Source organism: Peromyscus maniculatus, chromosome X, assembly GCF_049852395.1.
Source record: "Peromyscus maniculatus bairdii isolate BWxNUB_F1_BW_parent chromosome X, HU_Pman_BW_mat_3.1, whole genome shotgun sequence".
Lineage (NCBI taxonomy): Eukaryota > Metazoa > Chordata > Mammalia > Rodentia > Cricetidae > Peromyscus > Peromyscus maniculatus.
Window position 1 is genome coordinate 105,651,894 of NC_134875.1, and position 144,179 is coordinate 105,796,072.

General features: G+C 37.7%; 1 protein-coding gene across 2 annotated transcripts; it reads left to right on the top strand.

Annotated features, from left to right (window-relative positions):
• Positions 1-942: 942 nt before the first annotated feature.
• Prrg1 (proline rich and Gla domain 1) lies at positions 943-114,807 on the top strand. Of its 2 annotated transcripts, none has more exons than XM_076562199.1 (4): positions 943-1,348; positions 62,811-62,863; positions 92,620-92,780; positions 111,171-114,807. In XM_076562199.1, the coding sequence occupies exons 2-4, from the start codon at positions 62,854-62,856 to the stop codon at positions 111,651-111,653; spliced, it is 654 nt and encodes a 217-aa protein (XP_076418314.1). In that variant the 5' UTR covers positions 943-1,348; positions 62,811-62,853; the 3' UTR covers positions 111,654-114,807. The 2 variants fall into 2 exon arrangements, with proteins under 2 accessions (XP_076418314.1, XP_015845685.1); XM_015990199.3 differs by having other exon boundaries at positions 1,000-1,157.
• The last annotated feature ends 29,372 nt before the right edge of the window (positions 114,808-144,179 follow it).

Sequence of the window (144,179 nt, forward strand, 5' to 3'; positions counted from 1 at the left end):
AGGTGTGCTTATTTTAATAGCTGATCTGAAAGCATGTGAGATGGATGCCACAGCTGGCCAGAGTCTTAAACAGAAGAGCTCAGGACTTAAAACTAAGCATGCATGCAGCATAGAATAATAATCACTTTAGGCTCCTTGAATTGCTAACCACCAGAAGGCTTCTAATCATGACAGGAAAGTCTAAACAAAAACATATCTAAGAGGGGCTTTTAGACCTCTAGTGTTCAAATTATAAAACAAACACCTAAAGACATTTTAAAAATAGGTCTTATTTGACAAGTTGTGTTCTCATTTCCCGAGGCATTCGGATGGATTTTAACAACGTAATTATTCAGAGCAGTGTGCTGTGACACACACCTATAATACCAGCACTTGGGAGGCTGAGGTAGGCTCCTTATGAGGTAGAGGCCAGCCTGGGTGATATTCAGAGTATTTTTAAAAAGCCAGGGCATCAAAGCAAGACCCTGTCTCAAAAATAAGTAAGTAAATAAAATTTTGTTTTAAAGAGAATGCAGATTGTTGGCCTCAAGTTGTTCAGAAGTAGTGCAAATTTGACCCCAGGGAGAGGGCAATTCTCTGAGCTGTGACAACAGCCAAAGGTTGGTTGGCTAGTCATTAGTCCTGGCCTGGCTCACATACATATCTTCCTAGGAGGTCTGTAGATGAGAAATTTCCATTCCATTCTCTTGAAGAGGGCCAAGGAAAATGTAGAATGAGAATTAACAAAGGAAAAGAATTAATGGGGTGGTGTGCTGTGGGATAATGCTCTTGTACTGAAACTGACAATGTGGTCTGAGAAAGAGACCGGTTGCTCCAACAACTGTTTGATCCTGCTCCAAGCAAGGTTTGCTCATGGGTGGATATGGGAACACACAGAGGGGCCAAAGGCAGTTTTCAGGCACTGAGAGTGAATAGCCTAAGGCACTGCCCAGGCTCCACTCTTCCCTTTCCCGCCCTGCCGGCCCCGCCCCTTGCTTCCCACACCTCCTGGCCCCTCCCCTTCTTCCTTAACCGTGGCGGAGTCCTCCCCACAGCTGCCGACGGTTCGGTTCGCAGCAGCTGCTGACTCCGTTCTCCGGTCCTGGCCCGGCAGTAGCGGAAGGGCGCAGGCGCGGCTTGCGGCTCTCCTAGCGCCTAGTAGCGGAGCGGGACTCTCGGTGAGTGCGGCTGCAGTGCGGGACTCCTCGGAGAGAACGTGGTTGCAGCCCGAGGGGGGCCAGGGCGTGCAGGGAAGGACTTTGACCCGGTTAAGGGAAACTCGTGCAGCTGGGTCGGTGGCGGCGCTGCCCGAGGTTTCTTGGCTCCCGCCGCGTGGGCAGAGGAGTGAGCCGTGGCGGGACTCGGCAAGGTGTGTGGGAGCGGCTGAATTAGAAGAAGGAAGAAGGGAGTGTAGACGCTGGAAGTCCGCACTTGGGCTTGGCCAGGCCGGGAAATTTGCTTGAGGGCCGTGGAGGGTGGCCCAGCTTCAAGTTCGGTCCCCCCCTGCTTGGTGCCCCTGAGCGATGTTCCTGCTTACTCTCGACTCTCGCTCGGCTTTCTCGGGGTGCAGAGTTGCCAGGAATGTGTCCTGTCGCTGGGGAGAGGGTTGGGGGAGGTGGGCTAAGGGCCTGGGCTGTTGTAATAGAGGGTGTGGCGTTCGTTCCTACGACTTTCCTTTCCTCGGGAATGTGCCGCTCTTCTGATGCATTGTGCCTGGACATTTTTAACAAAGGCTATAACTGTTTTGTTGGCAGTGGCGGGTGACAGGGGGTGACGCGCGCGCGTGTACGCGCGCACACGCACACCACACACACGTGTGGTGTGGTGTGTGTGTGTGTGTGTGTGTGTGTGTGAGTGAGTGAGTGTGTGTGTGGTGTGTATGTGTGTGCGCGCGCGCGCAGAAGTCAGTCACGTTGCCGCCCTAGGGGGTGGGGAATATAAGAGGGCCTAGAGTTGGAGGAATGGAGAAACCTAGCAACTTTCCTGCGGAGGCTTTTTTCTTTTTCCTAGTCTGTTGATTTTGAGTAAGAATATCCCCCATAGGAATGTGCCTGGATATTGGTGTGTGTTCATGCTCTGGCTGCAGCCATTTTGTGTGTGTGTGTGTGTGTGTATGTGTGTGTGATTTTGTTATTCATATACATTTGTAAGAGTTCCAACGGGAGAAAAACATAACTAATGGAATTTGAGAAGAAATAAGTGAATGTGAATTAAAGTGAGAAGAGGTGGAGTGGCAAACCTTAGAGCTAGACGAATCCCTTTGGATAGTCACAGTATAAGGCTAGACTTTGAAAACTATGAAGGTGTACAAATCAGTAACTGAAATTTTAGCTAAAGTAGTGTTCATTGTTTCAATGAAGAGTGTATTCTTAGTGATATAGTGCTGCCAGATTCTTAGGCAGACTCACTTTAGAAACTTTAAAAATGATGTTAAGAATATAAAACATTAGCGAAAGTCTTGGATAAAGGTCTGTATGCTCTCATTTTAATTTTTTTATGAACTTTTATGAAAGATGGTATGTGGTCCCAAGCGCAGATGTTTATATTTTAACTCATTTGTTTTAACTTAATACAACATAATAAACTTAGCTTCCTCCTTCTCCACCCCTTTTTCTTGACTGTGAATCCTATTTTATAAACATTTACTCTCAGATCTGAAATGTTTAAACAGAATTTCTTCATGTTTTCTTGTTATTTTATTTATTCATTTCTTTACTCCAATTATTCAAAGGCCTTTGGTGGTGATATTATCAATCGTGTGAGGGGGATGTTAGGGATTTCTTTTGCCTTTTCCAAGAACCTAGTGAACTCCTATTTATCCTTCCAGACTCATTCTTATTAACTTATTGCGAAAATTTGTCAACTCCCTTAGAAGTAATCATGCTTTATCTGTTTGATAGCACTAGCCTTATTTTCTCTCTTGCTATCCAGATAGCTGCCTTGCATATGGGGAGTGTCCAATAAACTTACTATTATTAATAAACTTACATATTATTAAATGTTATTAGAAAGATAAATCATCCTGGATAGAGTTCATGGAGTAATAGAAGAAATTCTGAACTTTAATGTTTAAGCAACATTTTTGACTATGGATAAGGAGTGAGAACATACGTACATTCTCATGTATCAGTGATAGTTTATCCACTTAAAAGAGGTGTAAAAATCTGTAGGTAAAAAGGAAAATGAGGATCACAAAAATGCACACTTTAAAAGAAAACTAAGCTAGTGAATAGTCAGTATACACACTGGAATGTGTAATTTGTCATTTGCAAAAAGACATGAATAAGGTGCTGCTTGAATTTAGGAAATACTAAAAATGAACACAGCTCACTAGGTACTATTTAGTAAAGGTTAACACATGGATAAAGAAAACTGAAGCCTACATTATATTGTACTCCTGAGTCTTAAGGTGGTTTGAGCCTTTAGCTAATGGGACTTTTGTATACTGTATCCTTAATCAGCTTGGTCTGACTATTTCTGCTAGCTTGTTTTTGACATCTCTCTTAACTCCAACAGTATTACTGACTTTCCAATTACCTCTACTCAGTCTCAACAGTCCTGTCCCCAACTTTCATTTCCTGAATGGATTTACTCATTGCCAAGAGTATCCTAAGCAAATACTGGCTTTCAAAGAATGAATTTATTCTTTTGTTTAAAAATGACTCAGGATATGGCAACTTGATTGATCCAGAGTCTATGCCTGAAAAGCAGAGAACTTGTCCTAGTCATTAGTAACCCCTGTTTTTCTTCCCTTACTTAACTTCTCCCCGTCCACGTAAATGTAAAGTTGTTTTTTTTTTATGTGAATTTTAAAATAGTCACCCTCCTTAAAATAGTGCTTCACGTGTTTGATATTTATGAGTAAAGTTTGAGATGCAGAAAGGCTGAGTACTCCATGAATATTTTTATTTAAAAAATTCTACATATTTTCGGATTCATGCACACATTTATTGAAAAAAATTGATACCAAACTACTTTGATTACTTTATACTTTTCTCCCTTGAATTTTCCTCATCCAGACTTCCTCCTTGTGTCTCTGGTGTTTTCCTGTGTTTCTATAGCTAAACAACCGAGTGTGCGTAAAACTGGGGTTGTCATATCATGTGAGGGTGGAAAGGACACAACCAAGGGAAGACACTTGTATTTAATAACCAAAGAGGCTCGCTCTCTCTCTCTCTCTCTCTCTCTCTCTCTCTCTCTCTCTCTCTCTCAAACTTTTTTCCTTTTTTTGGTTTATGTGCAGAGGATTGACTTAATTATATTCTTCAGTTGGTGAACTATTATTATTCTTAGGACTAGAAAGACATTGCAGGTATTTGGAGTATTAGTTTTTAATTTGGCATATGTATAATACTCTGCTGTTAGGAAGCTCTTTCAACAAACATGTTTATATTTATTATCTTTCCTTCATATAAACACATCAAATTAGTAATAAGGATGTAGAAACTAAAACAACAACAAAACAAAGGAAAACCTTGGGAGATTTTTGAGGTCCACTCTGTTTCAGAAATACTTTTGAGTAATGGAAGTCAGGGTGTGGAGACAGTGAAAATAGACTACTTTTGTGTGTAAATTATTGACAAAAGAAGTTAAGACAAACATTACAGTTTGAGGATTTTAAAGAGTTCAATACAATGGGAATGCACCAAAGACAATTAAAAAGCCTGTTAGAGTGCAGGAGTGGCTGAAGGTGTAATGCTCGAAGATATTAATGGAATAGAGTACTAGAGAATGGAACCTGGAGCAGTGAGAATAGGCACACTGAGAGAAGAGAAAAGAATGAATTAAAACATAAGTTTAAAAGCAGAGATGGATGAAGCTGACAGTATTCTTTTTGTGTGTTTTATTAAGTGATGAATAGTATTTCTCAGTAAATCTATTTGAGATTCATATTTAATATCCAGGTAAAGTTTGTAGGTGTTTCTGAATAGAAAACTCTAGGAATAAATCAAATCATAAGTGCAGAGGTTATTAATTTTTTAATCAGTGTGTTCTATTTTTAGAGAAGTTTCAGGTTAACAGGGAAATTAAGTAGGAAATAGAGTTCTTATATACCTCCTGTATTTCCTGTACTAGGATAACAAATATACAGTGGTACCATTGTTTCAGCTGATAAATTTACACTGACACACCATTATTACCTAAGGTGTATTGTTTACATAGGCTTTTCTCTTTGAGTTGAACATTCTATAGGTTTGGACAAAATTATAATGATTTGCATTCACCATTGTCATATCATACAGATAACTGGACTGCCCTACAAATCCTCTTTGCTTCATCTGTATAGCAGGCATTCTTGGTTGCCAGCTCCCAAATCATGACATAGACACTTACTACTAATTATGAATGCTTGGCACATTTACCTCATCTACATACTGTCCATCCTGCTTTCCTGCTTCCTCTGTGTCTAGCTGGCTGCCCCCACCCAGGGGGCCCTCCTTTTCTCTGCACCCACCAGCCCCACCTATCCCTCCTGCCTAGCTATTGGCCATTCAGCTTTTTATTAAACCAATCAGGTACCTTAGGCAGGCAAGGTAAAACAGCAACACATCTTTATATAATTAAACACATTCAGCATCACAAAAGCCACACACCTTTACATAATTAAACAAATACACTTTTGCATAGTTAAACAAATATCCTATTCCACAACACATCTGTTTATCACTTACCTCTTTAACCTCTAGTAACTATTGATCCTTCCACTATTCCCACACATTCACCTTGTGCAAAATACTGTATACTTAGGATCATACAATATGTAGGTCCCCCCATTCCTTTCATTTAGTAATGTGCATTTAAACTTCCTACATGTCTTCCTGTGGTTTGATATCTTATTTATCTTAAGTGCTGGGTAATAACACCTCACCTGACTATGCCACAGTTTATCTATTTACCTTCTAAGAAACTATTCTTTGTCACTTCTACGTTTTAACAATAGTAAATAAAGCTATTGTAAACACCAGTATTCTGTAACCTCCCCCACTCTTCCCACGCCATATCTTCCCAACTCCTTTGAGTAAATACCAAGGAGTATGAGAGCTGTATTCTATATTAAGAATAAGTTTGGTTTTGCTAGAAGCTGACAACATACACAGTGACTGTACTGCTTTTTTCAGTTGCACTGGTAGCAAATGAGAGGCCTGTTCTTCATTCTTAACAACATTTGGTAGTGTAAGTGTTCTCTATTTTGGCTATTTTAATAGACGTATAGTGGTATTCCATTGTTGCTTTAAATTGAGCTTCCTAAAAACACATAATGTTGAGCATCTTTTCATAAGTTTGTTTTCCATCTGTATTTCTTTTTTACTGAGACATCTCTTCAGATCTTTTAGCTGTTTTTTAAACCAAGTACTTCTATATTTGGTACAATATAGAATTGTGAGTATTTTTTCTAATAATGTGTAGCTTTTCTTTTAATTTTCTTGACAGTATCTTTTGTAGAGCAGAAGTTTTATGTTTTAATGTAGCTCAGTTTACTAATTGTTCGTTTTATGGATCATCCTCATCATACCAGAAGTCATCTAGATTTCCTTTTATGTTATCTTCTAGGAGTTTTAATGTTTTATATTTTATACCTCAATTGTGGCCCATTTTAGGTTAACAATGCATTTAATGTTAATTGCTCTGGGTATGAAGTCTTCATCTTGATTTTTTGTCTATTGCTCAAGTTGAACCCAGGGCTTCATGTATGTTAGGCAAACACTCTACCAACTGAACTACTTATATCAGCTCTATATTCATTTTATTTGAGACGGGATCTCATTGTAAAGACCTGACTGTCCTGGAACTTGTTTTGTAGACAGAGCTGACCTCAAACTCACAGAGATCTGCCTGCCTCTGCCTAGTGAGTTCTGGGACTTAGGATGTGTAGCCACCAAGCCTGGTTTTCTATATTCATTTTTGTTTTTGCATACAGTTATCCAGTTCTGGCAGCATCAATTGAAAAACTTATATTTTCTTCATTATGTTTCCTTTTGTCCTTTGTCAAAGACAAGTTAGCTGTATTAATATGTATCCATTTATGGAAACTTATTCTATTACGTTGATTAACTTGTCTATTATTTTGCAAATACCACATTGGTTTTATCACTTTAGTCTTATAGTAAGTCTTTGTGGGGGCTAATTTTTTTTTTAACTGAAATTTAATACAGTATATTCTGGTCATGCTTTCTATTTCCCCATATTCTTCTATTTAATGAGATTTAGAAACACCATGGAAACAATCTCTGGGCATGTCTGTGAGGTATTGCCCTGATTAAATAAGTTAACTTGACATAAGAAAAATCAGCCAAAATGTGAGTTGTACCATTCCATGGGCTGTGGCCCCAGACTGAATAAATACAAAGAAGAAAGTGAGGTGAGCACAGGCATTCATCACTCTCTTTCTCTCTGCTGTGGACACAGTTTGACCAGCTGTTTCCTGCTCTTGCCGTTGTTCCTTCCTGCCATGGTGGATTATATCCCCTGGAATTGTAATGGGAAAAAAATCCTTCCTTACGTTGCTTTTGCCAGGTACTTTGTCACAGGAATGAGATGAGTAGTCAGTACAGGCTAGAAATTGGTGGTAATGTTCCACTGCCTTTACTCTTTGCTAATATTGAATTGGCTATTCCCTATCTTCTTCCTTTCAATATAAATTTCAGAACCAATTATATAGTCGTAAAATAAGTCGTTTAGGGTTTTTTTTTTTTTTGCAGGGGGGGTTGTATTGAATTTACGGATCAAGTTGGAAAGAACTAATAATACCTTGAAACTGTTAGTTCTTTGTATCCTTGATTCCGAAGCCATTTTAATTTGCTTGGTCCTTTTATATATTTCATCAGAGTTTTCAAGTTTTCCTAATAGACATCTTATAAAAATGTTATTAGATTATTACCAAATTAATATCAAAGATATGTTAATATAAATTGTGATGTGTTTTAAGTTTCAATTTCTGATTGTTTATTATTGATAAAATAGGAAGAAATTTGAGTTGTGTTTATTAACCTTATGCAATCTAGTTGTACTAATTCTAGGAACTGTTTTGTCAATTCTTTGATATTTTCTACTGAGATACCCATGTCATATGTAAACAAATGCAGTTTTATTTCTTGGTCCTAACTGTATATTACTTCCTTTCCTTTAGTAATTCACCTTGGTAGAATTTCCAGTATGATGTAAAAATCAGTGGTAAAAGGAGACATATTTGCCTTGTTTCGGAGTTTAGAGGGAATGCTTTTTGTTTCGAACAATTAAATATGTTATTAGTAATTTTTTTAGGAACAGATTGTTTATGTGAAGTTAAGGAAGTCTTCTTCTGTACTGATTAATCTTGACTTTTAACTTGATTGGGTTGAAAGATGTCCAGGAGATAAAACACGTTTCTGGGTGTGTTCTTGGGGAATTTTCAGAGAAACAATTAAGGAAAGTAAGACTCACCTCGAATATGAGCAGCATCAGCATAAACTGAAGGCTCAGATGGAATAAATTACAGGAAGAGAGCTGTTAGCACAGGCCCATATTCTTTCTTTCCTGACTCATCTGTGCTGAGGGGCTTTCTTCTACTGTGCCCTCCTGCCATGACATTTTGCCTTATTACAGGCCCAAAAATATGAACATAGCCAGTTATCAACCGAAATTTCTGAAAATGTGAGCTCTAAGTTCAGTCTTTCAGTATTTATCACAGTGATTGAAAGGAAAAAGTCTAGCACAGAAAATAAGTACCAGAGAGGTGAGGTTGTTGCTGTGATGACATGACTGTGGTTAAGATGGTTTTAGAGCATGTTTGTTGGAAGAATTTGGAGAGAAATAGAGATGAGGATTAAGGAAAGCCCCAGAATTCTAAAACCAGAGGTAAGTGTATGATTTGGCCAGAACCTTAGCTCAGAGAGGGATGTGCGCAGCAAAAACTGCTCAGGCCATTTCAGATGGAAATACGGATTCCATTGATAATTAGACTAGATATTCATGTTTCATGTGTGGCAAATATCTTTTCTACATTTTACCTATGCCCTAAGCCTTTATGAGAGGTTAAATTAGAAGATGATAGACTAATTAGCCTGGTAGAAGTTATTTCTACACAGTGCAGCATTCATTCTGAAATGTGGGCTTTGCTTGCTGCTTTTATAGAGATTTATAGTGAGAACTGAAAGCAAAAAGTAAAGAAAAAAATAATTGAAAACTTACAGTTTTCCTGAAAGTTGGGGCAAGATAGGTGTAGCTTTTGTAAAACTGGGACCAAGAGAGGTATTGCTGCTAAAGAGACTATGCTTAATAAAAACAAGTCAACTAGGGGTCAGAGAGGTGGCTCAGTGGTGATTATTCTGAAATCATGTATCCAACTCTAAGAGGGAAAAAATAAGAGGATTGCTTAGGCTTGCTGGCTTCCAGCCTCAACAGGAAAATACCTGTTCAGGAAGAGACCATTGCCTTAAAAGAAAAATATGGAGAGTTGTAGAGAACACCAGACACCCTCTGGCTACCACACATACAAGAACACTCAAACAAACACACAGATACAGATACAGACAAAGAGATAGATAGACCCGCCCCAGTACATAAACAAACAAACATCTAAAAACAAGCCAACAACTTGCAGCAAGACAATTGTAAAGATGCTTTATCACAGAGTCAAGAGTATAAAGAGTTAACTAATTTTAAAGACTTTGCTTTGAGGAGAGACCGCTGGTATTGGGGGGCTGGAGAGATGGATGATCAGCAGTTAAGAGCACTTGTTGCTCTTGAAAACAACCTGAGTTCAGTTCATTACACAGAAGGCACAGTGTTGAGAATATTAGATACCTAGTAACAATTTTTAATAACAAATGAAGTTGATTTTCTATGTTCCTTTAAGTTGCTATGGTGTTCGTTTTCCTCTTTTAAATTTTTTCTTTATTTTCTTCCCAACATAATATCCCTATTATTTGGGGATTTCATACAATATACCCCATCACACTGGCTTCCTATTCCTCCCAGGTCCATACTCTCACCCTTGTGCCCTCCCCCCAAAAGGAAAAACACACCAAGTCTAATTTGTGTTGTCCATATACTCATTGGAGCATGCTCAAACACCCAGTGGCTAGCCCCTTAAAGAAAAGTGAGTCCTTCGCTTTCCCCCAGCCAGAAACCATCAACTGTGATGAGCTACACTTCAGCATCATTTTTATTACATGATTTTTTTAAATTGATTCTTTGGGAATTTCATATCAAGCATCTCAATCTCACTCATCTCCCAGTCTCTCTACCTTGTAGCATCCCCCGACAAGGAACACTTAAAAAGAAATAATAAAAATAAGAATATTAAAGAAAACAAAAAACAAAAACAAACTAAAACCTCAAAAAAAAAAAACAAATAAAATAAAAACCACTTTGCTCCTCTATCTTTCTCACTTCTCCATCACCTCTTCATTTGTCTTAGAGATGTTGGGAGCTGCTATGTATCATGCAGTATACTCTTTTGACCAAGTAGCTTTACTTGCAAGTGTTCATTGTATAGTGTGTTATTGGTCAGATTCAAGACCTCTGGCTTCTGGTATACCACTGATGCTGGACCCTCACCAAAACTCCTCTGGGATATCTGGCTGTAGTGTTGATTCATGGGGATCCTGTGGTTATGGTTCAGCAGGGTCAGTCCCTTCATGCATGCCAGCAGGTCATAGATGGGGTTGATGTTGGAGAGTGCCAACTTGAAAGTACTGGATGTGAGCCAGGGTGGTAGCTGAGTTGGGCATGGCCCTCATACTTCAACACATGGTTGAACACATGGGTCCCTGTGATAACATGGGCAATGGACATCAACACATCCTGGCTGCATCTGGACTATAGACCCAGACATGGCCATTAGCAGTATCTTTGGCCTGGTTGTCACCATAGCTCCAGGTGGTAGTACAGTAGCATGGTCCCAGGACTCCAACATGACCCCAGGTGGCAGCCCAGACCCCAAACAGTCCAACAGCCTTTGATGGTAACAGGAGCCATAGGTATCAACACAGACCCTGGCTGCAGTATGGCTACGAACCCAGACATGGCCCTGTCTACAACTTAGGCCCTAACATCAGTATGGCCCCCCTGGGGGGAGGGAGTAGTGCAGGCCACCCCAATTTGTACAGCCCTGGCAGCAGCCTCACCCTCAGGTGCCAACATAGCCTGAGGTGTCAGCCTAGACCCTGGGCTCTGCATAGCCTTTGGTAGTGAGAGGAGCCACAGACATTGATGCAGACACTGGCCTCAGTAGGGCCACAGACCAAGACATGGCCCTTGGCTATAGTGGGTAGCGATTCCAGCTTTGATCTGGAAGTTCCAACCCCCATTGAGGCTTCGGTAACTGTCACGCCTATAAGGCGAGGCCAAGGGAGGAACCTGAAGACCCGAGATCCGGATCCGCCGGCCCTTTTGGTTCCTGGACCCTGGACGCTGGAGGCAGACCGAGCAGAGTTCTCCAGAGAACACCACCGGACTGCGCTACACCTTTTCCAGACCCTGTAAACTATCCCTTCACTTGTAAGTTACCCCACAAAATAAACCTCCCTTTTAACTACGTGGAGTGGCCTTAATAATTTCACCAATACTCGGCAGCAGCTCAGACCCAGATGATACCATGTCCCTGAGTGGCAGCAGAGACTACCCAGATCAACATGGCCCGCTAGCAGCACATCTCTTGGACCCCAACATGGCCACAAGTGGCAGCCCAGAACCCAGGCATCCTTGTGGTCTTTGGTAGCAACATGGGCCATGGAGGTCAACACAGACCCTCACTGTGGTAGTACTACAGACTCAGGCATGGTCCTAGGCTGTGGCTCAGGTGAAAGTGACACCATGATCCAAAATGGCAGTGCAGGGCACTCAGAGCTGTATGGCCCTGGTGGCAGAATGACCCTCAGACACCAACATGGACCTAGGACACTTCAACATCTTTGTCATAATTTTTAAGAATTCTTCAGTAGCTTCCTGTCTAGACTGCTTTTTTTTTGGGGGGGGGGGCTGCCATAGAAGCCTTCCATGTCTCTCATTCTCAATTATGAGTCTGCTGTCATTGATAACCCTGCAAAAGAAGCTTGCTTGCTCATAACAGCTGGCAGCAGCATGGATCATAGACTTTCACATGGTTTCCATTGGCAGAATAGGCCACAGATGTTAACATGGACTACGAGTGGCAGCACAGATCGCAGACACAAACATGGCCTCAGGCAGCAGTATAGATCACAGGCATCCACATGACCTGCGGTGGCAACATGGACCACAAATATCAACATGGCCTGCAGTCGCAGCATGAACTATAGACACCAGCACTGGCCTCAGCTGTAGCATGGACCATGAACAACAATATAACTTCTGGTAGCAGCATATACCATGAAGATCTTTCAAGGAGGCTTACTCCAGACAATGAACCATTCTTCATATTGGATATCTTGTCACTCAGAGTCAGAGTGATCATGTGGCTGGGCAGCACAGCCTGCATGAGCTCCAGGCTGCTGTATAACACCCTGCCAGCCCTAATCAGCAAGGACATGCTCTTTTGTCTGCTGCAGCAACACTTTCATAGTTCTCCCTCTCTCCTCAGCTCTCACACTCCTCCATTCCATCATCTTTCCCACCTCCTATTGCATATTCATTTATTAAAGTAGCATTGCAAACCACTGTGTGTTACACAGTATATTTTTTTGATCAAACAGCTTTACATGCAAATACTTGTTGCAGCAAGTCATTGATCTGATTCAAGGTTTCTGGTAAATGCTAGACCGTTGCTGAGACTCATCACAGATACCCTGTTGTTGCCCAGAGTCAGGGTAATCTTGTAGTTGGACAGCTTGTAAGGGGCAGAATCCACTCGAGCTCCAGGCAGCTGCACTGCTCCCTGCCCTCTGCACCTCCTCCCACACCAGTCACGACTATTGTGTTTGCAGTCCATGGGCAGTGCCGTGGCCCTGAGCTCTTCTGCAGCAGTGGTGGCTTTATGCTGTTGGGCTGGGCCCACTGGCCTGAGCCTCCTGGCAGACCGAGGACCAGTTTTACTTGGCAACGGCATGCTCCTTTGTCCGCATCACTGCTCCCGAGTCTCTGTGCTACATCCTGCTCTGCTCCGTCATCATTTTTTCCACTTCCATGAGACCACTTATTTTTATTTATTTATGTACTTTTTTTTTTGGTTTTTTGAGACAGGGTTTCTCCGTGTAGCTTTGCGCCTTTCCTGGAACTCGCTTTGGAGACCAGGCTGGCCTCGAACTCACAGAAATCCGCCTGGCTCTGCCTCCCGAGTGCTGGGATTAAAAGCGTGTGCCACCACCGCCCGGCTAGAGACCACTTATTTTTTTCAACATAATATTTTTATTTATAATTTGTGAATGTCACATAATGCACCCCAATGAAACTTACTTCCTAGTCCTATGCCCACTCTGCCCATACACACCCTTGTAGCCACACACACACACAAAAAAAAAAAAATACAGCAAGTCCAGTTTGTGTTGTCCATATACTCACTTCACTGGAGCATGGTAGAATTTCCAGTGGCCAGCCCCTTAAAAACTAAGTCCTTCCCCACACCCCCCAACCTCCCACTCCCCGACTCCTGCCAGAAACCGTCAATTGTGATGAACTATACTTCAGCATCTTTGTCATAATTTTTAAGGACTCTCTTTAATAGCTTCCTGTCTGACTATTTTCTTTTTTTTTTTAAGGTGGAGAGGGGTGCTTTCACCAGAATCCATGGGGAAGTCCATGTTCTGTGCTGTTGCTTACTGCAAAGGGCAAGGAAGCTTCTTTTGTAGTGGTATGATGACTGTAGACTCACAGCTGGGAATGAGAGACATAGAAGACTTCTGTGAGACCACTTTTTTAGTTGTTCTAGATGTACTGCAGGCTCTGCAGGTTCATCCTTCACCACTGAGTCTCTCCTCAAAGCCTCCATGGGTTTCTCCGCCACCACTGCCATCTTGAAACCTGCTATATCTAGTCACATTTTAACTGTAGTCAAGAAGCAGAGAAATGAGGTTTGAGAGATAGTTCAGCAGTTAAGAGCACTTGCTGCTTTTCTCGAGGACCCAGGTTCAGTTCCCAGCACCTGCATGGCAGCTCACAGCCACCTGTAATTCTAGTTCTGGGTGATTCACTGTCCTCTTTTGGCCTCCATGGGTACTGGCTGTGTATGTGGTACACATACATACATGCAGGCAAAACACTCATGCCCATAAAATAATAATAAATCTTTTAAAAAAGAAGCAGAGAAATGAATGTTGGCTTCATTTTTCCCCTTTTTATTAATTAATGAATGTTGACCCTTTTTTTCTTTTTAATTAAGCATGAGATACCAGTCCATGGGATGGTGTTTCCCATGTTCAGGTCTTCTCTACTCTAAAGCCTCTTTAGGTGTGCCCTCACAGGTTAGCCCAGAGATGTGCCTCCTAGGTGATAGCATATCCAGTTATGTTGACAAATGCAAATTATCCCTCTACACTGTGGTGCCCTGCTTGCAAAGGGCCATATAAGGAAGTGGTTCCATCTGTTCAGTTGTGTAAACACTCAGAAGCCTTTGCAATCATTATTCAAGGGGGCTCAGCCTACTGCTTGAACTGGTAGGAAACTTCGCTATCATGCATATGGTGTTAACTTTGTAGGCATTTACGGAGACAAGATTTGAGAAGTCCTGAAAGCTTTTACCCACATTTCAAAATAAAGGTAAGTCTCTCTCTCTCTCTCTCTCTCTCTCTCTCTCTCTCTCTCTCTCTCTCTCTCTCTCTCTCTCTCTCTCTGTGTGTGTGTGTGCACGCGCGTGTGCAGGCAGCATGTGGCAGAGTCAGGATCTCTGCAGTTAGTCCCTGAGAAGATAATGTAGTAAGATATGAATGCAGTGGAGACTCAGAAGTTGGAGAGGGAAGGAAGATGGGGTTCTGCTGAGGAAAGCTACGAGCAGTAAACTGAGTTATTCCAAGAGAGATACCATATGAATTGCTGATTGCAAGACCCTAGGGATAGGGTTTTCCAAGTCCTTTGACGTTCATATCTTGCTGTGTCCCTCAGATGCTTGGACATGCAGCTACAGGATTTGATTCTTTCTCAGTTTGATCTCAGTCTCCCTTTGGCCACATGTCTCCCTTTCATTGCTTCCATTTTTCCACTTCAGAATAGAGATGGTTTACTCTGTGCCATTTTATGTTGCAAATAGGAGCTCAGACTTAAGAATTATAGATATGGATATATACATTAGGGGGTAGAAGGACAGCTCAGCAGTTAAGAACACTGCTGTTCTTGTAGAGGACCTTGGTCCAGTTCTCAATGCCACATGGTGGCTCATAAAGTTTCTGTAACTCCAGTTTCAGAAATCTGTTTGTACGAGGCCTGTACATGATGTGTTTACATACATGTAAGCAAATATTTTATGTAAATAAAATAGAAAGAAGTACATCTTAAAAAATATATATGATAAACTCCAATTCAGCATTTATTAAGTACCCTTGAAGTACAAAGGGTCTTATACAGGCTTTATCCTTTGTAATTAAATGCAAAAATACTACTTAAAATGTTATCAGGAATAATGAAATAGCCAAAGAGCCATGAGATGGGGTGATCACAGATCTTAAAATGTTCATAATGGCCTTGCTTTCTCTATGTTATATGGCAATAGTTGGTATAGTTATTTTCAAGCTCATTCAAAGACTTGTGATGAATTTTTGATAATAATATGTATTATCTTCTTGAAAGGCTTGACAATTAAATAGATCAAAATAGAAATAACTGTTTGAACTCTTAGACACATTTCAGTGCTTCAGTGGATTAACTCAAGCTCAGAAAATTGCCTGCCTCTGTCTGGTGAGTCTTCAGCAGACCAGAAAAGTAAAGTGCCTGGAAAAAATCCCATATACAATGAGATTTTGTATTTTTCTCAGTGACACAAACCCACTTTTAAAAATAAGGAAATAAAAATTCTATTTTATGTATATGACTGTTTTACCTGGTATGTTGCCAAATGAATACTATGTAGTAAAAAGAGCAGTCTCCCTGTAATTATGAATCTCCTGCTCATTATGAGTCTTCTACCTATAATGCCAGAAATTTGTAAATGTTCAAAATGCTTACATTGATGTTTTCCATCCCAGTATTGTTGAGTTAATGATATCCATTTGACTTTTCTATTAAAACATATGCTAATGATGTAAGTATTTGAATGACATGTCCAATGTTCTGGTGAAAAGCAAGATTAATTATTTGTTTGTTTGTCTGTTCATTTGAGACAATGCCTCTCTTTATAGCCCTGGCTGCTCTGGAATTCACTATGTAGACTAGGATTACATCAAGCTCAGAAATCTGCCTGCCTCTGTCTCCCAAGCAATGAGATTAAAACTGTGCACCATCACATCCAACTGAGAACGCTAATTTTAAAATTAAATTTATTTGTTTATTTTACATTCCAACTATTGCAGACTATGAGAAGTCCAGCCCCTCAATAGCCCACTCCCAGGGGCCAGGAAGAATCTACAACCCACTGATAATCTAATCTTTGATGGTATTAAATAAATCTATGTACACAAAACTCTTAGTCCATACACTTTATTCTTCTGAGTCAGTTCTCTCTCTACACAGCTTCTTTTCTGTCCTTATGCTTAGCTCCTCTCTGTCCTCTCTTTTTCTGTCCTCTCATAGCTATAACTAAGCTCATATGCTTTCAATCTCATCTTCATCCTCTGTTCCTTCATCCTCCATCTTTCCTTTCTCTTCTACTCACCTGACCTGATTCAAATCCACCTACAGTCTGTAAAACATTTCCTTGCTCCTTATTCTTGACCTGAGCCAGTCTGCCTTAGCATCTACAGAAATTCTGCCTTGGTCTCTTCTCTCTGACCATGTGAATCGGCCCAGACCAGGAATTCTGCTCCAGTCTTTACTGCACCTGGTTATGCGGAAAAACTCTTTTGTCTTGAGTCAATAGCTCTGGTATGCCACTGGGCCTGAAGGAAAGAGATGGTCTGAGCTTCATTTGCACAAGAAACAATGATATGCATCTACAGTCTGTTGTCTCCTATGCTCTGTAGGGGTGTTACCTAGTAGGTCAGCAGTGGGGTTGAGCAGCTTATATTGTTTGCCATATGGCCTAGTAGTATATGAGCACACAAGAAATCATAGCAGAAGACAGCTGATGTAATACATAACACCAAATAATCCCTGATAAATGGCTTCCCTCTAGAAAAGATTCTTTGACCTTTCTAGGTATAGCCTTATTATATACAGCTGAATCTCTGTAATATATTCTTGCAGCTTGCAGTACCCAACCACAGCTTCTCCTCCTTCCCCTCCTTCCATTCCTTTTCTCTCTCCCCTCTGCCAACCCCTTCCCCTTTAATCTACTCCTGTGTTTCTGTTCAGAAAGGGGCAGGCCTTCTATGGGTATCAGCAAAGCTTGTTGTATCAAGTTGCACCTCCCCTTTTAGGTTAGCCAAAGGATTAAGGACAGCTCCTGATCCCATTGTTAGGAGTCCCACAAATAGACTAAACTATACAACTGCCACATATATGCAGAGAACTTAGGTCAGATCCATGCAAGCTCCCTGGTGTGTTGGTTCACTCTGTGAGTTCCTTTGAGCCAGGTCAGTTGTTTCTAAAGGTATTCTTGTGATGCCCTTGACCCTTCTGGCTCCTACAATCCTTCCTCCCTCTCTTCAGCATGGTTCTCCAAGCTCAGCCTAATGTTTGGCTGTGGGTCTCTGTATCTGTTTCTGTCAATTACTGGATGAAGCCTATCTGATGACAGTTGGTATAGTCACCAATCTGATCACAAGGGGTGGCCAGATCAAGCTACATATCCACTATTACTCGGAGTTTTAGCTGGGGTCATCTTTAAAGATTTATGGGAGTTTCCTTTACACCAGGTTTCTACTTGACCCCCAAATTCCCCCTTTCTATTATCTCTTTCAGTACTCCACCCATCGCCCAACCCAGTCTCTTAAGTTCTCATGCCCACCTGACTCCAGTCCACCTATGAGATCTCTTCTATTTCCCCTTACCAGGGAGGTCCATGGGTTCCCTTTAGGTCCTTCTTGTTACCTAGCCTCTCTGAGTGTGTGGATTATAGCATGATTATCCTTTACCAGTTAATATCTACTTGTGAGTGAGTACATACCATGTTTTTCTTTCTGGGTCTATATTACTTCACTTGGGATGATTTTTTCTCGTTTCATCCATTTGCGTTCAAATTTCATGATGTCATTGTTTTTAATGTCTGAGTAATACGCCATTGTGTAAATGTACCCCATTTTCTGTATCCATTCTTCAGTTGAGGGGCATCTAGGTTGTTTGCCTGTTCTGGTTATTGCAAATAATACTGCTATGAACATAGTTGACCAAGTGTTCTTGTGGTATGATTGAGCATCCTTTGGGTATATGCCAAAGAGTGGTATCACAGGGTGTAGCTGGAGAGTTTTCTCTCTGGGTTCCACCAAGCCCTGGCAGTCCAACAGCCCACTTATAAAATAAACACACAGATGCTTATATTATTTAAACTGTTTGGCCTAATGGCTCAGGCTTCTTATTAACTGTTCTTATATCTTAAATTAACCCATTTCTATAAATCTGTACCTTGCCATGTGGCTCGTGGCTTACCGGCATCTTCACAAGCTGCTTGTCATGGCGGCGGCTGGCAGTGTCTCCCTCCGCCTTCCTGTTCTCTCAATTCTCCTGCCTGTTAGTTCCACCTATACTTTCTGCCTGGCTACTGGCAAATCAGTGTTTTATTTGACATACAGACCATCCCACAGCAACAGGGTCTTGAGATAGATTGATTCCCAGTTTACAGAAAAACCGCCATATTGATTTCCAAAGTGGCTTTACAAATTTGCACTCCCACCAGCAATGGAGGAGTCTTTCCCTTATTCCATATCCTCTCCAACACAGGCTGTTATTTGTATTTTTGATCTTAGCCATTCTGATAGGTTTAAGATGGAATCTCAGAGTCGTTTTGATTTGAATTTCACAGATGGCTAAGGATGATGTACATTTCTTTAAGTGTTTCTCAGATATTTGAGATTCTTCTGTTGAGAATTTTCTGGTTAAGCCTGTACCCCATTTTTTAATCGAATTATTTGATATTTTGATGTCTAGTTTTTTGAGATCTTTATGTATATTGGAGATAAGCCCTCTGTCAGATGTGGGGTTGGTGAAGATCTTTTCCTATCTGTAACCTGCCATTTTGGCTTATTGACAGTGTCCTTTGCCTTACAGAAGCTTTCAGTTTCATAAGGTCCCATTTATTAATTGTCCATCTTAGTGTCTGTGCTATTGGTGTTGTATTCAGAAAGTGTTCTCCTGTGCCAATACATTCAAGGCTGCTTCCCAGTATCTCTTCTATCAGGCTCAGTGTAACTAGATTTATGTTGAGTTATTTGATCTACTTGGATTTGAATTTTGTGCAGGGTGATAGATATGGATCTATTTGTATTCTTCTACATGCCAACATCCAGTTATGCCAGCACCATTTGTTAAAGATGCTCTTTTCTCCATTGTATAGTTTTGGCTTTTTGTAAAAAAAAAAAAATCAAGTGTCTGTAGGTGTGTGGATTTATGTCTGGTCTTTGATTTGATTCCATTAAACAATATGTCTGTTTTTATGCCAGTACCATACAGTGTTTATTACTATAGCTCTATAGTAGAGCTTGAGATCAGGGATGGTGATACCTCTGGCAGTTCTTTTATTGTACAGGATTGTTTTGGCTATCCTGGGTCTTTTGTTTTTCCATGTGAAATTGAGTATTACTCTGTCAAGGTCCATAAAGAATTGTGTTGGGATTTTAATGGGGATTTCAATTGCTGTTGGTAAAATGGCTATTTTCACTATGTTAATCCTACTGACCCATGAGCATGGGAGATCTTTCCATCTCCTGTATCTTCTCCAGTTTCTTTCTTCAAAGACTTGTAGTTCTTGTTGTACAGGTCATTTACTTGACTGGTTAGAGATACACTAAGATATGTTATATTGTTTGTGGCTATTCTGAAAGATTTGTTTCCATGATTTCTTTTCTGCCCTTTTGTCAATTGTATGTAAGAAGGTTACTGATTTTTTTTTAGTTAATCTTTTATCCAGCTACTTCGCTAAAGGTGTTTCTCAGCTGTAGGAGTTCCCTGATAGAATTTTTGGTGTCTCTTATATATACTAACATGTCATCTGATAGTTTGGATAAGGATTTGTCTATCTTGTTGATTTTTTCAACAAAACAACTCTGTTTCATTGATTCTTGTATTGTTTTATTTGTTTCTATTACATTGGTTTCAGTCCTCAGTTTGATTATTTCCTGCCATCTATTCCTCTTGAATGTGCTTGCTTCTTTTTGTTCTAAAGCTTTCAGGTGTGCTGTTAAGTTGATAGTATGAAATTTCTCCATATTCTTTATGCTATGAACTTTCCTCTGAAAGATTGGGCATGTTGTACATTCATTTTCATTGAAATCTAGGAAGTCTTTAATTTCTTTCTTTATTTCTTCCTTGACCCAGTGGTAATTCAATTGAGATTTGTTCAGTTTCCATGAGTTTTAAGCTTTCTGTGGTTTGTGTTGTTATTGAATTCCAACTTTAATCTATGGTGATCTGAAGAGATACAGAAGGTTATTTCAATTTTTTTTTTGTATCTGTTAAGACTTGCTTTGTGACCAAGTATGTGGTCATTTTTGGAGAAGGTTCCATGAGATGCTGAGAAGAAGGTATTTTTTTGTGTGTTTGGGAAAAACATTCTGTAGTTATTTGTTACGTCTATTACTTGTCTGTTTAGTTTCTGTCTGGACGACCTGACCATTGGTAAGAGTGGGGTGTTGAAGTCTCCCACTGTTAATGTGTGGGGTTCACCATGTGATGTAAGCTTTAGTAATGTTTCTTTTACAAATGTGGCCGCCCTTGTATTTGGGGCATAGATGTTCAGAATTGAGACATCATCTTGGTATATTTTTCTCTTGATGAATTTGAAATGTCCTTCTCCATATCTTTTTATTAATTTTGGTTTGAAGTCTATTTCTTTAGATGTTAGGATAGATACACAAGCTTGCTTCTTTGGTCCATTTGGTTGGGAAATCTTTTTCCAACCCATTACTCTGAGGTAGTATCTATCTTTGATGTTGAGGTATGTTTCTTGTATGCAGCAGAAGGATGAGTCCTGTTGTCATATCCATTCTTTTAGCCTGTTTTTTTTTAATTGGTGAATTGAGTCCATTAATATTGAGAGGTATTGACTGGTGATTGTTAATTCCCCTTATTTTGTTGTTCTTGTTTTTGGCGGTGGTGATGGTGGTGGTGTGGTGTGTGTGTGTGTGTGTGTGTGTGTGTGTGTGTGTGTGTGTTTCCTTCTGGTATGGGATTATCTATTGCCTGTGTTTTCATGGGTGTAGCTAACTTCCCTGGGTTGAGTTTTCCTTCTAGTACCTTCTGTAGAGCTGGTTTTGTGGATAGATATTGATTAAATTTGACTTTATCATGGAATATCTTGTTTTCTTCATCTATGGCAATTGAAAGTTTTGCTGAGTATAGTAATTTGGGCTGGCATCTGTGGTCTCTTAGAGTCTGCAGCACTTCTAGGTTTTAGGGTCTCCAGTGAGACGTTGGTTGTAATTCCAATAGGTCTACCTTTATATGGCACTTTCTCTTTTTCCTTTGCAGGTTTTAATATCCTTTCTTTGTTCTGTATGTTTAGTCTTTTGATAATTATGTGCCAAAGGGACTTTTTTTTTCTATTGGTATTCTATAAGTTTATTTGGTGTTCTGTTAACTTCTTGTCTCTTTTTAAATATGTCATTCTTTAGTTTGTGAAAATTATCTTCTATGATTTTGTTGAATATATTTTCTGGGCCTTTGAGCTGGGATTCTTCTTTTATTCCTATTATTCTTAGGTTTGGTCTTCTCATAGTGTCCCAGATTTCCTGGATGTTTTTTTTTTCACGAATTTTTTAGATTTAACATTTTCTTTGATTCATGAATCTGTTCCTTTATTGTATCTTCAGTTCCTGAAATTCTCTCTTTCCTCTCTTGTATTCTGTTGGTGATGCTTGCATCTGTGGTTCCTGTTTTCTTACTCAGGTTTTCTGTTTCCAGAATATCTTCAGTTTATGTTTTCCTTATTGCTTCTATTTCCACTTTCATGACTTGAACAATTTTATTTGTTTTTGTCAACTGCTTGTTTTTTTTTTCTTGGTTTTCTTGACATTCTTTAAGAGATTCATTGACTTCCTCCAATTTTTTGGCTGTCTTTTTCTCTATTTCTTTAAGGGTATTTTTCTTTCATTTCCTCTTTAAGGACATCTGTCATCTTCATAAAGTTATTTTAAGGTTTTTTTCTTGTGCTTCAACTGTGTTGTAATGTGTAGATCTTGCTGTGCTAGGAGAGCTGGTTTCTGGTGGTGACTTATTGCCCTTTTTGTTTTTGATTGTGTTCTTACACTGACATAATAGGCATTTGGATTTTGTGGTGATTATAGGTCTAGGTATTAATTCCTGTGTTTGTCTTTGTTGGATGGGTGTTTTGTTCCTTGGTTTCTGTTTCCTCTCTGTCTTCCGACCTAAATGGCCAAAGGTCCTGGTGACTGATAAGTCTTCAGGTCCAGTAGGGTGTCTCTGCTGGGATTTGGGGGGCCTTGTGTCCCTTGATCCAGTCTGGTCTCTAGTACATCCCAAGTCTTTTTGGGTTTTTAGATCCAGCCTGGCCTCCAGTAAAGCCTGAGTCTTCTTCTGGGGCACTTAGGACCATCCTGGCCTCCAGTAGAGCTGCTGGGGCTGTTCTTTCCACTGGTGTGGGCTGTGTGTAGGCCTATGGCCTGTGTTCTTCTAACTGGTGTGGACTGTGTCTGGGCCTATGGAGTCTGCTTAAGTTCTGAGGAAGGGCCACTTGTTAACTGGTGAGGGCAGTTGTGGCTGCTGTGGTTTGTGCCTCAGTAGTGGAAGTCTACTGGGATTGGGGGTGGAGGTCCAGCAGCAGCAGGGCTAGGGACAAGCTGGGATGGCATTGACCTGGGGGAGGATCATGGGGGACAGAATCCAGGGAGGGGTACAGTTCCCCTCATATGCCTGCCACTCAGCTGTTCTGGCTTGTGTGACCTGGGCCTGCTTGGTGGAAGTTTTTGGGACTGGGGACTAGCTGGGATGGTGTGAATTTGGGGAAGGTAGAAAGATAATTTTTAATAGTATTTTTCCTATGATGGATCACTCAAAATATTATAATTTTTAATTCGAGTTTTCTCTTAAACTCCTTTCTCACCTTTTACCCTTTGTTTGGCTAATGCAATCAATTATCTTCATGACTCAAACTCATTTTGCACATAGAAAACTCATTTAACCAGATCTTTTTCATGAAGACTGAAGAACATGGACATGACTGCCTATCATAAACTAAAATCACTTAGTTCAGAATTTCTTCCCCTGCCTCCTGCCTCACTTGTATATCTGTTATCCCTTCCCCTCTTTGCTTATTTTTTTAAATTATTAACTTATTATACAAAGTATTGGATATGTTACAACATTTTGAACTAAGTATGTTTTAGAAGATTCTCCTTTCTTCTCATCTCCCTGATACTCCTAATCCTTACTCCTATTACCTCTCCCATCTCTTCTCATCATGTGCCCTTCCTTTCTTATATTAAATGGGAAACTACCTTTTCCCCCCACGTGTTTCTTTTTTTTTATTAAGAGATTTTTCTATTCATTTTACATACCAACTACAGATTCCCCTGTCCTCCCTCCTCCCACTCCCCAGCCTTCTCCCACAACCCACACCCCATTCCCACCTCCTCCAAGGCAAGGTCTCCCATGGGGAGTCAACAGAGCCTAGTACATTCAGTTGAGGCAGGTTGAAAACCCTCCTCCCTGTACCAAGGCTGTGCAAAGTGTCTTACCAAGTGGATACTAGATGTAAAGCAAAGGCTAACCAGACTTCAACCCACAGCTCCAGGGAGGCTAGCTAGTAAGGAGGACCCTAGGAAGGATGCATGGATTGCTCAGCGATGGAGAAATGGATGGGAAACTACCTTAAGGTCATTCCTCACATACTTCCTAGTTTCATTTGGGTGAAGGACTTTCTGCTTTGGGAAAGTAATACCATTCTTGATTTTGTTTTTGCTGTCTGTATAAGTAATATGTTGTCTCTTTAACAGCTAAATAAGTGGTGTACCTTTATTAAGGTAACATGACAGGTACAGTAGTAATGCACATGGGCCTGTAAGCCACTATGTTACCACATTAATGATGTTTTTGTGACACAGGAAACAACTCAGCTGGGCTGGCATGTATGCCTTGGGATATTCCTTGAGCCTATCTTTGGGCAGAATGGGACCCTCAGTTTGACAGGTAGATAGAAGGCAGAGCTTTCTATTGGGATTAATTTGAAATGCTTTTCTTACATTGTCACACTAAGTTAAACAACAACATCTCCCTCATTAGAAATTCTTGTTTTCAAAGTTGGAAGAAGTATGGCAATTCTGAAGCCACTCCCTCTAGAAACATTTATCTGAATCTTGGTAGGAAAGGAATAGTAGTGACAGTGTTTGGGTTTATTCAGACTAATAACCTTGAAATATGTTCTTGCCTCCTGTTCATCTATCCAGTGATCTGTTCAATCTGCGGTGTTTTGAGTCTCTAAGGAAGCAAGGTTTTACTGTATAAGCATTTGCAGTTATTCTTATTCTGCCATTATCTCTAGAAAATAATAGGATTCATGAAAAATATTTTCTGAATTTTACGTTTTTTTTTTTTTTGGTTTTTCGAGACAGGGTTTCTCTGTGTAGCTTTGCGCCTTTCCTGGAGCTCACTTGGTAGCCCAGACTGGCCTCGAACTCACAGAGATCCGCCTGGCTCTGCCTCCCAAGTGCTGGGATTAAAGGCGTGCGCCACCGACGCCCGGCTAAAATGTGTTTTTTTTTTTTTTTTTTTTTTCGAGACAGGGTTTCTCTGTGTAGCTTTGCGCCTTTCCTGGAACTCACTTGGTAGTCCAGGCTGGCCTCGAACTCACAGAGATCCGCCTGCCTCTGCCTCCCAAGTGCTGGGATTAAAGGTGTGCGCCACCACTGCCCGGCTGAATTTTACATTTTTAAAAGAAATGTTTCTGTAATACTTATCTATGGTGGTTTTAATGAAAATGGCTTCTATAGGTTCATATGTTTGAATATTTAGTTCCAAGTTGATGGAACTGTTTGGAAGGATTAGGGGGTGTGGCATTGTTGGAGGAAGTATGGTGTGGGCTTTAGTGTTTCAAAACTCTCAGCCATTCCCAATGTGCCCTGCATTCTCTGCTTCCTGATTGTGGATCAGAATGTGAGCTTAGCTGCTGCCCCAGTGCCATGCCTGTCTGCCCGCTGCCATATTCTCCTCCATAATAGTAATGGACTCCTATCCCTCTAGAACTGTTAGCCTTGAATAAGCCTTTCCTTCTATAAGTTGCCTTGGTCATGATGTTTTTATCACAGCAAAAGAAAACCTAATACACGGTTAATATTACATTATGTCCTTTTAAAACATAGCTGAGACTTTAAATTTCCTTCTAAGTACTATTAATTGCACTTTACAGATTCTGATGTAGTTTCATTACCATATAGTTCCAAATTTTCATCTCATTTCTACTAGGAAATGTTTTCCCAATTCTACTTTTCTTTGTTTCTTTGCACATATTGGTGAATTCACTGTGGCAGTTCTAGTCTCAGTTTACAATTATTTTGTTTCATAGCTATTCTCCAGGAGCTTAATCTAGGGTTCACTTAGAGATATTGGATGACAAAATATTGTAGACTCTCCCTGACTCTTCCTCCTCTTATTTCCACACCCTTCAGTATTTTCCAACATGACTTTTATGATTCTGTAGATCAGAAAAATGAGAAGTGTATACCATGTGTTCTAACTGCTCTCTCTTGCTGCTTTCACCATATGAACTATGCGTAGCCCTGGAAAAAGCCAAGGTTAAGAGCTCCATGTGTCTTCCATCCCTCCTAGAAATTCTGAGTTCCTTTTCAGATTCTGTATGCCTCTGTCCTATACCTTAAGTTCATTTATCTTTTTAATTATATTTGGATTTTTAGACTTTATAATTCTTTCCTCTTTGTATGTGGGGATCCTATAAGTATGGGGATCCTATATAGATCCAGAAGTGGAAAGATTTGAGGCCCATTTTTCCCTTTGGATGGAAAATCCAACTAAACCAAAGGAAACGCCCACCTCTGCTTTACTGAATCATCTTCTCAAAATTACCTTTAGTTACTGTTCTTAATATGTTCAAGTCTTTGTTTCCATAAAACAATGAGTAAGTATGACAATTTTTAGAGGTAAGAATAACCCTTTGGAGGCTATGAGCACCTTATGTAATCCCACCTCTCCAAATTATATTGAATTTGAAAATATTTTTTACAGACTCTGAAGATTTTTTAAATAAAAAGAAAACTATTTACAGCTGTTTTGAGACAATTGCTTGCTTTTTAGAAACTGCATCTAATATAAGGCCTACTGGATAATTGGGTATTCAATGCACTTGCCCTAATAAATTACTTATTAGCTAAGGGTGAACATTAAAGAAAAATATTTATAAGTTTTCCTGTAGTCATGTATTTAAACAGACATGTTGAAACCATGTTAAGTAAACACTAGCCTATTGTGATATGCTTTGTTATATAGTGCTATGTAATGAACTGTTCTGGGGAAATCCCTGTAATGATGTTTTTGTACGGCTGCCTAACTCATTTATTGGAGGACTGTAGGGAATAGTAAGCTAGGTAATTAAATAAAGTTCATTTTGTAGTTTCTGCCTTATAGACAAAAGGCAAAGTGAATGAGATTATTTATAGGAATACCTTGATGCATATAGAAATAGGAGACTTGAGAAAATTATCACAGACTTAAAAGTGTAGAACAGCAAAAAAAGAAAGGTTTTTATTTTTGATTTGGAGGTTAACATGTTCAATTAAAATTTATTAAATTACCATTTGACTTTGGGCTCATTACCTATCACATTAATACACATGTAAGAAATTATCAGTTCTTGATACTGTTATAGTAAATTAAAGTCCTTCGTGTAGTCTTCAGTACTGAATGGGAATGGAGTCAAAATCACCTTGTTGAACTCTCACTAAAGTTGAACATTTGGCATTGACTTGTTAGGGTGATTTATTTAAAGGAGATGCAAGTATGGAACTCTTTTCTGGTATTCACTCAAGTATTCAGCCTCATAAACCAGAAAGTGCTTTCAGTTCTTTCCCCTAGGTCTGCACTTAGTGATATAGGTAGATTGGGGAACCCTGAAAATATTTGGGCATTTCTCAGTTCCTTAAGTAATCATCTTGCTGTTGGCTCTTGTGATCCATAGCTATATATTCAACTTATATGTAGCTTTTTTTTCTCTCGGGTATCATGAGTTCAAATAAAGCATTCTAAGTTACTTTCAGGCTTTAATTGCATCAGTGAAGACTGAAAATGAGGACAACAATTTAAGACGAGAATAACAAGGCAAGTAAGGCTAAAGAATGTTTTTAATGGATATTCATGCATGTTGCCAATGGTACACTCCCCCCCCCAATATGATTCAAAAAAATTAATTTGTAATATAGCGGGAAGTTTCTCCAGTTCCGCCCTGCCCTGCAGTCCTGACAAATCTCTCCCACCTGTGGTCCCACAGCCACTTAAAAAATAATCACTCAGAGGCTTATATTAATTATAAACTGTGTGGCTTATAGCTTCATATTATATTAGCTAGCTCTTACAACTTATTTCAACCCATTGCTATTGATGTATGTCTTGCCACATGGCTTTGTGGCTTATCAGTACTTTCACATCTTCCTACTTGGATGGCTGGATCCCATTTACCCTGACTCTGCCTTTCTTCTCTCTCTATTTCTTTTCGTTTTCCCACCTGGGTGTTAGCTTTCTTGCCATTGGCCAGAACAGCTTTATTTATTAGCCATTGGGGGCAAGACATACAGAAAGACTTCCCACAGCACTTCCCTTTTTCTGTCTAATCATAAAGGAAGGTTTTAACTTTAACATAGTAAGATTATATATAACAACACAGTTATCAAGCAAGAATTATAGTTATAATATCTAGTATATTAGTATTTGGCAAAATTAAAGAAAATATTTTATCATCTATCCTATTTTTGTGAGTTTAAAGTTTTAGATCTAATTTATCTTTTATCATAACCAAAGAAAATTATAACTATCTAGTCTTCAATTACATCAAAGACCCCAGAAGGACATAATATTACCTGAGTAAACAGGAAGTACATGGCAAGCAACTTCTATAATTCTAGAAATGACAGACACATCTAGCTACCTGGACAGTCATCCAAATTCCTCTGTAAAGTTGAGGCATCCATCTTCAGCTTACAGGTCTGAAGTCTCTGGCAAACTATTTAGTGAGGCAGGAAATTTAAAGGATTGTCTCACCTATTGGCAAAATTCATCAGTTGCTTCTCCCTGTGTCCTGCAGAATGTCTTGCACTCTCCTTTGTGAAGCAGGAACCTGAAGGACAACCTTGCCTTGCAAAGTTCAGTAGTCACTTTCCCATGGGTAATGCATGCCCAGGTTACACAACAAACAGTCAAGCAGTCCAGGCTAGAGCAGCAGTTCCTTGCCCAAATGGCTAGTTTTGCCAAGAAGATAAACCCCATGATGAGTTTCTTTGATGTCCATATCTTCTTTGAAGCAATTGGCGCTACTAGGAACAGACATATCTCACTGTCCAGAAAAGTCTAAGTTCTTAAAACATTTTAAATGCCACTCTGTCTTTGAAGTGTTTGAAGATTATCTACCTAATCTAAATATATCTTTGTGTACCTAAAAAACTTAACTAACATAATTATAAGCTTGGTTATCATAGATGACTATTAATCTGTATTTCCTACTTATATATTACAATTTTAAGTGAGTTGCATAAAAATAATACCTTAAACAAGAGTGCAAATATATATACAGTATAACAAAATTAACTTTAAATTTGTATCAATAAACCAAAATCCATACTAATGTAAGGTATGTAAGATTAATAATTACTTTTGGATTAAATTAGATTCAATAATCTACCCTTTTATCCTATCATTTCCATATCATGCCTTTCTGTATTATATCCCCCTTTCTTCTTTTAGAGAGAGATTGACAATGACCAACAAAATTTTTTAACCTACCCCCTAAACAAAGACAAATATCCATAATCCATTTTTAGGGAATGTGGGCATAGTGTTCTAGGCTACTTCCTGCTGATTGGGGGCACTGTTAATCTGTCTTAACTGGAGTAGTCTTTGAGGCTGGATCATCTCAGCCAGTTGCCTTGAAGCTGTTCTGGATGTTGGATCATCTGGAGACCTCTCAGGGGATCTTCCTTGATGGAACCATATTAACCTGGAAGGAATCCACAACTTCTCAAAAATAAAAATAAAAAAGTAGAACCTCTTTTCCAAAATAACATATCCTTAGACCCAAATTTTGAAGCCAAGATCCCTTTAAAATATATATATTGGTTTAACTCGGCAGCCTTTACAATCAAATGTCTCTCTCTAGTTAAAAATCCCAAAGACAACATAATTAAAAATCCCAAAGACAACTCTGTGTAATTTCCATCTTTATGTGACTTACTGTATTTTTATATTATTTTATTTTTAAGACTTTGTTTTATTTTTATGACTATCTATATCCTTTCTTTTCTCTCTCTCAAGACTATGCACCTTTTTATATACAGTGTAACCTGCTTAGAGTTTTTTTTTTTCATCTGAATCTGTCCTATTGTGTATCTATAATCATTTTTTGACCAGGAGAGATTTTAAACTGTTAAGCTGCATGGCTAGATCAAAGCGGCAGCATCCCTGGCTGCTGGCTCCACCCTACTTGGTTTTTCAACATGGCACATGTACCAAGGAGTCACACTTACCTCCCCCATCTGGGAAGCAGTATTAAGTAGTATGCCTGTGTTGTTAAGCCCAAGTCAGTGTTCCCAAACCAACAAGCAGTGGCTGGCAGAAGCCTCTCTGTATCACAGCCTAGCTCATCAGAGACTTCAAGAGTCCGCCATGTTGCTATTGAAGCCTTCTGTGGCCAGGGGACATGTCTCTACTGATGCCCACCATGAGTGACATAAACTAGGAAGTTGCTCTTGGCTCCATTTTAGAACCCTTTTAAAAAAGTTTTCTCAGGTTTGGCATGGAAATTCTTGCTACCACATTGAACACCAAAAAGTAGCTACAAGTTTCTCCAGCCCCGCCTGGCCCTGCGGTCTGGAAAAATCTCTCTCACCCATGGTCCTGCAGCCACTTATAAAACAATCACTCAGAGGCTCATATTAATTACAAACTGTATGACCTATGGCTTCAGTTTATATTAACTACCTCTTACAACTTAATTTAACCCATTCCTATTAATCTATGTATTGCCATGTTTTCTATGGCTTTACCTATGTCCCTTACATGCTGCTCCTTGGATGATGGGCTGGCATCTTCCCCCTCTCTGCCCTTCTTCTCTCTGTATCTCTGCTTGGATTTCCCACCTGCCTCTAAGCTGCCTTGCTATAGGCCAAAGCTGCTTTATTTATTAGTCAGTGGGAGCAATGCATATTCACAGTATGCAGAAAGACATCCCAAAGCATTGTAATTTAATGGAGTGTTTTGATTCTTCTGAGGATCCAGTTGCATTTCTGTTGATTCTCTATAAAAACTGTATTAATTACTATCCTTTGCCTTACTCTCACATCTCTATGGTAGATGGATGCCTCAGTTAAATGAGAAATAAGGGCATGTGCTTTCAAGGGACTTGACTCCTATTTCAATGTTTGTGTTACAGACAGAAAGTTTGTTTTAGAATTAATCATATAACGTGTTGGAACCACATTATGTGATGAAGTTTAGCAAATACTTGGTCAAAGAGAATTTTCTCCTCAAATTAGTAGAAACATTGGTTTGTAGGAGGAACATTTTCTAAGACTGACTTTTCTTGGTAGTTAATGTTGCAGCTAGACATTTCAGAGGCAGTTTCCAAGGAAATGAATAGATGGTGAGGTAACTTTTTAAAGTTCTTAAATCCAGTTAGTCTCTAAAGACTTTGAACTTTGAAGCTGTGAGTTACACAATAGTCTGATTTAGTCTCCTGGGATCTTTGCCAGAGATCATAATTGCACTGAGATTTTTTAATGATCACAAATGACATCATGATGCTTTTCTCTTTATTCTGGAAGTGAAGTGATTACTACATGGTAAGGAATGAAATAGGTTTTAGTCAGAAGATTTGAAAAATCAGACTTCAAATCAGATGCAACAGTGTATCTGATACATACTTATGTAGTCACTGAGTTGTGACTAGTTGGTTTAGTGAAGTAGCCTTGGCTATGTCCATTATTATAGTATATACAGTATGGGACAAGTTTTATATTAATTTTGGTAATCATTGAGCTCTGGCACAGTAGTTGGCTGTGGTAAATTCTTTTTAAATATTGTGGTAAAGATAAGAAATTATCTTTCATTACAATGTTCTAGGCTTCCAATCTTTTTTAGCATGGGAATAGAGGTGGGCAGAAGGCAGAATAATGTGTTCTTTCCCTTTTGCTCCTGGCAAGCAAGTCTTTATCTTCATAATTTTTTTCCAGATGTAGCCAACCTTGTTGTTTTTCTCACAGTGTGTCCTTTTGTAGAATATAAGATGTGTATCTGCCTTTCTCATGCAAGTAGAGAGCTTAATTATTACTCATCTGTCCATCTTTGTTGCAGCCACCTTTCTTGAAAATAGGAAGTGCCATAAATAGAGCCTTAGGTAGGTATATATAGCTATTTCATAGAGTAAGTTTGGAAATGCATAGTTCAGAATGACTGTCTTCAAGGATGATACTTTTTCTATTTTTTCAGTCTGCCAGTCATAACCTCAGGCTTTCTCGTTGCTGTAATTGTTCAGATGACTCTATTCCATGCAGGAAGAAAGAGGGCAAATAGAAGGAGTGTGTGTCAGAATAATAATTTCTTACAAAGAAGACTTTTTCTTTACATCACTTCTGGGTAAAATTGGGTTATACAGAAATCTGAAAAAATTTCCAGCCCTTATACTAGAAAAAGGCAAGGGGAAGGCCATTGTAAAGAGCATTTATAGAACTGGCCTAAAGAAACATGTGCAATGGTTGCTCCCCACTCCTTAATAGGCCATGACACATATACAGTTAATTATGTTACATATATATTTTAGAAATAGACATACCATGTTAAGTCTCAAGCTCAACATCTCTCTTTGGTATTCCTTCAATCTTTGCATTTATTGTTTTGTTTTTATTATACTGAGTTATAAAAAGCCATTTTCAGGCAAGTGTATAATGTACTTTGAGCATACCACCATACTTTATTACCATCCTTTTCACCCCTTACCTCTGCACTAGTTGCCACTTTTCACCAGTTTCATTTCTATGCACATGTCATTGGTATACATATGATTTTATGTGTCTGTGATTAATAAATAAGAGGGAACATGATATTTGTCTTTTTGAGACTGACTCAATTGACTTAATATGATTATCTCTAGTTGTATTAATTCTCCTTCAAAAGATATAACTTCTTTCTTTTTTTATGTGTGTACAAACTACAGTTTTAAGTTCATTCCTATGTTGCTGGGCACCTAAGTTAGTTCCATGACTTAACTGCTGTGAATAGTGCTACAATAAACATTGATATGCAAGTGTCTCTGTAAATTATTGAATTATAATCTTTTGAATAAATACTAAAAAATGGTACATGTGAGTCATATTCTAAGTCTTTTTTTTTTAGTTTTTTTTGAGGAACCCTTTATAAGTATTTCTATGACAGCCAGACTAGTTTACATTTCCTTTCCTTCCACCAATGTATAAAGGTTCACTTTTATCCTTAACAACATTTTGTTATTATTTTTTTCTTAATGACTACAATTCTGATAGGGGTAAGGTAGTATCTCAGTGTGGTTTTTATTATAGACACCTGATTTTTGACAAAGATGCCAAAAACATATATTGGAGAAAAAATAGCTTCTTCAATACATGGTGCTGACAAATAGATTATCCACATGTAGGATAATGGAAGTAGATCCCTGTCTTACATTCTGTATGAAAACCAATTCAAAATAGATCAAAGACCTTAATGTAAGATTAGAACTCTTAAACTAATAGAAGAAAAATACTTCAGTATATTAGCATTGGCAAACAGTTCTGAATAGAACTCTACTCACTCGTGAAATAGTGTCAATGACTGACACAGATTGGAGTTAAGAAATTTTTTTTAACTGCTTCATAGCAAAGAATCAGTTATTAATCAAGTGAAAATATAGTCTGTAGAGTGAGAAAATACTGCTAGCTACATATCTGATATGTATAGGATTAATATATAAACTGTATTAAAAATTTAAAAAACTAACCAAGAAATTTAGTAACCTAATCAATAAATATGTTATTGAAATGAGGGCACAATTCTCAAAAGATGAAGCGTGAATGACCAATAGACATATGAAAAATATTCAACATCAGTAGCCATCAGAGAAATGTATTTATTTTTAAAGTGTTATCTGGCACATAGTTTCAAATTAAAGTTAATTTGACTATTTCTAAGATGGAAGAATATCATAAGAAATAGAGATGTCAGCCGGGCGGTGGTGGCGCACGCCTTTAATCCCAGCACTCGGGAGGCAGAGGCAGGCGGATCTCTGTGAGTTCGAGGCCAGCCTGGTCTACCAAGTGAGTTCCAGGAAAGGCGCAAAGCTACACAAAGAAACCCTGTCTCGAAAAACCAAAAAAAAAAAAAAAAAAAAAAAAAAAAAAAAAAAAAAAAAGAAATAGAGATGTCAATAGTAGAAGGTAATATGATTCCAAGAGCTTGGCCTCAGTAATACAGAAGTTTTATAAGTATGTAAGTGATCAACTCCATAAGAGTCACAGCAGTATGGAAAACATTCATTTCTGTAAAAGCTAAATATATGAATATTAAAATAATCTGTGCTTCTTAGAATTCTAAATGCCCTGGTTTTGTTGTTGTTGTTGTTTTGTGTGTGTGTGTGTGTGTGTGTGTGTGTGTGTGTGTGTTTTGTTTTTGTTTTGTGTATTTAGTCTGGCCTTGAATAGGGATTTTTCTGAACTCACTATATAACTAAAGATTATCTTGAATTGATTCTCTTGTTTCCACTTCCTGGAGGTGAGCTATAATAACAGGCATCTTCACATGTTTGGTTCATGGTAAGGATCAAACCCAGATCTTTGTGCATGCTAGGCAAGTGCTTACCAGCTGAGTTGTTATAACTCTCTAACCCTTTCCCTGCTTGCAAAACTTGGTGATAGTGTTTGTGGTGAATTTGTTTAATAGATGCACCCAACAGAATCTCTGGTTATCAATGATTTTTCATCTGGTTGGAATGAGGCTTGGGCCATTTGGAAAACTTCAGGATCCACGTTTTTTGTGTTTTTTGTTTGTTTGTTTTGGGTGGGCTATTCTATCTCTTTTTTTTTTATATATATATTTTCGTTTTGGTTTTTCAAGACAGGGTTTCTCTGTTTAGTTTTGTTGCCTGTCCTGGATCTCGCTCTGTAGACCAGGCTGGCCTTGAACTCAGAGATTCGCCTGGCTCTGCCTCCTGAGTTCTGGGATTAAAGACGTACACCACTTCTGCCCACCTATATTTTCCACTTAAGAGCCTCCTTCCTGTAATTTCTGAGTTTATATGTATTTTTATACATTCTTCAGATAGTTGTCAGTTCTTATGTCTTATTGTTCTTTCTTTATATACAAAACATTTGTTTACATGACTTCCTATGTCCTTGCTACATTAATAGGAAAATGCCATTTTGATACTGGTATCTATTAGACTAATCTTTTCCCTCAGAGACTGTGTGGTTCCCTCTACAGGCTTTTGGGAAAAAAAGAGCTCTTAATAATGTTTCTGTATTTTTTTTTATTTTCAGAAAATTGTGTCCAGTTTCATAATACAGCGTTTTCTGCATTAAAGAACACATTGAGGAAGAAAAGATTGAACAAGACCCCATATGTTAGGTTATTTCAGTCCTGATTTTGTATGTTCAGGGTGGTAATGGCTTTAGAAGATGTTAATGTAGTTTTAAAGAAGGCTTTTGGGGCTGTGAAACTAACAGCTCTTAACTCTGTGACCAAAGATTTCAATTCTCCATAGAATGATATAGTTACTCAAAATGTTATCAAACTTAGGGATCAGAGCCTGTGCCCAAGCCAGGTTTGGCCACTTGTCGTCAATGAAAAGAGCTAATAGTGGAAAGCAGAAAAGGGAGATTTATTTAATGTGGCAACATTGGGAAGAGGGGAAAAAGAGACCCAGTGAACTGGTTCTGAAATAAGATTGAAGTTTAAATAGAAGGTCAAGGACACTCTAAGCAGTCCCCACCAAAGCATAGTTCTACCCACCATGGACCCGTCATTGTTTAGGCTTCAATTTCATGTATAAAGTGGTCTGAGAAGTTGTTAGAACTCTTTGAAATCACTTTTCTTTGAAACAAGTTACCCCTCTGGTATCTTTTCCTTCTACCAGCATATTCCATTTCTTTGGAGCCCATTGTTTCAATAGTCTGAGAGTCAGATTGAGAGTCACAGAATAACTTCATTTCTGCCAGACCTATTAAAAACAATGCTTTTTTGTTCTTCTGGGGAGATGTAAAAAGTAGGTGATATAGGGAAATAAATAGTTTTCATAGATTTATTTATTTGTTTTAATTACAATTTCATATGTTTATATAATGAATTTAGTCACTTTCACCCCTCTATTCTTTTCCACTCTTTGTTTCTGGAATCATTCTTAAGAAATTTCCCTTCTGCTTTCATGCCATCTTTTTGTGTCTGCCCCACTGAATTTAATAGGAGTAACATATTCTGTGTGGTAGGAGGTTATTGAGTAGAGCAAGGACAACTTATCCGAGACCACACCACCAAAGAATAAAAAGACCATATATGTAAGAAGATTCTAACAGCATAGTTCATGTCTGTAGAAGATTTTAAGTTTCTGAAAATGGGCATACCCATGGGAAAAAAAAGAAACTGTAAGGTTTCATGCAGAAAGAAAAGGCAGGAGAGATAATTTTGTCCAGCCTATATGTACATGTTCAATGAGTGATCAAGGAATTCTAAACTAATGAGGGATCATATTTTAACTTATTGAATTAAAGTTGAAAAACAATTATTCACTCACATGTGTTAAGGTACTGTTTTAAGAAAGAATTCTGTTGCTTTTGGTGTTACTTGTTTGAGACGTGGTCTAGCTTTATAGCCCTCACTGGCTTGGTACTCACGATGTAGACTACACTCATCTTGAACTAGCAGCAGTCCTCCTGTTTCATCTTCAAAGTGCTAGGATGACAGGTATGTTCAACCATGCCTGACAAAAAGTTCTTCCTTTTAAATATAAAAGATCAAGGTACCCTAAAGTAGAAACACCAGCATTGTAGAAAAATCTGTACTTGCCATTTGATTTTAAATATGTTTTATAAAGGTTTTTTTCTTCTCTAATTTGATTTGCTTCCTTCTGTTATCAGTCCCCTCGCTGCCATTCTGGAATGTAACACTCTTGTTACACTGGTAGTAAAATGAAATTCATCACATCCTTCTGGATGGCAAGTTACCTAATGATGATTCACCCAAGACATTTAATATTCGAAAATAATAACAGATGTGTATAAACATATAGAGGAGTGTGCTTTTCTCTTGTTTATAAAGAAATGAAACCATCTTAAATGAACAAACGTTGAGGACTGCTTAAATAAATAACTGCATGTAAGGGGTTATAAAGCAGCTAATAAAATGTATGCATTTCATGGGTTGATGACCTTAAAGGCTGTAAATCAGTTTGATGAACAGAAAATATTCTTCAGCCATACCACACAAGAATCTATATTTAGTTCAGTGATAACACAGATGGCTTTGTTTTAGGGACAAAGTAGAAAAATAAAAGTAAAGAAAAATGGGAAATTCAAGTACAATGATATACATGTATGAAACTGTCTTAAGGAAACCAATTATTTTATATGAAACTAGAAGAAAATTAAATAAAAAAGCAAAGCAACATAAAGAAGAAAACCAATTATGTGATATATTGCCCACATTTCACTGTTTATTGTTGACAATGAAAGCAATAGTTTGTCAAGGGAACAAAAAGATTAGTGGAATTTATAGTTAACGAAAGTAGTGAAGCAGATACCTGGTTTATTTAGATTGCTGAGGAGATTTGGTGTCTAAGATCTCAGCTCCTAAGCATTTTCTGTGCCAGCTGGTTGCTGAATGATGCTGGCATAGGCCAAGTCGTGCCCTCATCTTTTAAGTAGTTTGCAATCTGAGGGAAATATTATGCACAGTTAGAAAGTTTGCTAATAAGAGTGAGTACATGTGATTGAATCCTATCGAAATTCAGAGGATAGAGATAATTTCTGCTGCCTAACTAACATGCTTTTCTAAGGAGGAAGGGAATTGTACTGCTCTTAATCACAATCAATTAAGTTTTTACGAGGAACTAACATTTAAATAAAGCCACATAGTATGAGCAAAGTCTTTGAAGTAGAAAGTTATTCAGCATATGTAGAGGGCTGGGTTGATTCAATTATAATATTCTCATTATAGTCTTGAAAGAGTATCTCTGGACTCCATCTTTGAAAATCTTGGGTTAGGACCTGTGGTTCAGCTTTGCAAAAATGGCCTTTTAAATATCAACATCTACTGTAGACTAGAATCTATTTTCAGGGAAAAAAAAAACTGATTGTTTTTCCATTGTTAGCTTAATGTTATAATAAGGATAGCATTTGAGTATGAATCTGACCCGGGACACAGTAGTAGTACTAATCATGTAGTATTATGAAAAAACCCCAAAGCCAATCTTTGGTTTTCTTATTTGTGAAATAGTAATATTATTTTTCATTCTGGGCTCACAGAACTCTGATGCTATGTAAAAGCCCTGTCATGACAAGATATATTCTAAAGAAAGACACTTGTTCCTCCTTTAACCCATCAGGTACCCATTTTTACTTGCAAAATTGGTATGTAAAACAGGAATTAAGGAGGTTAGAGCTTGAAGCTAGTCTCCAAAGAAAAGACAGAAACGTTGCCAGTTCTTGCCTGCCAAACTTGTGGACAAAGAGCTCCTACAAAGACTGAGTGGGTAGGACTCCTCTATTCCCCCAAACATCATATCTTTTGAAATGGAGACTCCTTAAAACCCCATTTTTCTTACCCACAATTCTCTCCTCTGCAAAGGACAACTTCTTAGTTACTTTTCTGTTGCTGTGAAGAGACACTGAGACCAAGACAACATGTAAGAGAAAACATTTAATTGGTGACTTGCTTACAGATTCAGAGGGTGAGTCCACAGCCATGACAGGGATGAGCTTGGCAGCAGGCAGGAAAGCATGGCGCTGGAGCAGTAGCTGAATGCTTACATCTGATCCACAAGCTAGAGACAGAGAAAGAATAAGAATGAGACTGGTGTGGACTTTTGAAACCTTAAAGCCCACTCCAAGTGATACACCTCCTCTAAGAAGGCCATACCTTCTAATCTTCCTCAAACAGTTCCACTAACTGGGAACCAAGCATTCAAGTATATGAGCCTATGGAAGCCATTCTCATTCAAACCAACACACACAGTTAAGTGTATGTCACAGTTAAATTTGTAGATGTTACATTAGGCATGGCAGCTTTTGCCTATAATCTAGCACTTGGGAAGTGAAAACAAGAGGATCATATGTTTGAGGCTAGCCTAGGCTTCATGACAGGACTGTGTTTCAAACCAACAAGATGGTGGTGCTTGTACCAGCCCTTCTGAAAGTACCTAAAAGCCAAGAGGTTATGAAAATGGTTCTTAATACACGGCTACTACCTAGCACTTTGTTCTAACTCTGGTCCCTACTTGTGTTCTGTTTATTATATTTGCTTCAGACATATACATATTCTACCTCAAATTTAGGTGTTAAAACAGAAAGTGGGGAAATGTAATGGGCCTAGCAGAAATGATGATAGTCTGGAGACATTTGAGTCTTTCTATTTATCAGACTATTGAATCAATGAATCTCAAAGGAATGGTAATTTCCCCAGAAATCTCTTGCTGGGAGAAGGAAAAGGCCATAGCCAGAGTGGAAATTTGTCTCCCTGGAGAGATTTCACAGTTTTAAGGATTAGACTAAAGTCCATTCAATGAAAACTCAGTTCAGTGGTGAGCAGGACTACACCTAGACTGGGACTTCTTAGATTTGTGTGTTCTTGACCTTCTGCTTAATTTTTTTTAATGTTACATCAGGACCCTGAGATGGATTTGGTGGTGGTGGTGGTGGCAGGGGATGCTCAGTGGATTTCTAGTTCCACCTTCCCAATGTGGCCACATTGAATACATGTCTTTTTTCTGCTTTCCACCAAAAATGTAGGTGTTCTAGCCTTTGCCCCATGTGTGGATTTCTATAAATTGTAAAATAGCCATAGGCACAGTGGGTAGGAAATTAGACCTCCCCTTTGGCCAAATTGTAATTCAAACCATTTTCTTTTACCGATTTTTATTTCCTAATTCTTTTAGAATATAGAGAAACTGAGCCAAGTAAATTTATGAGGTCAAATGCCTAGAAAAAAAAGTTATCTACTTCCTGAGAGCTGGGATTATAAGCATGTTCTGCCCTCTTGCATGTTGGCTTTACAGGGCTTTTGTTTTTGTTTGTTTGCTTTATTTGTTTTTGAAACAGTGTCTCACTGTGTAGCTCAGGCAGGTCTTGAACTCAGAAATCTGTGTGCCTCTGCTTCTGGGGTGCTGGGATTAAAGGCATGTACCACTGTGCCTGGCTTTACAGGGATCTTAATACACAGATGAAGTGAAATAGTATAATGTTCTTAATGTAGGGCAGAGACAGCAAAACTAAAATTTTCAAATCAAATCTGCTTTGCACCTATTCCTTACTTCAATTCCAATGAAAAGAACAGTGTGTATCTAAGAGAAATAAAGGATTAACAGAAACAGTTTCACTCACCTGAAAGTGGAATACCAAAGTGATAAAAATCCAAGAAAAAAATACCAAAACAGTAGTACATCATCTCTAGATGGAACTCCAACACAAGTTGTAGAGGTTTCTTTTTGTCTGTGACTTTATGATAACAGATATCCTGATTTGGTTTGATTGTTGGCTTCCAGGGCGGTACAGATTTGGGGAATCAACTTTTCAAGCTTTCAACAATCTACTGTTGTTAAGTGGTAATTCTTAGGGTCCAAGGCTTCCCTCAAATGAACTGTAAACTTTGCCCTTAATTTAGAATGGAATGGCATTCTAAAGTCTCTTGGCCCCTGTGCTTGCTTGCTTATCAGCATTTCTTTCAGGACTGCTTGCTTCCATTTTTGGAGAAGGGCCAGCAGAATGAGTCAGATCTTTCAGGTTTTGTTTATAGAATAGCCATCAGGCATTATTCTGGATCAAGTAAGTCCAAAGTATTGTCTTAGTCGTGGTCACTCCATTGGTATACTTTATGTCTAGGCAATTTTAGGAAGCCATTTGTGTGGGCTAATTTATAAATATATAAATGTAGTATATATGCTGTGCTGTATTGCTGTTGCACTACTTCAAAACTAAAAGGCATAAGAAACTTACTATAAAATCTGCTCATGTGCATATTGAAGACTTTTCATTGCTTTTCTTTTGAGGATAGCAGAATAAGTTTTTTCCTTTAGTCTCAAATCATAAGTGATGAAGCTTCTGGGAAATGAGTTTATTTTTATGTTAGTGACACTATGGCTTGTGTAACTGTTTCTTGGCCCTATCTACTACTATATTTTTTATCAATGTTACAAAACCTTTCAGCTAGTTTTTATATACAAACTTGAATCTTTTGTATTATATATTTTTAATTTTTTTGTGTCATGTTTTCTTCAAATGCTTTGTATTTATAAACTTCATATTATCTTCTTTTATTATATCATTTAACCTACATAATTTTTAATTCTTCAGAAAACCAGGTGGATGTAGTCGGAAGTTTTCCTGTGGCCTGCCCGGTGTGCAGCCTCTCAGACCCAAGTCAACACACAGAGGCTTATATTATTTACAAACTGTATAGTCTATGGCAGGCCTCTTGCTAGCTAGCTCTTATATCTTAAATTAACCTATAACTATTAATCTATGTATCACCATATGTTCCGTGACTTTACCTGTGTCCCATTACATATTGCTCCTTGGGCTCTGGCTCATATCTCTTCCCTTCTGCCTTTCTTCTTCCTATTCATCTGCTTGTATTTCCTGCCTGCCTCTAAGCTGCATTGTCACAGGCCAATACAGCTTTATTTATCAACCAATCAGAGCAACACATATTCACAGCATACAGAAAGACATCCCACAGCAGGTGGATACATTGCATTTGATACTGAAATACTAAGTTTAATGTGTTGAATTAGTGTACACTATTTCTTTTTTATTTGGCTATAGTCTATGGTACCAAATTAAGCGAGATCAAAAATATATAATTGGGCCTATAAATACATCAGTTTGAGAGTTATAGAGACAACTATCATGTGCATACAAGAATTACTGCAATGAACACTTTAAGTGTATGAAGCAACTCCTTGAGTTGTCCTTTGCAAGCTTCCCTGAGTCTCAGTACATTTAACCAGGAAACCTTTCACTGAAAGATAAAACATTGTCCTACAAATATTTCACAACTGACTAAGAAACAGAACACACTGACCTGATAGGAGTTGCCTCATTTGGTGTCAATTACCTTGTACTTACAATCTATGCTCTAACTTTGCCACTGTCGTACTGTCTTCATTCAGCATTAGTCCTTAAATTGGTTCAATTAATTTACTTATATATAAAGAGCCATTAATCATTTGTTTAGTTTTCCCAGAAGTATATATGTGCTTGCTTCAAAGGATAAGATAGCTGGATCTACAGATTTCCATATCTGGTGGTCTCATTTATTTATCCCAAGGAAGTAAACCGGAGAATTAAAATTGCTATTTTAAAATATTGTTACATTGCTGCTGCTGCTGCTACTGCTATTACTACTATTACAATGTCTCACTGTAGTTTCAATTAGATCTCATTTATGGCTGGCCTAGAATTATGTAGACCAGACTAGCCTGGAACTCATAGAGATCTGCCTGCTTCTGCCTCACAAGTGCTGGGATTAAAGGCATGCACCTCTATGCCTGGTCTACTACATTATATTTGTTTGTTTTTTTGTTTGTTTATTGTAGAGGAGGTTCTTTAAAACATTTAATTATCATTTTATGTGTAAGAATGTTTTGTCTGCATATATGTCTTTGTACCACATCTATACCTGTTGTCCAGGGAGGCTAGAAGAGTGTGTCAGATCCCCTGGAACTAGAGTTAGTGACCATTGTAAGCCATTATGTGGGTGCTGGAAATTGAATCCAGATCCTCTGTAAGAGTTGCCAATGCTGTTAACTGCTGAGCCATCTCTCCAGCCTCCTTCTACATTATTGTTAACAGCAAATAATAGATCAGTTCTTACAGAATGCCTATTTTAAATGATTAGATTTAGCAAACTTTATTTTCAAAGAGCAATACATTTAGGACAGTTAAATTATTATACATGAATATACTATAGCCATTAACACTTGTTAAATTTTAATTTTATAGGAAAGTTCTTAGAGTGAATGGTTCTAAAAAGTAGATCACAAAACAGAATATCATATAAGCTCAGCTTATTAAAATATATTAGTATATTTCAAGTATAGTGATAAACACGAGTCTATAACACCAAACCAGATACATGTGATTCCTGCCAATGTTAAACAAAAAAGACTTTATGAGATTATATCTCCCTTTAGGAATTTGTAATTTTTAGTTAAATATGATTAAGCTTATTTTCTAGTTGGTAGAATTTTCTTTCACCCTCAATTCATAATTCTGCTTTTTATTTCCTGAGGCTTCGTAACTTTCCAGTTCAATTAGATAGAAAAGAGTTTAAAAATAAAACAGACAACTGAAGCCTAGTACTGCCCATCATCTTTTAGGTTTTCTTTGTCTTTGTGGTTAGTGTCACAAAATAATATCATCTTCAAGGAATCCATCATGAATTTCTTTGGGCTGCTTTTGCAGGGCAAGTTATTAGTTTGCAAAAGGAAATAGCACTTCCTCAGGATTATTTTAAATTTTGTTTTATAAACAAACCTACTTTTGTGTTTTTATGGGTTGTAATTCTTACTGTTTGTGGGGTAGTATTAATTTTTAGGAAATAGATCTTTGATAAGAAAAACTTTACACTATTAAATTTTTTGAGATGCTAGAGGCTTGTGCATGTTAGGCAACACTCTACAGTGAGCTATAGTTCCAGCCCTCAAATAATTTTTTTTCTGTGTGTGTATCTAATCCAGCAGAAACAATTATTGAAGGTATTATAAATCTTGTTTATTTCAGAATTTAATCCTTCAAAATAATCATTCTCTGAAGGTATATGGATTTTTTTTATTTTATGTGTATGTGTAACTACACATGTATAAGTATATATGTGCATCATGTGCACTCCTGGTCACCACAGAAGCCGGAAGATGGCATCAGATCCCATGGAACTAGAATTACAGGTAGTTATGAATCATCTGATATGGGTCCTGGGAACCTGAACCCAGGTTCTCTGCAAGAGCACTAAAATGCTCTTAACTGTGGAGCCATGTTTGCAGGTTCATATTTAGTCTTGGGAATTGAGGTTAATGTTTTAATTGTGTATGTCAGGCAACTGAATTTTGGTTCTCCCAATAGCATTAGTGTTATATCCTTAAGTATTTTTTATTACAGTGGCATGATTTGTTATATAGTGATGTAATAGCAATACATAGCTTAGGAAGGACTCTTTTCTTTTAAGGCCTCTGAAACCTAGCAAATTTGTTTCAGATGCTATTTACAGTGATTATTCAGTGTCTGTTTTGGTGACATACTTTCAGAATATGATAATGCCAGAATTTTAATTATGACAATCTGTTTCTTCTGGTTTAATTGGTTTTGTTGAGCTCTTGTTATATATGATCTAATTCATTTAAAAAAGTACAGTATCTGAATCTCTTATAAGACCACATTTAAAACATACTAGTTTTTTTTTGGCATTCTGGGCCAAAATTCTGTGCTGTAATGTGCCTCCTAAGATTTTGAAACCAAAGCCACATTATTTATTCTTCTACTTTTTCACTCACATGTGGTGTCCATTAGGCATTGATCTTGTTCAGTAATATTAACTTTCTTTTACTGATTGTTCTGCTTTCTGAAGAGTCTTATTAAAAATTTAATAAGTAAACTAAAATAAGCAGCTAATGACATAGTACATTCTGGTAACTCATAAAAGAAAGAAAAATAAGAAGAAGAAGGAAAGTAAAGCCTAATGTTGGCTTTTGAGGTTGAAGAAAGGTTAATATATCCTTGCTGACTAATTCAATAGTATCTATAAAGGATGGATTTCTGTCCCTTGAGATATGTATACCATTTGCAAGTTGTATACATTTCTGTTTATGGAAAATTTATTAGTGTTTTATCCTAAGAATTCTGGACTGCCCTGAATTACATAGCACTATAAAATGGGAGTAAAGACCATCTGAACCTCTTCTTTTATTCAGAAAAGCCTTTCTGGACTTTGACTATGGCTAACATGTTTCTTGACCTATTTCCTGTTTGTGGTTTACTTCCTATCTAATAAAAAGATATCTTAACTCACATGCTTTTCTATAATATCCACCACTTGTCTTGTTCTTGCTTTATAGGTTCCTTTTCTTTACTGCTTTTCTTGTTTTCATTCTCAGTCTTTATAATTTGGAAGAGATAACTAGAGATGTTCCCACTAGATGTTCTTTTTCTTTTTAAGAAGATTATAGTTTATGTGCCCATGGTATTTGTATGTTAGCACGTGTACATATGGAGGTCAGAGGACAACTCTGTGAAGTCAGTTCTCTTTTTCTCCCTTTTACATGGGTTCTGAGGATTGGCCAGGCTTAGGTGGTAAGCACATTTACCCATTGAGCCATCTCACAAGCCCTCTCTTTCTTAATGAGGGTTCTACTTCTCAAGCCTTTGTTTTCAAAGTGCCGTATAGAGTTTTATAAAATTATGACCCTTTGCTTATTTTAAAAGTATATGCCCCAGCTCAGTTTCATGTCTCATTTATGTAACTCCAGAATTTGGGAGTTTGAGATAGGATGACCAAGAGTTGAAGGGTAACCTTCAAGTTGCCTACATAGCAAGTTTGGAGACAGCCTAGCCTAATGAGACCCTGTCTCAAAAAACAACAAGGCCAGTGGAATTTTGGTGGATAAAGGTACTTGCCATGTAGGCTTGGTGACCAGACTTTGTTCATTGGAATCTATATAAGGTGGAAGTAAAATGCTGTTTCTACAGTGTTTTTCTCTGACCTTTAAACATGTGCTATGGCACAATTGGCCACAAATATTTATCACATGGGCATGTGCACATGTTTACAATATACAAATAATGTTAAAACACAAACAAAAATATATACTTCAAAGCATATGACTTGAAACAACTAGTAAACAAAAGATCTCCAAAAGATCAATTAACACACAGAAAGTGTATTCAAATTTCTCACTCATTAACAAAGTGCACAATGTAATACTACTTCCTTCTATCAGAGTACTGAAAAAAAAGTCTTCAAGAATGTACAACAACTGGAAGCCTGCTGTACAACTGCATAGGAAAATGGCTTCATTCAAATGAATAAAACTGAACGTAGGCATGTCTATGAATCAATAATTCTATTTATAGGCATATAGTCAAAAGAAATAGGCAGACATTTTCAGTAAGAGACATATATAAGAATGTATACAATGCCATTTATAGGAAACATATCTGAAATAACTCAATGTTCATTGATAGTATAAAGTTAACATGCACCTAACATAGAATCAGTAGTGAAAATGAGCATACTCCAGGTCCATACAATGTGAATGAATCTCATAAATGTGGTAATGAGCCAAAGGACCTTGATGTAAAGGAGTACACACTGTGATGCCATTTATGAAACATTCTAAAACATGCAAAACTATGCTAGGCATGTTGCCACACACCTGTAACCCCAGCACTCAGAGCAGGAAGAGGCAATGTTGAGGCATGAAGATTCTGAGTTTGGGGCTAGCCTGAGATACATAGTGAGTTCAGGGCAAGTTTAGACTGTGTGGTAAAACTCTGTCTTAACTACCCCATCTAAAATTTATGTAAAACTAAACTACAGTGTAAAATTGAGTGCAATCAGCCTAGTCACTATCCTTGTAGGAATGTAAGGACTGGATATGTGGAGGGCTTCTAGGGTGCCCATAAAATTTTGATCAGTGTCCTAATCTGCACTTGGGCAGTCTGCAGCTGCTCTAATCCTTGGCTTCCAACAACAATGACTGTTGTTACTTCCAATGAGCACGGATACAGGCCCCAGCCACAGTGGGCCTAGCCTTCGGTGCAGATGATGCCTTTGAAGCCCTGCACATTGAGCCCTTCTCCAGCCCTTCATAGCTTCCTGATGTGATGAAGCTATAGGCAGTGCCAATGAACAAGCTGTGCAGTGAGGGCCCCAGGCCCATCATTCCCATAGAGACCCATTCTCTCAATAAAGATGATTTGGCTGTCAAAAAAAAAAAAAAAAAGAACAAGTTTGTTTCTTGCAGACCTTCATGGTCTTTAGCATTGTCCTCTTCTCTCTCTGGAACTCTACATCTGTCCAATGGCGGCATTGCTGCTGCTTCCTTCATCACTGCTGCAGCTCTGCTGCTTCCATTGTATAGTCTTCATATTACCAGTATAGTCTGTCCTGCCAATGACAAAACACTAAAGAGAAGCCTCTTAATGAGTCCAATGTTGCAACACCAGGGGAAGCAGCCCTCTCCCCAACACACACACTTCCCCTCTCCCCCAGAGCTACTGCTCCTCCATTTCCCAGGAATATCAACAAAACATGGCATAACAAGGTGCAAGGTGCAATTAGACCAGACACAAACTCTCAGATCAAGGCTGGATAAGACAACACAATAGGAGGAAAAGGGACCCAAGAGCAGGCAAAAGAGTCAGAGACAGCACCCATTCCCACTTTTAGGAGTCCCACAAGAACACTAAGCCTCACAACCATAACATATTTATTCGGAGGGCCTAGCACAGACCCATTCAGGCTCCATAATTGTTACTTCAGTCTCTGAGGCCCCATGAGCCCTACTTAGTTGATTCTGTGGGCTGTGTTCTTATGGTATCTTCTAGCCCTCTAGCTCCTACAATCCTTCCTCTCCCTCTTTGGTGGGGGTGGGGGTTGAGGGGTGAGGTAGAAAAACTGGAAGGAGTAGAGGGAGGGGTGGCTATAGTCAGATGTATTGTATGAGAGAAGAATAAATAAATAAAAGGAAAATAAAAAGAAAGGGGCCTGTCAAATGCTACCTATTATTGGCATGTTTCTTTTTTTACTTTAAAAATATTAGATTTATTTATTTTATGTGTCTGAATGTTTTGCCTGAATGTATGTGTACTACACGCATTCCTGGTGCCCATGCAAGTCAGGAAGAGGGCCTGAGATCACCTGGAACTGGAGTTACAGATGGTGGTAAGCTACCATGTAGGTGCTGGGAAATGAACTTAGGTCCTCTGCAAGAGCAATCAGTACTCTTAACCACTGAGCAGCCCATATCATTGGCACTTTTAATCACTCAAAGAAAACTTTAAAAGTAGTACTGCAAATAGAGTAGTGTGGTAGTTTGAATGTAATTGTCCCCCATAAGCCTATAGGGAGTGGCACTATTAGGAGATGTTGCTTTGTTGGAATAGGTATCGTTGTGGGAGTGGGCTTTGATGTCTCCTTTGCTCAAGCTTTACTTAGTGCGACACTCACACCACTTTCTGTTGCCTGCAAGCCAAGGTGTAGGACACTCGGCTACTTCTCCAACACCATGTCTGCCTGTATGACATCATGTTGCGCCATGATGATAATAATGTACTAAACCTCTGAAAATGTAAGCCATCCCAATTAAATGTTATTTCTTTATAAGAGTTACTGTGGAAGCCAGGTGGTGGTGGCACACGCCTTTAATCCCAGCACTCGAGAGGCAGAGCCAGGCGGATCTCTGAGTTTGAGGCCAGCCTGGTCTACAGAGTGAGATCCAGGACAGGCACCAAAACTACACAGAGAAACTATCTCAAAAAAAAAAATCAAACAAACAACAACAACAACAAAAAAAGAGTTACCGTGGGCATGGTGTCTCTTCACAGCAATAGAAATCCTATCTAAGACAGGAAAAACAACATAGAACTAACATTTCTAATACATGTAAAAATAATTAATAGTACTTAACAATGCTTAACAGTGCTTAACTCCCACACTAGGGCCCCACAAAGAGTTGAGTCTCCCTTACCTATATAATATATATACTATATTTAAAACTATTACATAAAAGAATATGTGCTGTGTTATCTATGTCATGCTGTACAATAAATTATATTTAGCAGCTTCAATTAGCAAATGTGTTTTTCTGAGAATCAGAAATTCAGGAGTAGTATAACTGTCTGGTTTTAATATAGCATATTACTTTCATATGACTATCAAGATGTTGGCCAGGGCTATAGTTATTTGAAGGCTTGAAAGGGTTTGAGAATCTGCTTCCAAGATTGTTGACTCACATGCATAATTGAGACAAGCCTCAGCAAAAGCACTTTGTACTAACCAAAGCTAAAGCACGTATATACATACACACAGAGAGGTAACATTTTATATTCAATCTTACATTGGGGTTACACAAAGATTAAACTCATCATGACTTGAAACTATCTTAAGTTGAAAATGCAGTTCACATATCATAGTTCAGCCACATAGAGTCATGGCAGTTTTGCTTGGCTGGCTGGTATTTGTGGCTCATTGCCACTGCCTAACAAAAACAAGAGAGGATCAGATTATATATTACCAGCCTGGTAACATACAATATAATAAGATCCAGATTGAAAGTTCATATGCTTTTTCTTTTGAATGTATATCACTTTCATACAGTTATGAAGTTGAAAACCAGTCAATTGATCCATTGTAAGTCCAGAACCATGTTTTGCATATGTGTTTATATGTATATAATAAATGAAATGTACACAGTTACTCTTCTGAAGTGTTTTGTTCTTCACTCAATACTATGTGGAAATACTTTTGTTTTTGTTTTATGATTGGAGTATTGAATAGTGTAGTTCAGCCTTTTAATGTCCAGCTTTATTGAAGTATAATTGTCATGTAAATTGATATCATGCTTATGTTTGAAGATTTGGAAACATTTTGCATGTATGTATCTACTCATGAAATTGTTGTCACAATCAAGATAATGAATAAGCTATTACACTCTCCTACCCACCTTCAAAGAGCTTCCTTCTGTTCTTTTGTAATCTCTGCTTTCATTGCTCATTTTTTTGGGACACAAACTCCTAATGTCACTCAAGACTGGACTTGAAATGGTTCTAATTCTTCTGCTTCTTTAGTATTCAGATCAAAGGCATGTACCACCTTACCTGACCTTATTATCTGTGAGTAAATTCCTTTCTCTCTCTCTCTCTCTCTCTCTCTCTCTCTCTATATATATATATATATATATATATATATATATATATATATATATTATATGTATCATAATTCTCTCTATGCAGAGAATATCTTGAAGATCAACACTTATACAGAGAGCTCAATCTAAATTTTGGTTTCAACAGATTTATGGTGTCATTGATATCATTGAGCCATATTCCAATATTTTTTTTTCATTTTTGTCTCGTTTTTTTTTTTGAAGATTTTTTTCCTTTATTCTTCTCTCATCATCACATACATTACATTACTGCAGTTTCCTCTCCCACAACTCCTCCTGGTCCTCCCCCACTATCTGCACTCTACCCTAGATCCACTCCTTCTCAGTTTACCTTAAGAAAAAAAAAACAAGTCTCCCAGAGATATCAACTGAACATGGCATATTTTTCCTCTTACTGGGTTTCCTCAAGCCATGTTATAATTTGAACTCTATCATATCAGATACTGTTATGATCTTGAGAAAATCACTTAACCATTATATGCCCAATTCCTTATCTACAGAATGGGAGAAATGATAGTACTGTGTTTAAGTCATAAGAATACCCAAATAAACTTTATGTAATGATCTGATAAGAGTATGCTGTCTTATCTGCTGCTATTATTTTCATGAGTTGTTATGCTAAAGTCTTCTTTTCAATTTCTCCTGACAGTACTAAAACTATAGTTTGCAGGGCCTTGCATTTAAATAGACCAGAAAAGGAAGAGAGGAGTATTACAGAGATAGGCCTTAGGGTTATTTCATATGCTTGTAGATATGAGAAATAAGATGCTTTAAAAAAAAATCCAAGGCCTTATAAACTAATATGTCAAAATGTGGATTGCGTATATATATATCAAAATTTTCTGTAGCCAATGACCTGATACTAGGTAATTTATAAACTTTAGAGATGTATTTCCTACAGTCTGTGTAGTTAAGAAGTCAAAGATGAAGACACCAGTAGTTTCAGTGTCTCTGAAGACTCATTCTTTTAAGATGACACTTTGCTGCATGTTCATATGATAGGTGGGGCTGGTGACACCTTCATGCCTCTTTTATAAGGATCCTAATCCTGTTCATGAGGATAGAGCTCAAAGATTCGAACTTCATAGGATTTTATGGAAATACCAATATTTATATCACACCATAGCACAAGTTAAACAGTAGTACATATGAATCAATTGTGCAAATAAACACATTACAGATTAAATGTTACAAGACGACAACAAAATATTCAGCAAAAGAAGCTACAACAAAAAGTATTTATAAATACTTTGATCCCATTTATGTAAAGAGTGTAAACAGTTTAAATTCATGTATAATAAAAAGGAACCCAGCTAGGGGTTATAAGTACCTAACAGTACTTTCCTCATACCTAGTCCAAGAGGTGCCCTTACTACTATGAAAACCAGTGCTGCTATCACTCCCAGAGTGTCCAGAGAGTGCCCTTTTTACTTTTTTCTTTTGGGGGGGGGATTATGGTCCAATGTGTCACTAATATAATGAAATTGAGGAGGAGCTAATTTACTTGTATAGTAGAAAAATACTTGAATTTGAACCTGTAGTATTTCAGATGGTGGTAAAATATCTTTATAGATTTTTTGAGGCATTTGAAATAGTGGAATTAAAGGGAGAGGACAAGGCTGAATATAAACTTTGGTATTTTGTTGGAATGTAAGTATTAACTGAAGTACAGTGGATAAAATAACTTTCTGTTAGGAAATACAGTTGACATCAATAAGTAATTTATAGGCATCTAGATTGTTTGATGTAGTATGCAAAGATTAATTCATATTCACTGACATGTTTTATCATAATTTAGATTGTTATACCATTATCTTTAATATTTTATCATATACTTGAAACTTAACCATTGTCATATAAAATTAAGTATCTCTCACTTGAAAGTTATTGGAGAAATTTTAGCTTGTTATTGATGGTTATGGATCTTTATGTTTCAATAATGTTTATAGTGAATAGCCTTATATTTCTTTTCACTTGTTTATGAATTTTCTGAATTAACTAGAGGTTAGAAAATAACAGCCTACTGCCTATTTCTGTATAGTTAGGAGGCAAGAGTCATGTTAAATGATTGAAAAATATTTTAAAATTTGTGACACATGACAGTTATACAAAATTCAAATTTTAATATCCTTGCATAAAATGTAAACTTTTTGCATTTTTATTTATCTGTCTTCCTGTGGGGATGGGAGAGGGTACATACTGCAGAATGTATGTGGAGGTCAGAGGACAACTTGCAGGAATGGGTTGTCTTCTTTAACCGTATGGGTCCTGGGGATCGAACTTGGGTTGTCAGGCTTGGGGACAAGTTCCCTCACCCACTGTGAACCCTCTCACTGGCCTCCTTAAATCATAGTTACATACAAATTTACTTCTATGCCTGCTTTAATACTATATCAGAAGAATTAGTCATAACAGAGACCTTTGAAATGTAAATATTTACTCTTGAATATGCTATAGAAAAAGTCTACTTACCACTCACATATGGTAATACCAACTGCTGTGTCATAAGGAAACTAGTAACAAACAAGTACCAGAAGATCAGAAGTGAGTCTGGAAAGATGGTGTACTTCTGTAATTCAAGCACTTGGAAGGTTGAGGCAATAGGATCATGAGTTCTAGATCAGCCTTGGCTTTATACTAAGACCCCGTCTCAAACAAACAAGCAAGCATACAAATAGTAAGAATAAAAGTAACAGAAATGCTTATCTTACACAATTATTATTTTAATAATTTTTGTTCTTCCTCCATAATTGTTTTCTCTTTAATATCTACCACTATTTCTCATTATTTAAAGTATTACATATTTTACTTATTTAAATAAACTGGCACAGAAATAATTTTGGTTTTTTCCTTCTAAGTTGTAACTTTCATGAGGTCAGAGATTTTTGTCTGTATTGTGTACTGCTGCACTCCCAGGGACCTAGGCATTTTAACAGACACACAATATATATCTGGGAGGCAGTTTGTTGAATTGAAAAGATGACTGTGATGATTTTCTTGCATATTACTCTACCCTAATCTGAACAAAACTGGAAAACAAGGCAGAAAGTACTCTTTGTTTAATTGTATAACTTGGCTAGTATTGTGCCACAGATTCTACAGTGTATCTCAAAATTCAGCAGTATTTGATATGATTTTGGTGCTTCTACCTAGTGAGGAATTGCATTCATGCATATACACATATGTATATATCTATATGAATTATTTACTGCATACTAAATATAAAGTATCTATAGTGTTATAGTATTTTAATTTAATAGTTTATGAATTTTTAAAAAGTAAATATTAATGTATAGTATTCACTTAATACATAGTATTCACTTATGTGTATCTGTATCTCAATCTTTTATATCAGTTTTTGCTTTTATACATTATAGACAATGGAGCTGGTGAAGTGAATAGGAAGCAGCTAAAGGTTAGTGGAATTTAGAAGAATTCATTAAGCTCTCAGGGAATAGGTTGTTTGATGGACACAAGGGAATTGGTTAATGTTTTTTTCACTGCAGTGAGAACAGATACCTAATGCTGTACCAACTCAACTCACAAAGCTTTGAATAATTTGACCACTTACTTTTATCTTTAACCTTCTCTCATTTACCATGCTAACATTGCATTGGACTTTTAGCTTTTCTTTAATTAAGTTCCTTTATTTACACATTAAAAATATACTGAACATAAAAAATAAATATAATGAACACACACATACACGCACACACACACACACACACACACACACACACACACACACACACACACACACACACACACACATCTCCACAAAGTCTAAGCTTTACTCAGCAGTGAATACATCTGTCTTATTTACCATTAACACCCTAATGTTCAGGAAAATTATTGAAATATACTAAGTAAACATTTGGTTTTGACTTTTGAAACAGGATCTCATGTATTCCAGGCTGGCCTTGAATTTGCTATATAGGCAAGGATGACCCTGAACATCAGAACCTTCTGTCTGCACAGCCTAGTGCTGGAATTGTAGGTATGCACCACCATGCTAAGTTTTACATGGGGCTGGAAATTGAACCCAGGGCCTTTGTCATTCTAGGCAAGCACTCTACCAGTTAAACTACTAGTTTAAGCTCTAGCTTTAAAGTAAATAGCTATTTTATGATTAAATACTTGACTGAAAGAATACCAGATTTGCTGTCAGAAACCCTATGTCAGAATCTTGAAATGTGCTGGGTGGTAGTGGCCCACGCCTCTAATCCCAGCACTTGGGAGGCAGAGGCAGGCGGATCTCTGAATTTGAGGCCAGCCTGGTCTACAAAGCAAGTTCCAGGACAGGCTCCAAAGCTACACAGAGAAACCCTGTCTTGAAAAAAAAAACAAAAAACAAACAAACAAAAACAAAAAAAAGGTCTTGAAATGTATTCTAAATCTTGATCAATATGTTAATAACACTGGTGTTGTGTTACTCAGCTTTCCTTCTGTGAAATGAAATACCTAAGAAAATCAGCCAGGGGGAAGGATTTCTTTCGGTTTCACAAGTTTCAGTCCATGGTCACTTGGCTCTCTTGTTTCTCTCCTTGTGCTAAGTCAGTGCATCACAACAGAAGGCTGTGATGGAAGAATGCTGTACTCTTCTGGCTGCCAGGAAGTAGGGAATAATAAAGGGAACAGGGACACAATATGTTCTTTTGGGACATGCTTCCCAGGACCTATTTCATGCCATTTGGTTCTATGTCGTAAAGTTTTGCAACCTTTTAGTAGTGCCATTAGCTGGCGACCAAGCCTATATAACAAATGGCCTTTGTGGATTGTTTTCAGATCCAGACTATCCCAAATATCTCCGAAGATTAACAAATTACAATAGTAGCATTTTAAATATAAATGTGTTGAGATGTTAACCAAATCCTGAAATGCTCTTACATACTAGCTATGTAAACATGAGGAATTTGATTTCTTCAAATTTATCAATAGATATTATTATTTCTTCCTCATAGGGTTGTTTTGGGCCCTGATAAGATGACCCAAGAGAAATTGCCTTGTCACAACAACATACATGCAACAAATACCAGTTGAAACTTTATTATTTGTAGTATATGGGATCAAAAAAACTATGAAAGTGAAGCTTCCAGAGGCCTAATAGAATAAACCTATCCAGGTGTGGCGGTACATGTCACACCACTGGGTGGGGGAGAAGTATCTCTGTGAGTTCCAGGCTAACCCAGGCTATACTGTATGGCCCTGTCTCAAGACAAAGGTCTTAGAGATGAACCCCCTGACAGCTGAAAGGGTCTAAAGCTTTAGGAGTTATCATAGGAGGGAAGGGTTCCAGGGACTACCTCATCTCTAGGGTGCACTACAGGGCCCTTTGGCCTTTTAAACCTTGAAATTAGAAGGGCCTTGGGATGTGTTAAAGAAACTACACATTAGGACTGGTAAAGCCATAAGCAGTTGGCCAGAGGTGATTGATACTGTGTGTCAACATGCAGGGGAGGGCTGAGAAGTGAGCAGCTTGCCTAACCATCCATGATATCCTTGTGACGGAAAAGTAAAGCAGTGTGCATCTCCACAAATTAAAATGTAGCCTGCAGTATTTGAAACTAATAGCTAATAGTAATTGAATCTCAGGGTATTTTTAGAAGAATAACTACAGGGGGAAAAGAGGGCAAGTGTTTGCAGAAACAATAAAGGACATGCTTGAAGATTGCCATCCCAAAGTTTAATACTATATCTGAAGCAAAATCTTAAAAATCAATTTTAATTTTCTTAATCCTACTAATAAAATAAATGTTATACTACCTTTCTCTCTTAAGTTGTAATTATTAATTCTGAATGCATTCAACCAGATTGACCAACTGAAAAGAAACCAGAAGAATCAGATGGAACCAAACCATTTGGGTTGGAGTTGCCAAACCTTTGTTAACACCTTCATAATCTTACTTTCTGATCCCAAGAACTATTATAGCTGTTTTCATTTAAACTCCCCTCAAGGCCTTTGAAGTTAGAGATTCCATGGATAATCCCAATATGGTGAAAGAAAGGCTTAAAAGGTTAAATGAATTGTCTAAGATAGTAAATTCCAAAGCCTGTACTGTGCTTTCACCTTTTGTTAGAATTTTTTTTTATCAAATTATATATAACCTGCCATTTATTTATTTATTCATTCACTTATTTTTATCTTTTGTAACTTAGAACTTATTGGTTGAGGATCAGTGCCTAGACATTTCAATTCATACACAATTCCTAACACACATAACCAAAAATCTGAAGAGCCATGCATTGTGTGTCTATTTATTTTAGTGTTTATATATATATATATATATATGTATTCATTTTATTATTTTATATATGTGAGTGTTTTACCTGAATGTATGTGTGTGTACCATATGTGTGCTTGGTTCCTGTGAAAGTCAGAAGAGGGTGTCAGATACCTTGGGACTGGAGCCCCCAAGTGAGTGTTGAGAATTCAATCCAGATCCTCTGCAAGAGGAACAAGTCCTCTTAACTGCTAAGCCAACTCTCTAGCCCTTGTGTTTGTTTTCAACAGTTTTTACACTAATGTTCCAGTTTCTGATTTGTCCACACATTTTCCTTAAAGAAGATCTCACATAACTGTCAAATGTGTATAATCTTTTACATCCACCGATTCATGGTTTTATATCACATACATCATATCCTCAAATTTTCTTTCTTCTAGAACATTATCAAAATTGTTAGGAAAACTGACTATAATAACCAGAATAGAGGGAACCAAAGTTTTGACAGGGCAAGAACCAATAAGTGTTTTTGTTGTTGCTTGTTTGTTTGTTTGTAAATTGTTCTATTAAAAACATCAGACCAGAAGTAATTCAAAACAATCTAGACACAAATACATGACTAGACTCGGAATTGTTCTTTAGTATGCTTTATATTGAAGAATATAAAACTAGTCCCCTCTGGACCCTCAGACAATGACAGTCTTCCTTGATTTAGTATCCTGCTATCTTCTGGTTATACCAAAAAATAAACAACCAGTGAATGACTTCACCTCTTAATTATTTACACTTAAAATTGGGATGAGGTGGGATTTCCTCCTTTTTAAAAAATATTTCTAGAGCTCCTAAGAAACTCAACATTTACAAAATAGCATACAAGGACATTGCTCTGGCTTGTAGAAAAAGGAAGACAGGGCATACTAAGAGACATGACACATGATCAGTTGGATTTGGCTTCTTTCTCTTATGCTCTAGAGGCAGGACTCTAGTTTTCAGTGTCTCCCTTTTATGTGGGTAAATCTTCTTTAGTTTCTTGGTTAGTCATGCCAGCCTGTTTGCCCTTTGCTATCCTTTCTCCTTTTGTTTGCACGTTTTTGTCTGGTGACTTATTCTGAGCAACATACTATTCTATAAGATCATGTTGGCTACCCTACTACAGGTAATTAATTTATGTACAATGAGTAACTACAACAATCAATTTTGAGCTTATTCTTTCACTTGGGTGTTTTCAGAATATTTCTTGTTGCTACCTTGGCAGGAGTGGCTTTGGCTTGATGGCCTTGCGGGGGGGGGGGGGAGGGGGATCACTTAGGCTCCTCCTAGGCCCTTCCAGGCTGACCTTTCTCTTGGTCATCATGGGGTTGGGAAGGCCACGTGAGAGGCTGGATATCTGTATGGAACTGGATTAGAGTAATATCCGTGACCCTTTGTAGCTGGAGTTTTCTCCAGTCCTGCCTGGCCCACGGTCAGCACAAATCTCTCTCACCCACCAGTCCTGCAGCCACTTAGACCCAAACAAGTAAACACACAGAGACTTATATTGCTTATAAACTGTATGGCCACAGCAGGCTTCTTGTTATCTAGTTCTTATATCTTAAATTAACCCATATCTATTAGTTTATAAGTTGCCACGTGGCTCGTGGCTTACTAGTACCTTACATCTTGCTTTTCATAGTGGTGGCTGGCAGCATCTGCCTCAGCCTTCCACTTCCCAGAATTCTCCTCTCTCCTTGTCCCACCTATACTTCCTGCCTGGCTACTGGCCAATCAGTGTTTTATTTATTAACTAATCAGAACAACACATTTAACATACAGAATGTCCCACAGCAACCCTTAGTTTCCCTACCCCAATGGCCAGATACCCCAGCCTTTGGAAAAAGTGGCCTTGTTGTTATTTAAATAATTATTAAATAATAGTAGTAATTATTAAATAATAGTAGTTATTAAATAATAGTAGTAATTACTTTATGCATATTCTGTCAAGAAATATATATCATAACATTGTGCTCTACATGTTAAACATAGACAGTTTAAAAATACAATAATAAAAAATTCAGAGGTTGAAAATAAGCAGAACATACAACACAGTTTTAATATATATGTGTATATATACATATATATGATAACATAATTTTATATGTATAAAACTAAAATTAGAGAAAATATGAGGTAAGCTACATAATTATAATTATTTTACCAAATTGAGGACATCTTAACTACTAGGACTATAAAAGAGCCTAAAAATTTGCCTAATATATTGTTATGAACTAATTATTTAATTTGTATTCAAACTGCTGAGTATTATTAATTTATGTTTGGTATTTGGTGAATTAAAATAATAATACTTCCCAGATATTGACAAAGGTTGATCTGGATATATATACATTATATATATATATATATATATATATATATATATATATATATATATATATATATATATATATATAAAATAGTTTACCTTAGTACTATCTGGAACATGATATTTCCATCAAATTGTCATTTCTAAATTGTACTAATCCCACTAAAAGCAATGAAATAATACTAATTTAAAGGACAAATCTAAAGTGAATAAAAACTGAAGTAAAAATGTAACATAATTGAAAGACCATTAATTATGTGTAAATAGATAAATTTTGTAAGAGATCTTAACATTGGGCATTGGAGAGATGTCTCAGCAGTTAAGAGCACTTGCTGTTCTTACAGAGGACCCAAGTTCTGTTCTGAGCACCCATATCATGGCTTGCAACCATCTGAAATGACAGCTATAAGGGGATCTAATGCCCTATTCTGGTCTCCTTGGGCTCCAGACATGCACGTGGTGCACATACATACAGGCAAATCACCCATACATATAAAAAAATCTAAAATCTAAAAAATAGTAAATAAAATATTTTTAACAATTCTTAAAATTGATTAATATGGCATATAGAGTTACTAGAGTTTTTAGCCACTAATCTAAACTAAGGGAAACTAAGGTAAATGTTGTCTCCTGAATATATTCGTTAGAAGATCATACCCTAAATCTGTGTAGGCCATTAGATCTTTCAATGGGAATAATCTTTTACCCTGTGCAGACTCCATAAATATATAGAAGAAACATTAATTACTTTATGAGAATTAGTACTATAAAGTATGCATATCTGTATGTAATAGGGCCGAAACTTCAGACTATGGGTTCAAAGAAAAAATACACCTTAATTAGATAATGAGGGCAGGTGCCACTACTTATATTGAGGAATGAGTGAGATTTTTGTAGAGTAGACAATACAGATCAAATTATCTGAGGCATATACTTACAACTGTTCAAAGCATATTTAAGGGGCAACTAGAGGCCTTTTTGAAAGGGTTATATTATAGAGAGATAGAGTCTCACATGTATCTCTGGCTATGTAGACCACAGTGGCCTCAAACTCACCTGATATCTACCTGACTCTGCCTCCTAAGTGCTAGTATTAAAGGTGTGCACTAACACTAATGGTTGATATATTACTTTTCAGGAAAACAGGATCTGGTTATAGAGCAGTGGTTTTTAACCTTCCTAATGCTGTGACCCTTTACTGCAGTTCTTCATGTTGTGATGACCCCCAACCATAAAATTATTTTTATTGCTACTTCATAACTGTAATTTTGCTACTGTTATGAATTATAATGTAAATATTTTTGGAACTAGAGGTTTGCAAAAGTGGTCGCAACCCCAGGTTTACAACCATTGTTATAGAGGTTATTTAGTGCTAGGCTAGGTAAATAAATGGAAGATTTGCGAGTGCTATTTAGTTTAAGATAGGGACCTGATTGAAAAGAACCCATTTTTAGAGAAGTAAAACCTTTAAGTACCTCACACAGAACACAAACTCAATTCATGTGGCAGGAATCTTAAAAGTTCTTGTTAATAAAAACAAACCCAGGGCCAGGTATTGGGGTGAACGCTGGAAGATCAGAGAGACAGAACAAGCCACAGTTAACCTCACCTCGCCAATTCCTCAGCTGATCCTGTTTCGTCAGACTGGAAGCCTCTGAGTTCTCATCCAAATGGATCTCAGCTGAACTGCTTCTCAGAAGCCTGAAAGCCTAACCAGCTCTAGTTCCTGGTTTCACGCCTTATATACCTTTTTGCTTTCTGCCATTACTTCCTGGGATTAAAGGCTCACTTCCTGGGATTAAAGGCATGAGTCACCATGCCTGGCTGTTTCCAGTGTGGCCTTGAACTCACAGAGATCCAGATGGATCTCTGCTTTAGGAATGCTAGGATTAAAGGTGTGTGTGCCACCATTTTCTGGCCTCTATATCTAGTGGCTGTTCTGTTCTCTGACCCCAGATAAATTTATTAGGGTGCACAATATTTTGGGGAACACAATATCACCACATATGCATACACAGACACACACAATATCACCACATATGTATACACACACACACACACACACACACACACACACACACACACACCCCTACCCCTCAGATGAAAGGAGACCAGAGATGAAAGGATCAGAGTTGAAGAAACACATTGAACCTTGGCAGTAGAAGCAAAAGCAAGAGACAACTTGAAATAGAGAGCTTGGCTTGGGGTAATGTGCATAGTAGGCTCGAAACTCTGTATCTTTAAGGAGATCATTTTGTTTAAAATAAAACTGTGATCTTTAGAGGTTTGCTGGTAGATGTCTAGGTGAGGTAGGTATTGACTAGGGTAGATACTGACTTTTGCTTCCTTGGTTTCATCTTCTCCAAGAAGAAAGCAATCCTACATGACATCTCTTACCCCCACCATTCTGACCTCTAAGGAGGCAGCTGCTCTTTGAAAATCCTAGCCCATGCCTCATAGTCCTTTCCTTTGTGGTTCCCACTAACAACAGAAATAGGCTTGATTCTTTTCTAAAGAGATTGATTAAATATTAAAGAAGAACAAACAAGAAATTAAAAAAAATAAAATCAAGCCCTGCCAGATTTCTTTAGCATCTTTGATATCACTGGCTCCAGTCAAGCTATCTTCACTCCTTAATTCTCCTTTCCCCATATTTGCCAGTGCTACCCTCTTAAAATCCAAGCTGCAGCACACCACCATTACCCCACTTAACTCTTTCAAGTCATCATTTGTACATGGATGGATTACCCTTTGCTGTATGGGCTTTTTTCTCATGCTGTCCCAGAATAATTTCACTTGAAAGATCAGGAGGCAACTGGGACTTTAGACTCTTGGTTTCTGGTGACAGTATATACAGATGACTTCAAGGAGAAATCCCAGTGAGTGGGACTAGGGTAATTCTGTACCTTAATTTAGCTTGAAGAGTCAACCTATTTATTAACCAGTATTTTTCATAAAAGTTTAAGATAACCTTTTTATTGGTACATATTAATTATATAATAGTGGATTTTATTATAATTTCATATATGTATATAATGCATTTTAGTCATATTTACCCTCTATTACCCTCTTTTGTTCCCCTCCCACTTCCCCAATCCCCTTCTTCTCGATTACTCATTATTCATTCATTTATTTTATTTTCTTGGTTTTTCAAGACAGGGTTTCTCTGTGCAGCTTTGTGTCTTTCCTGGAACTCACTTAGTAGCCCAGGCTGGCCTCGAACTCGTAGAGATCCATCTGGCTTTGCCTCCTGAGTGCTGGGATTAAAGGCATGCGCCATCACCGCACGGCTCATTCATTCATTTCTTTCTGCTTTCTTTGGTGTTTTTGTGAGGAGCTCATAAGACCTGACCCTTCCCTGTATAAAGTTTTTTGAGGAACTTCAACTGATTTCAAAAGATGAAATGATACAAAATGCTCTAAAGAATCAAATGCAGAGAAATTTTGCTCATAGTAAAATGCCAAATAAGTTGTTATAGTTTTGCTACATTTCTCAATACCTGTTTTTAAAATTTTAGGTTGTTTTATCTTATGTGCATGAGTGTATATGTTCCATGTACCTGTGAAAGTCAGAAGAGAGAGTCTGATCTCCAGAAACAAGAGTTAAAGATAGTAGTGAACCACCATGTGGGTTCAGAGTACTGAATGCAGGGCCTCTGTAAGAGCAACAAGTGTTCCTAACCATTGAGCTCTCTCTCTAGCCCATCACTATTATTTTAAGTATCTGAAAAGTTTGGTGACAAATGTGATAGGCTTATGTCAGCATTTTATAGATTTATTTTAATAGAGAGCCTTTGCTTTTGAATCACATACTTTTAACACCCTACAGAGTATACAGAGTATACTTTGTGGAGAATTTGAAATAGAAAATGGTTTATCTGGTGCCGTACAAATAGTTATCAAGTTTCAGTCTAGTATTTATTCTTGATTTCCCCTACTGAACTTCAAGTAAGTTTCTTAATGGGCTGATAGATCATATCTTTTCACTACACACACACACACACACACACACACACACACTGCACTCAGCTGCTTAACTACACATTGAGAGCTTGACAAGTTACTGGTAACTAGTAGCTTCATGGTTTATACCTGTAAGAAATTGAAGCATTAATTATATACATTGGCTTCTGTGTATGTTATGTTTTTCATCTATAAAACAGAATTTCTGTTTTGCCATATGTACCTTTCTCTCACCACAATTGAAATTTGTATATTTCCTTTGTTTCTCTTATGCTTTTGTTGTCGGGAATCCATGGTCCTTGATTCATGATGTTTATTGGAAATAATTGTGGGCTGCTTTGCCTCAAGGATAATTTGATTAGGGGCACTGCTGTTTGACACCATTCAGGAAAATGTTACACGGTAAAGGGTATTGTACTTGTCACCTAATGCCAATGAAGGGAAGGCAGAGACAGGCAAGCTAATAATATGCTAGCCTGGTTATTAACATCCAGCCTTTGGCATTTTTGCCTGTCATCTTTTGTTGATAAGGCTGTCCTAAAAGATAAGAATGTAGTCAATTTGATGAGTTTTATTTGGCAAGGGCAAAAACTAATACCAGATAAAGAAGGTCATAGTTAAGTTGATATAGACAGCCTATGCTTTCCAAAATACTGTTTCTGTTCTCTGAAGTTGGGTATCTGTGGTCGAGAAAAGAGTTTTGTCAGGAAGCAAGATTAGAATGCATTGAAATGAAATGCTCACACTGACTACATCAGCTGTAATGGAGCTTATCTGATGTAGTGACTCAGCCTCTGTGAATCTGACTGTGTATGTGCTCTGTTTTGTGCAGAGAATCATCATCCAGGACCTGCCAGAAGCCACAAGAAAAAAAAATGGGGAGGGGTAAGTTTCTCTTCTCTTTTGAAACGATTTAGATTCTCCTAATAGTAATCTAGTGTTCCAGGGAAATTGAGACTAGAAATATGTTTGTAGATACTTATGTTGTGCTTTTTTTTTTTTTTGGTGATAGAAAATTTGATGTGATCCAACACTATGCAGAAATAGATCAACATACTTTGTGTTACTCACTGGTTCTTTTATTTCTTCTGATATTTGTTTTTGGTGGTGGTGGTGGTGGTGATAGTAGTGTGTGTGTGTGTGTGTGTGTGTGTGTGTGTGTGTGTGTGTGTGTGTGTGTCTGGCAGTACAGGTAGAAATAGTTCAAATTTGATATTGTATAAATTTTCCCAAATTCCAACTTCTTTATAACTCTTGCCAGAGTTACCCATATGCTTTGATGGTATCTAAGTTTTGTATATAGTAACACAAATGGGCTGGATCAGTAATTAAGAGCTCTTAATTTACTTATTGCTCCTTCCAGGATCTAGTTTTGTTTGCCTGTACCAACACCAGGCAACTCACAATTGACTGTAACACCAATTTCAGGTGTTTCAATACCTGTGGCCTCTGTAGGCATGTGTGTGCATGTTGAACACACAAACTCATTTGGGCACACATACACAAAAATAAATTACTAAATATTTTTTAAAGAAAATAATAACACAAACAAAAAAGTTCCTTTTATGCAGCCAGTGTTTTTAGTTTCTTTTAAAGTGAAAAAGTCAGCACTAAGAACCATTGCATGAATTCTTTGTGCTTATTTTTGCTTTTACATGAAGTTATTATGGACAGTAGACAATAGAGAAATTTAGGTTCATTTCATTACTAATATGGACCATCCATAACAATGACTTCATCAATAATTCTAGTCCATATAAATAATATAAACAACATGCTAAACCGGGTGATGGTGGCACATGCCTTTAATCCCAGCACCTGGGAGGCAAAGCCAGGAAGGTGGATCTCCAATTTTGAGGCTAGTGTGGTGTACAAAGTGTGTTTCAGGACAGCAAAGGAAACTCTGTCTTGAACCATTCACACACACACACACACACACACACACACACACACACACACACACCTCCCCCCCCCAAAAAAAAGCAACATGCTATAAAGGGCATTGAGGAAAGATGCTGTGTGGAATACTATGCTAAAAAACATATGGATCCAGAGTTTAAAGGCCAGAATTCAAGTTCCAATGCCACTACTTCAGTTAAATCTCAAAGATTCCCTAAACGGGCTTTTTTTCATCTCTGAAGTAGAATTAATGCGTCCTGTACTTCCAGCCTCAGGAGGATGTGGTTAGCATACTGTGATATAGTAATGTAGTCTGCAAAGATGGGCATATTTCCAGTCTGGAGATTGAAAAACGGAAGTGCTTCACATAATGTTGTTTTTACAAACACAGGAAGCTTGTGAGAGCTGCTTTTTGACTGCAGGTAGTAACCACATTGAAAGCATTCTTATAAATGTCAAAGAGACACCATCCTTTTTTCTTTAAGCTTTGCTTAGGTTTGCTTGATTATATTTGTTAATTGCCGATACTTTTAGTGGAAAAAAGAGAATGTTACTATGTGTGCTTATATTTTTCTTTTTTGGTGCTGTATAATGAAATTTTTACTGCATTTGGTAAACATTCTCACAAACATAACTCAGTATAGCATACAACAGGACACAATTGCAAAGATGAGACCAGACTTGTGTGAGAAATTTAAATTGAAGTTAATTTATTTTACTATTCTTTAATAAAGACAAATCAATATTTTGCAAGTATATGAAACTTTTATTAATGGGACATGAAAGATCATAAAGTTTAAATCTTTAAAAGGAGGAACAGGGACTCTGTAGTTCAGTTGTTAGAGTGCTGACCTAGCAAATACAAAGCCCTGGATTTAGTCCCTAGCATTGCATGAGCAGTTGGTACATGTTGACACTTCTAGCACTTGGGAAATGAAGGCTATGAGACCAAGTATTCAGGACTAACCTTGAATATATAGCTATTCTGACACAAGCCTGTAATTCCTGAGACCTCATCACAATAAAATGGGAGGGCAGGTAAAGAAAAGACATGTATATTTAATTTCTTATTTGACTATAATCAGTGTTTATAGTGTTTACTGTGTGTAGTATTGAAATTGCTTTTACTCTTTATGAAGTATTTAATTAGGACTTATAATTTAGGACTCAAGAATTTGTAGTTATTTTTATATCAATAAGTATTTGCAGTACTTTGTAACTCACAGATGTTTCCTCTGACAATTATCTTATTTATCTTGTGTTGTAAGAAAACTCTTATTATAAAATTAAGGTAATATATTTATAGATAAACTGAAACTGATTTAGAAAATATCTATAGTGAATAGCCTATAAATAGTTTATATATTAGAGAGTGAAAATGCAGAACTAGGTCTTATGTCATGTTTTCATTTCTTCTGATGAACTCTAAATATCCTAATTATTAGTAATGTGTGAAGTTGATTACATGACAGGAGCCCTCTGTTGCTAAGAAAAGTATGGGGGTAATTATTTTTTTTCAGATCCATAATGATATTCTGATATCATAGGGGGATAGACAGATAATCAAAGTGAAATAGCTCAGTGTCCACTAACATTTTTGGTGACAGCAAAATCACACAGCTGTTTCAGATAGCAAAGTGCCACAAATATAATAATCCTGTAACAAACAATGACCCAGGAGTGCAGAAATTCAAAGGCCAGCAGCACAGTTTGTCAAAGATCATAGCAGATGTCAAGACATTTCACTTCACAAGCTTTGTTCTGAACATTCCACAAGCAAAGGCCCATAAAAGAAAAGGCTCAGTCAGCACTATTCACATGTCCTATGTGAAAGTTATCCTTTTGGCTAAAGACCTTTTTATCTTTATGCCTTTTCTTGAAAAAAGAATATAATGTGTCATGTAACCCATAATTTTATGACATGAGATTATGAGATGCTGGTTCAAAAAAAGAACGATGTATGATTATATGTAAACTTGTAGTAGAAAATTAGCATTTTTACAAAGAAGAGAATGGGAAGACTTTGCCTTTTCAGGTGAAACTTAAAGTTTTATTTTTACTCTTCTTCCCCTAATTAGTACATTTCTAACAAAATGATTTTTAGACAACACAGTACTCTGAATAATGTCTTTATCCATAAAACAAATTGATTTTACTGTGATTTTTATTATTATCTGCGTTCTGATTCTTTTAAGATATATCTATTCATATGGAAATTTTTTCTGTGTTAAAATTCATCACATCTACAAGTGCTTTTGCAGTATTTATTACATCTGTTTGTTATTCATGGCTAATTTTCCTGTCTTCACCGTAAGAACAGAGGTGCTCTCTCACCAGGACAGCACAATAGAGCCAACCCTGTTAGCACAAGTGTGGGTGAGCAAGCCCCGAAATTGCGAGGATGGGAGAGCTGTCCCCATTACCCATCTACTTTAGGGTGGCATGGGTGGGGGAGAGTTGATGAACTAGCTACAGCATTCAGGAAATGGGCCCTGCCTCTCCCCTAGGCAGTACAATAGAGCTGCTCAGTGGTTGGAGGTGAGGGTGACCCAGCCCTAATGTTATGAACAAAGGAGAGCTGCCCCCATTACTCACCTGACATGTGGTAGCATGAGCAGAGGAGAGATGCCCTCCCCACCACCTGCAGACCATCAGTGCCTGAGACGGGTGGAGGAGCTGGCCCTGGGGTCGTAAGAACAGGAGGGCTGTCCCTACCCCTCGCCAGCTGCAGCACTCGGTAGAATGGCCCCTGTACCTTGTATGGGCAACATAATAGAGCTGGAGTGGGAGAGCCAATCCTGAGGGCATGAAAGCAGGAGAACTGGCCCTACCCCTCACTCATTGCTGCAAGAGGTGAATTAGCTGGGGCAATGCTGGAGAGCTCACCCTGGTGGTGAGGACAGGTGAGACCTGGCTGGTGGACCAACGCTACAGCTGCCCATGACCAGATCCAGGGTTATAACTTGGCCCACCCCAACATCCACCCCATCTATGATCTGCTGGAGCATGTGAAGTGACCTGACCCACAGACCCAAAGCTACAGGATCTCCACAACACAGGGCAAAAACAGGATATCCAGGAAGAGTCCCAGTGAGGGCCCAGCATAGATAGTGTAAGGAGAAACCAGAGGCTTCAAACCAGACCAATGACTCTTTGCAATGAACACTTGCAAATAAAGATGTATGAACAGAGGAGTTTACAGCATGACTCACTGTCACTCTGCAGCTTCCATGATGAGGTTTTATATATTTTTTTCCATTTTTAAATTTTTTTTCTCTTCACTTTTGTTTTATTTGTGTGTAGGGGCGAAGGGAAGATGCAAAGGGATGTGGAAATGAATGGGTTCAAGATACATGATGTAAAAGACAAATACAATAAATAAAAAGAAAAAAAGAACAGAGGTGCTGAGGAGGCTCATCGTGGTGTTTCAATAACAGTAAGACATAGGTGCCCTATTTACAAAATAGGAAGTATGGCCATGCATCTTTAAACACATGGTTTTGTTTGTTTGTTTGTTTATTTTGCTTTTCTTTACGGAAACTAACATATCTGGATAGCAAGCAGGTATTATTTGGCAAGATAAAGAGAAAAAGTGAGAAAGTAGTTTAACTCTTTCTCTTTTTCCTTTTCTGGTATTGAGATTTCAGAGCTCATTTAAATGCTGAGGCAAGAAGCAGAGTTCTAAATTTAAAAGAGTGTTTTAGACCTATAAACTCTGAGTCTGAAAAGTCACTTCTTACCTTCATGTTCCATACATAATGGTAGCATGCCCTTGCTGTTCAGCTGTGAATGAACAGAGAGCAGTGCTGTCAATGGTGGCATTCCTTGGGCCAGACAAGATGGCACAAGCCTATACACCAGGCACTCAGAAGGTAAAGAGAAAAAGATGAACTCAAAGTCAACTTCACAGTTGAAAACCAGCTTGCCCTATGTGAAAACCTGTTCAAAAAAAACCAAATGACAAAAACAAACAAAAAAAACACTTCCATGATGATAGTAATAATATGGTGATTAAGAACTTCTGAAAGAGATTAAAAAACTAAAAAGAAAGAACCCCTATATAAAAATCTCAAAAAATATTTTAATTAAAAGAAGAAATGATTTAGAAAATGAGCTTTGGGATTTCACATTTCGTAACTCATAGTCTCTTTGTGATCTCTGCTGTTGTTAAAGGCTTATTATTCCCAACTGTAGAAGGAACAGTTTGATAAAAATGAAACAAACACAAAACAATTAATGTATTCTGTTCTCTTTTTGGTTGTGAGCTTTTAAGGGCTGAGTCATCTTTCCAGCCAGTATTCTGATCCCTTAAGGGATATTGTGTAAAATCCTTAAACTCAGAAAAAAAAATACTTAAAAAAATAACAAGACAAAATAAGCAAACAAACACTGGTAGTCGTGCATAGACTAGTGATCTATCCTCATACAAAGTCTTGATACATTGGAAACATGGTTGAGTTCTTTGAGGTAAAAAGGACAATAATATGAATTAAGCCAAGAGTTATGCAGCATGACAATATGAGGAAAGATGGCTTACTACGGACACAGCACATCTCAATTCTTTGCAATTCTGAATGTCAACTTTGGCATAAAGCTCCATATTTTTCAAACAAGGAATGAGTCTTCAATTGACAAGTTGTAAATTGACAGTCTCTTAACATATGGCCTAATGTTATTTGGAAGCTCTTTGATTTGTATAGTTCAAGTAATGACATTTATTTAATGTCAATTAATTATTTCATTTTCTTGCCTTTATTAGATCTTAGAGTCTCTTTATTATGGTGACATTTGTGTTGCTGCAGTTTAGATGATGTCACTAGTTTATTGTAAGCACTTATCTTCCTAATTTTATAACAGTAATACAAATCTACTTGGGTTTGACAGCTACCATTATTTATTCCTGGCAAGTGTTTTCCACTAGAAAAAAAAATGGGCTGTTTAATGGACATGCTAGCTCTTAAAACCCACTAAAGAGACCTTTTGTCATTGATGTAGTCTCTTTTTTGCCTTTTATATAGATTTGAGAATATAACACTCAGTGCATAAGTAGAATTTTTAAATTTTTTATTTAAATTTGTTTTTAGACAACTTTACACGTGTACACAATGCATAGTGTCCACTTTAAACTCCCACCTCCTCACCATCTCTGTTAATTCTTACCCTCCCTACAAATCTCTCTCTCTCATGTTTATATCTATTCATTTTGTTTTATGACTAACTTAGTTAGGGTTTCTATTGCTGTGAAGAGATACCACGACCATGGCAACTCTTATAAATGGAAATATTTAATGTGGTGGCTTGCTTACAGTTCACAGGTTTAGTCTGTTATCATGGTGGGAAGCAGGGCAACATGCAGGCAGACATGGTCCTGGAGCTGAGAGTCCTTAACATCTTTATCCAAAGGCAACAGGAAGAGAACTGAGACACTGGGTGTGGCTTGAGCATATATGAGAACTTAAAGCCCGCCTCTACAGGGACACACTTCCTCAAAAAAGACCATACCTACTCCAACAAAGCCATACCTTATAATAGTGAAACTACCACAGTGACTCACTGAGATTAACCAGGGTGTCTGTATGATCATGGGTTTGGAGCTAATGGCTGGAGGTTGGTGGGCTCAGCAATAGGTATACAATCTAAGACAGTGCCTTTTACTTTCCTAGAACCTGTCAATAAACCAATAGTTCAGAGGGTACAGTGAAGGGCTCCCTGATTCTCCTTCCCTTTTCCTTCACAGATTATTTATACCCTGATCTTTTGACTGATTGCAAAGGTAGTGTCAAGTCCAGAGAATGGTATTTCACAGCCCCACACCATCTATTCTGGCTTTTACATACTTCCTAATACCCTCTTGCACAGTATTTTCTTAGCCTTAGAAAGGGTTGTTTAGGACTGGGCCTACAACCATTGTTTATTCTCTACATTTTGGGTAGCCATGAGGCTCTGCATTCACCACCTTTCATTGTCAGAGGAGGCTACTCTGATTAAGGTTAGAAGTATCTTTTGTCTGTGAGTATAAGCATAGCTATTTATCAAAATATGTGTTTTTAATGCTTTCTTAATCTCAAAATAATTGACCTTTTAAAATTGAGTCCAAAGTGACATAAGTGTGGCCATTTTATTTTTTTATCTTTATTTTTGGTTTTTCAAGACAGGGTTTCTCTGTGTAGTTTTGGTGCCTGTCCTGAATCTCCCTCTATAGACCAGGCTGGCCTCGAACTCACAGAGATCTGCCTGGCTCTGCTTCCCAAGTGCTGGGATTAAAGGCATGCACCACTGCAGCCTGGCCAAGCGTAGTCATTTTAAAGTATGTAGGTGCGGGGTGTTTACCCATCAACCCCACAGTTCCCCAGAGTTTTCCTGAGTGAGAGCAGCAGGAAATATTAGCTAGAAAGATTTAGATTGTTGAGATAAACAAAGTACAGGATAGCCTCAAGAGGCCTGGAACCTATTCCAAAGGGTCCTGACTGTCTCTGCCCCAGGGTATTTATAGAAACGCCAAGGTGTGGAGCAAAAGACTTCCCCCAGCACAGCCAAGTGCAGACCATCTCAGATACCTGCATTCAGGCCCGTGGTCCTAATCATCCTCTCTATGTAGACCTGCTGGGTAAAGCCACTAGGAACCTGAAAATGGGCTCCCACAGGTCCCCCTTTCTTAATATATAAAAATAACTCATTATTAAGAGCTCACAGCAATCTCCATAGCCGTTACACCTCCCAGTATGGGAGGAGAGGATGATAAAGATGGCATTTCTTTTTTGGATTGGGTCCAAGGTGACTACAGCAGTCTTAGCTGCATCAAGCCCTTTCTAAACCAAAAACTCTTAATGCAATTGCAAACCTAAAGAATACCTTAGTCCATCATTCCCAGTAACATGCTAACATAAATATTGCTATACATTAGTTACTATTTTCTCAGTCTTACAACTTAAACTCTTAATAGAACCATTTGAATTTCTTGCTAACAGAACATAGGAAAAACTTCTGATGCTTTCACATCAAACTTAAGTATTTCCTTAACTTCAAACATACATTCAACCTTAATTCAATCATAACTCCCCCCTTTTTTAAACAAAATCTCAAACCTAGTTAGGAAAAAAACAAACATACAATTCCCACAAACACATATTGAAAAGCAATATTCTCAGTCTAACACTTACACTTTGAAAATTTTTAGCAAAACATTCAAAAGCAGTTTCTTAATAAAACTCTTTAAATTTTAAAGTAGTCTCTTAGTATACCCCATTTACATTTCCTACTAACAAAACATAACATTAATCCACTCAAATAACAAGAAAAATATTTTTTAATTAAATAGACTAAGGAATATTACTTCTCCCTTTTCTTTATAATTTTTTAAAACAAAATCTCAAGCCTGGTTAGAAAACCCAAACTTTTCCATTTAAACAGTTCCATTTGTAACACAAAACCAGTTCCATAAGTAATTCCATTTTTACATGAACAGTCCCATAAAGCAGTTCCATTTTTAACACAAAACAATTCATGAATCAGTTAATAAAGCATATTTGCATACACAAAACTGCATCTTGAGTCTAGGTAGAAACAATAAATTTCTTCATTTAAACAGTTCCATTTTTAACACAAATAATTCCAGAAAAGTTTCTAGGTAATCACTATAAGTAAATTCAAAATTGCCCCATTGCAATGAAATCACTATTGTTCATTTCATTTCTTAATTCCCCAAATTCAAATACATTCTGGTACTAGCCTTCCAAATATGAAGAAATCCATAACAAAGACCTTTTTGTAGTTTTATCTCAATTTTTTAAGTTCAAAACGTTTAAAAAAAAGTAAATTCTAGTATCAGACTTTCACTTCCAAATATGAAGAGACATTTTACAGCCAAAACTTTTTGCAGTTAATTTTAGTTCAAACAAGCGTGTCTGCAACTTTCATTCTCAAGCCAGAGACCTTTGTAGTTATAGTAACATTTTAAACTGCACCATTTTTGATGTGAGCTCGGGTTTTTCTGTGTTGCATTGATTTTCCATGGATCTCAGCTGTGGATACCTTGTGCTAGTTCTGGTGTCCGCCATTCTTAGCTTCTTGGTGGCTTCTGGCCACCAAGCTTTTGAAACCACTCAGACTGCCGGCTTTGCAGTCTACTAGGACACCGTCTACTGCATCTCAGGTTCTTTCATTAAGAATAGACTCACACTTAACATTTACACTTTTTTTTTTACAAACTCACACATAACATATCTTGCAAAACATTTAGACTTACATTCAACATTTACACTTTTTTACAAACTCACATATAACATATTATCATCTACTTATTTATATACTTCTTATTTACTTATCTCCTTAAGGAAACTCTCTTAAGACTACCTTAGCAAATATATATTTACTTCTCATAGTCATCTTTTATAACTAGCATCTTTACTTATTTACTTCTTATATTCTTATTTAAACTTATATTTACAACTAGCATCTTCTTACAAGCTTATAATAGAACTACCTTAGATACTTCTTGCAAGCTTATATTCTTAAAGAAATTCTATAGATCTATTTTACAAACTTATATTTATAAGAACTATTAAGCAAACTCTACAGGACTACCATTAGCATATATCTAACTTAGCAAACACCTAAAGATTTCTTACCACTTAGAAGAGATTTAACATTTTCTAATAAGAAATAATTTTCTACTTATTCTTAATTATTATTATCTCTATTAGAAAGTTTCTCTTAACTATACAGGAAGTATGCAAATCATTTCCAAAGTTCAGAGCTTATCATTCTGAAAGTTCTTGAGAAACAAGTTTAATTCTTTAATGGCTCTCTCTTAACTCTGGGATTTAATGAATTCTGTTGCTATGCATTTCAGATCTTTTATAACAGCTCTGTTAACAGCTATGCCAGTTTAGAGCAAACTCAAAAGAAAGAAAAGAGAAGAAAAGAAAAAACCTTGTAAAGAGTATTCTGTCTCAACGGACAGTTTTCCAACAGGAGAAGATAGTTGTCTAAATTGGAGTGGGGTTCCAGACCTGCAGCTTTCAGCAGGTCTGAAAACATTGCTGAAACTTAGTTACAATTGTCTCAAACTCCTCAGCAGTCTGGAAGCCTCTTTATTCTCCTACTATCCCCAGACTGCAAGATGGAACCTTAATATCAAGAGCATTGTTTCAGCTGCTTTTATTTATTTATTTATTTATTTATTTATTTATTTATTTATTTATTTATTTATTTTGGTTTTTCGAGACAGGGTTTCTCTGCATAGCTTTGCGCCTTTCCTGGAGCTCACTTGGTAGCCCAGGCTGGCCTCGAACTCATAGAGATCCGCCTGGCTCTGCCTCCCGAGTGCTGGGATTAAAGGCGTGCGCCACCACCACCTGGCCAGCTGCTTTTTACACTCATCACCAAACTCTGATACGATTTTCTCCCCTTCTTAATTTTTTAAAGCTGTATTTGCCATGAGTTCTTTAACAATGCCGATGTTTCTGATAGATTTTTTTTATTAGCCCAATATTTTCACCAAAACTGTTACTATTCAAAGGAGTCAAGAACATAGATGTTCTTTCATAAAACATATCCTTCATTAGCTTACTCTGAGGAAGAGTATTTTCATGATTTAGCATTTTCACTTCATTAGTTTTAACTCCTGATGCTAGCATTATTAGTACCTGTGATATTTAGCATTGATTTCTTATAAGGAACTTTCAGGTGAAACAACTAAATTTTGTAAGACAGCTAGATTTTCTGAAGTTTGTTCCCATCAATAAAGCAGTCATTTCTTTTTGAGTGCCTGTTTCCTTGTCTCCTTATTAGGTTTGCAAAAGAATTATTCATTGCAGGCTGTTTGTTCAAAAGGCAAAGAGCTTTTTTTATTTTCCCGTAAGTTTCTTCATATCTAAGACAGTGTTCCTAAGAAGCAAGCTTTTTGTCTGATCTGAGTTCTCAAGAGGTAAGATAAAGCTTTCCAGCGTTGGTATGAAAAGAAACTTCATTCTGAGCTGAAAAAAAGTTTTTGAATAGTATTGCCATCTTCTGCTGAAAAACTATCTTTCCCAGAAAGCATTTCTCTATCAGTCCATTGTTGCAAACTAGCTTTCGGACTTCATTTCCCATAGTTTTTTTTGGGTCTGAAAGTCAACTTCTGGTTCTCTTTTACTGGGCTTGCTTTCAAAGTTTTTTGCCTGGGAGGTTTGAACCAAGTTTTTGCATTTTCAGCTATGGGAAATTGGGAGATTTCTGCTTGTTTTTTTTTTTTTTTTTTTTTTTTTTTTTTTTACCAGGCTTGCTTTCAAAGTTTTTACCCAGGAGGTTTGAACCAAGCATCAGGTGATGGAGAGGTTTCTGCTCTCTGTGCTGGCCTCAACAGGTGTCTCTCCTTCATCTGACACTGGCCCGGGATCAGAACCACATCTACCTCCTTAGCATGTATTGAGGCTGCCATTCCCTTTACCAAGTTCCCTCGGGGCTTGTGTTTTGCCTTAGCCAGTCAGTGAAAAACAAAAGCATTTAGGACAGCTTTTCCATAGCTCCTTCAGAGAGATTTTCTCCCACTGATAGATCTTTATCTCATTTTGCTTGTTCCTTTCCTCCCAGATGCAGAGCTTCAGATATCTCGGGCTGCTGCTCTGTTCCTCTGCTAGCTGCCTCTAGAGATAGGCCCCCCCCCCCCCAATCTGCCTCAAATTCCAGCAGCTTTCCTTAGATCTTGCATTTTCTGGAGAGGAATCTGTCCCTTCTTCTTCAGAGTCTTTCTCCCAGACAATTCCCAGTTTGGTCTCAGTTTATCCCCTCTGCCCCAGAAACAGTTTCCCAACGCCACAGTAGCAGCTATTCTCTGCTTCTGAAGGTAGGGTTTTTAGTCTGTCTCTATTTTCGGGGTCTGTGTGATTTGAGTACAGACTGAAAAATCAAGCTTCTGCTTTTTTAACAAGGGAGGTTTTTGCCATCTCTAAACTCACATTAAGACAGGTGTACTTCCCTCATCAGGCCTTTTACCTGACCCAGTCCCCCAGTGGGTTGTGTTTGTTTGTCTGGGTGCTCAAAGACAGAGCTTATGCCAGAGGCAGTCACCCCTTAGGGCTACACTCCCTCATCTCACCAGGAGTCAGTTGAAACAAAGTTATTTTTCAGAAAGATGCTATCTCTGATAGAAAAGAAAGCTTTGCTCCTGGTTACTTCTCCATTCTGCCCTGGCTGGACTCTTTCCCCAGACAGCGTTCTGACTCAGCAGCCCAACTGCAGACACAGTTTTGCTTTACTGCTTTCCCAGAAGGGTCCTTTCTCTGCTAGGAAAGCTTTTCTCAGAGAGATTTCTTTTTGCAGCTGTGGACCCTGTGTAGCCCCCACCTAACAACCCAGGACTTGCAGGAAAGCGGGCAACTGTGCCATTCCTGCCAGCTTTAGCTTTGTTTGTTCATTAGCAGTTTTCCCCTGGGTCCTGCACCTTCCTGCCTCAGCTCTACACTCCAGGAAGTTATTCACAACTGCAGGAACTCTGGTATCCCCAGAATGTACTCAAACTTGGAGGTACTGGCTAGTTGCTTCTCAGTTGTTGGTTAGAAGTGAGGATACAACACTTAACAGAGAGAGTTTAAGCTCATTGCTTCAGGGGATCTTTTTGTTAGGGCAATTGGGAGCACCCTTTCATTCTGACAAGTGCTCACTCAGAAACAAAACCCTTGATGCCTCAGCTCAGCTGTAACTGAAAGGCTTGGCTTTTTTGCTTTTCCCAAGTAAACAGTTTGTTGCCCATTGGACTCTCCCAAGCATTTCCTCAGGATATTCTGACCTGCTACCTTTTACTAGCTTGAAGAGACAGAGCTTAAGAGAGTTTTTTTGGGAACTCCATCCCTGCCTCCTTCATTGCAGGGAGGATTTTTCTGGCTCGAAAGACAGACTTAGAGAGTTTTTGCTATTATAAGAGGTTTGTTGTTTTCCCTTAGAGCTAATCTTCAGGTGATTCTAATTTTTCACACTTCTGAGAGAAATTTCTGAAAGGTTTTAGTTTATGTTTTTTTTAAGAGAGCTTTTAGTTTGAGAAAGATTAAGGCTTTTTAGAGAGATTTTTTTTCCAATTTTCCCAAGAAAAGCTATTAGTTTAAGAGAAAGATTTTTTTCCAAAAGAGAAAGACCAACTTTTCCCAAAACTTCTGAACTTTAAACATTTTGGCTTCTTACACTCGCATTTTTGCCTCAGGGAGAAATCACTTTCTCCTGACGCTTGGACTTAGTATTTCAGCTGTCCCCAGACCAAAAGCTTCCATAGGAAACTTTTTTCTGTCCGATAAACTCAGAGCCTTTTTACTACCCATAAAGCTCAAAGAAAGATTTTTCTTTCCCATTTTGCATTCCTAGCTGCCAAAGTTAGAAAATTAAAGTTTTTCTGTCTAGTTGCCTAACTTATCTTAAATAATTTTTTCTACAAGCTCTTACACTTCTAAGTTTTTCCTATAGTATATTACTACACTATAGCTTATACTTATTTTTCACAGGTATAAATTAAAGAGATAGAAGATAGAAAACTTGAAAGAGGAGATTTTTTCACTGCAGCATCAGACATCCTTCCAGTCCGTTTTTCCTTTTCTCTTGAGGATAACCCCCCACATATATATATATTCCATTATAACACCGGACATATCCCCTTTTCCACTGGCAGGATCTAACTCAACATTATCGCCAAAAACTCTGTATAAAACTATTATTTGTCTTTAGTTCCTATTTTTTTTGTCTTTAGACCCTATTCCTTTGTCTTTAGTCCTTGTTCATTTGTCTTTAGTACCTGTTCATGGCACCATTATGTGGGGTGTTTACCCACCAACCTCACATTTAGTTCTGCCAACAATTTCTAAACCACTTTCATCAGTCATAAAGAAGATCCCATACCCAGTAATCTGTAACTGTATATTTTCTCCACCTTAAAGACCCTGGAAATTTCTATTCTGCCTTCTGTTTCTACAAATTCAACTAGTCTAGATATTTCATATAAATGGAATCATGTGGTATGTTACTTGAGTTCCCTAATGATATATACTGTAGAACAGTGGTTCTCAACCTGTGGATCATGACTCCTTTAAGGTCGAAAAACCCTTTCACAGGGGTCACATATCAGATATCCTACATATCAGATATTTACATTATGATTCACAGCAGTAACAAAATTACAGTTATGAAGTAGCAACAAAAATAATTTTGTGGTTGGGGGTCATCACAACATGAAGAACTGTATTAAAGGGTCACAGCATTAGAAAGGTTGAGAATCACTGCTACAGTAGTATTGTTTTATAGATCCATTTGATATCTATATACTTGACTTTGGTGAGGTATTTGTTAAGGTCTTTGGCACATTTGTTAATCTGTTTGGTATTTTATTCTTGAGTTTTGGAATTTTTGACTCAAGGACTGAGTATATAGCCAGGGCTAACCTTGAACTTGCGGTCCTCCTGCTTTTGCTTTGTGTAATGGTCTTTTATTACATATAATTTGTAAAATTGTTACCCAGCCTGTGGTTTGTCTTTCATCCTTATGATATGATTATGTTTCTTATGAGTCAAAGAGAGAGAAGCAGATGGTTCTAGAGACTGAGGCAAATTCTAACCCTATAATCAAATGTCTGTGTTTTTGGTTTAGTCACTTAGCTTGTACATTTCCATTTCCTAGTCAGTTAAATAAAAGGATTGAGATGGATCAGTGGTTTCTCTTACACTCAGTGAAGCATTAAGTTTTCTAAAGGTGCCCCTGAGGGAAGGGAGAAAAGGAAGGGCTTCAGACAGAATAACTCCATTTTAGAATTTTTTTTTTGTCTTTTTTCTTCCTATAGCTTTGATTTGAAGAGGATTCCTTGACTAGTTAACTTTAGGATACCACCATTTGATTAAATGAATCTCAAAAAATGCTTTTTCACATTTTAGATCCTGTGTTTTGTAAACACTAATTTGCACCTACTGAAGTTATTTCAGTGTGCAAACAGAAAAAAAAAAATCCACAATTTTGGTGATCAATTTGGCTTTAATGATTATTAGGTTGTTTCTTAGTAAATATTTGTAGTGTCTGCTTGTTAAAGGCTTATAAGATATAGGTCTCCCTGCTATCTACTAACCAGGTGTCAGCTAAGGTCTTAGACCATATTTTGCTACATGAAGACTTTTATCAGTAAGAAGGCACATATGCAGACTGGAAAGGCGGCTTAGCGGTTAAGAGCACTGGCTCATCTTTCAGAGTGGTTTGAGTCCCAGCACCTACATGGTGGCTCATGACCTGTAATTCTAGTTCCAGGGGATCTGACATTCTCTTCTGGTGTCTTTGGGCATCAGACATACATGTGGTGCACAGACATACATGCAGGCAAGAATACCTATACACATAAAGTAAAAATTAATCTTTTGGCATATACTTGTTATATGTCCTACTCTTTAAACTCCCTGAAATCTCATTTTTTACCCTTTCAGATAATATCACGATGTCTTAGATGAAAATTCTTCTGTGACATATGACAGAATTCTAGCAATGGTATTCCTCTAAACCCTCTAGTTAGTTAAAAGTGACCAGCAATACTCAAGTCAGCAGATGCACACAGGGCCTTGTAACCTTACTACTGACCAGCCTTCTTAAGAATACTGTGTTCAAGCTGAACTTCCATGCTATCATTTCTAGAGCAAATTAACATTTAAGAGCTAATTTCACCCCTAAAGTCCCTGAAATCCCAAAAATCCATATTCTAAAAAAAAAAAAAAAAATTGTTACTGAAACTTCACTTCCCTGATTTGGTTTGTGCTCTATTCGTAGGCTAGAGAGAAGTGTAGCTGAATGTTTTTGTGGTACCTGTGAAATGTGACATTTTGATTGAATGTATTAGGGGTCTGACTAGGACAATTATCCACTCTCAGAGTCTAGACTGCAGCTGTCAAATAGAATACATATTATACTGTCTGTGTTGATGGACAGTAAAGCAATCACTATAGCATAAACCTATGTGTTCAGAACTGTAGCTTAGATTTAATGAGTTATATATGGCTTCCTTTTGCCCCTTAAGTAAAGGTAAATAGTTCTTTTGTTTGGGACAGAAAAATAATCAGTATAGACAGGACCCATAAATCCAAATAGAAGTTTTATTGTGGTAGTGTGTGTAAGCACTAAGACTACTTATATACTTTGCTGATACAATTGAGACATTAGTTACAGGAGAACTAGCCATCATGGAATAGTCATCCTGTTTTGATGACTCTACTCTATTATGTATTTAATTATGCCAAATTAGACCATTGAACTTTTATATTTGATTTCTTTAGGTAAGCCATTGTCTCTAGTGTAGAAATAACATGTACTAACATACTGTATCTTTAAATCAATTGGTGTAATTGCTAGAAATTTGACAGAATTGATAGTACAGAATTGGTACTATCATCTGCCCTTTCATGAGGAATTGTTTTTGTAAGAGGTTACACATTTTAAAAGTCCTTCAAACGAAAGTCATCAACTATTTACTTTCCTTTGTGAGAGACTCTATTAGACAATTTCTCTGCATCTCATTTTTCTTTATGCAGCATAAAATCACTAGAAAAGAGACATCTGAATATACAACCTAAAATGTAGCTTTTATGAAAACCTTATTGAAGTAGTTAGTGTCACTGCTGATGAACCATGTGTATTTTGCTTTTAAAGAATATTGACTTTATAGATATCCATTACCTCTTTTGTCTTCTCTGTTATACAAATCCATTCCTGGCACATTCTCCATTCCAGGAACATTGCCTGTTACTTGATATTTTATTGTGTGCCTCCTGCATTACAGTGATAATTTTTGAAGTCTTAGGTAGTCTTCATACCCATCATGTCCTTAGGAACCAGGTTTGGGATATTAAAGATTTTATAACAATTATTTTTTTCTCTAATATTTTTAGATGTTCAGGGCTTATGAGAACTTCTACAACTTCAAGTTAGTTTTTAAGTCCCTGAACTCTTGAATAAGTTTATGATAACCTGATTGGTTATAACAAGGCATTTTGAATTATAATTGTGTGATTGGTATTTACAAGCCACATAAATACCAATTTGTGGTTTCCATAAATAGGTTATTGTTTTAAAATAATATTGAAATATATACTTTTCCTACAATTGTAAGTCAAAGAGAATGGCCTAAGAAGCATCTTTTATTTGCATAATTTAATTATTTTAGTAAGTATAATGTTGCTTCAGAATGTGAGACTTTGTTTTCCTAAGGATGGCTATTTCCATCAGTCTGATAAGTACTCATTTAATACCTAAGTCGACATAAAAAAATAAGCTTGCAGGCATTGTATTTCATGCAGATACAATGGAGTAATGAATGATATCACTCTGGCTTATGAGGAAGTAAATGTGGGATTATGAGTGTGACACTTTAAAAGATTTTTTTTTTCTGAGACAAGTTTATCTGTGTAGCCCTGGTTGTCCTGGAACTTGTTCTGTAGACTAGGCTAGCCTCTAACTCAGAAATCCACCTGCCTCTGCCTCCCAAGATCTGGAGTTAAAGGCATGCAACACCACACCTGGCTCCTAACACCATTCCTGGCTACTTTATAAGATTCAAAAAAAAATCTCAGCACAGAATTAGACAAGGATGAAACTTTGCTGATTTTTCTTCTGTGTATGTATGTTGGTTGGTTTGGGAGATGGTGAAACCTTGGCTAAAAAAATAGTATGTATATGTCCCCCAAAGATTTGTATATGAAGTAGTATTCCAATTTTTCAAAGTCTTTCCAGTGGTGGATCTCTCTACTGTCACAACTTTAAGAATTCTCATCCAGCACTTTGACTTCAATAATTAAGAAGCTAACTCTGATAAACTAAGTAACAGACATTAGAATCATGCAGTCAGATTAGTACCAAAGCAGGAACAGGAATGCATATGTCTTATCTACAAATGCAGAGCCTTTTCACCACAGCGCTGTTCTCATTCTTCACTTTCACTTGCCTCTTAGATTTGAACAGTGCATCACTAAAGGCAGCTTCATGTGACAGTCAGGAAACTTGAATAAGCTGATACCTTTGTGTGTTGTCCAGTCTTTCATAAGAAATTCACAACTAAATAAGACGTCAGAGATTTATTTCAGAAAAAAAAATAATAAGCTTTTTTTTTATTGGTTTGTGAACTCCTTATAGATTTAGTGTCTGATATACCAACATTTACTCATTATCTGGGAACAAATTTTTCATTTGTATAACTAGCATAGATTGATTGCTTGAAAACCTGGGTTGAAAGTGAAGCTCAGTAGTAGAGAATCTTCCTAGCATGTAGTACAGCATCAAGTTCAAGGCCCAGTAATACAACAGAAATTTAAAAAAAATAAATTAAAATTTCTAAAAAACACTTACTTTTAAGTTGGGTGTATAGCTCAGAGGCAGGGCACTGGCCTACCATGTACAAAGCCATGCACTTAATTTTTTGTGCAAATGGTTCTAAATTAGATCGTGTAAATGTACTGTCTTTATGAACATTATCCTGAACATGATATGTTCCTTTATTGGTGACTCATTCACCATGATAAAAATAGTGATGGCTAGTGCTTTGAGACATGTCAGTGTAAGAGAAGTTAGATGCTTCTCTAATTAATCCTTGAAGGGCTTTCTTTTATTTTCTTTTACCCTGTATTTAGATTAATTGGCTTTCACTTCTTGTTCCTGTCAGCATATTGATTTAGTTCAGTTTATGTCTTCCTGCTGTGCTTTTCAGTGTTAATGTTCAATGTGTCTTTCAAGTCTCATAGTTTGTCTTGAGGATATGTATAGAATAAAGGGACTCTTGATTTGTCTAAAGGAATGGGGCTTCACTGTAAGGTAAGCATAAAATGTACACATTTGCATATGAGATTAGATTTATTTGACTACTTCTGAATAAGTGAAATATTACTTTTATGCCCAAAATTAGTACATAAAATATTTGAGTACACATCTGGATTGTCCACCTAAATTCAAAACAATATAATTAATCCAGTATTATTTTTCTTGTAACTATGCATGATTCTCAAAGCCTACATACCTGTTGCATATTTATTTTTCCTTTCATAACAGCTACTTTTGTGGCCTGTTGTTAAAATTCCAAAGATGAGCCTATCAACAAACAGCTAACAAAAATAAAATTAAAAATCAGCATATAAATTATGGTAAAGGATATTTCTTCATGATTTTGTTACAAACACATGGCATTTACAAAACTAGTCCTCAATTACATTCAGAATAATTTCTGAAATTTTTGATCCTGATTATCTCATCCCAAATATTTATGATTCATCACAGCATACTGTAGCAAGCATACAACAATGGATAATTGAAAGGAATTAAGACAGACTTAGTGTAAGCCAGCCCTGTCTGTGTTTATTCCAGATTTCCACTGTAAATTTTATTATCAGTTGAGTAAATCTGTTGTTTTATTTACATGGAATAACTGCCATAAGTCAAATTACTACTTATTGGCCATCCAGTATTTGCTAAGCCTTGAACTTAGCAAACCTTCATCTATGTATAGTATCTCATGAGTAATTTTGAGATTGATACTATTCTTCTAAATTTACTGAAGAACCAATGCTTCGGATTTCTCTTTTTTTCACAGAGCTGTTTGATGGGACACTTTGTCTTATTTTCTACCTTGTTCGCCACTTAACAACTTTGAGATATTAGTTAGATCATATTTGTTACTCAAATAACTATAAGCTTCCCATAATCAAAAAAATGAATTCTTTTTTTCTTTCCATTTCAACAATATTCCCATAGGAAACCCATTAAGTCTAGAGTTACACACTAAGTCTATAGGGGTAGACCTTCCACTTTTCAACAGTTCATTTGTAGAACATTGCCTTTCTCTGTTAATCTGGATTTTCTTGTTGTGCTGGTAAGAGTCTTACAGCAAAACAGATCTTTTGCCTGTAATTCCAGCACTTGGGAGGTTGAGGCAGAAAGACCCCAAGTTTGATCCTAGCCTGGGCTACATGTAATAAGACTGTTTTTCTTTTAAATAAAAGAAGATAGCAAAAAAGAAAATTAACAGAGCATGCAAACCAATCTTTCTGGTACTCAGAATAGTTCCAATGTCACTAAAATGAGCAGTACAGTTCCTGATGCATAGGTTGTCCAACCGGGCTGATAGTAATTTACAGTAATGCTAGCTTGACACCATTCTACCTCGAATTTCACTTTCCCATGCTTATGGGGTGTTACTGTAATGAAATGATTAAGGTATAGTGACTTTATAAAGAAAACAGTTTTGGTTAGCCCACAGTTTAAAACTTCTATTAGCTGAGTCACTTCAGGGTGAATTGCTATAACACCCTATAACAGAAACAAATCATATTTTCAAATGGGGAGCCACGAAGATAATGGGTTTCCACAAGCCCTTCTTAGGATACTCGCCCAGTGACCTAAGGATTTCTTGCTATTCTTTACCACTCAAAGGTCTAACACTTCCTTCTATCCGAATGAGACCCAAGCCTTTAACATACAAACCTTTTGACAGGCAAGCAGCATACAAACCATAGTACCTATCTTATTCTCAGGCAAGGCTATGAACTAAAGTGGCCCAGGAAATACTAGGTGAAAATACTCTGTTACTGAGTGATAGGAGTGGATTGTGCAGAAGACTAACCTTCATCCTTCTTATCAAAGCCACAATAATGGTGTGGGAGAAAGAGTTCAGCAGTTAAGAGGGCTTGCTACTCTCTTCCAGAGGCCTGGAGATTCCCAATACCCATGTGGAGATGCATGACTTTCTGTAACTTAAGGCACAACAAGAAGCTTTATGTTGGAGAATATTATTTTACCTTTGTTTATGCTGTGGAACATTTGTTTTAATGATGCAAAGAATATCATTAGAATCATTTCATTTACTTTTTTTTGGACAATTGTGTTTGGTACTATCCTAGGACTCTGGGCTATCCCTCCTCTGGGTCCTGTCCCTCTAGGCAGTGTCGGGGGTGGGCTCTCTCTCATGGTATGGGTCTCAGGTTGGACCAGTCATTGGTTGGCCACTCCCACAAGTTCATTGCCACCTTCACCCCAGCACCTCTTGTGGGCAGGACAAGTTGTAGGTCAAATGTTTTATGGTTGGGTTGGTATTCCAATCCCTGCACTGAAAGCCTTGCCTGGTTAGAGATGGCCAGTTCAAGCTCCATATCTCCCATTGCTAGTAGTCTTAGCTAGGGTCACCCTCATAGGTTCCTGGGAGTTTCCATTGCACTAGGTTTCTTCTAGCTCATCCCAGAGATGCCCCCAACCCCAGTTGTCTCTTCCAGTACTCTCTTCCTCCATCCTTCCCCCACCTGGTCCTTCTACCTGATCCCTTCTGTTACCATCCCCATCCCCCCATCTAGACCCCTCCCCCACCAGTGATGTCTATTCTATTTCCCCATTAAAGTGAGATTCATACATTCTCCCCTTGAGTCCTCCATGTTACTTTCTCTGGGTATGGGAGTGTAACATGGTTATCCTTTACTTTGTGGCTGATAGCCACTTTTGAGTGAGTACATACCAAGTTTATCTTATGGGTCTGGGTTACCTCGCTAAGGATGGTCTTTCCTAGTTCCATCCATTTTCCTGCAAATTTCATGATGTCATTGTTTGTGTAAATGTACCACATTTTCTTAACCCATTCTTCAGTTGAGGGACAGTTTTCAGTTTCTAGCTACTAGTAATGAAGCTGCTATGAACATACTTGAGCAAGTGTCCTTGTGGTATGATTGAACATCCTTTAGGTATATGCCCAGAAATGGCATAGCTGGGTCTTGAGGTAGATCAATTCCCAGTTTACTGACAAACCGCCATACTGATTTTCAAAATATCTATACAAGTTTTCACTCCCACCAGCAATGGAGGAGTGCTGCCCTTGCTCCACATCCTCTCCAGCAGGAGCTGACACTTCTGTTTTGGATCCTAGCCATTCTGACATGTGTAAGATGGAATCTCAGAGTCATTTTAATTTGCATTCTGCTAATGACTAAGGATGTTGAACATTTAATTTTCTCTTGGCCATTTGAGATTCTTCTGTTGAGAATTCTCTATTTAGATCTGTACCACATTTTTAGTTGAATTATTTGGTTTGTTGATGTCTAATTTCTTGAGTTCTTTATATATTTTGGAGATCATCCCTGTATCACATGTGGGGTTGGTGAAGATTTCTTTCCCATTCTGTAGGCTGATGTTTTGTCCTTTTGACCATGTCTTTTGCCTTACAAAATCTTTTCAGTTTCATGAGGTCTCATTTATTAATTGCTCATCTTAGTGCCTGTGTTATTGATGTTCTGTTCAGGAAGTTGTCTCCTGTGCCAATATGTTCAAGGCTATTTCCCATTTTCTCCTCTGTCTTGTTCAGTGTATCTAGTTTTATGTTGAGGACTTTGGTCGACTTGGAATTGAGATATATGCAGGGTGATAAATATACATATATTTACATTCATCTACATGCCAGCATCCAGTTATGCCAGCACCAGTTGCCGAAGAGGCTTTCCTTTTTCCTTTATATAATTTTGCTTTCTTTGTCAAAAATCAAGTGTCCATAGGTATGTGGATTTATGTCTGGTTCTTTAATTCTATTTTATTGATCAACCTGTCTGTTTTTAGGCCAATACCATGCAGTTTTTATTACTATAGCTAGCTATGTAGTTCAGCTTGAAATCAGGAATGGTGATAGCTCCAAAAGTTGTCTTTTTTTTGTTTTTGTTTTTTTTTTGTACAGGATTGTTTTAGCTATCCTCGGTTTTTTGTGTTTTCATATGAAGTTGAGTATTGTTCTTTCAAGATCTGTGAAGAATTGTGTTGGAATTTTGATGGGGATTGCATTGAATCTGTAGATTGCTTTTGGTAAAATGGCCATTTTTACCATGTTAATCCTACTGTTCCATGAGCATGGAAGATCTTTCCATCACCATCATTTGTTATCTTCTCCAATGTCTTTCTTCAAAGACTTGAAGTTCTTGTCATACAGGTCTTTCACTTGTTTAGTTATAATTACACCAAGATATTTTATATTATTGTGGCTATTGTGAAGGGTGTTGTTTCCCTGATTTTTTTCTCTGCCCCTTTATCATTTGTATATAGGAGAGATACTAACTTTTTTGAGTTAATTTTGTATCCAGACACTTTGCTGAAGGTGCTTGTCAGCTGTAAGAGTTATTGGTAGAATTTTGAGGGTGTTTATGTATACTATCATATCATCTTCAAATAACAATACTTTTGACTTCTTCCTTTCCAGTTTCTATCCCTTGATTTCCTTTAGTTGTCTTATTGCTCTAGCTGAAAAATCAAGTACTATATTGAATTGATATGGAGAGAGTAGACAGCCTTTTCTTGTCCCTGATTTTAGTGGAATTGCTTTGAGTATCTGTCCATTTAATTTGATGTTGGCTATTGGCTTGCTGTATATTTCTTTTATTATATTTACGTATGTCCCTTTTATCCCTGATATCTCTAAGACTTTTATTATGAAGGGGTGTTGGATTTTGTCAAAGACTTTTTCAGCATCCAATGAGATGATCATGTTGTTTTTTCTCTTTCAGTTTGTTTATATAATGGATTACATTGACAAAATTTTGCATGTTGAACCATTACTTCATCCCTGGGATGAAGTCTACTTGATCATGGTGGATGATTTTTTGATGGGTTCGTGGATTTGGTTTGCCAGTATATTATTGAGTATTTTTGCATTAGTGTTCTTGAGGAAAATTGGTCTGTAATTCTGTTTCTTTGTTGAGTCTTTGTATGCTTTGCGTATCAGAGTGACTGTAGCCTCATAAAAAGAATTTTTCAGTGTTCATTCTGTTTCTATTTTGTGGAATAATTTGAGGAGTATTGATACTAACTTCTTTGAATGTCTGCTAAAACTCTGCACTAAAACCTTCTGGCCCTGGGCTTTTTTTGATTGTGAGACTTTTTTAATGACTGCTTCTATTTCTTAGGTGTTATAGGTCTGTTTAAATTATTTATCTAATCCTGATTTAACTGGTAAGTGGTATCTATCCACTTTGTCCTTTTCTTTTAGATTTTCCAGTTCTGTGGAGTACTGGTTTTTGAAGTATGACATTATGATTCTTTGGATTTCCTCTATGTCTGTTTTATGTCCCCTTTTTCATTTCTAATTTTGTTAATTTGGATATTTGCTTTCTGCCTTTTAGTTCATTTAGATGAGGGTTAGTCTATCTAGTTGATTTTTCTCAGTGAACCAACTCTTTGTTTCCTTGATTCTTTGTATTGTTCTTTGTTTCTACTTTATTCATTTCAGCCCTCAGTTTGATTATTTCCTGCCATCTACTCCTCTTGGGTGTGTGTACTTCTTTTTGTTCTAGGGCTTTAATTTGCTAGGATGAGTTCTCTCCAAATTTTTTTTTGAAGGCACTTAATGCTATGAACTTTCCTCTGAGCATGGCTTTCATTGTGTCCCAAAATTTGGATGTTATGCATTCATTTTCATTTAATTCTAGAAAGTCTTTCTTTGTTTCTTCCTTGACCCAGTGATAATTCAGTAGAGAGTTGTTCAGTTTCTATGGATTTATAGGTTTTCTGTTTTCTGTTAAATCCAGCTTTAATTCATGGTGGTCTGATAAGGTGCAGGGTGTTATATCCTTCTAGGACTATCTGTATTGCTGGAATTGTAGATAACTTTTGTTTAAATTTAACCTTATCATGGAATATCTTTTTTGCTCCATCTATAGTGATTGAAAGTTTTGCTGAGTATAGTAGTCTGCCCTGGTGTCAGTGATCTCTCATAGTCTGCAAGACATCAGTCCATGCCCTTCTGGATTTTAGTGTTTCCATTGAGAATTTGGGTGTAATTCTATTAGATCTGCCTTAATTTGTTACTTATCCTTTTTCTCTTGTAGCTTTTAATATTCTTTACTTTTCTGTGTGTTTAATGTTTTGATTATTATGTGGTGTAGGGACTTTCTTTTCTGATACAATCTATTTGGTGTTCTGTAAACTTCTTGTACTTTCATAGGCATGTCCTTCTTTAGGTTATGGAAAGTTTCTATGATTTTCTTAAATATGTTTTCTTGGTTTTTGAGTTGGTATTCTTCTCATCCTTCTATTCTTATTATTCTTAGGTTTGGTCTTTTCATAGTGTACAAGATTTCCTGGATGTTATGTGTTAAGAATTTTTTTAGATTTAACATTTTATTTGACAGATGAATCTATTTCTACTGTTATCTCTATCACCTAAGATTCTCTCTTCTATCTCTTGTATTCTGTTGGTGATGATTGCATCTGTAGTACCTGTTCGTTTACCCAGATTTTCCATTTCCAAAATTCCCTCAGTTTGTGCTTTATTGCTTCTGTTTCTGTTTTTAGGTCTTGAATAGTTTCTTTGACATATTTGTTTTTTCTTGGCTTTCTTGGCATTTTTTAAGGGCTTTATTGATTTCCTCCAATTTTTTGCTCATCTTTTTCTTAATTTCTTTTTTCTTTTTTTTTTTCTTTTTTGGTTTTTCGAGACAGGGTTTCTCTGAGTAGCTTTGTGCTTTTTCTTGATTTCTTTAAGGGAGTTTTTCATTTCCTCTTTAAGGACATCTATCATCTTCATAAAAAATTTTCAGGTCATTTTCTTGTGCTGCATCTGCATTAAAGTATTCATGTCTTGATGTTCTAGGATAGCTGGACTCTGGTGGTGCCCTATTGCCCTAGCTATTTTTGATTGTGTCCTTACACTGGCATTTAGGCATTTTGGTTTGGGATGATTTGATCTATGTCCTGATTTCTGAGTTTGTCTTTGTTGGGTAGGTGTTTTGTTCCTTGTTTTCTGTTTCCCTTTGGTCTTCTAGTCTTTGTTGTCTGAATTTCTGGGGGTTGGTATGACCTCTGATCTAGTAGGAAATCTCTGTCCAATTTGGGATCTGGCCTTCTGGAGGTTAGCTTGGCCTTTGGTGCAGCAAAGGGTCTGTGTCCTACTGACTGCTGTGGCCTATATCTGTCCTTGTGACTAGTGTGATCTCCACTTGAGCAGCAGGAGTTCCTCATGGTCTTGTGGCTGACAATGAGGTTGGAGGAGCAGGTGGTAGAATGGGTCTTGGGGAACCAAATCTAGGGAGTGGGGCAGTTCAGCTGGCAGGCAGATCACTCACCTGTTCTTCTGACTGGTGTGGCCTGCACCTGAGCAGTGGAATTCTTCCAGGGTTGTAGCCAGGGCCCAGGAGTGGTGTGGGTGATCTTAATTTATTTTTAAACTAAAGATTGACCACGGAGCCTTACATATGCTGAGAATTAACACCATGCTATACCCTTAGCTTCTAGCTTTGAATTTGAAATTCCTAATGCAAGTCCATCTAGTCAGGAAAAGTCCCAAGGTAAGCCTTGAAGCCTGGACACTGCCCAAAGTTTGGCCTGTACAGGTTGAAGCCAGACAGAGTCCCAGCATTGAGAGAGGAAAGTGGACATCCCTAACCAAGAAGACATCTGTATTTTACATTAGTTTTCTCTAATGGAGTCTCATTGGGCATAGTGACCACACTTATGAGTGGGCCCCATGCCTAGCAGTAGGTGGCCAACACAAATGAACTCAACGGTATTTTTGTAGAGTTTTTGTCTCATTGCTTTGTTTGGGCATTTATTGTCTTACTGGTCTTTTGCTTGTATATTAATATGGTTTCCAATTTTGTGTTTTCATGGTATTTGCTGGAGTGGATGTGTTTCCTGTGCTTTTTCTTTCTTTCTTTTTTTTATTATTTTTTGTTGTTTATTTGCCTAGTTGTTTTCTAAAAAGAAAGAAAGAAAACATAAAACTGGGTGTCTAGGGAGGATCTGGGAGGCATTGAGGGATGGGAAACCATATGAAAAATTATTTTCAATTAGAAAAACAATACAAAAAAGAGATAATGTGACTTCATCCTATAAGTCATAGTTGCCATATTCTACTCTATTAAAAAAACTAAAATTATTTTGTGTGTGCATGTGCATGCATGTGTGCATATTTGGTCGATGGAGTGTCAATTTGAAGGTTGTCACCTCCCACTGTGGATTCCAGGGATCAGAATCAGGTTGATAGGCTTCTTGGCAAGCACCTGATGAACTATCTCAAAAGCTCCCTAATTCTTTTATCATTATGCAGAGTCTATTAGATTTCTAAACTATTTTTTAAAATTCTATCAAATGTTCGGTTTTCATTTCTTCTTCCCTGATACATGGCAGATACAACTTATCTATAATACTATTCTTTTTTTGCAATTGGTCAAATTTTTACTTCATGTAGTATCTTCTAATTAAGTCGATTTGGTAAGGAGATAAAGATTACTTGCCAACATCTAGAGTTCGTAGTATTATATTACCTTGCTTCTTGGTAGAGGAAATACATAAGAGATGTTTATGTGGAATGCTCCTGGTAATTTGATTAGTCTGGGATTTGAAGTTTGTGCCCTGATATATCACCTTTCAGTTACTTTGCTTTCTACTTTTATGAGTTAGCTACTTTCCTTAATGCTCATTTTCCATTTAGCTGGCATATGAGAAGATAATTTCCTCTTCATGATATTTTGCATTTTTTCCTGTTGAAAGTTCAAAATCTCTTATTCTTGATTATTTGATTTATGTTCAGGAAAACTGATCTAAAATTTGGTGATATTTTAAAATGAATTAGCATATGTGTTTAAAAATAAGGATGCTGAAAATTCTGATCAAATTCTGATTCTTACTGAGTCAATACAGGACATTGGTTTATGAGAGAAGGTTGATCCAGCAAATCATATTCACTTACATGGCAAACAGATGAAGAAGGAAAAAAATGTCTTGGAAAAAAGATGTTTCAGTAAAAGTCAGTTACTGTCTTATATTAATTGGGGGAGACATCTGTTATTTTAGAAGATATGAATATGACCAGTAGCTAAAATGTTGAAATTCAGTGAAATGTATCTTGAAAAAGAATACCATAGTCAAACCAATACCAGACACATTCATTTTCAAGAGAATTATAAAGTATATATTAAATAGACTTTAAAGACCTTAAAAGTCACGCAGTACAATATGTCTAAATCTGCTAATCCAAGTTTTCCATAAACATTCAGAACTTGTCTTCTGAGGAACTGATATTGTGGTGGTGATTCTCAAACTGTGGTAACTGGAGGATTGCCTGGAGTTCATTACAAATACAGCTTTTAAAAATGTATTGTGACCAGGAGGAAAGGCAGGGAGAGGGGGAGAGAGGAGGGAGAGTGGGTAAGTTCATTTAGCTTGAAGGGATGTGATTTTAAAATTGCCATGTTTGCTTCAAGGAATCAATTATCTTGTAAAAGATAATCCATTTTGTCAATATGACTGCACATGTTGAAGATTATTTTATGACTAGGTTCAGTTTTGGAAAACTTTACAGCCTCACTATGTGACTATACTTTGAAGACTACATTTTATGAAATTCAAATACTGATCATGTTTTGTCAATTAAAATTTAGCATGTGAATTGAATAAGCCAGATCATGAAGACCTAGTGCAAAAAGAAGAAAATAAAATTCAATAATAATAAAAAAATTTTAAAAATGTGTGCATGTATATATGCACGTGCACAGTTGTCCATAGAGACCAGAAGAAGGTATTGGAGGTTGGAGCCTCTGAGACTGGCCTTACAGATAGTTGTAGGGTATTACATGGGTGCTAGAGACTGAACCTGAATCCCCTACAAGAGCATCAAGTGCTCTTAACCACTGAACCATCTTTTCAACCCTTGTAGTATGCTTTTTGCCATGTTAGAAGTCTATAAAATAGAAAGTGTCTAACATTTTTACATTAACAGAAATTATGATGGCATTTATATACGAGGCAAATAAGACACTTTCAGAAAAACAGAAAGTAGAACTTAAATGTTCTTGTATATAAAATTAAATGCATCCCCCATAAGGGTAAACATGGCAATGATCTATTTCAAATTGAGTCATTCATTCATTAATTCATTCATTGCAGTGCTGGGGATTGAATCCGGAGCCATAGACACACTAGGCAAGTGTACTACCATTGAACTGTATTTTCAACCAACTGTTTGTCTTTCAAGCTCTGCCCTCACTGTATAGCCCAGAGTGGTATTGCACTTGCTGTGATTCATTTATTCCACTGGTTTCACAAGTGCATTTTAAATATTTTTTAAGATATAACTTTATAATTCATGGAAAATAATTTTCTTTAATGATGATGAAATGAGATTGAATGCCTTGAAGTATAGCTATACTAAATTTAGAATGAAATTATAATTACTGTTTTTCTTTTTGGACTGATGTGTAGATAAATTTATCTTTTATATTTCATTGATTTCAGAAAGTTCTTTGGAATATATCCTTTTTCTTTTACAAACTTGAAAGATCTATAATGAGACTTTCACCATGTTAAGTCTTTTTTGAAGTAATAGTTCTCTAAGTTTATATTACTGGGTCAGTTGGATTTGTATTTATTTTTAGGTAGGCAGAGACTGGCTTTTGGTTTGGTTGCAGAATGCCTTGGGGTATCCACTTACAGTAATGAATATAAGTAGTGCTATCATTATTACTATTTTTAAACAACCATGGTGGTCAAGAATGTGCTAAAGTCTGAATATAACATGGTTAATTATGCTACTGTTCCTTCCCAGGGCCACAGGGACTAAAAGCACATATTCCTTTATGAAGAAGCTATCAAATACTTTGGTTTGAAGTTAAACATTATTTCACTCCACGTTTACTAAAAGATGTTTATAATGTCTGTGTTTTCTGAGGAACATCTGGCAGTTTTCTTCTTATATATCAACTTCCCACATGAGTTTCTTATTGCATTTTTATGCTTATTATTGTATCTCTTTTTAGTTTTTCTCACAGAAGAAAAAGCCAACTCTGTATTAAAACGCTACCCAAGAGCCAATGGGCTTTTTGAAGAAATAAGACAGGGCAACATTGAGCGTGAGTGCAAAGAAGAAGTCTGCACATATGAAGAAGCCAGAGAGGCTTTTGAAAATCATGAAAAAACTGTAAGTATGCTGGCACCTTAAAACATGTTCACAGAATTGCCTGCCTTTTGATGTGTTTTTGAACTCTATATTCCCAAAGTAATGTACTGCTTTCAACTAAAAGCTAATTTACTGAAGTAATCTCCATGTAACATCTATTGAATAGTGTTGTGTATAGGAGAGAACTCTGCATTTGTCTGTCTTTGAGGGCCATATTTCTACAGTGCTCTGCTTAGCTAGAAATTATTATAGTGGCAAGACATGCAGTTCACACAAGGCTTTGATCCAGAAAGTAGATGCTGTCTTTACGTTTCTGTGCCTAATGAGAGAGAGAGAGAGAGAGAGAGAGAGAGAGAGAGAGAGAGAGAGGGAGGGAGGGAGGGAGGGAGGGAGGGAGAGAGGGAGAGGGAGAGGGAGAGGGAGAGGGAGAGGGAGAGGGAGAGGGAGAGGGAGAGGGAGAGGGAGAGAGAGAGAGAGAGAGAGAGAGAGAGAGAGAGAGAGGAGGAAAGTAAGGGACACTGTGAGTATTTAAATATTGTATTGCTCCTGGGCTAGGGGTATAGCTCAGTGGTAGGATGCTTCCCTTGCATGCTTGAGATTCCTGGTTCCAAGTATCGTACCAGAGAAAATTGCTTTAGTTCTCTATGCTTTTGGTCTCTTCGTCCACATTTTACAAGACTGCTTTCCTTTCCTTTACTCTGACTGCAAGCTGTTAAGAGAGCAGGGTTAGGAAAGCAAAAGCAAGGATGTTAATTGTACATACAGGTCTGCTCTACAGGTGGGAATTCCAACACCAGAGGTAGCTGTTGTGTAAAGATCCATGCCTTATGCACCAAGAAAATAATAATACTATATGCTAAATAAGGGGCATGCAATGTGCTATAGGGACATCAAATAAGCTTCAGGAACAGGGAGTACATACATTTTTTTAAAGAAGGAGGACTTGATTTTTTGTTTGATAAAAAAGGCTCCAGAGATGAGAGAAAGAAGGGCCTCGAGGAGATTGCTAGATTCTAGTGCCCAAAGCAAAAGCAAAATCTGCTTATAAATGAACAAACTTGATCTTCATCAGCTTTGCTGATTTTACCTACAATTATTGTCATATACAGAATAAATTCTGAGTGTGATTTTTTTCATGGCTCTCCAATTGTCCAGACACCATTCAACAAGCAGCCCCTCTTCACCATAGCCATTTTAATTATCCTTAGGTATATATTTCCTTTAGTTATATTTACTTCTCCTGGTTTCCATATGTATTCCATCTATTTTTGGATTTTCTGTTTTAGTTTATCTTTCTCCTTTCAGAAGACATCTTGTGTGTGCTAATGTAAATTAGAAGTAGTTCTACCTTGATATGGTATTCTACAGTAGTTTGTGAACTCTTCTTACCTACCCAGGAGACAATGGGCTGCTTTTTTCATGTAAACTTTAGTATTAAATTGTTTAGCATAAGAAAAGTATTTTATCAGTATTTTTATTGGGATTTTTTTTCAGTTTGCACTCCTTCCCAAATAATCGGCTCTTGCCATGGTAAGTAGTAACTTCACCCATGTACTTGTTGCCTCTTTACAACAAAAACATTTGTTATGGTTTGAATACTAAGTGATTCCACAGACTCATGTGTTGAAAGCTTGGTTTCTACCTCCTGGAAACTTTAGAAGGTAGGGCCTCTGTGGAAGAAATGGGCCGCTGGTGGTGCACCTTTTAAGGATAGCTTCTTTCTGGTCCCTCCTGTCTCTCTGCTGCCTGACCACCATAAGGTGAATAACCTCCGCCACATGTTCCTGTTACATGATATTCTGCCTAGCCTCAGACTCAAAGCAATGTATCTAACCAGCCATACACTGATACCTCCTAAACCATAAACAAAGTTTAATCTCCTTCCTTCATACTGTTCCTTTCAAGTATTTGCCACAGCAACAGAGAATGTATGATTCATACATCACCACTACCATCTCAAGTGTATATTTATCCTTTCCACATTGGTAAAATTTTTTTCATTTCTTCATCAGTTCTTTGAGAATTGTGTACAATCTAGTCATATTCCCTACCTTCCCCACCTTTTCCAAGATCCACTTCCCCTTCCCTGCCCACTCAACTTTGTTTCCTCTCTATTTATTATTTTGTAGGAAGAGGGCGGAGCACATGCCAGTAGGTCAGAGGACAGTTGAACAAGTTAGTACTCTTTTTACATCATGTGAGTTCTGTGGCTGGAGCTCAGGTCATCAAGCTTAGTGGCAAGTACCTTTACTCACTTAGCCATCTCTGACATGTACATATTTTTTTAAAATAGCAGGCTAGAATGACATTTTAAATTTTCTTCACTCTGCATAGTGGTTCATAGCTATAGAAACAATACTCAGGAGGTGAGGAAGATTGTAAATTATACCTAGACTATGTAGTGAGTTCCAGGCTAGTCTGGTCCATATTAGTAAGAAACAGTCTGAGAAACAAAACAAAGCAACTTAGTTATCTTCTCTGTAATGGCTTCATAATTCCCTCAGTAAAAGCTAGAGAATTCAGAGTCACCTATAAAGTACAACTGTTTCCATCTTTCACTGTCACTTCCCTACAGAAGAAATCTTGACCACATCTCCTATGACTCTACCCCTCATTGCTTTGTTGTGGTTTTCTGCTTCCTTACATGCCCTATCATGGGGGCATTGACACTTGTTCTTTTCTCTTCCAAATATAAATATAAATATATCTGAACTTGATGATTGCAGTCAGGTCATTGGGCAGCTTCACCACTTCCTCAATAAGGAAATATTCTATCTTTTGTGATCCCCGCCCTCCAGTATTTATCACCATCTGGCATTGAATTGTTGTATTTATTAGTTGTGTGCTTTCTTCCCAAAACTGTTATCCCTATGGCAGCACTATTTCACATTTGTTTGGTTCTAGCTATGAAGTTCTGCCACATAATAGCAGCTATATAAATACTTGATAGAAGAAAGAAGTAATGGATTGTGATACTAGAAAATACATTTAGAACATAGGAAGAAGTGATTTAACTTTTGTTCATGAGTTAGATGAGAAATGTAGACATTAAAATGGATTTTTATTATATTAGTTTGTTGCATTTTCTATGGTTTCAAAGTCTGTCATCCAAATTTCCTTGTATAAGACTATACCTTTATAATAGGATGTGTTGGAAGGCATTTAGGTCAAAGTGGTACTGTCTTCCTTTACCTGCTTCAATGCAACTGTTTCAGAATCATGTTTTGTTATATGCTAAGAAGGTTCTAGAGGAAAAAAAGATTAACTTTTGCAATTTGTTTTCTCCAACACATCTTATCTACTTATCTACTAAAATTTCATACTTAAAACAGATTTCATGACATTTTTGTTACCCTAAAATGTAAACTAGGTGAATTTAGTAGATAGCATTCAATGGAACATTTATTTGTAACACTTTACCTAATTTAGCATACAAGTCTAATTATAGATTGGGAGAAAAGACATTATGCTTACTGGTCCTCACTTTCAGCACATAGGTGTATCAGATTTATTCAGCTGTTACCAGCTAAGTAACTACTATATAACAGACACAGGATACATAAAAATATGTATCATGTTTGAAGTCTGGCAGAAGTGACTTACACATGAAAGGTCATGTAAACATTTAATACATCTGGTTTGAGGTGGAGGGGCATTGTGGGTCTAAGCCTGTTACCATGATATTCTGTCTTGCCTCAGACTCAAAGCAATGTATCCAAACAGCCATGCACTGATACCTCCTAAACCACAAACAAAACTTGAATTTATGTTCTTATAAGGAAGACAATAGGGTTAAGAATATGCAAAGAGCCTATGATAGTGAACAATAAAAGACAAGAGCGAATACTTAGATGATACAAACATTATAAAATTAAAATTTCAATAATGGCCAAACCATGTGCAGCCAGATAGGAAGCTAAAGGAACTCAGAGCTTGCCTGCCTCTACTTGCCCCTGACTCTTGACCTCTCTTTCAGAAATGTCAGTAGACATTAAAGTCACAGAGAAAAAAATTGCCTTTCAAATAAAGCTTTATATTAAGTTAATGGCATCACAGAAAGTACTACATTTAACCAAAGGATTGTATTTGAACAGCGTTCAGATGACTTGCATACAAAAAAAAACAGGAAGGATTACTTATGCAGCACAGTTGCTAGTCAGCTTGCCCAGTGTGAGAAAAGCCCTAGTTCAGTTCCCATCATCTCATAAGCCAGGCATGATGTTATTTGTCTGTAATCCTAGCACTTGGGAAGTGAAGACAAGTTCACTGTGGCTACTTGGTGGTTTCAAGTCCAGCCTGAGTTACAGAGACCTTATCTCAAGAAATGGGAGAGGACCGAAGAAATGACTGAGGGAAATGGATGGGGTCAGTGGTTAATAGCACTTGTTAACCTTTGTGGGGTTGGGTTCCTAGCTCATAATCATTTGCAATTCCAGTTCCATGCCATCTGACAGACACCCACTCGCCAGCACCAGGCATGTACAGAGTATATATATAAATTTATACACATTATATAAGTCTAAAAAAATAAAAAAAGGTATTGAAGTTTGGGCCTGGATAGCTAGCTCAGTTGGTTAATAGCACTGGCTGTTTTTCCAAAGGATCTGGATTGATTCCCAGCAGTTCACATCTCATCTGTAACTTTAGTGCCAATAGACTGGATGATCTCTGTGGGTATTGCATGCATGTGGTACACAGACATACATGCTGGCAAAATATGCATACACATTAAATTAATTTTTTAAAAAATAAAAGAAAACAGGGAGGTATCCAGATGATTTACTAAAAAGTGCTGTACTTTATTTGCAAATAACTTTAAAAAAACACTTTAGTGTGCATTTGTGTGTTGGCTCATGTATGCCAGGGTATATGCATGCTATGGCTCACTGCTCTTGTGGAAGTCAGAAGACAGTTTTCTCCTTTCATTTATATCCTGGTGATCATAAAGATTAACTTCAGTCACCTTCATCGCCTGAACTATCTATGTGGCTGCAGTAACTTAAAATACTTTATCTGTATTGCTACAGAAATTAGAACTCATACCATGACCTCTGACCTTTCCGTTTCAACAGGGGCAGTTGGCTCCTCTCACAGCCCTTTGACCCCTGACCCTTACCCCTTTAAGGAACAGTCTCCTTCTCTCGCCACCATAACCTCCTTTCGGTGCCTCAGACTTGCCTCGGGCAAGCCAGGAGCCCTCATTCTTAGGTTACCCCATAACCCAAAATGGGATTGCCACACCATCCTCGCCACTGCTGCCCGCTGCGCACTTCCAGAGTGAACATCACCTACCTGCTGCCGCTCTTGCCAGCCGCCCTGACTGCTACTGCATCCTCTCAAGTGCGACAGTCCTGACTGTGAGGCTGCCATCAGCAGCCACATCCAATTTCAGCTCTACATCTCCTACGTTTACATGGCTGCCTTCTTTGGCCGCAGAGATTCGAACCAGAAGCACTTTACCCACTTCTTCCTGAGCAAGTCTCATGAATGGTCGGCACTCAGAGATGTTCTTGACACTCCAAAATGAGCGTGGAGGCTCAGTCTCCTTCCGCGACATGAAAAAAACAGACCATGAGGATTGGGTTAATGGCTTTGCATCCATGGAGTGTGCCTTCCACCTGGAGATGACCGTCAATGACAGCTGCCTTGACTTGTACCAGCTGGCTTCTAGCAAAGGTGATGCCCATCTTTGCAGCTTCCTACAGCGCCACTGTCTGCAGCCTCAGTTCAGGGTCATCCAGGAGATGTTTGTCCTTCTGTCCAACCTGCGCCAGGTGGAGGCTAGGAAAGATGATGTTATTGAGTATCTTTTCAGTAAGCTCCACCTGGATGACAGAAGCTCAAAGAATTGAGCTGTGATTGTCCCTGGGTCATCAGACTTAGCAGCCATATTTCCCTTAGAGCAAATTCACTAGTTTTTCTTTTCATTTTGGCAACTGTTTCCTATAAAGTTATTTTGTTCTCAGCAAAATAAGTGTTGACTTGACTCATTTATGAAAAATTCTCACCTTTAATGATTGAGGTCAGATTCCCTTAGTAGATGTCTAGTAGTCTCCACCATCTTGTGCTCCTATCCTCTTATAGCCCATATCTTTAAAGGGTGAGTAGGTGGGGGGGACATTCTGCAACACCAAGTTAGCCTTCTTATAAATTATGTGAGCATGGGGGGTGGGGTGGGGTATAATGTGACTGGATAGGTGGCATGAGACCTTGTTGTCTGGTCCCAGTACAAGTGTAACTGAGAGATTGTCTCTGGGCTCAAAATAGAGGAAACAAATGGAGCAAAGATTAAAACAAAAGAAACTTAGTCTCCAGATATTTACTTGGCCTGTGGGCCCCTTGGTTCAATCTCTGGTACTCTCTAAAACTAAAGAAAAGGATCTTCAACTTGCCCTAAATAATTTTAGCTTAGTAAAATATTGATGTTTCTTAATTCTAGGCAGCAAGAAAGAAGCCATGGAAGAGTGTGTGGCTAAAAATTACTCTGACCATGTCACCCTGGACTGTGGTGATAATGGGTTTGAGATTTAGCCTGACTTCTCCATAAGCACAGGTTTCTTATGATCACCGATAGGGCATACATATTACCTTCACAATGCTTCCATTGATGTTTTGTTTTAAATATAATATTTGTACTAGTAAAATGATCAACCTGATCCCTGTCCCCTGCACATTAAAAACTCACCTCCTCAGTAGGGCTAAAAATCATGAAGTCATGAGTGAAGGTCATATTTGTGCTATTAAATATAAAAGCATAAATTCCCAGTAAGTGTTAATTAACACTGAACTGGCTGCTTTAAATAATGTAGAAGGGTGGAAAGAATTGGAAACCAGTTGTAGATAAATAATTATAGGAGGGGATTTATTTGATTTAGGAACAAAGCCTGGATTTTGCTACAATTGCCATGTACCGGCTGAGGAGCTTTGGTTACAGTTCAAGAAGCTTGAACCTGTAGAAAAGCAGGATCAATTAAGCTCTTAAAACCATCCCACGCTATAAGTAGGAATGCAGGGTTGAAGAATTTGGAATCTGATGCATGTAGGCCATTGTTGCAGCAAGACAACCTTCTGAGAAAGTGAGGTTTGTACATATATGTTAGCTTCCTCTTTTGTCTTTTTAATTAAAAATTATTCATTGTATATGCATGGGCATTTGTCTGTGGATATGTCTGTGCTAATAGATGGTACTTCTCATATTAAAATACCCTCATTCTTACCTTATTTGCTTACCTGTTTGCCAATCACCTTTGGAATAATTCTCACAGACACAACTCAAAGTGTACTTTACCAGTTTTTTTATCCTTCTCTCTAGCCAGTTAAATTGATAGCCATCAGTCATTGTATTCAGTATAAGTGCAAAAATAATGTGGCTTGAACTACTGTGCTAACTGAAGGGTTGTAGAATAATAGGCATATTTCAGATGGGACAAGTCAACATGATTGTCCATGAATTGGCAGTAATGAATGAGAGATGGTACAATTATAGATTCTGCAGTTTAACTGTTGTGAAGATGCTATCATTAACTTGGAAATGCTTGCAACGAGCACACCTAGGCTAGAGCACTGAAGAAAATATCTTATGCTATTTATATAAAATTTGGTATTCCTGTTGCACATAAAAGTAGGAATGTCATGGTAGAGTTGGGAACAATGAGCATGTACTCTCTTACCATATGAGTCCAGGTGGATTGCTGGGTTTTTAAATAGACATTTGAGAAACATATTTCTACAGATGGTTCTGATGTACATAGATAAGCTCTCCAGAAAGAAAACAGAATATTACAAGAACAGTCAGGTCACCTGCTCATTTAGAGGAGGCACCCAGAAGAACTGCTGTTCTCACCTTGACTTTGCACTGCTATTCACTCTCAGTGTATTTGCCTGGTTTTGATTTTAGTATAATCTTTGGATGTGTAGAGAAGAAGTCACATATTAACTGTCTCTTGGCCATGTGTAGAAGAAAATATTTCCTACTGCAAAGAACATTTTTGGGGGAACTAGTAAATAAATATTTTTAATATCCTTTGATTAACTGTCTTCTGGCATACTTTATTCTCTACTTAGCCAGGTGAAATCAGTGTGTAAATTCTAAAATAGGCTTTGTGAAAAAAATAATCAAACCATGTAAGACAAAAATGACAGAATATTAATTCAAAGTTATAATGGTAGCTTGAGGTTATTATTCCCCAGCTAACTAATTGGTTTAAATATTAGATAAACTGTGAACATGTTTAGATACTTAGTAGCTTACACATTTTCAAGGTGGGGCCAACAGCTCTTCTGGATACCTCCTTTAAATGTGCAGGTACCCTCAATGTTTTCTGTTCTCTTTCTAGTGAGATTATCCAGGCACATTACATCAATACCATGATGTTTCTCAAATGTCTATTTGAAAACCTGACAATCCACCTGGACTCTAAGAGGCAAAGAGAATGGCCTCCATGGTCTCAAATATTTGAATGCTTGTTCTGTAGTTGGTAGAACTGTTTGGGAAGGATTAGGAAGTATGGTCTTGTTGGAAGAGGTATGTTACTGGAGGTAGGCTTTGAAGTTTCAAAAGCCCATGAAGTTTCAAAAGCCCATGCCACTCCCAGTTAGCTAACACCCCCTCCCCTGTAACCAGCCAAGCCCCTGCAGTCCCACAGCCAGCTTATAAAATAATCACTCAGAAGGTTATATTGGCCATTAGCTCAGACTTATTACTGATTAGCTCTTACACTTAAATTAACCCATAATTCTTATCTATGTTTAGCCACATGGCTTGGTACTGTTGTGCCCAGGTCACAAGACCCCCATGTGAGACCACCACAGAGCCATTATCCCAGGCAAGCACACAGAGGTTTTTATTTTAAAAAACAAGCAAGCTTGGTCTACCATCCAACATCTGACACGGTGGAGGAGAACAGCCCCCGGCACTCAGTTTAAGGGGTTTACATAGGAAAAGTTTACATGCAGTTTGGGATTGGATGAGGGGGTTAGGGGTAAGGTAAGCATAAGGTTACTAACTGCTAACAAGATTCAGGGTATCTATGGAGACATAAATTTTGCTTCCCCATGTCCTGTTTTTGTTGATACATTCAGATTTATTGTTGCAGTCCTACACTCCTCTAAGGTCAGCTTCTGGTCAGTTGAGTCCATTACTCCCCATATCTTATTTTGCCAGGTCCAGGATACATAGGTTTATTTTCCCAGCCTTAATTTCAACTTCTGATCCCTTCTAAAATTGCTGGTCAGCAAATACCTTTGGAGGAGGGGAGGGGGAGGCATCTCTCGAGATAGCTACTGGCTTTTCCCTTTCAGTACCTTTTCTCAGTTCTGCCTTGTCATCTTGATTCCTCTGTGTCTGGCTGGCAACTCCTGACTCTGTCTTTCTGTAGCATGAATCTTAAAAGGTCTTATTAATAAAAGCAAACCTGGAGCCAGGTATTGGGGTGAATGCTGGAAGATCAGAGAAGCAGAACAAGCCATAGCCACCTCACCTCACAAATTTCTCAGCTGATCCTATTTCCTCAGACTGGAAGACTTTGAGTCCTCATCCAAATGGATCTCAGATGAACTGCTGCTCAAAAGCCTAAAAGCTTAACCAGCCAAAAGCTTCTAGTTTCTGGTCCTCACGCCTTATATACCTTTCTGCTTCCTGCCATAACTTCCTGGGATTAAAGGCATGTGTTACCATGCCTGACTGTTTCCAGTATGGCTTTGAACTCACAGAGATCCAGACGGATCTCTGCCTTCGGAATGCTGGGATTAAAGGCATGTGTGCCACCATTTTCTGGCCTCTATATCTAGTGGCTGTTCTGTTCTCTGACCCCAGATAAGTTTATTAGAGTGCACAATATTTTGGGGAACACAATATTACCACATCCTTCCTCTTCCCAGAATTCTCTTTGTCTGCTTGCCCCACCTATACTTCCAGCCTGGCTACTGGCCAATCAGCATTTAATTATCAACCAATCAGAGCAACACATATTTACAAAATACAGAACATCCCACAGCAGCCCCCCACATCTGCCTCATGATTGTGGGTCAGGATGTAAGCTCTAAGCTACTGTTCCAAAGCCATGCCTGCTTGCCTGCTGCCATGCTCTCTACTATGATCATGGACTCACCCTCTGAAACTGTAAGCCCCCAATAAAATGTTTCTCCTATAAGTTGCTTTGGTTATGGTATCTTAGCACAGCAATAGAAAAGTAGCTAAGACAATATGTACGATGATTCTTTTTTTAAAAAAATATTTTATTAAATTTATTCTTTAACAGTTTAATGCATATATAAAGTAACTCTGATTACTATCACCCTCACTCTCTTATGTCCCTTCCATTCCTTTTACCTATCCCCTCCCTGCAAGTCTTTTTCACACATCCTTGTCATTTTTCAAATTAGTATACAAAGTGTTAAATATCATGACATTTTTGAACAAAGTTTGTTTTAGTGACTTGCCTTCCCCCACCACATCCTCTGCTACTCTGCTACCCTTAGCTCCCTTGTAGCTTCATGTGTCTTCCTCTTTTATGTACTATGCATCCTTTTGCCCACCCCTTATCTTTCCTCATTATCTATTATTACTCTCTCTTGGTCTTCTTTCTGTTTTCTTTTTCTGTTTTGGGGGATTTTTGTTTGTTTGTTTGTTTGTTTTTGCTTTAACCCACAATTAGATCTCTTTATACATGTACACATTATAGGGTTAGCATCTACATACAAGGTACAATATGCATGTTTTGTTTTGTTATTCTTTCATTCTTTCTGAGTTTGCCTCATCTTGCTCAATATTGTACTTTCCAGGCCCATCCATTTTCCTGCACATTTCATGATATCCTATAAAGCTGAATACCATGTTTTATATGTATCACATTTTCATTATCCATTCGTCTGTTGATGGATATCTTGTTTGGTTCAATGATTTTTGTTTTTGTTTTATCTCTATGTACTATATGCATGTGGTGCTTGAGGAAGCAAGAAGAGGGTATGGAATACTCTGAAACTGGAGTTAAAGATGTTTGTAAGGTTGGGTGCTGGGAATTAAACCTGAGTCCTATAGAAGAGCAGTCAGTTCTCTTAATTGCTGAGCCATCCCTCAATCCATGTTAATCAAGTTTCCATAAAGTATTCTTTTTCCTTTGCCACTCTTAGTCTAACTTGGTCTTTCTTTAGCTGTTTGTTTTGAAAACTTCTGTCTTAGGCTTTTCAATGCCATGACCAAAAAACTGAGCAAAACCATTTGAAGGTGAAAAGAAATTTTTGGCTTGCATTTTTAGTTTATATTCAGCTGGCTTCACATTTCTAGGACTAAAGTGAGGCAGAATGTCACAGTGGAAGGGCATGACAACTGTCTGCTTACATTATGGGAGGGGCCAGTGGATTAGGATCCAGGCCCTACTGAGGCTATATGGCTGCGTGGAGGGCAGAGAGAGAAGGAGCTGGGAGCAATGTAAATCTTTCAAAATGACACCACTAGTAGCGTATTTCCCACAGCTAGGCCTGACCACCTACCTACGTTTTACCACTTCCTAATAATGTCATTATATTTTGAATCAAACAAAAGATTAGGACAGAGCCCTTAGGATCCAACCACTTCCTAGAAGCTGTCAACCAAGCCTCCAATACATGAGCCTCGGAATATTATTTCATATTCATATTTACATTCTCTCTCTCCCTCTCACCCTCCATATGAAAATGTCAATACATTGCTCCCTTGTACATATGAGGAAAAATAGTCATCTATTTGTATTAAAAAAAAAACCCTGTCAATTCAATGGATCCTTCTTGTTTCTGTGTTTTAGAGGAGCAGTTTGCTATAGTAATCTTTATGTACAGATTGCTGGGTGAAAGTTTCACTTTAGCTACTTGTCTTCAGTAGTCTTAGGTAAATTCTTTAAAGTCTCTGCCTCTATTTTCATCCTATGTAAAACAGAATAACAAAAATATTAATCCCTTTTCATTATGGAGATTGTGTATGTAAGTCAGATAATTCACAGCACACTGCATTTCCTTTATTATCCATCACCACGGCAGCCAGTGTCATTTTACACTCACTTCTAGGTTTCTTTCTGGTACTTTGGCTTTAGGAAATGGAGTACACATCCATTATTTTACCACTGGAGGTCTCTCTTGTGTTACAGCTAACAAGATTACTGCACATTTGAAAGGGAAAATCCTTAGCTATTGCTTTGCTTGGCAGGAAGATAGATGGCCGCCTTTGCTCTTCCAAAGCCAAAGAAGAGCAAAAAGTTGCAATGCTAACCTGGTCACCTGAACTTAAAACAGACAGGAATGGATGGACAGGTTGGGAAGTAAATGAGCAAAAGGGACATTAGAGCCACTAATATCATCATAAATAAAAGTAATAGTTCACTATGAGCTTTAGCATAGAGGTGTTCTACCTATTCTATATGTACAACTTCCCTAAAGAAGTTTAGAAGTATCATCCTGTAGGTCCCTATCAGACTGAACGCCTTAACCTCTGGGAGACATCTTGGTTGGCAAGCACTGAGCGCCAGCATTTGCATCATAATGGTTCAGAGAGTGGTCTGTGGCCTAGCATCAACTATTTGGCCTCACAGCTTGTTTGCAAGGCAAACTCTCAAGCCCCATCTTCCTGAATTAGAATCTATACCTTAACAAATCACTTTTGTAAAGTACTCTTTAGCACCCTGATTGTCAAACATGATATACCTTGAGGTAGTTTAGGATGCTGAAAAATAAGAGTGCTTAAATCACTTATGTAGTCAGGGCCTCTTGCAAATACTGAACCAAACACTGAAAATGTATTATACTTCAACAACAATTGAATTAGCAAATTTCCTAGAAAACTAGAAAATTTCTGCTTTCCATTTATGTTTTATACATACATATATAAGCACTAAACATGCACACTTTTAATCATTTTATTATAAAGTTATTAACTGCCACGTGGGTGCTGGAAGCCTAACCTGAGTCTTCTGCTGCAAGAGCAGCAAGTGCTCTTAACTGCTGAACCATCTTTTTAGCCCCTTACTGATACTATTTTATAGTAAGTTATAACAGTATCTAAATTTACCTGGTGCTGACAAATAATTCTCAGTGTACAACTGTTTCATCACTATGATGTGCTCAGATGATTTCTATAGTGTAGGTATTATCTGACAGAAAGAAAAGCAATGTACTACATACTTTTAGCCTAAGATGATACTGTTGAATTTCATGTCTCTAGTCATTAGAAGTATGGTAGGCACATGGCTACTTACCTGTATGAGTTACTTTTCCATAGAAATGACAAAAAATACCAGATAAAATTATTTAAAAGAGGAAAATTCATTTTGACTTATGGTTTCAGATTTCAGTTTGTCAGGGAAAGAAATACCTGGTAGAGGAGCTCAGTGTAAGCTTTATAGTGGAGGCTTTTCACAACGCAACATACCAGGTAAAGGGACTTGATGTAAGTTTCAAAGGCCCATTCCAAATGACTGCTGAATCCCAGTTAGGCCCACTTCCTGAAATGTTCCATAATCTTTCAGACATACCATTGGCTGGTATAATAGTTACTGTCTTATCACTGCAACCCAAAAAGCTTGGCATAGTGGTACACACCTTTAATCATAGAACTCAGGAGTCAGAGGTAGGCGGATCTCTGAGTTTAAGGCCTACAAAGATCTACAGAGATCTACAGAGTGAGTTACAGGGCAGCCAGAGCAACATACTGAGACCCTGTCTCATAAAACAAAAACAATAACAACAACAAAATAAAGTTACAAGAAAAAAAGTTAAGGAAGGGTTTGTTTGTCTCACAGTTCGATGATATAGAAAGCATGGTGGTGGTGGTGGTGGTGGTGGTGGTGGTGGTGGTGGTGGTGGTGGTGGTGGTGGTGGTAGTGGTGGAAGCATGAAGTATCTGAACACATGGCCTCCACAGTCAGGAAGCAGGGAGATGAATGCTTAACCTGAGTCTATCCTTTTCTCTTTTTATTCAGTCCCGGACCCCAGTCCATGAAATTATACCATCCACATCCAGGGTGGTTCTTTGCACCCCGGTGAAATCTCTCTAGAAGAGGCCTTACAGATATACCCAAAGGTTGTGTCTCCTAGGTGATTATAAATCCAGTCAAGTCAGTAATTGAAATTGACTACCATGGAGCCTAGAGAGTTGGCTCAGTGGTTAAGAGCTCTTGTTTCCCTTGCAGAGGACCTGGGTTTGGTTCCCAGCACCCATATGGTGATTCACAACCTTTATAACTCCAGTTCCAGTAGATCTAATGCCCTCTTTGGCCTTTGTGGGCAACAGGCATGCATGTGGTACATATACATGCATGTAGGCAAAGAACTCATACACATAATATTAAATAAATTAACTAATAAATAATCGTTTTAGCTAATTACTACAACTCTACCAATTGTTAACTTGGTTGCTAAACACATCACTTTAAAGTATAACATTCCATCCCTAACTCTCAAAGTCATATGGCTAGCTTATAATACCAAATTCCAATTCAGAAGTTCCCATTGCCTTCACAGTTTAAAGATTGTTGAAAAGTTCCACTTAACAGATTAAACATAGTCTAAGACAATCTCTGAATCTGGGAAAATATATCCCTAGGTTGCTATTTTAGAGCAGAGAACCCTTGAAGTAATGTTCTGTCTCTGGCTCTCCCTCCAAGTAAATTTGCATTTTTAAGATGGGTCACTCTATGTATCCCTGGCTGGCCTAGAACTCAGTATGTAGACCAGGCCTGGCCTTGAACTTACAGAGATCCACCTGCCTCTACCTACCATGTGCTGGAATCAAAGACATGTGCCAATACACATGACTGGATTTGTATTTTTTAAACAGTCAGTTCTTTTGGATGGGGTCTCTCCTTAAGGAGGGTACCTTTCCTATTGTTCCAGTGCTGAGCAGTGGGGTTTCTCTTTAGCTGCTTTCTGTACCCCCTGTGACTGCAACTTGGTTCTAAGTTCCCATAACTTGTTCATACTCTAATTTGTTCCTTTCTTCCCCAAAGCATGTATTTGCTGTTCTCTCTCTCACTGGAAATCTGAATAAGAGTAATTAGCAGGAACTATGTCACAGCTTGAATGTTAGATTATCTCCTAAAATTTCTTCCACTAAATGACCTCCATTACTTTTACATTCAGCTTCACACAAATTTTCAGGACACTGGTAAAATGCTACATGACTCTGCCAGAGTATAATACAAGTAGCCAGAATCTAACTTCCCAGTGGTATCCTTGTTCCACTCTGAAACCTGTGTACTGGGCCTCCCCTGTCCTTATTATTATTTTATTTTGGTGTATGATTTTATAGATTGCAGCTTCATGGCCCACTAACCTCTGCTTATAGCATGGTAAGGTTTGTCTATCTAGCCCACAACTGCAAACTCTTCTACATTCTTACCATAATTTTTTTCCCATAAACTATCATATGGTCAGATTTATGACAGGAGTTGGCCTACTTCTTGGTACCATTTTTCTGTATTAGTTACTGTCTTGGTGCTGCTATTAAATACCTGACAAAAAACAACTTGGGGAAGAAATGGTTCATTTTACCTTAAAATTTGTGTGGGGAAGGTATGGTGGCCACAGTATTCTATCTGTGGTGGCAGGATCACTAGGAAGCTGGTCTTATTGCATAGCCAGAAAACAGGGAAAGATATTCGATGCTGGTACTCAGTTGACTTCCTCTTTTTTTTTCTTTTTTCTTCAGTCTAGTACCCTAGCTTTCCATATTCAGGGTAGGCCTTTCTTCCATTAAAAAAAAAAACCTCTCTGAAAATACCTTCCTGAAAATGTGTCTTAGGTGATTCTAAATCTAACCAGCTTGACTAAAGGTCTAAAAGGTCTAAATCATAACAGTTAAGAAACAAACATTTAAAGTATTAGCCATTAGGAAATAGTTCAGATTTAAACTGTGACATTATCAAATAGCCATTTTATTCCTTCCTTGTAAAATCAACAGTGATTTGGAGACAGTGACGGTATGTCCAGTTTCAAGCAATAAATCACAATCAATCTACATCAGACATAAGAAATATGTCCCTTCAAGATACTTGCTTTTATTCATTTGTCCTGCTTGTAAGGGGACTGTACATGAAGAAAACATCTTAACTACTGAGCCATCTCTCCAGCCCCCCTTACATGTGCTTCTTTTTCAAGAAAGAATTGTAGTAAATACTTTTAAGCCATCCTCAGCAGTTCAAACGAACTGGGAAATCACCCACTTCTCTGCATTCCCAGATGGGTTCTGAGCTAAATAATCAAAGAAGGTAAAACATGAACAGTTATGGGGCTGGCACCAATGTTGGGCAGTTGAATTGACTGTAACCCCATCTGCATGGATTCCAACATGATCTCTAGTCTCCACATATGACATGCATTCACACATATACATAAATATTTTTTAATCTTAAAAAACATGAGCAGTTCTACTCTTTCCAATTATTTGTAGAGCTGTTAAGGCCTTGCTTGAATCACTCAGATCCTATTCATAAGTAGCAGGGAGGAAATTTAAATAGAAAATTACATATTTAAAGAGAGTCAAATATTCTTTCAAAGAATCGTTAACCTATTGAATTCTCCTCTGTAATTTCCCTTCCATAATAAGATGCTTCTCCCATGCTCCTCTTCTCTCTGGAATGATTTTCCAACCTCTCTGATAGCTTTAGAATATATTTACCTTTTGAATACTTTTAGCCTGCTCTAAAATTATGAATTTCCCTGGCTAGGGTTGTAGTTCATTGGTATAGTACTTGTCTAGTATGTGCAAGGCCCTGAGTTCAGGCTCCAGCAATGCAAAACAAAACAAACAGAAAAAATATAAATTACCTCTAGTAATTCTTTCTTTCTCTGAACTCCTGGACTCAAGAACAAAATAATTCCACATCCCAGAGAAATAATTTGCTGGTACCTTTTTATTTATATCATTGTTGCATTAATTGAAATTATTTTATCTGTAAAATATGTTGGCTGACTTTTAATTATACAATAAATATAAAGAAACATTTAATTTTCCAAGAGATGGCCACATTGGTTTATGTTATGTCATGTTAACACAGACTGCTTCTTAGTTTGCTTTGGTTCCAGGCCTCCTGGTTGAAATTCCAGCTCAAATTTACAAATTAAAAGTTTAATACTATGTATCCACTATGGGCCTCCCTTTCCTCACTTGCAAGATAGGTATGATAAACAATACAATAATACAGTATTGGTTGTATGGAAAAACTTTTACTATATGTAAAATAAAAAAATAGGTTTAACAAATCTGCTTTTGCCTAAAAGTTGCTTTTCTTTTTTCAAAATAAAAGTTTGATTGTTTTTCTTTAACTTTTCTAAATCAAACAAGAATATTAGTCCCTGGATTTTAAGCTCCCATCATATTGAAGAAACAAGAAATTGAATTATGCAAGCTGCATATGTAAAAATGACTCATTTTCTTTCTCGCTTAACTTTTAGTCATGTATATTTTATGTGTGTGGATTTTTTTTCCTACATGAATATCTACTGTGCTCAAGGAGATTAGAAAAGGGAATTGAATCTACTGGAACTGGAGTTGCCAATGGTTGTGAGCCACCATATGGATGTGAGCCACCATATGGCTGCTGAGAACTGAACCCAGATCTGCTGCAAGAGTAACGAATGCTCTTAACCATTGAGCTAGCTCTCCAAATCATTTTCATGTTTTAGAAACACATTTTATTGTTTTTTCTTTTTCTTTCTTTCTTTTTTTTTCCGGAGCTGAGGACTGAACCCAGGGCCTGAGCTGAATCCCCAACCCCACATTTTATTGTTTTTATCTAAGGTGACAGGTAATTTCTCAAAATCATATTTACACATTTATATTCATTGATAAGATAAAACAGAAACAGGATGTGGTAATCTAAGGGACTAGGAAGATGATAAAAATGTCACATGGAGATACAAGAAAACTTACTCTGAACAGACTCAAAGTTTTTTTAAATGATAGATACCAAAATATTAATAATGTTTAATGTCTTTGTGATAAAATTGCAAGTAATTTGTTTCTCTTTTAGCTGTTTAGTTTAAAATCTGTATTCTAAATGTCATTTTATGTAATGAAAATTAGTAGTTGTAAAATTGACCATTATACCAAAAGTATACAATATTAAAAGCTGCAGCTCTTCATTACCTTTGTCAGCCATGCAACCATAAGAGACCTGAAACTTCAGTGTACTTATCTATAAGCTATGATACTTGGTAGTTAAGTTTATTAAATACAACAAATTAACGATGTTTTCAAATGATAATCAGTTTCTTTGGGAATAACTCCATTCTAATGAGGGGCTTCTATATTTGTTATTTGCTGCAATGTAAAATAAGGCTTTGTCACTTGAACCAACACATCTGATTCTGGGTTTTTGTCAATATGAGAACACAGGATTTTGACCATACTGATTTTTTCCTATTTATTTTGTTTTGTATTTTCAGAAAGAATTTTGGAGCACCTATACAAAAGCACAACAAGGAGAGACCAACAGAGGAAGTGACTGGTTTCAATTTTATCTTACTTTTCCATTAATCTTTGGCCTCTTCATTATTCTCCTTGTCATCTTCTTAATCTGGAGATGCTTTCTAAGAAACAAAACTCGGAGACAAACAGTAGCTGAAAGCCACATTCCTTTTCCTCAACATCTTAACATTATTACTCCACCTCCTCCAGCAGATGAAGTCTTCGATAACAGTGGATTGTCTCCAGGCTTTTTGGAATACGTTGTTGGGCGCTCAGATTCTGTCTCCACTCGCCTTTCCAATTGTGATCCCCCACCGACCTATGAGGAAGCAACTGGCCAGATGAACTTGAGAAGTGAAACAGAACCTCACTTAGACCCACCACCAGAATATGAAGACATAATTAACTCCAGCTCAGCTAGTGCCATTGCTATGGTGCCTGTGGTCACCACCATCAAATGAAGCTGCAAACCTCTTTTTACTCTAATCATTTCTAAAATACTAATGGGAGAACTTTCTAGCACTTTACCACTACATAAATGTGCATTGACTTATCTTATTAGACTCCTACAGCATACCACTTCACATTTACTGGTTGATTTATCTTTAGTTTTGTTTCTTATTATAAAAGTATTATCCACATTCATTTTTACAAGAGAAAACATGAAGGAAAGACATGCCAGTGAAGGTCTTTATGTGCTGTATAACATACACATGTCTGTACAAATATGTATATGTATGTATGTGTATATACATATATATGCATATAGCCACATGTGCATCATCCAGTATGTGTAACTCTTGTATAATTAACTAACTTCCACCACACCACCCATAAAGACAGCATTACTCCCCAAAACTGAAAAGGACAGGGAGGGCACCAACAGTTTATGTGATAGTCAGCAACATGCAATGTTTTCTAACTATTATAGACATCGGTTAACCTCCCATTTCTTTCTTCAAAGGAAAAATATACATGGATTCATTCTCAGTTTTAGAAACATCTCACAGAGAGAGCGACAGACTGATTGTGGAGTATAACAAGGAAATCATTAGTCATTAGCGGCATTTAGCTCATTTCGTACTAGGGTTTTTCTTTTTGGCTAAGTGCTACTCACTGTCCCATTAAAAGCATCTTTGAATGTTTCATGCTACTCATATTAATATCTTGTTTGTAAGAATTTCTAGGTAATGGAATAATGTATGTGTTAGTGACAGGGAGTAGATTCTGACTACCCCTTTGCTCATTGTGTTGGGTAACATTTTTTCTTTTACACTAATTTGTATTCTCTCATTGCTATCATATATTCTTCATGCACTCAAGAGTTTAGCTAAAACCAATTTTTTGATGTATTTTCTTAATGTTTTATACAGGCTGAAATCTTCACAATTTTCCATTTAGTTATAAGCTGTGACTTTGGAATTGACACTGTGTTGATGGAAGGTGATTACACAGTATCTGCTATAGCAGGTGCACACTCAATCTAGTATAGTCCCACATAGATTTCATTAGTGTTGCTGTTTTGTTTTACAGTCTATCGTTTTGTTTTTTTGTTTTTTTTTTAGCTGCAATAGTTTTATTTCTTTCCCTTTGAGTAGAGGGAGCAGGTTGTGAATGAACTGCCAAAATAAACTATTTCAGAAGAATAAGAAAGGTCAAATGAAATGGTATATGTACAAGTAATTTGTGCAATGTGAAGAACTATTAAGACGCTAATATTAATATTGTGCTACAAGGGGACATTTCTGTTTCCCTAGAATTGAGCAGAGCTTTCACATATTGAGAACTAGAGCAGTCTTCTCCATAAATAGCTAATATTTTCCTAATCTGAATGTCCAGGATATTACTTACCTTCTGACATAATCTGGACTGTATAAAAGCTGTGCCAATTTAAGTATATTTGCCAATGCAGCATAGGATGAATAAATGCTGGAAATTACACCAAAGTACATGAATTAGTTATAGGTCTGATAGATGAAAAATATTATATCTTGATAATGGTCTTAGCACAACAATATTGCTTTGAATTTTTTCTGACTATATAATCTTTCCTTTCTAATTAAATCTGAAGTTAGAGATGTTTGATTCAGTGTGGACAAGGAGATATGTGTTGTTTATAACTGAAAATTTAGGCGTGCGTGTGTGTGTGTGTGTGTGTGTGTGTGTGTGTGTGTGTGTGCGCGCGCGCGCGCGCGCCTAATATTAGGCTTTAGATGAGACCAATAATTTTCAGATTTTGGCCCACAGACCCTGGGAGTTCCTGACAGTCTTCCAGGGGATCTGTGTAATCAAAATATTTTCATCCTATCTGAAGACATTATTTCTCTCTCTTATTCTAATTCTCTCAAAACAGAGTTAAACAATGGAAAACAATACAGTCTTTCCACACATCTTTTTAAAAAAGAAAATATAACTATTTTTCATAAAAATGTATTCATTCTTATTGGCATTTTTTTAATTTTTAGGTGATCTAGTCTTTTAATTTTTTCAGTTCAATTCTAACATGCTAAATAGTTATCGATATAAAACTCAAAAAAAAGTTCATTGGAATCTAGAGTTTCCCAAGAATGTAAAGGGTGATCCAGAAACCAAAATTTTAAGATCAACAGGATTAGACAAAAAAAGGACATCCTGTCTCTAAGTTAGGGTTTTTTTTTTTGTAATGTGATTTCACATTTTGAAGTCTGAATATTGGATTTAATACTTCCTGCACTGAAGTATAAGAATGAGTGATGATTCTTGGAACAGAAGCCAAATGTTTAAATTGATCCACTGATCAATTTAATGACAACTATTTAGATTGTTGGTCAGAGAATACACTACTTCATAGTAAATAATAGCTGCACTAACCAAAAATTTCATGACAGCTTTTCCATGATAATGAGAGAATAACCAAATTACTTTCTTCATGAAATTTTATTTTACATTTTTTGTTGTGTTTGAGTACAGTTTAGGTTTCATACTTTGAAAATCTCCTTTCTTAGCCCTTCTGGTTTTGTAAAGTGTGAGTTTTGTAACTATTATAATTAAGGGGCTTATCTGGAATAATATATATTTTTATGCTTTGCCTTTCCTACTTGATTGATACTGCATTTGCCTTTGATCGTTTTTAATGAAGATTTATTTTTGCAGAATATACTTAATACCTTTCTAATCAGTAAGTAAATGGAATTCAATGGTTTATATTTAAATAGAAGGATCTGCTAATGGCTTCTTGAGTAGAATGATTTTCAAGCCTCAACCTGCAGTGCTTGTGCCTGGAATCCTTGAACTGGCAATTTATGCTTCCCTGCTCTAAATGTCATAGTAAATTCTATATGTTCTAAATAAATGAAATGATTGCTTCTTTTCCTGTTGACCAAGCAAAATACAGATGTTATATTTGTTCATTGCTAATGAAAACTTCTTCAAGACTGATGATCTGATCCAGTAACTACAGAGGTAGTTTTAACTTAGTTCTATGTAAATAGCACGTATTTTATGACAATACTTCACATTTTCAAATGCTTGGTTTACATTAAATTATGATATTTAACTTTTTATGTTTATACTAGATACGATTTTCTTATGTTTCTGTGTTTTTAGTATGCTAAATAAAGCTATTTTTAAACCCAACAGATTATTTTTCTGTCGTATATTAATCATGTGATTAGGTGGTAAAAATATTGCATATACTATTATAAATTACATTTTAATTAGGTAAAATTATTATATTTTTCTTATGAATTTGCAGAATATTACTGTAGAGAAATCAGGAATAATTTAGAGAAACCCCCAGAGTTTTCTCAGTATTAAAAACTTTCTAAACGACCAAAAGAAATGGAAACACCTGCTTCATGTGAATAGAATGAGATCCTTGCTATTGTGTACTTTGTCAATCCATGGGAATAGAGAATGATGTCTACAGATACCAAAACATTGGCTTTTTCCTGCTTAAAATAAGTTTCTTTTGACATTTACCATGAGAAAAAAATAACACATTATTAAAATGTTATGACCACATGACATTTCCCCAAGTGTAGCTAACTTAAAATAGCAAAGACTGATATCAGTAGTGTAAAGGAAGCATTGTAGTTATGATTTAAATTTTCTGCTATACAATTTTAAGTTATTTATGTTTGGGGTGAAATTTTAAATATTAATTCTAAGTATATATTTCATTTCTGAAAAAAAATCTTTCAGCTTGATGATGGCAACCACGAATCATGTTTTGATACTTTGGTACCTCAGAAGACTTCCTCTTATCCATAACACTGGGTGCTCGCTACACACACACACACACACACACACACACACACACACACACACACACTCACTCACTCACTCACTCACTCACTAACTTACTGGTCACTTGAGCACATCTAAGAACTCCTCATAGACTTTCATCTGCAGGTTAGCTTTGGGGTTGATATCTTGTGGACTTGGTTTCTGATAGTCCTTGCTATTCACCCTTCCTCCTTTTGCTTCTCAGCCTTAACAATTTCAAAATAGTCATATTTAGCTCCTATAGAACTGTTTGTTGCCTGCTCCTTTACTACTATCCTGACACCGTCCACCAGCTTTACTCTGACACACACACACACACACACACACACACACACACACACACACACATTTAACTTGGTTTTCTGTTTTATAAATAATATACATGCTGTCAATATTTTATTTAAAAATATGCTTTGATGTGCCAACATAACTGCTCTAGCTTTTTGTGTACCATAGTACTTCATAGCTTCAATTAGTACCTATGATATTAGCACAGTTTATCACATTTTACCAAAGAGAGATACTACTATACTACTTTTGTGTACCCCAACATTTTGTAAATCTTGGTTCCTACCCCCCCCCAGAGCTGAGGACCAAACCTAGGGACCCTGAGCTAAATCCCCAACCCCTAAAGCTAGGTTCTTAAGGGGGAATAGTTAACAATCACACCACTCTTAAGTCTATCATAAAATTGTATTTTCTTTGAGCATTTTTACATCCCTAATGCTGTTTTGAGGCAAGAGTTGTGTTTAATCAATTTAATTTATCCAAATTCATGAAATGTTTAAAAGCAAGGGCCTCATTTTGTTATGCTATCAGTTCATCAAATTCATCAGTTTTTCAGCTAATGTTTTTAATGTTTATATTTTAGCTGTAATTATTATGGTTGTTTGGTTGCTTGTGTTTGTGCTGGGGATAGAACTATGTGGACCTTATGCATGCTCTACTACTAAGTTAGACATGATAAATAAACTTCCACAAATGTCAAGAGAAAGTAAACAGCTATTAGGGAGGAAGTGCTAGATTGCAGAGCAGATGAAACACAAAAGCTATGGACTATGAAGACTAAAAGCAGAAAGCCAACTTGAGCAGTAGATGTGGCGCACAAAATACAGCCCTGCTTGAACTGGTTGAACAGTGAAAAACCACATTTAGGAATGGGGCTAGGTGAGCATTCTCATCATTGCCCCTGAGTGGCTGGGTTATACAGAGATAAATCAAGTAATGCCTTTCTTGCATATCAATTTACCCAACATTGCTGGGTTCTGAGACATTTTTCATTAGGCAGTGTGATGTCTAATCCTGGTTATCAACTTGACTACATCCGGAATCAACTCAAACTAAAGCAGCTGGGCACACCTCTGAAGAATTTTTCTTAATAGATCATTTGAGGTCAGAAGATCCACCCTAATTCTGGGCTACACCTTGTGGTGGCAGCCTACATTAAAAGGACATAGAAAAAGGAAGCTTTTTGACTGCTTACTGTCTCTCTGCCAAGTTCATCTATCCTTCTGCTGAAGCATTACTTTGCTGGTATTAGAACCTACTTCTTCAAGATTCCAACAAAGACTGAAGACTAGCTATGACATTCAGAATCATGGACTGAAAGACTACTTGATTCTTGGCCTTTCTGTTAGGAGACAGCCATTGTTGGACAAGTGAGGCCACTGCCCAAAAGACACTCTAGTAAATCCCCTTTATATATTCACTCTATCAACACTGCTCCTCTAGAGAACTCTAGCTAAACTAACATACAGGTTGACCTGGAACTTACTTATAGTTGAAGATAACCATGAATTCCTGACACTACCTCTCACATCCTGGGACTGCATGTACAGCTATACCCATTTTTCACCACTTTTAGACTGACTGAATAAATGGAAACAAATAATGGGATATGTCTGGTGCATGAGTACTTAGAATAGAAGATTCCCCTCCAGAAATCCTGATAACTCTGTAAAAGTTTTATTTACATAATACTAACTCGAGTGTCTTGCAGACTTAAATAGCATCTGAAAAAATATGCATGCCTGACAGAATGACAGTGTAAGAGTCAGGCACAGCAGTTAAACTTTTGGAAGGTTTCTGGTTGGGTTAAGCACAGATAATACACAAGATGATTAAAAAAAAACCAACAACAGTTTATTCCGGTAAATGTAGCTAGAGCAGTTAAGACATTTAAATGCAGAAGGCATAGTGTATGAGTGATAAAAATGCAAGCCTAGAAGATATAAAGTCATTGAGGGAAAATCCCAGTGCTAAGGGTGTATATTTTCCTCATACATTTGAATATTTAGAATGTTCTGATAAACAAGTATAATTGAATGCTAGATCAAGTTTGGTTTTGTTTTAGGAAAAATTAAGTAATAGTAATGGCAAAAGTAGTCTGAATGAGCTTTTTTTTCCATTGTTTCAATAAAAGGCTGACTGGATAGTCTGGGCAGAAGATTCTGAGCATGATCTAGGTCACCTCTATCCAAAGTTGTTCGATTGTTACTGTTCATGTCTCCTCAAAGTATATATGTTGAAACCCTAATGGCCAAAGTGATCTTACGTAGGGTCTTTGGGATGTGATTGAATTCATTATTTTTCTACATCAATGGAGATTCATGTATGAGAGAAAAATTATCAGGATAGGTATTAAATTTCCACAGAATGGTCTACAATGATTAACTAAGAGTGAAAGAGAGCTAACCCATGATTATTTTAAATGTTGTGCATTTAAAACTTTGATCCTAGGACTGGAGAGTTGACTTTCTTCTAGCAGAGACCCCCGGTTTTGTTCCCAGCACCCACATTAGGTGGCTCAACTGCCCAGAACTCCACCTCTAGGACATCCAACACCATTTCTGGCGTCCATGGGCACCTGAATTCATGTTCACATACCACCCACATATGCACATAAAAATAAAACAAACTACAGTAAAATTTTGATTCTCCTATATTTTCTCAGCCAAAATGCCCTTAAGTGCCACTGGCAAACTAATGAATACATAATAAACTAACATAAAATATTTATTTAGTGCATAATAATAAAGAATGCATTTACAAGAAACTTATGTGGCAGTAATACAGTGTTGGAAACTCCATGAAGGATAACACAGGTATTGTTCCTCTCCTTTGTGAGATTACTGTCTTCTGGGCATAGTATACAGGTTATTCTTTAAGTGTTAAGAGCAGTAAAATGGAGCAATATATTCTTGGTTAAAAATACAGACTCTAGGTGGACTCCTAGATTGGGGATTTTATTCTACTGTTAAAGTGGACAATTTAATTAGAATTAAATAGAATGGACAAGTTTACCCTTTTTTTTTTTTTTTGCTTTTCAGTTTCCTCACTAATTCATGGGGACAGTAGCAGAACAAGATTCAGAGTAGTTCTCTAAAATTTAAGTGATTGTTACCAAGAATTAGCAATGAAAACATTCTTGTTCTGAAGTTCTTGGCATGATCAATCTACAAGGGAAGTAGAAGATTAGAGAAGGTGGGAGGGAGAAAAGGAGCTAAAGTGCATTTGAATGTCAGAGTCAAGTAGACTTACCTTAAGAGAGGGTAGGTAGAGTAGGAAACATTTCCTTGGAATAAGGAAATGTGTTGTGGGTCTGAGTTAAAGAAGAGATTTCTACATGCTTTCTTAGTTCTAACTCCATTCTAGCATCCATTTCTACACAAAAAGATTATCCCCAAACTTAGTTGCTCAAGATAATATATTTTAGTCCCTCACTGTGTTGGGGGTTTTTGCCACCTTGTTCAGTTATATCCCACTAGGAAGTTCTCATGTGGTCGGTGTCAGAGGCTGGCTAGTGCTATCTGAAAGGCTTGATTGGGATGAATGTGTAATATGATGCACTCAGAAAGCTAGCAATTAATGTTGAGCTGCTGACAGGGAATGTAAATAGAAATGTTGACAAGAGGAGCATCTTTTCTGTGGCCTGAGCTCACAACTTGCCAACTGGATCTTGAAAGAAGATTTCTCCAAGTGAGAGTTCCAAGAATATCAAATCAAATTCAAGGTTTATTAAGACATCATCTGGGATCTTGAGTTCAAAAGTGCCACTTCCACAACATCCAATTGTGATGGGGCAAGATAGTGCAGAGGTCACTCCAACCTGCATTCTTGCTGAGGCCATTCCAGGTTTAACTAGAATTTGATCTCCTTGATGGAGAATCCCATGGAAAATTACCCAAGTCTGTTCTAGGAATCAAAGATCAGGGTGTCCTAGCTAATTTAGCTCCTGTTAAAACTGCCTGTTTATGCCGGGCGGTGGTGGCGCACGCCTTTAATCCCAGCACTCGGGAGATAGAGGCAGGCCGATCTCTGGGAGTTCGAGGCCAACCTGGTCTCCAAAGAGAGTTCCAGGAAAGGTGCAAAGCTACACAGAGAAACCCTGTCTCGAAAAAACGAAACAAAAACAAAAACAAAAAAAAAACCTGCCTGTTTGTGTAGAACCCCCACAGCTGATTGCTCATCTTAGTTTCTGTTAAACTGTTTGCTTCTATGGAAACCCACTGCAGCTGCCTAGTGAGATGCCCGCATGTTTTGTTGTTGTTGTTGATGATGATGATGTTGTTGTTTTGCCTTCAAAACCCTGGTGCTTTGGACACTCTGGGCCATACTTCGGTTCCGGACTATACCTAAACACTCTAGACTACACAGTTCGGTCCTGGAACTCACCTTTGGATACATTGGGCCACACTTCCGTCCTGGACTAGACCTTTGGACTCTCTCGGCCACACTTTGGTCCTGGACTACACCTGCCTGAAATAAAGACTTTCAAATGGCTATACACTGTAACTGAGTGGTCATCTCTGGTGGGCTTGCCCTAACATTATTGGCTACATTGGTGTCAACTCCTTATTCAACAATGGGATGTAACTTCAGAAGGATAGGAACACCAGGAGGTAAGGATCACTGGGAGATGTCTTGGAATCAAACAACCACTAAATTTAACTCATGTTCTCGGCTTGGATTTAGGTTCACAACCTAGTCAATCTGTCTATGACTTGACTATTTCCATTTTATTTTGAGGAGTCTGGACTTATGTTTCTTCTGATTCCATCTGTTCCTATGCCAATAAGCATCTTCTGGCCCTTTTGATTTCTGTCCCTTTAACCACATTTGCCACTGAACTAAAATACCATTTATATTTATTAAATGCTGTTGGTGAAATTATGATACATTTTGTAGAAACAATTAACAAATGGAACTCAATATATTCATGTAGAACACTTCATGACATCCATCTTACTAAGAGAAAATTTATGTCAGAAAAGATGTCAGAAAAGACGGCAAATAAATGAAAAGACGATTATTCATGTATCATCAGAATCCAATAGTACATGCCTACAAAATAAATTTTCAGAATTTTTAGTAAGTTTTAACATTAAGTTGGCTTTAACTTCATTAAATTTAATCTCATAAAGTGAACTTTTTCAGCAAAATAAGCAGGAAATGATAGAGTTCAAAGAATCTTATACAATATAGAACATACCCATAATCAACTATCTGGCAACGTGAACCAAATTTAGACAAAGAAGTATTTACAGGATTTAACAATGAATTCAGTATGTGGAAGTTAGAGGATCCTTGAACTTTCACATACTGGTCTGTATTGTGCCAGTCAGATTTCTACCTCCTCACATTGAGTTTTGATTACATACTTTTTTTTTTAAATCATAAGATACCCATGGATCTTCTGTAACCAAGGAGACAACATCATTCTGTTATTCCTGCAGTTTAATATGCAGAAAACTCAGGTGTTCCTCCTAAAGCTGGCTGTAATCATCACTGAAATATTTTTCTCTTTATTGGTGCTACAGTCCCTAAACTGAAATAATGAACAGTTTGTTTGTTTGAATATTACTTTCCAGAATGATTCTCATTACTTTCACCTTCTTGATTTCTACTGCCCCTCTCTCCTCCCCACAAGGCATACAGCAACTCTCTTCACAGAAATGCTTTTCATCTAGGAATCTCAATGGCTCTCACTGCATACAAAAAGGAATATTGGTGATGCTTCTGTAAAATGTAAAATGTTAGAAAAGGCAGGCATTGTCTCTTTAGAACTCTGCCTTATTATAAGTTATTTGTATTTTTTTGTGAAACCTTGCAAATTTAATTATGTTACAGTTGATTTGTAACTTACAGATGTATTGACCATATTATATTAAAGGGATGTGCTACCAGAGCTCTATGACTTTTTAACTTAAATCAAAGAAACTTTAGTCTGATTCAGTAAATGAGTGAGAGTTTTGCAGGCTGAACACAGTAAATTATACTTCCTTTTTTAAAGATTTTTTAAATTGATTCTTTGTGGATTTCACATCATGCATCCTGATCTCATCCATCTCCCCATCCATTCATATCTGCCCTCTGCTGTTATAACCTCCCCCCAAAACTAAAGGAAATTCAAAAGAAAAGAAAAACAGCCAAACTAACATACAAAAAAATTCTTCATGTGTGGAAGCTGTAGTATGACAGAGTGAGTCACACAGTATACCCTTCAGTCCATACATCTTTACTTGTAAGTGTTCATTGCATTAAGACATTGGTCTGGTTGATGCCTCCGGCATCGGCTACACTATTGATACTGGTCCCTCACTGGGACTCCTCTTGGATATTCTGTTGTTGCTGTTGTGTCATGGAGATCCTGCAGCTTTGGATCTGAAGAGCTGACCACTTCACATGTTCTAGCAGTTCATAGATGAAGTGGATATGGGGATAGGCCAAATCATACCCCTGATTCTGGGCCTGAGTAATAGCTACATTGGTCAGCCTGCAAGCTTTTCCTCATCAACACCACCAGGGCAAGCTCTCCAGCATTGCCCTGGCGAGCTCACCCACTGCAGCAGGCAATAAGAAGCAGAATGAGTTCTACTCTCACTCACTTGGGGCCTGCTGACCCACACCCACACCACTAGGGCCAGTTATACTTATATAAAGCAGGCTGGGTAGTGGTATCTCATGCTTTTAATCCCATTGCTCGGGAGGTAGAGGCAGGTGGATCTCTCTGATTTTGAATCAGCCTGGTCTACAGAGTGAGTTACAGGACAACCAGGGCTACACAGAGAGACCCTGTCTCAAAAAAAATAAAATAAAAAAAATAAAAAGAAAAGAAGAAAAATTTCTAAAGCAGGTTGGAGGTGGAGGTGGCAGTAATGAGGGGAGTGGTATTGTGCCTGTGCCATTCAAAGTTCCAAAATCTTTCCACACTGTAGTTGTTGTAGGGTCACTTCCTCTTCTACATACAGCATATATATTGAACAGGGATTTCCTGATTATACAGTTAATCCTCCCCCTTTTCCATTAGGTAGAAATTATGATATAGTCCCACAAAGTCAAGAGTGTGGGAGTAATATACTTGTCATGTGGTGAAGAGAAAAAGACATAATAATACTCTGTCCCCTTATTTTTATTTTTTTGCTACCATGTTGATTTATTCTATTAAATAATGTGAAATTCATTCTGTTTACACACTTTTAGTGGTGGGTGAAGAACCCTATGGGTCCACAGATTTTTACAATGCCAACTATCTTGATGCAAATTAAAGAGTTAATTCATTCCAAGAAACCAAGAACAGCACATCTGCAAATCGTTAGGCAACATCCACTCCCATGATAGCATCATGACTCAATCTTTAAAATTAAAGCATCCTGGATTCTTTTTTTTTCTCTACTATTAAATTTAAAATATTTTTATTTATTTTTCATCTTGTCATATATTTTTTTAAACTGGTTGAAATAGAGAGGTATAAGCCATCTCTTTGGCTTCAGACTAAAGTCTATACTTTAGTTAGCTGAGTTATTTTTTTTATCCATAGCTTCAAAATTGAGAGAAACACAAGGGCTATTTTTAGAACAGTCTAAATATGAGTGCTCAAAGTAAGGAAAGAAAGTCTTTACACTGGTATTGAAGATACAAGCCTCCAAAACTGTAAGAAATGATGTTCTCCACGGTATTGAAAAATCTTGCACACAGAAAGAAACTTCAAGTAAAAACAGAAATGGGAGAACATCAAAATAGAAGGACATAGAACTAGAAAAGAGATGTGTTGAAGCCTACCAGTACCAATGATACTATAGACATTTTGTCAAGTGAGATGATTTCTCTCACACTTGCAAGATCTATGTCATGTACCACCAAAGAAGAAAATGGTAGCCTCACTGGCATCCCACTCACTGGTGAAGCCTGGCATAACATCTGCAGGCTGTGATCATTCTGATAGCCTTGTATAATCCAATGGGGCTTTAATTTCCAATTATTAGACTAGATTTTTAAACAACCTCCAGAGACTAGAGTGAATAAATATTAGCAATTTTTGAGAGACATAAACAGATACGTTATAGAAAACAGAAGGGAACTTACTTAACTGGAAATTAGCATAATCTCACAATCTTGTGAATGCCAATAGAATTATAAAGTAAGCACTGATTGTTACAAAAGGAAAAAAATAGAGTATAAGAGAAAGCCCTTGAACATGAAAAATGTTACTACACATTTAAAAAAAATCAATAGAGGTTAGACATAAAAGTTGAATTAAAAAATAGTACAGAATAAAACAGAAGCAGACACTAAAAGCAGCTGGTTACTGAAAGTGGGATAAAGAATAAAGTGAAATTACACATTTCATAATTTTGATATAGTCCAAGAACACATACACTCTTTTGTTATTTTATGTTGTTGAGAAGAGAGCCCTGTGATCTCACTAGATTGTTGACTAACTTTCTAGGCAAGAACTCAAGTAAGAAAACCAACAAAGATGCCAGCACTCTCAGCACATTGAAGATATTAAGATAAGAAACTTGGTGGGGTGGCAAAATGGCTCAGTGGTTAAGAACACTTGTTGCTTTTGGAGTACCTGGGTTCAGTTCCCACATTGTGACTCACAATCAAACATAAATCCAGGTCCAGGAGTACCTCTCCTAGCCTCTACAGGGACCTTCATATGCATGGTGCACAAACATGCACTCAGGCTCACATACGTGTACATAAAAATAAATCTTAAAAATAAAAGAAAAAGAAACTTGATTGGTGGAAAGCATCACTTAAAAAATGATAGGGAACAGTCCCTGGCAACCACACAATACTTGGGAGAATGTCTTCTCTGACCAATCAGAAGAAGAAGATGACTTTGAGACAAAGAAACCAAAGCTAGAGTGACACCAGACTCTTCATCAAACCCTGTGCAAGTGAGAAAACTGCTGAGGACAAAAAAACATTAGTCTGCAGTTTTATCACATGAAAAACATCTTTCTAAACCCTTAAAAAATAAGAATACAACCAGCACATGGTGCCTCCTAGTATAAGATCTAGCTGCATTCTAAACATTTCACATAGCAACAGAGGAAGCAGCCATGTTTCCAACCTCCCTTGATGGCATGAGCTGGCTATTTGTGAAGGAAGAGATCGTCAGCATCAGGAGGGGCTGCCTACCATCTGGAAGTCAGATCACTCACAGGCTCTAAGAAGTCTTTCTCCCCACAGTTTCTTTACATATTTCCTACTAAATGAGTCACAGAAACTATTGAAGGATGTAAACCTCTTTGTTGTTTGATTGATTGGTTGCTTGGTTTTTTACATAGTTTCACTGGACCACCAGGCATACAGGACTCTCATCGAAAACATTAAGGACCATCTGACCCAGCAGACATTGGCTTTTGGATCACTTGAAGATATTCCTTTAGAACTCTTTTTAAAGATACTGGAAGTTACAGACTCTAGCAGGAAGAGAAGTAACAATTGCCCATATTGTGAGATCCAATCAGAGATCCTACCAATTTTGGGAAACATCATCATAGAAAAACCCAACCTGGAACCTCTCAGGATTGTTATCAACACATTTGGCTTTATAAAAACAAGCCCAGTTAACAGAATTTGCTAGATTCTCTTTATAGTAGAGAAAAATACCTAGGAAGGAAGCAATGCCTTCTGCAAGAGTGTTTAAACTCTGACAACTTGGGCATGAGGTAATAATTTGACATTGGCTACAAATGCTAACCAAGCCATGAATTTTCCTCCACCCCAAAAATATTCCTCATGCTTCCTTCTGATTTCAGAAACTGCAGTAGGCTATGCAAAGTGAAGGACATCAGACTTCTACCCAGGAATCAAAATCTAAGATGAGACTCCAACACTCAGAAGATGCTAATAAACCTTACAGGGAGAAGATTGGGTATGAGGCATATACCTGAAGCCCAGGAATGAAAATAGTAAATGATGAGCCTTTGCTTGATGCTGGGGCCTAATTTTAATGTCAAGCTGGAAGGCCTGGTAAACCACACACATCTGAAAATTTCTATGGGACATTTACCTTTATGGATTTCATCATTAGCAGGAGCTACAGATGCCAGACATGTTAAGAAATTATTTATGAGACAGAGATATTGAGTCTTTAATGATCTTATGTTGACATTGTTACACCTTCATAAATCTTGTAACTGGTAACCTTTAAATAGATAATTGCTACTGAAACTAAAATTCCTATACTTAGAGAAAATTGATACTGCTTTGGAATAAAATCTTGTGCCATACATTAAGCACTAAAATGAACTTTAGTTTACAAATTAATGTTGCTAAAGAAATAAGTAGAAAAATTTAAGCAACAAGATTTCACTCCAAGTTATTTAATTTAATAAAATATGATTGTCTTCAACATTAATATTTATGTTGGGTGTAGAATAAGTATTCTGAGTGCGTTTAGTTTGATTTTGGGTACTGGAGATTGAACCTAGTGCCTGGAACATGCTAGACAAGTGTTCTGCCCTTCTCTACATCTCTAGTCCTCTGGCTAATTTTAAAAGTCCCACTAATCAGCAGTTTCTATCAATCACCAATTGCCCTAGTTTGCTTTCTATTGTTATGATAAACACTATGACCAAAAAAAAAATTGGAAAGGAAAGGGTTTATTTGGCTTACACTTCCCAAATAACAATCTACTATCGAAGGAAGTTAGGTCAGGAACTCAAGCAGAAAACTGGAGCAAAGAACATAGAGGAGTGTTCTTACTGGCCTGCTTAGTTTTCTTTATTATTATTTTTTTTTTATCATTTTATGTGAATGAGTGTTTTGTTTTCATGTATGTCTGGGCACCATGTCTATACAGGTGGTGGAGACCAGAAGAGGGAGTGAGATTTCCTAGAAGCAGAGTTAAAGATGATTGATGTGTGAGCTGGTAAATGAACCCAGGTTCTCTGTAGTGATATAGTATAGACAAATTGCTTAATGGTCCTATTAAATAAAAAACCCAGAGCCAAATATCAGGGATAAAACCTGAGAGAACAGAGGAATAGGAAATACAAGCCAACCTCACCTTACCGACCCTCAGCTTCCAAAAGAGAAACCTACTTCCTATATACTCACACCTGTTCTGCTATCTCATTTGCTCTCTCTGTCCAGCTACATCACTTCCTCTTCCTGCCTAGCTCTGTCACTTCCTGTCTGTCTGTACAGACCTTCAAACTTTTATGGTTAACTAGTGTTGGAATTTAAGGCCTATGCCACCAGCCTGGCTCTGTTCCCAGTGTGGCCTTGAACTCACAGATATCTGGATGAATCTCTGCCTCCCAAATGATAGGATTAAAGGTGTGTGCTACCTTTGCCTGACTTCTATGTTTAATATAGTGGCTGGCTTTTTCCTCTGATCCTCAGATAAGCTTTATTGGGGCACACAAATAAAATATTACCACAATACATTATGTACTCCAATATATTGTATACCCTAATAAACTTATCTGGGGGTCAGAGGACAGAGTCAGCCACTAGATTAGACATAGAAGCCAGACAGTGGTGGTACATACCCTTAATTCTATCAATTGGGAGGCACAGGTCCATCTGGATGTCTGTGAGTTCAAGGCCACACTGGAAACAGCTACTGCTACAAGGTCATTCTGAAATCAGTTTGTTACTGTCAGTCTTAGAACAGCTTATTCTTTCCCCTTTAAATGTGGAGGAAAGGTTTTCCTTTTATTCTTAGTAGTGGTAATTAGAAATTATTCACATGATTAAAAGTTTCCACAAATAAGTCACACCTGTTTCTCCAGATAATTTTCATTTCTCTTTAAAATCATTTGCTATTCTCAATCCACTCTTACTGTATGTACATGAAATTCCACTGATTATAATCCATAATCAGTGAAAATAAAAATCTGAAATATTTTCTTATGTTTGTGCCATGTGTGAGTTTCAAAAATAAAAATAAAAATTCCCAGAGCTGGAGAGATGGCTCAGTATAACAAAGACTATTGGGGTTCAGCACCTCTATAGTCTTTTCCCAGAGTTCTAGAAGAGATGCTACCAGTGGCAAATTAATTAATGTGAGGGATTCTTGAATGAATCTTTAATCCATTCACTTTTTTCTTCTGAGTCAGTTCTCTCTCTACACAACTTTCTTTTCTGCTCTCATACTTAGCTCCATTCTTGTCTGATATTTCTATATTAATTCTTAGTTATTAGATCAAAAGGGGGAATTTAAGTGCTCAAACTCTATTCTTAGAAGTGGTAATGTAAAATGTTAGGAATTTTATGTCACTAAGTCATAAGTAAAATAAAACTATCTTTTTTTCCTTTGGAGCTGTATCTGTCTCAGCCTAATCTCAGCTGTGCTGTTTTCTGGCAGGGTGGGGGAAGTGAACTCAATAGTTAGATAGCCTGTGTCACAACTTGATGTACCTGGTATGTAAAAGCCCTTTTGTTCTGAGTTAATTGTTAAAGGGGGGCTTGGGCTATGGGAGAAAGGAGGGTTTATGCTTAATTTGCACAAGAACAAAGCTTTGTACCTAATATCCACCTGGTCTTGGTGGTTGTCTCAGTATGTATATTTACCTTATTTTAGGAGACAAACTTATGGTCTGAATGCTAATCTAACTGCAGTCTGTCCTTGGATATCTGAAAAGCATCTTAGATAAAATGCTTTTATCTAGAGATGGCCCTGGCTGAATATTTGCAAATGGAGATAATTACAGAAAGGCAGACTTCTGGGTCTAATGCTAAACAGGAGAACAAAAGGGGGATGTTATCCAAATATCCCAAAAGGGGAAAATTGTGCCCAGTGAATGATCAAATGGGAAAGCTACAATAGCACACAAGAAATTCATTGTAGGACACAGCTAATATATTCAAAAGCCAGTATTACCAAGACTCCTTGGGGCTTGACTTTATCCAGTTATTAGCTTTTGCCATTCTCAGCTGAATTTCTTCTATATATTTCTTGTTTGATTCCCTGTACCTACATGTCTTTTAACAACTGTCTGTAACTGATTTTTCAGGGTAACTGACATCCTCTTCTGACCTTTGTTGACACTGCATGTGCATGGTGCACAGACACTTATTCAGTCATAATACATTTAAAAAAGTCTCAAAAATAAAATTTTGCCCATAAAATCTGCACAGATATTTGAATTGTTTTCATCTTAAAGGTAGCCAACTACTTTGAACTCTAATTAAAATATAAATCTCTTTAGCTCTGCTGTAATTATATTCATATTTACCATGACTCCACCTTAACATTATCATGGTAGTTAGGACAACCACACTATTGCTTCAATTTCTACAAAATGCTAGTATCTCCTTACACTTCTCAACCCTACTTAAGTTTTCCCCTGCACCTCCTTGTCTGTATGCTTTGTGGACCTCTGACTATATGTTGGAGAGTCTCTATAGAAACACAAGTCCATTATCTACATATAGGAAGACACAGAGGAAACAACTTGCTTCTAAATGTTGCAAACATTAATTCACTCAAGATTCTTCTCAATTTCTTTTTCCAGAGAGACAAGATTTGGGAGTAGTGATCTCTTGCCAACACCTTGCCTAGAGTCAAATTCTACACTATCCACTCACCTGAGTCTACCCTACAGTATCTCAAAGCAATGACCAAATAAGGACAGTTTCCATAAACCCCTCAAAACATGTGTGGACTTTTCTGGACTTGCCCAAATATGTCCATAGATGGTAAAACTAACCTCAGCCAATCAAAAATATACTAATGTAACTGTTGCCTACTTGACCAATCACATTAAAGATGAACTAACTGTTCCTGAAATCCCCCTAGCTATGCTTAAAAGGAGCCTGCATGCTCCTCTGGAGGTCACCATTTTGCCTGAATGACTGACTCTTTCATGCTGGAACTTTGTCTCAAGAAATAAACTCTCTTGCTGATTGCATATGTGAGTGGTGGTCTTTGTGGGGTAATCTGTGGACCCTAACAATTACCAGCAGAGATATAGAGATAAAACCCTCCACTCATGATTGGGCTATCTGAAGGCATCCACTGGCCTGATACCACTTGGCTCAGGTGGGTGAAAGACGCCCATGAGGCAACCTGGGTACTTACAGTCCAGGCTGGCTGAAGGAATCCACAGGCCCTCCCGGTGCTGCAAGTATATGGTAAAGAAATGAGAGAGAAATAGAGACAGAATGGTTTGTGCCAGAGTCCCAGACTTGGCTCAGGTTTAGGTCCTGAGGTGGGGAAGGGGTGTCAGCATAAGAAAGAAATTTGACCACCAGGTATGTTACACTTAAGTGGCCCTGAATAGCTTGAGCCATCTGTTGAGCTCCTGGAGAAGTCTCACAAAAGACCACCATCCACATATGCAATTGGTAAGAGTGTTTTTATTGTTCTAGTATACTGGGGCTGTCTGCCCAGCCCCAAGACAGAATGGCAGCAACCTCAGGGAAAGGGTGATTGGTTCTTTCAGGCCTAACTTAGGGGAGTGTCTAAGGAAGTTAGGTCAACTTAGGTATAATTGGTTTGTGTGGGTAGCAATTATTGTTAGTAATGTCTACTGGCTGAAAGTTAGCTGGTCAGGCATATAGTCTTTTATTTTTGGACAAGCCTGAATGTGTTTCAGGCTTTGTCTTTATTTGGTTATTTGTTTAAGACTGTGTACTTGCTGTCCCTCTTGTCCCTGTTACCTGGGGCTTTAGTGATTAAGGCCCTTTTTTTTTTTTGAGAAGCAGGAAGTGGGGCCTACTGAGGCTAGAGGTTTTTTTAGGCCTTACATGTCTAGGTATTTGCCTGACCTTTTCACTGTCTTTATTTATACTTGAACAGAGTTTTTTTCTACTAGGCTTACATGAACAGCTTTATTATTGACTCCTATTTTTTACTTTGCCATCTGGGAATCTGAGGGTCATGCTGTAGCCGGGGCCATATAGATCTTAGTGCCTTTTGCTGCCACAAGGTACCATGGTGATGTCCTGGTTTGTGACCCTACTGCAAACAGGGTCTGTGTTGATGACTGTGATTCCTGATCAAAGGCCATGCCAATCTGATTGGCTTGCACTGCTACCTAGGGCCATGGTGACATCCGAGTCTGTGCTACTGATGAGGACCATGTCTGGGTCTGTGGTCCAACCACAACCAGGTTCTGTGTTGATGTCAGTGGCCCATGGCACCACCATAGGCCACACTGATGTCCAGGACCTAGGCCACAACCTGTAGCCATGTTGGCACCCAACACCCATACTACTGCCAGGGTCATCTTGAATGGAGTGGTCTCTGCTATCACCTAGGGCCATGGTGTCATTTGGACCAGGGCTGCTGCTCAGGACCATGTCTAGGTCTGTGGCCCTACTGCAGCCCAAGTCTGTGTTAATGTCTGTGGCTCCTGACACCATTGAGGGTCATGCTGATGCCATGGGTCTTGACCACCACCTGGGGTGGCATTGGTATCCAAGGGCCATGCTGAGGCTGGGAACCATATCAATCTGAGTGACCTGTGCTGCCACCTGGGGCCATGGTGAAATATAGGCCTGGGCTGCTACCAGGGACAATGTCTGGGTTCATGATCCTACCACAGCCAGGTTCTTTGTTGACGTCCATGGCCACCGATGACCACACAGATGCCTGGGGTCTAGGCTGCAACCTATGGCCATGTTATTGTCTGAGGGCCATGCCTATCTGGGTGGCCTGCACTGCCACACAGGGCCACGGTGTTGTCTAGGCCCAGGCTACTGCCAAACCCAGTAGGAGCCAGGGTCTGAGCTGATGTTCATGGCTTCTGTCACTGAGGGCTGAGTGAGTATCTGGGGCCTGGATAGTCACCTGAGACCATGTTGGTGTCCAGGGGTCTTGCTGCTGCTGAGGCCATACTGATCTGGGTGGCCTGTGTTGCCACTGGGCCATGGTGACATCTGGGCTCAAACTGCTATTGAGGGTCATGTCATGGTTTAGGTTTCTGCTCAGCTGGGGTCTGTGATGATACTCATATCCTATGTTATCACAGGGGGCATAGAAACCCCACATGTTGAAATCCAAAGGCCGTGCTGAGCCAGGCCTGCTCTTCACTGGCCCTGGGATAGCTGGTGCTGCCCCCTGGTTGGACACTGTAGCAGGAGAGTTGGTCCTTCCCTCCTCTATGGGATATCTTACCCACAAGTCTAAAGAGATAGCTCTACCCCTCACCACAGGCATAGGAGACCTGACCCCAATGGTATGGACCTAGAAGAGCTAGCTCTGCTCTATGCATGAGAGGGGCAGTCCCAGTGGCCCAAATGGACCAGCTCAAGTACCACTCAGACCCACCTCCTGGGCCACATCCACCCTAACATCTACCCCATCTATGACCTGCTGGAATGTGTGTGCATGGACTGGTCCTGCAGCATCATAGCCATAGGATCTCCACAGCTTCAGACAACAGCAAGATATTCATGTAGACGAATTTCTAAACAGTCTTAGTAAATAAGAAACACAGAGCCAAATACAGAGGAAATAGCCAAAGAGATCAGAGCAATAGCCACAACTAACTTTAATTTACCACCAGAAGTAGCTTCCCCAGAGAGAGTTTCTGTAGCAAGAATCTTAAAAGTTCTTATTAATAAAATCAAACCCAGGCCAGTTATTGGGGTGAATACTGGAATATCAGAGAGACAGAACAAGCCACAGCTAACCTCACCTGGCCAACTTCTCAGCTGATCCTGTTTCCTCAGACTGGAAGCATCTGTGTCCTCATATCCGAATGGCTCTCAGCTGAACTGCTGCTAGAATCCTAAAAGCTTACCCAGCCAAATGCTTAACCAGCCAAATGCTTCTAGTTTCTGGTCTTCACGCCTTATATATCTTTCCTTTCTACCATCACTCCCTGGGATTAAAGGCTCACTTCTTGGCATTAAAGACGTGAGTCACCATGCCTGGCTGTTTCCAATGTGGCCTTGAACTCACAGAGATCCAGAGGGATGTCTGCCTCTGAATGCTAGGATTAAAAGTGTGAGTGCCACCATTTTCTAGCCTCTGTATCTAGTGGCTGTTCTGTCTCTGACCCCAGATAAGTTTATTAGGGTGTACAATATTTTTGGGAACACAATACCACCACAAGTTTCTTCCTGTCTGACTTGTCTTTTTATTGCCTTTCTGTTCTGCCTTCTCATTGGCTCTAAACCCAACCACATGACTTCCTCGTCACTACCTGTCTATACAGACCTCCAGGTCTCTATGGTTGGTACTGAGATTAAAGGTTTGTGTCACCATGGTTGGCTGTGTCCTTGAACACACTGAGACTCTGCCTGCCATGTGATTGGATTAAGGGTGTGTACCACCACTGCCTGACTCTGCTTATGGCTTGCTTTGATCTCTGACATCCAGGCAACTTTATTTATTAACATACAAATAAAATCACATTTCAGCACAAATAAAATATCACCATATATTTGAGAAGCGTGTTTGGTGATCATTCAGTGATGATGATATGCCAGAGGCCTTGACTCATGGCAATGTACATTTTGTAGGGGTGGGGAGTGATTGAACAGAGGGGTGTGCTGTATGGCACACTGCAGCTCCCAATGCCACTAGGATAAATGAAAAGGTGTTGGGAAGACTGAGGAGTGAGGTGTTTTTGTTTGTTTGTTTTGTTTTGTTTTTAATTAAATTTGGAGGGGGATGCTTTAAGGGTGAGAGGTGGATATGGAGCAACTGGGAGGTGAGAAGGATTGGGGTGCATGAAGTGAAATTCCCAAATAATCAAAAAACAAAGAAAGTCATTAGAGTGACACTGACAATGTAGTAAGGTAGGTATGCAGGTCAAAGTGTGGGATCAAAGACAATTATTCTCACTCCTTAAAGCACAGTAGAATTTGCCTTCCTTTTTGGACTTTGTTGGGTTCCATCAACTCTTTCTTTCTTTCCTATTTGTCCTTACTGTAATGGGAATAGGTGTGCTATGTCAGATTCAGCAGTGGAAACTGAATTAGTTGCTCTTCTTGTTTCTGTGATAAAATATCTAACACAAACAACTTAAGGGAGGGAAGATTTATATATATTTCCACTTCAAAGGTCTACTCCATCATGGTGAAGAAGACATGGAAGCGGGAGTATGGGGAGATGGTCACATTGCATTGGAAATAAGTAAACAGAGAGAGAGATGAACACTGCCACATAATTCACTTTCTCCTTTTTATTCAGTCTTGGATTCTTGTCCACGAGATGGTATAATCCATATTCAGGGTAGATCTTCCCACTTCAATTAATCTAATTGAGAAATTTATTCACGTACTTTCCCAGAGTTTTATCTCCTGGGTAATTCTAAATCAAGACTGTCATAAAAAAATACTTGTCTAGTTTCACAGACTTAACACTGAACAGAAATTTTGCCATGGAATGACTCATACCTTATATCTCAACTATATCTGTTTCCTCACCTATGGTAATTTGAACTTTAGACTTTATAGTTGATGCTTGAATCACTTAAAATCTGAGGAGGCTCCTGAATTCTGTGGTAGTTAATCATAGGTGTTGATTATGCTAAGGGTTTGACTGTGCTAAGGGCTAGACAGCTGTTAGAACACTCTTTTGGCATATGTCTATAAGGAAGTTCATGATTGGCTTTCGCATCAACTGGTTATGTGAAGTAGATCTATCCTCCCAAACAGTACCATCTGTTAAGTATCAGATGTCAGTACAAAAATATAAGTCACTTCAAAGATAATAAAACATAGTTTATTCTAAAGCCAAATATGAGTGACCACGGCCCAGAAATACTGATTTACATTACCCTAATTACCATGTTTTAATGTGGTAAGAGTTTCATGGAGTTTTCACAGTAATTGAACAAAGTTATTCATAAATCAGACACTTTAAAATTACATAGGTGAGAATATCAGGTAGAACTAAGTTACAGCAAAGCAGGGCAATCTCTGCTATAGGCCATAGATGCTATCCAATGACTCTCTTAGCTTTGGGTTTGTGGAAGCTAATGGTTTGTTTGTGCCTTCCAAACAAGCATTCATCTAAGAATCACACAAATGGATATTAGGTTAAACATAGACATGGGGAATATATAGCTGTTAAAGGGAGCTAAAGATAACCTGAGATAATTTGGCTCTGAACTTGTGTCATTCCAATTATCCATAATCACAGATGTTCTAATCAATCAATTAGCCTTGTGGAATCTTTAATATGGGAGCATCTTTTCCTCCTTGACAACTTCAGTTCAGAAAGTTTAGAAGAATATGTAGGAATACAAAGAATCTCCCTTTCTCACCTTGCCTGGAATAACCTTCTTCCCCTGTCCATCTATGAGCACTGGATCACCTAGTTCTCGGGTGTTTTGCCTGGGGTTAAATAGGAATCATGAGTTAGACATGAACCTCTTCTATGTAGTGACTTAGAGGCCAGCCTGTGGTATATAATAAGACTTTGTTTTTTAAGAAGTTGAAGCTTTTCTCTAACTGTAAAGACATTTCTCGATTGACTGTTCAGGATACAAGTATATTTAAATATGTATTTAAATTATATCATAAAGATGGAGCCATAGTTAGATGGCCCTTATAAGAAGAAACAGCAGACAGCCAGAATCCTCTCTCTCCCGCCCTCCCCCTCTTCCCACAATGAGTTCATGCAGTGAAAAAGATCCCATTTGCAAGTCATAAAGAAAATTCATGCTAGAAACATGGTGATAACCTGATCTCATAATTCTAGATGCCAGAACTATGAGAAATAAACTTCTGTTGCTTAATCTACTGAGTCTATGGTAATTCCTTATGACAACTCAGACTTAGAAACATGGAGCTGTAGTTGGAGGCTTTCCTGTGTCCCGCCCAGTCCCACAGTGGCTCAGAACCAAGTAAACACACAGAGGCTTATATTACTTACAAATTGTATGGGATATAGCTAAGAATTCTTGCTAGCTAGCTCTTTCATCATAAATTAGCCCATATCTATAAATCTATAAGTTGCCACGTGGCTGTGGCATTACCAATCTACTGGCATCTTGCTGTTCTTTAGGTGACTGCTGGTGTCTCTCTAGACTCTGCCTTTCTTTTTCCAGTATCTCTTCTTGGATTTCCTGCCTGCCTCTAAGTTGCCTTGCCATAGGCCAAAGTATCTTATTTATTAACCAATAGGAACAACATATATTCACAGCGTTCAGAAAGATAATCCACAGCATGGAGCTGGAAAATACTGCTCCTTCTCCTTCTGCTTCAGCCTTATGAGTGCTGAGTGAATGCTTGAATTATATGCTTGTGTCATGGTCAGGGAATATTGAGGTGTTTTGAGTACAATAGAGTATATCTTGGAGTGCTGTGTCCTGGAAGTAAAATAGGCACTCAAGCCATCCCAAGTCAGTGGCTTTCATGTTTTTGCTTCAAGAATTTGAAGAAAAAAAAACACAGACTACAGAATGTTTTAGAGACAAGTTTATTATTGGCTCATAAGACAGTTTTCCATGCTCACAACTTTGAGGCTGGCTCACCCACACCTCTGCTAAAAAGGTTGGTCTATTGTGCTGCCCTGGAGAGGTGCAAGGCCTGCTTTCCTGTGGGTTGCAGCTTTTGTGGGACAAGGACAGCTCTCCCACTCTTGTTACCTCAGGGTCAGCTCTTCCACCTGCCTTAGGCATTGACAGGTGGGGTTGGGGGAAGGGCAAGTCTCCCCAGCCCATGCTGCTATGTGGCAGGCGAGGGGTGGGGCTAGGTCTCCCATGTTCACCTTCTCCAGGTTTGCTCACCTGTGCTCTTATCAACAGGGTCATCTCTGCTGTGTTGCCCAGACAAAGTGCAGGGCTCTTTCCTGTGTGTTTCTGGTCAAGGGGTCAGCTACCTCACTATCTCAGCACACTTCCTTCCTCTCTCATCTCTTCAGGTATGTCTCTGTCCACAGGACATGAACCTCTCTCTCTGTCTCTCTCCCCCATACCACAACATACTATACCTCTGCTCACTCTAATAGTGCCCATCTGGCTAGTGCTGCAAAGTACCACGTGGGCCCATGTTTTCTCCTGAGGCTGGGGAAGACAACCCCAGGCCTGCTTGTAGGTCTCCTTGTCCCACTCAGGTCGCCATGATGTTGGACTGGGCCATGCTTCTTCATCACAAACAGATCATTATAGTGACAAATCGCCTGGTGCCTATGACTATGAGGGCTATGCTGGAGTCTGGCGGCAGGCCAGGGTTAGAATACCCAGCCTTTGCTTGGCTGAGTTCCACCCACCCCAGCTGCATGGTGTGGGGTCGGGGCTATGCTGGAGTGCAGAGGTGGGCCTGGGTTAGGCCTGTGCTTCACTGAGTTCCACCTACTGCAGCTGCATGGTGTGGGGTGGGGGCTTTCTGGAAGTGCACTTTAATATTACCTGCATATCTTATTTTCCTCTGATTTCGACTATACATTTTGACTATACAGGATTTAAGATAATTTTGTATACATTAATTAATTAAATATTCTTTGAGAAAAACAGGCCTAACTATATCAATCCCAAATTCCATCACTTAAATCAGTACTTAGAACAAAGTATGTTACACAGTTGTAGCTGAATAAATATTAGACAAATAAAAATCAAATTAACAAATCAACAAGCAAAAATATCTAGTCATGTATCCTAGACTTGGTGTTGAAATACAACAAACCCCATTAGAAATGTACCCTGATTTTTCTATTTTTATTGTTCTTTTCTACAGTAAACTTCATATAGGACATAGGCAAGGCTGGAATAATCTTCAGTAACAGCAATGTGTTTAAGTTACAGTACTTTACTCCAGAATTTTTGCTCTTAAAAAGGCAGGTACTGGGAAGAGAATAAAATTAAAACTTATAAAATGCGAGTGTGTGTTGAGAGGCCTTGATGGTCAGAGGTTGCAGTCTATCATGGCCTGGCAGTTGTCTCTAAAGCTGACAACATGAGGGGCTCCGTCCCCAGTAAGACTTCTGCTCTCTATCTGCCCTTATCTGGAGATTCTCTCTAGGCCCAGAGGACTGACCTTGTATGAAAGCAGTCTCTAAGCCTGGATGCCTGCTTTATCTCTAGTGTGACCCTTGGCCCAATTTCCTGCCTAGAAGCCTTCCTCTGTTGCACATACAGTAACTAAGACTTGTACTAGGAGCTTTGCTATAGGACCCTCCTGCCACATATGAAGCCTTCTGATATGAACGTGCCACTTAATTCAAATTAAGGTTTGTCCCCAGGTTTTCCAATCATATATGTTGCCTACACTCTGGAATAAAGTTGAGCTGATTCACAGAAGTCATCTCCCACAGTGCTATCTCTGTTGTGTTTATGGCCCATCCAAAGATCTCTGTCATTGCTTCTGCCCCTTTGTTCTCATGGACTGGTGGCTATGTGGACCATGAAATTAAAGGAGACCTCCAAAAGTATGCATGGACAAAGCTAACTTGGACATATTTGTTTTTAAATGTCTAAAATAAAGGAACATCCTTTAAAGCCTAAAAAAATATGGCTCAGTTCACCTTAAAGACAACAACACATACTTTACATAGTAGCCAGGAAATATAAAGGGCATGTCTCCTGAAAGAATATATAGATATACAGCCTCTAAATATGCATGCATTTAATAGTGCATTAAATAAAATAATAGAGTCAAATTATTAAAGTAGTAGAGGTTTTTAGACAGTCTGATCTTTCAGAAATTGAGTAAGATAGAAATTTACTACCTAGGTTAAAACAATAATTAGTTCCATTAATGTCATCTAGAGTACAGTTTGATCATTCTATTCTGTTCTGATGAAAGTGATTAACAATATACATTGTAACCATGCTCCTATGTTAAAGCCTTGTTATCAAATGATATTCTAAAGTTAAGCATTCACACCTCTTCCTGAGGCTATCACACTATTACTATTTAATTCTACTATGATATTACATCTCCTAGAAATGACAGAAAAGCTATCCCCATAATACATCAACAATAAGACTACATAAGCAAGATCTGAATGATAATATAAATAGACATGCTAACATGGAAGGGGGAAGATCTCATGGGGTCCCATCCATAGACAGCATATTACAGACAATTAATAACTGTTGGTAAAGAGAATTAGTCTTTCCTAGGGATGAGGCCCCCTAATTGGTTATTCAATATCAAATGGTCATCCCTGAAATCATGTGCAAGTAACACTAAATGAATTCAGCAAGTTGTATTTATATAATCATGCACATACATGTAATAATAATAATCAAAGATAAAGAGGCCATCAATTTGAGGGAGAGTGGGTAGATATGGAGGTGCTGGATGGAAAAATGGAAGGAGAGAGTGATGTAATTAGATTTTAATTAAAATGAAAAAAAGTTCTAAATTTAAAAAGCTAATATGTTTAACAGTCATACACCAGCAAGTTCTGAGCACCAAATAAAAGAATTTGCAGAATATCCTCGCTGAAGTCCAGGAATGGTAAATGAAAATTCTGGTATGTTTTCATTGTTATTTCCTAAATTAGCACCTTTGCCTAAAGGGTATATGTATCCTAGGTTATACCAAAACTGAGAGGTGGTACCTGCACACCAGCTCATAGCCCTCCCAATACTTCACCACCATTTCTACCATAAGTCCTTAAAAAAATCCCCTAGCCTAGCATCCCAATACTATATGAAAGAAAATGACCCCCAAAGGTAGGGACACTACTGGTAGGTGTGATTTTGTTAGAGTGGATATGGCCTTGTTGGAGAAAGTGTGTTACTATGGAAGCTAGCTTTGAGGTCTCATATATTCTCAAGCTACCCATATAATGACAATTCATCGTTGTCCTGTTGTCTTCTGACAAAGTCCAACAGTCCTGTTGTAGTCTGATGAAGATGTAGCCAGTACCATGTCTGCCTGTACCTTTCCATGCTCCCCACCATGATGATGATGGAGTGAACCTCTGAACTCTAAGCAAGCCACCACAATTAAATGTTTTCTTTGTAAGAGTTACCATAGTTATGGTGTCTCTTCACAGCAATAGAAACCCTAAGACACCACACTGTCCTGCCTCTCCTTCTCTCTCTCCCACCTATGAGTCTATAATAGACTTCTCTTTAAAACTCCCTCTCTGTAGTCATTAGAGTCACAGGACAAGAACCTGAAAGCCACTGTCACCAGGCAGGTTTGAGGCCAAAAAGTTTCTGTGATCCTAACTAACTTTACCAATAAGACTTCATAATTCTCAGACACCCAAATCTTCTCATGTCAGAATCAGCAAATTTATCTCACAGATAAACTTATATGTCTTCTAGCCTGTATATAAGAGTTTTCTATGAATTATTATGTGGCCACAGGCATGAGTTCAGGGTAAGAAATTGGATCCCTCTCACCTGGTTTGGCCAACCTATAAATAATTGCAATTTCCTTTACTGAGTTTTGTTTCTTAATTTTATAGAAATAGATGGGCATAGTCTTGTATTCCTTTAATCCCAGCACTTGGGAGACAGAGGCAGGAAGATCTCTGTGAGTTCAAGGCCAGCCTGGTCTTTTACTAAGTGAGTTCCATGACAGCCAGGATTGTTACACAGAGAAATCCTATCTCAAAAAACCAAAAAAAGAAAGAAGGAAAGAAAAATGAAAGAAAGAAAGAAAGAAAGAAAGAAAGAAAGAAAGAAAGAAAGAAAGAAAGAAAGAAAGAAAAGAAAGAAGGGAAGAAAGAAAGAAAGGAAATGAGGCAGTAGGTTTATGGACCTAAGTGATCCATATCACTTTTGGTGGTCATGATAAAGAGCTGTGAACAGTGTATAAAGAATGAGATTATTTAATGCCATGTGTGAAAGTTGCTATAAGCCTTGGGTCTACTATATGAAAAGGAGTCACACTATAGCACCATAGGCCAAAGCTTTGACATTACTTCCACACTCTTCAATCACCATCACTCAACTATGCTAGATAATTTTAATTCCTAGTCTTTGGTTGCAAAACAGGATGTAACTTCCCATAGTGAGAAAGAACAAGGGCCAGTGATAAATTAAAAGCCAGTCCCATAGTCCAAAGAAAATGAACTTTATCAATAGCTTACAGAATAGGTGAAATGAGCTGAGAGAGAGAGGACAAATATGCCCTTGACACATGACTACTCTCATAATAGATGAACTTGATCCAGTTAGATCAAATAGGCATGCAAAAAATGTGTGGATTCTTAACTAGTTCTTCTCTTGATGTGCTCAAAGAATGACCAATTTCAATAAAGATAACCCCAGTCTCCACTGGACAGGACAGCACTGTAGTAGCCCTCTTTTGAGATGTCTCCTACTTTTACTTTGCTTTCACTTTTACTTAATAAGTCTAAGTTTAGCTTTGCTCATTCCCAGTCATTTTTTAGTCTTCTTCTTGGTTTAAGTCAACAAATTGGGAAACCATTGACTAGGATCACATTAATGACTCTTCCTCATTCATTACTCAAGCTCCCTAGGTTAAACTAGGAGCCAGGAAAGGTTCTGTTACATTCAAAGAGACCATGCCAGCTGCACAAGAAAATGTCAGGTGGCTGTATCTGTGAAGCAAGAGGAAGGAAATGAGAATATACTGGTGCTGGGAGAAGTCTTGAATGAGGCAGGAGGACACAGGAAGGAAAGGAAGTCACCTCACTGTCTGGCTTAATTCTCTTGCTCACTGAGAATCAAATTAACAATATTTGCTAAAGACCTTTTTCCCTTCCCAGCTGTGAACCTGTGATTTTATTGAGTCTCACCAAAAACTCCCTTTACAGTAAAAGTGAGAGAACTAAGGGCCTTTGTGTTTAAAAGCTTTGTCTCTTGCCTCAGATGACCTTTAACTTAGGAGTCAGGGTGCAGCAAATGTACCATCACACAAAGTTTTCACTGAGTCAGCAGCTCTGGGTTCTTCTTGCATCATGAATTAAAAGTGTGAAATCCACAGACCACAAAGTGGCAGTTTTAGGAAAAAATTTATTGCAGTTTCATAGATGAGTACTTATGAGAAAAAAGGAAGATAGAGCCCCTGTATGGCAAGATCAGTTTCCAGAAAAAGTAAAAATACTGCTTTTGTAAAACTGATAAGGTATTTAAATGACCGTGACTTACATATTAGAGTGGATGATTGAGCAATGAACCTGAAAAGCAACATTTGGAAAGTGATATGCCAAGTCATTACCTCTCTACAACTTTTGAACTCTTACTTGTCAAAGAAAATTGGCATGAATAAGGTCATTTTTGGAAGTTATACTTAATCACATATTTCATATTATTAATCAACAGTTTAGGGGAAATACAACAATATGTGTTTGTACATTAAACCAAAATACTAATTTTCCATTTTTTCAAATCTGTATGTTAGTATATTTTTTTTTTTTTTGGTTTTTCGAGACAGGGTTTCTCTGCGTAGCTTTGCGCCTTTCCTGGAGCTCACTTGGTAGCCCAGGCTGGCCTCGAACTCACAGAGATCCACCTGGCTCTGCCTCCCGAGTGCTGGGATTAAAGGCGTGCGCCACCACCGCCCGGCGTTAGTATATTTTTTATGCAATAAAAAATTGGTGACATTGTTGGAAAAAATTCTTCCTAAGGTTAAGCTATTCAACAAAGTTGATGTTTAAATATTTGGAAATGTTACCAGAGAAGATTCTAGAATATACTATAATAAATAAAATAACATTGGACTCTTCATTTGTTATCGCAGAGAATCATCTAGATTTTATTCTAAAATTGTTCTTGATATTGTGGTGAGAAAGCCATTAATAATTGGCTAGAAAATGGAACCACTTTCCATCATAGAAATTTTGTAAACTTAGTCCAGAAATCTCTAATGGAAAACCTCTCCTCCAGCCAAACTGCAACCAAAAATGTTATAACCTGAAACGACAGAGCTGCAGTTCACCAACATTATCCCCTCCACTCCCAGTCTTTGACCTAGGTTACCCTTGATCGATCATGACTGCCCTTATTTGTATTTTTGTTATTTGCATAACACTCATTTGCATGCAAATTACAAACACAGTAACTCATAATAACCTTCTAAACCTGTATAGCAGCCAATCAGAACTGCCTTCCTTTACATGGCATGAATCTGATGTTAGGAAATTTCAGATAAATTAACTCATCCTAATCAAACAAGTACTTCTCCAAAATGGAGACCACCATGGCCCTCTATAATCAGTATTGAAGTTACTATCTAGCTTGCCCCTATCTTGCAACACACTCAAAAACCTGTTTTCTATTGTTTTTAACAGGTAAAATCAATCAATCACTGCTAAACCATTATGGATATTAAGATGAATAAGACTCTTGGCCTTAAAACACTGTTATATAATGATCTAAATACTCATTCTAAAATGAAGTTATTTTCTTTATTACATTTTGAAATAATACTATACTTGGGCAGAATAATACAAATGTTGTCTACCTAAATATGCTTCAATTATCTATTGAATAGGTGTCATTTTTAATATACACAAAAGTAGGTAGAGTAGTATAGTAAATTCTTGTGTTCATATTTCCCACTATGAGTAACTATTATCTCTAGATGATATAATTCTTTTCCTATTTTCATTTGGTTTGAAGAAACAAGACATTGTATTATTTTGTGCATCCAAAAATATCCCTTGAATATTCTTTTAACTTCTATAAATAGAAAGACATTGTAGTCACCTTCAAAAAATACTTTGTTGTCAAAAGTGTGTTTTGCTCCATATGAGTGATCATGGCTAAGAGACCATTTTGAGTAAATTGGCAGTTAACACAAAATACAGCTCTAAAGCGAAGTGTCCTTTCCCCTCTAACTGTATGAACAAATCTTCAGAGTTGACAAGATTCAAGGAGATTTCAATTTGCTTTCTCAAGTCAGTTTTATGTTGTTGATTTAGTTAAAAGAAAACAACTTGTAGTTCTCATTTGTGAATAATAAATCATCTTGTAAAAATGTTTCAGTCATATATGTGTCCCAGGAAGACTGGTTCCAGAAATTTCATATTTCTGGTACAAGTATACAAGAGTTATATAATAAAGATTTTTAACATTGATGGATTATTTTAAACATTGTGATCTAAATAAGCTTTTTCTTTTAAACGGTGATTTTGCATTTAGAAACAGTGACTTGTAAATCCAATGAATAATTATTGCTATGTATTTGGCACCTTCCTACTGTAGGAAGTATATGAATATACTACATTTGAATCATGGAATTAATATTCTGTGCATTAGAACTATTGGCACAGAACTATTATTTCATATGGTTCATCACTGAACAGTTAAAGGAAATTCTGAGAAATCTTTCTGATATACCACAACAAGAAGTGTTATTATACATATATAAGACGGCACTTTTCATTTGGTAGTAGTAAATCTTTATTTAATAATGAGCCAGTAACTGTTTCCAAAGGATAGATTTAACAGGGACTTGGCAACTAAAACCAAAAATTGCAAATTGGAACTTTAGAACTGTAGATGTAATTCTAAACAGTCTTATTAAAGAAGAAACACAGAGCCAAATAAAGAGTTAAAAGCCCAGAGATCGAGCAGTAGCCAAGAGCTAAGACCACCTTATCTTAACACTCACTGCTGTCCTTTCCCTTAGAGAGAGAG

What these genes read in the sequence shown, in the direction of transcription:
- Prrg1 (XM_076562199.1), top strand. An exon ending in TTGAAAATCATGAAAAAACT is followed by an intron (nt 92,781 to 111,170) that starts GTAAGTATGCTG and finishes TTGTATTTTCAG; the next exon opens with AAAGAATTTTGGAGCACCTA.